Here is a 144,179-nt window from a genome sequence, read left to right on the forward strand (position 1 = left end):
TCTAGCGGAAAAGGTTTGGCCTTTTATTTCCCCAGATGCTTACCCTGATAATTAGATTAGTTTTAGTTGAATCTGAAGATGCTTTTATTCATAATGAGTTGTTAAGTCTATATTTCTTAAAGATATGATTTTGTTTTTCAGATAAACAAAGTAAAACGGTTCTCCCCAAAGACAAATCATTAGTATTCCTTAAATTGAACTTTTTGACTTGACCTTTCTGAGGTTAGCAAATAGATTGTGGGCAGAAGAAAAAGTTCATGTTTCACAAATGATTCCTGTCTTCCTTCACTGATTTTAGTACTTTACAAGCTAAAAATATCTTCAGGACATGCCACATATGTACAACCTAAGATGATTTTGATAAAGCAAGAGACACATTGCATACCTTAGTCTGGACTCCTGAGATGTATGGAACTGACTTGAATTGTCTGCTCTCAACAGGAGTCATGTTTCTAGCTGCCAGTTGTTGGATACCTACTATTTGCAGACTTTATTCTAGGTATCTCATTATTTTATTAAATCCTCACTCCAGTCCAGTGAGGTAGATATTTTCACTTCCATTTTACAATGAGGAAATTAAGATTCAAAGCGAAAGTTCAACTTGGCCAGGGCCAGCTGCTATGTGAGTAACAGAAGCAACTTTAAAATTCAGCTCTGCCATGGGCAGTAGTTACGAAGATTAAATAAAATAACTCAGTAGAAACAACCCAATGTTCATTCGTGGATGAATGGATAAAGGAAATGTGGTATATAATGCAAATGTATATTATTTAACCAAATAATTCTTACACTTACAACATGGAATGAAATTCTGACACATACTACAAACAAAAAGCAATACGATTTTGACATATACTACAACATGGAAGAACCCCGAGGACATTACGCTAAATGAAGTAAGCCAGACACAAAAGGACAGATATTGCCTGCTTCCACTTATGTAAGGTACCTAGAAGTGTGAAAGTCATAAAGACTGAAAGTAGAAAGGTGGGTGCCAGAGGTTGGAAGGAGATGGGAATGGGGAGCTAGTGTTTAATGGGTACAAAGTTTCAGTTTGGGATGATAAAAAAGTTCTGGAGATGTGGTGGTGGTGGCGGCAGTGGCATAACAGTGTGATGTACTTAATGTCACTAAATTGTACATTTAAACATGGTTAAAATCATAAATGTTACGTTATTTATATTTTATCAGAGTAAAACAGTCCCCCATAAAGTCTCTTCAGTAGAGTTCTAGCTCCTTATAGAACCAACACATGGTTGAGGATCACAAAAGACTATCTGTAATAATAAATAAAGGGAGATCATTAATGAGGTACCATTTAAGTGGTCAGACCTATTTCCATTTAGAGAAAAATCAGGGAAAAACTTAGAGAACTCTACTTATACTTAGAGAAAATCAGAGAAAAATTCGTGGAGAACTATTAGAAGTTTTCTAAACCTCATTTGCAAAGTATGATACTTTTTTAAAACCTCCTGGAATATTTCTTTGTTGAAATTAAAAATTCTTAAGAAATGACACAGCATCTTATGATTATTTCTATATAGCAATGGAAGGGAAACTTCAACCAATTTTAGTCAACAACTCAATAATGACGCCTTATTCTATGCAGGTCTTATGTTAGGTATTGAAAGTGGAAACATCCAATCCTCAGCAGCCAGAGCTGGAAGGCAGGGGAAGTAAGCCCAGACAAGCTATAAAGAAAAGAGGTGAGCAGGCAAAATTGCTAAGGTGTTCTGAAGGGAACATCAAAAGAAAGAGACAGATAGTCACTGGGATGTTCACACAGACAAATACACTCCCTGAAACTAAAGGTCAAATAAAGAACCAAAAAAAAACAAAACAAAACTTCAAAGAACCCATCTGTTGATGGACAGTTCTGTACCAATTTATTCCTCCTCTCCCTATTTTGTAATATGATTTTTCCTCTTCTACCTTGGGCATTTTCAAGGGCATAGAGAAAGAAGCAGAAAGTGAGGCAAATCTACCACATCTGACCATTCGCCTGAGCCTGGTTCCTAAAGCCAAGAAGAATGAAAAGGGACATCAATATCTCTATCTGCATTTCTATATCTAACATGGGACCCATTTCCAGAAAAATAATGAGTTGCTGCAAATCCAAGAAAAAAAAGTAGCAGACTCAGTACAAAAACAGACAAATAAATAGGTCAGCAAAGATGACCTCCAGATGGTCAAGAAGCATATAAAGAGGACTTTAACAGTCACTGGAAAATCCAAATTAAAATAACCAGATACAACTATAGTTTCATCAGAATACCTAAAATAAGAAACAGAGACAATACAAAATGTTTGTGAAGCTGTGGCTCACCTGGAATTCTCATACATTGATGATGGGAAGAAAAATTGGTATAAACATTTTAGAAAACCATTTGGCAGCATCTACTAAAGCTGAATACACACACACGTGTGTGTGTGTGTGTGTATACAACACTATATTCATTTGTAGAAATACACTCATCAGAAATCAGTGCATATATTCACCACAACATGTACAAGAGTATTCTTAGCAGCATTGTTCATAATAGCTCTCTTATGGGTTGAACTGTGTCCCCTCCACCCTCCAAATTCGTATGTTAAAGTCCTGGCCTGAGAGTGTGATCTTGTTTGGAAATGGTGTTGTTGCAGATTTTATTAGTTAAGATGAAGCCATACAGGAGAAGTGTGGGTCCCTAATCCACTATACTGGTGACCTTATAAATTGAGAAAATTTGGATATAGAAATGTACATAGAGAAAATGCCGTATCAAGATGAAGACAGAGATTGGGGTGATACTTTTACAAGCCAAGGAATATCAAAGACTGCCAGCAAACCACCAAGAAGTATGGGAGAGGCATGGAACATATTTTTCCTTACAGCCCTTCAAAGGAATCAACCTGCTGACACCTTGATCTTGAACTTCTAGCCTCCAGAACTATAAGACAATAAATTTCTGTTGCTTAAGCCACTTGGTTTGTGGTGCTATGTAACAGCAGCCCTAGGAAACTAATGCAAGACCCAAAACAGAAACAACTCAAATGCTCACCAGTCATATTTATTTAGTAAAACAGGTAAATAAATAGCATATTCACACAATGAAATACTATACAGCAACAAAAATGAATAAACTACAACTGCACCCAACAATATGAATAAATCTTACAAACATGAGGAAAATGAATCAGACTCAAAAGGATACATATAGTGTGCTTCTATGTACATAAAGTTAAAAAGACTGTGGAAACTAATTTGTGGTGTTAAAAGTCAGGATAATGGTTATCTTTTGTACAAAGGTAGAGGCAAGAAGTGTGCCAGCGGGTCTTTTGAGGTTCTGGAAATATTTTGTCTCTTAATGTGGGTGCTGGGTGCGTGGGTTTGTTCAGCTGATGGAAAATCATCAAGGTGTACAAGTATATAAAAGTATACACAAGGCGTATACTTTCCTATATTGGTGTATATTGTGATAAAAAGTTGTTAAAGTAAAAGAAAAGCCAGCAAATCTCCCTTCTCTAGTTGTTTGTGACCTTTGTTAAAATTTCTTAAGATTCTAAGACTCAGTTTCCTGATATGTGAAATGGTAATAGTACTTATTCTCTATGTTTGTTGTGAGTTGATACATATGAAGTTGTGACTTGATACATATGAAGACTTAGCAAAATGCTAGCAGTATTCAATAAATGTTAGCTATTATTGCCATATTATGATTGACAAACATATAATAGTTTCACTTCTGGATAAACAACTAGCGACATATTTTCTATGGTTTTTTTTTTTTTTTGAGACGGAGTCTCGCTCTGTCGCCCAGGCTGGAGTGCAGTGGTGCAATCTCGGCTCACTGCAAGCTCCGCCTCCCAGGTTCACGCCATTCTCCTGCCTCAGCCTCTCCGAGTAGCTGGGACTACAGGTGCCCGCCACCGCGCCCGGCTAATTTTTTGTATTTTTAGTAGAGACGGGGTTTCACCGTGGTCTCGATCTCCTGACCTCGTGATCCGCCCGCCTCGGCCTCCCAAAGTGCTGGGATTACAAGCGTGAGCCACCGCGCCCGGCCACACACACTGGAATCTATTACGAATTTTGTGACGAGTCATTATGTAAGGTAGAAGTCCAGACACATAGCCTAGAAAAAATATGGGGCCAAGTTGGGAGACCTAATTGACTTGTCTGTTCTATTAGATAGTCTCCACTCTCCCTGAATTACAATTTTTACTCCACATTTTAAGTGCAAAATATCTTAAATTTTTTCTTTTTTTTTCTTCTTTGGGAGCCACTGGAAAATGAAAGAAAGGAAAAGGGCCTCTAGGAATTATAAGCCTTTATATTTGTATGGTTATACACAAATATAACATACATACAAATATATGTTGAGCTTCACAACAACCTGACAGATAGGGATGGAATTAATATTCTGACACTGAAGATGAGCAAACCAGCTTAGCAGGTTAAGTGACTTATCCAGGGTCACCTTGCTAATGTACAGCAGAGTTGGGACCAAGGCTATTACAAAATTATTTGGATAATTCAGGAAGTGAAGGAAGGAGATGTTTTGTTGTTGTTGTTTTTGAGACAAGGTCTTGCTCTGTTACCTTGGCTGGGGTGCAGTGACATGATCATAGCTCACTGCAACCTCTAACTCCTGGGCTCAAGGGATCCTCCTGCCTCAAGCTCCCAAGCAGATGGGACTACAGGTACACACCACTGTACCTGGCTAATATTTTTATTCATTTATTTTTTGTAGAGACAGAGGCTTCACTTTGTTGCTGAGGCTTATCTCTGGGTCTTGCTCTGTTACCTAGGCTGGAGTGCAGTGGCATGATCATAGCTCACCACAACCTCTAACTCCTAAGCTCAAGTGATCCTCTTGCCTCAGCCTCCTAAAGTGGTGGGATTACAGATGTGAGCCCAGCTGGGAGGAGAATAATGCAAGGTGAATAGTAAGAGAATATTTGCTTGAGCAATGATGTCCAATAAACTTTCTGTGATGATGCAAATGTTCTATATTTGCTCTGTCCCATATGGTAACCACTAGACACATGTGGTAACTGAGCACTTGAAATGTGGCCAGTATGACTGAAGAACTGAATGTTTAATATTTTAATATTTATATTTAAGTGGTCATATGTAGCTAGTGGCTACTATATTGGACAGTGTAGTTGTATTGTTTCAGGAATCATGGTAAAGTCCCATGGTTAAAATTTGGAGGCTGGACTAAGCGAGGTAGGCTAGTGTTTAGGTTCTCCTTTATCCCAACCTTATATAAACGGAAATGTATGTGTGGAGTTGGGATTCTTTGGTTTTTAAGCTTGAATACATACAACTAATGTTAGGTACCTATTGTATTTTCAATGATTATTTGTGGAGGACACTTTTTATTGTACTTTTAAAAGTTGATGTTTTACTTGTTTTAAAGCATCAACCTGAGAGGATTCACAACTATATTAGAATTTATCCTTTTTGGTGACAATACAATGCCTGCAATGTTTCTTCCAAAAACATTTTTGACATGTTGAGTTCATAATGTGTTTGAGTTCTATAATTTTGATTTTTATTAGTGCTGTTTTAGAAGGCTATTTCTAGTTGGATGAGGTAGGAACGGTCAATGGACTATTTTGGATTGTTTTATTAGTTACTACATTTGAATCAAGCTGGAAGTGAGGTGGTAGTTGCTACCTAGATATCACGCTGAGGCTGCATTTACCTTTGTAAGCCTTAGTTTCCATATCTTCAAAATTAAGCTGTTGGGGGGGGGGGTGATCTCAAAGTTATAGGGTAAATAAAGGCTAAAGTTTTATGGTTCTAAGAAAATATGCATTTTCTTTCTTTTCTAGACAATTGAGTTCTAAAGAACTTACAGGGACTACAGCGAGCCACGTCATCTGTCCCATTCAGACAAAAAAATTAATTTTGATTTTCTACTACCTGTGCTGTATTTGCATGTGCGCGTGTGTGTGTGTGCGCATGTGTGCATGTGGTTTTGTAACATTTATGCTTTTTAAATTATATTTTAAGTTCTAGGGTACATATGCGCAATGTGCAGGTTTGTTACATAGGTATACATGTGCCATGGTGGTTTGCTGCACCCATCAACTTGTCATCTACATTAGGTATTTCTCCTAATGCTATCCCTCCCCCAGCCCCCCACCCCTGACAGGCCTCGGTGTGTGATGTTCCCTGCCCTCGGTGTGTCCATGTGTTCTCATTGTTCAACTCCCACCTATGAGTGAGAACATGTAGTGTTTGGTTTTCTGTCCTTGTGATAGTTTGCTTAGAATGACGGTTTCCAGCTTCATCCATGTCCCTGCAAAGGACATGAACTCATCTTTTTTATGGCTGCATAGTATTCCATGGTGTATATTTGCCACATTTTCTTAATCCATTCTATCACTGATGGACATGTGGGTTGGTTCCAAGTCTTTGCTATTGCAAATAGTGCCACAATAAACATACATGTGCATGTGTCTTTATAGTAGCATGATTTATACTCTTTTGGGTATATACCCAGTAATGGGATCACTTGGTCAAATGGCATTTCTAATTCTAGATCTTCGAGGGATCGCCACTCTGTCTTTGACCATTGAACTAATTTACACTCCCACCAACAGTGTAAAAGCGTTCCTATTTCTCCACATCCTCTCCAGCATCTGTTGTTTCCTGACTTTTTAATTATCACCATTCTTACTGGTGTGAGATCCTATCTCATTGTGGTTTTGATGTGCACTTCTCTAATGACCAGTGATGAAGAGCATTTTTTTTCATATGTCTGTTGGCTGCATAAATGTCATCTTTTGAGAAGTGTCTGTTCATATCCTTTGCCCACTTTTTGATGGGATTGTTTGTTTTTTCTTGTAAATTTGTTTAAGTTCTTTGTGGATTCTGAATATTAGCCCTTTGTTAGACGGGTAGATTTCAAAAATTTTCTCCCATTCTGTAGGTTGCCTGTTCACTCTGATGATAGTTTATTTTGCTGTGCAGAAGCTCTTTCATTTAATTAGATCCGATTTGTCTGTTCTGGCTTTTGTTGTTTTTGCCTTTGGTGTTTTAGTCATGAAGTCTTTGCCCATGCCTATGTCCTGAATGGAATTGCCTAGGTTTTCTTCTAGGGTTTTTAGGGTGTTAGGTCTTACATTTAAGGACCTCTTCAAGGAGAACTACAAACCACTGCTTAACGAAATAAAAAAGGACACAAACAAATGGAAGAACATTCCATTCTCATGGATAGGAAGAAAAGGTAATTTACAGATTCAGTGCTATCTCCATCAAGCTACCACTGACTTTCTTCATAGAATTGCAAAAAAAACTACTTTAAAGTTCATATGGAACCAAAAAAGAGCCTGCATAGCCAAGACAATCCTAAGCAAAAAGAACAAAGCTAGAGGCATCACGCTACCTGACTTCAAACTATACTACAAGGCTACAATAACCAAAACAGCATGGTACTGGTACCAAAATAGATATATAGACCAATGGAACAGAACAGAAGCCTCAGAAATAACACCACACATCTACAATCATCTGATCTTTGACAAACCTGACAAAAACAAGCAATGGAGAAAGGATTCCCTATTTAATAAATGGTGCTGGGAAAACTGGCTAGCCATATGTAGAAAGCTGAAACTGGATCCCTTCCTTACACTGTATACAAAAATTAACTCAAGATGGATTAAAGACGTAAATGTATGCTTTTGTTTTTAAAAGTCAGTATCTGGGATTCCACTTGGTGTCTTCACCTTTACTGGGGAAATCATGCCAGATTTCTCAATAATCATCTTCATAAACAGAATTTATAGATATTTTATGAGAATTTCACATATAATTGATGGGTGAAGTGAAATGCAATATAAATATTTTATTTTTTCTAGGATATATCTGCCAGATACAAAAGGAACTTCCTTTTTTTTTTTCCAAACATTATCTTGGCTTACTTTGGCATTGTCAGGCCACTAGTTTTTTCACCTATTTGAATGTTAAAGCCAGGAAATGGGTATAATTTTCTTCCTAGTTCTAGAAAGGCAGCATCTGGTAAGTTATTCCATCTGATTATCATTGTCATTTTATCCTTCAGATATTGAGTGACCTTCATCCTCAGGCTGAAATCAGGCAACCTTCTTATATAGTGACCTTATTGTTGTATCATAATATGTTGCTAATGGTGAAGCAGTGTACTGACATCAGACTGTGTTAAACAAATGAGGCCTGGTTTCTGTTATGAAAGAAAAAGAGCAAATGCACATTAACATGTTAAGAAGATCTGGATGTGTAGGAGACATTACTCTTTCCTAATATTTTACACATACAGACACACACACATCACACACACACACACACACACAGTGTTTGTCTTCTTATACAATAATCACATTAGCCAATTAAGGGACACCTGTCATAACAGCCCTATCCTCAGTGACAGTGCTGCTCTTCTATGGCTTACAGAGTAAAAAGGAGATGACAACACAGAAAGTCCTGCTTTAGTATGGCCAAAGAACAACCTTCCATACCCAAGGTAAAGCAAAGATTATTTTAATAACTTATGAGTTATTCTAAGTTCAAATATGAATTCCCCGAAGCAAAATGGCTACTGATTTGCTCACATTTGTTGCCTGTTACCAAACAAAGGAAAAATGAAAATGCTAAATAAAAATGTTGTTAGGACTGAGATGCAGCTTATCAGAATTCAGATCTTTTTCAAGTGTTTACTGGTGATGCCATCATATATAACTATATGTATTATATAAAGCTGATAGGGAAACTTAAATTTAGGAAATTCATTTAAATTTCTAAGGTAACTCTGTGGTACTTCCTTCCTTTCTCCTGTTCCTTCCTCTATCTTTTATCTTTATTATATAGATATTATATTAGTTTGTTGTATTTAAATAAACAGGGAATGTCAGTTCTCTGTATCAACTTGGCTAGATTACAGCGCTAATTATTCAAACACTGACATAGGCATTGTGGTGATTTAATAGATGTAATTAAAGTCTTGAATCAGTTGACTTTAAGTAAAGAAGATTATCCTCAATAATCTGGGTGGGTGTGATTGAGTCAGTTAAATGTACTTGAGAGCAGAACTGAGGATTCCCTGAGGAAGAAGAAATTCTGCCTGTAGACAGCAGCTTCAGCTCCAACTCTAGAGTTACAGGGGTCTGCTCTCTGGATTCCGGACTTGCTGGACCAGCCCACAGAACTGTGTAAGCCAATTCCTTGCAATAAATCTCTTAGGATATGTCTTCTGCTGACTCTGTTTCTCTAGTTGAATCCTGACTGATAAAAAGTTTTATTTCAGATTCTTCCAACATACTGGAGGAGAATAAAGAGAGGAAAAAGAAGTAGATCCTTGATTGTAAAATTGCTCACTTAGATATCCTCTCTAAAATTATAGAGCTGAACAGATGACAGGAATCTCAGAACCAGTTAAATAAGAAATATGTGTAGCTAAACTGAGGTTCAAGCCTACAAACTGATTAAAAGATACATATATATTATAAAAGATTCAGAGATAAAACTGGAGTCATTATTGTGTTAATTTACATTTATATGTGAAAAGCAATAGTTTCTTATATTTTCTAAAATATGCTTTAGAATTTAATGTCCAGAAAATGACTAGTGAATTTTCATTAGGTAGAGATAGAAATTTTTAGATAATGTAATTTTACCTCTTTCCAGTCATTCTACAGGTAATTATACAAAAACCACACATATTCCAAATGCAATTCATTACTAAGATCTGTAATCACACTAACCACCAATAGCCACTTTGAATAGTTCTATGTGGTAGAGGAAGTGATAAAAAACTAAAAATCAGTGAAGTGGTAAGGAAAATTTGGAACATTGCCTCCCTGTGATTTAGGCCTGTGTAAGACGGCTTTCTGTAGGCAATGGCATGTCTTACTGCTCTTTAACTGGTGGGACTCCCAGCGAAGAATCCTGGCATTTGGGTGTGCAGCTCAATATATCTGACGATGTAAGAAAGAGGATGAATGCTAAGTTGCTAGTTTACCTCTAGAGGGAATGGCCCTGCTTCTGGGAAGGTGGGAGGGGTTCCCAATGGGAAGTACGCCTCAGGCAAAGAGGTACCCATGAACTCTATATAGCTTTACACTATAGAACAACATCAAAGTCATTCTTAGTAGGAAGGCTTACAGATACGTTACATCCACATGAGAAAATGCTAACAATGTAGAGTCCTGAGGGTTATTCTGAAGATGAAACACCAACCATGTAAAATGATAGTTGTAATTATCTAACACAAGTTTGATAATACTGCTCTATCACTATACATATTGGTACTTGTCTTAGTTGGGTTCTCTGGGATGCAGATGCTGATATAAAGTTTTCAGTGCAAGAGATCCACCGGGGAGCAATGTCTGTGAAAAGAAAAAGGACTGGGCAGGGGGAGCTGTCGCAACATGCTGCAGAGCTGAAAAAGTCTCTGCCAGCTTCACAGGGAACTCTGAAGCAAAGTTTGTCTCTTTAACGGCTTCAGTGTCTGGCAAAAATAGCCAGAGCCTTGTACCACTGTCTTGCTCAGTTAGTGGCTGGGTGCCACCCTGAAAATAGCACCTCCTCAGGTTGAAAGCTGAGGGAGACCTTGACAAAGCTACCAATTGGAAGTTGTCTGCCAGGCACATTCCTTCCAGCTGGGCAGAATGTGCTTTCTTGAAAGGGAATCTGGGCAGCTTATCTCCATATCTACTCCAGTGCTGCACAGCAGCACTAGTAAAATTCTGGGTGGCTGTGTGTTTGGAGATGAAAATTGATCAAGCCAGAATGAGAGGTGTTAGTGAAGTGCACTAAAATTCTACAGTTCTACTTGAGGTAGCTTCTAGTGCTGCACCACTGCAAATTCCTTAGATAACTAGAGTTGTCGCCATAATACCAGGGATTGAAAATATTATTGGATGTTGCTTAAGGTCTGTAAAATGGTAAAGAATACTGTTATTCCCATTGCATCTCAAGTAAGTTTCTCCTAGTGGGACAACTCATCGCCTCTGCTTGTAATGGTCCATTACAGGTCACATGGGCTTAGTTGTAAAGTGGGCAAAAGAAGCTCAGAGTGGCTCTTTTGGGGATGATGAATAAGAATTATTATTTTACATAGATCAAGAAGGTGGGATTTAAAGAAGTCAGATTGGCTCTTTGTGATACATTGCTATCTTTTTATGTCTTCTGCACATTTCACAGTAGTGGTGGCTTGGAAGAGGAAAGAGACAAGGACTCTTCTTTATTAGGTTACATTACGTTAATATAGTGCTTAATATGGTAGAGGCTCTGATGTCTGTCATCACCTACTAGTGATTTAGCATTAGCCAAGTTCATGAAACTCCTTGTGCCTTATTTTCCCTCCTCATCTGTTAACCAAGGAGTGCAATTGTGCCTATATCATGAAGTTGTGGTGAGGCTAAAATAATAGATGCATAGTACTGGCTTAGAAAGGGCTCTATACTAGTAAGCTGTTGTTCTACTTCTCCTTCCCCTCTTTCTCTTCCTCATTACAAATACACTTTCCTGCTGAATTTGTTACTCCACTAGATTAGCAAAATGTTCAGAGAATCTGGGAGGAGGGTAAAATAGAAAGAATCTCTTACTCTATCAGGATTCAAGATATCTGCTTTTGGTCAGGTCTTTGATTTTTACTGTTACGTTCTCAGTGCTGCATTGGGTGTAAGAAAATGGTCTCTGCTCTGAGCAGCCATCTATTTGAGAAACAGATGAACACATGAATGATTAATGAAAACACATATGCATATAAAATTAAGTTCTAAATAAATCTTATAGATTGTAAGTGATATAAGGATCTAATTTCAGTTTGCTGACACTGGCTGTTGTTTTGGTCATCGAAAGGCAATACCATTTGGAGTGAAATTGTGAGAGTGAGCGTTTACACCAGTAATACCAATAAAATGACATATGTTTACTGGCCTAGAAACTAAAATACATTAAGATCAAAACAAGGCAAGTTGAACAATATTTAAGTATGAGATACCATTACCTCTTATTGTTAGCACAGTAATGCTTTCTACTATTAGACATGTCAAAATGGCACAAACAGGGAGAGTTGATGAATGCTTTAAAAAGAACTACGAGTAAGGCTTACATTTTTTAGTTGTCAATCTCTCAAAGAGTTTCTGTTTTTATTGTATCTTGCTATTTTAACCAGTTGATTAGGCTCACCCAGTGGCAGTCTTCATTTCAAGGATCTCCTCTGGACATTCATGAAGGAAATAAAGTAAATGGGGCTCCAGATCCCTTTCCTTCCCTTCAGGGGGCTCCACTGTAAGATCATTTAGGGAAAATGTAGTGTTATGTTGAAAACAGCTGGGTCACATCAAGCAGCATCATAGTTTTTAGGGTATAGAATGTTGGTCTTCAGGTTAAAAGGTACTTTTCGCTGCTCTGTCATATTCTTCTGCTTGCTAGAGAAATATGCTTTATGCCGTGTCATGTGTGGTTAACCAGACACTGAGATACTATTAACAATGCTCCCAAGTGATTCCTTGCTGTTAAATCCATTGGAATTATTGAGTATTACCACAAAATAATCCTATCTGATTTCATTACTTTCTTCTAACGTCCTTCCAGTAACCCAGAACTCTAGAGACCTCCTTCTTTGAGAGTTGTCTGGAGAGTCCGTTGGATTTTTAAATCTCTTATTACCAAAAAGTGGAAAAAAGAGTTTAAAAAGTAACCAAAGAGCTAGTGCCTGTAGTCTCAGCTACTCCAGAGGCTGAGGCAGGTGGATAGCTTGGGCCGAGGAGTTCGAGGCTGCAGTGAGCCATGATTGTGCCTACAAACAGCCACTGCACTCCAGTCTGGGCAATATAGTGAGACCCCATCTCTAAAAAAACAACAAACGAAACAAAAATTATCCCACAGAAGAATTTCAGGGCAGTGGAAATACTCTGTAGGATACTATAATGATGGATACCTGCCATTACACATTTGTCCTAACTCGAGGAGTATACAACAACCTGAGTGAACCCTGAGGAAACTATGGACTTTGAGTGATGATGTGTCAATGCGGGTTCATCAATCGTAACACACGTACCACTCTAGGGTGGGGATGTTGATAATGGTGGGGGGTTATGCATGTGTAGGAGGAAAGTGTATATGGGATATCTCTGTAACTTCTCAATTTTTCTGTAAACTAGAACTACTCTATATTAGTCTTTAAAAAATCCCTTATCTTACGAATGATTTTGAATAAGCGTTTTGGGAATGTTCTAGAGATGAATCTCCTCCCCATGTCCTACGCTGGGTGAGTAATACGAGGAAGTGTCGTGTACCCGGGCGACCCGTCCTCAGGTGTTCTAGGAACGCGGCTCCATCCCTTGTCAGCCTCTGTCTCTGTGTGGTGAGAAGGCGCACTGGCTCGTGCCTGCGCGAAACTCGCGCACACAGAAAAGACCAATCAAGGACGGGTCATTCCCTCCCCCCGCGCGCCTTTCGCGACCGCCCACTCGACAGGTTGACAACCTAGACAGCTCCCCCGGACTTGCCTTACTTTTCCATCTCCTCCCACCGAGCTACACCCTCCCACTGGCGGCGCGGATGGGACGCCGGCGGAGCCAGCGAGTCTGCGCGAGCGGTCCGAGCATGCTCACTAGCGCGCGCGGCGCCCCGGAGCTTCTCCGCGGAACCGCGACCAACGCGGAGGTCTCGGCGGTTGCTGCGGGAGCCACAGGAAGTGAAGAGCTTCCGCCGGGAGACCGCGGCTGCAGGAACGGAGGCGGAAGGGGCCCTGCGGCGACGACGTCGTCTACGGGGGTGGCCGTGGGAGCTGAGCACGGAGAAGACTCCCTGTCTCGGAAGCCGGATCCCGAGCCGGGCAGTATGGATCACCACCAGCCGGGGACTGGGCGCTACCAGGTGGTGAGTTCCCGGCCTCCTGTGCCTCCCGGGACTGCCTCCCGCCGCGGCGTCCCTAGAGTCGCTTTCCTTAGGTTATTCCCGGAGGAAAAGCTGTGGCTTTTGTTTTGTTTTATTTTTTTTTTGGATCTTCTGGCTGGAGCTGCTTCACTCGCCTGTCCTGCGCACTCCTGCCTAGGACTCCTTCGAAACCCTTCCCTTTCGCCCCAAGTCTGTTCCTAGCTCCTCACCCGCACCCTTAGCCCCCCTGTGAGACGCCCTCCCTCCACACACCTTACAACTTGTATCTGTTTTAATTTCTCACTTTATCATTTTCTTATTCTCTGACTCAGTCACTCCTGAGACATTCTAGTCGATTGTCTACTGGAAATGGGGCTGACTTCACATACCTGCCCGGAAGGTGATCGCCGTCATAAATGGGGTGGGTGAGTAGGTGGGTGGAGGTGTAAGTACTGCGTAGGGTGGGATGTGGATTTGGCAAAAATGTGGGTTAGGAATTGTGGAACCGCAGAGAAAGACTAGCCATAATGCTGATCTTGTCTCTTTGCTCGTTAACCTTGTCATTTTGTCCTTTTCCATTATGTTAGTATTAAAAATGACTGTATTTTTTGGTAATCACCACTTTTTCTTTTTCTTTTTTGGCTAGAGGGGAAACAGAAGTAGTTTTAGTAGAACAAATTCTAATCTTGTTTGAAAAATTATTTTTCGTTAAATACAAGGTTTTCCAGCTTAACTGTGTAAACTTTGGTAACTATGTTGAAAAAAGTGAAATGTGTTCCTCTATATTTTCAGTGTCAATTTTTAAATATATTTTTCTTTGTGTATTCTGGTGGTGACGTTGGAGGTTCCTGTTGTAAACCTTAGTTAAAAATGGACTGAGCAATAGTTGACTCTGCTGTTGTGCTGTTGCAGCTAGGTAGCATGTCATTCTACAAACTTTCAGCCCATTTATTGACGGAGAGGAGAAAAACAATACATAGCACTGGTGATACAGTTTATGGTTTACAAAATTTTACAAATTTAGGTATGTTAGTCCCGGATTTCAACTTTCAAATCTATTTGCACATGTAAGACTTAGTTATAAGCCAAGACTTTCTATTAATAAGTACATTTTGGCAAATATGAAGGACACTGTAAGATGAGATCCCAATGTATGTAATTTTGCATTTTTCTAAGATAAAAGCTCATGAGGCTTCCATTTTTAATTGGTTTGCATTCTTTAAAACCTACAAAAGGTCCGTATTCCGAATTCTTTGAAAATTTATCAGCTTTTCTCAACAACTTGGGAAATACTGTTTCTCCCAGTATGGAAAGCATTTTTCAAGTTGTCAGTATACACCCTTTTGATGGTTTGAAAGGCATTTCTAGGTTTGTAAATGTTAGCAAAAATAAAATGATATAAATATTGAATAATATCAGCAGTGGAACTTGTTTCATTTTTCTAATCTTTCTATTAGATTAGAAACATCAACCATGTTCTCCTACACATGTCACTACTCAAAATACTGTTAATTTATGTAGCTCTCAGTTTTAAGGTATTTGTTTTCCCTACAACTCATTTCAAAATAAATGGACATATTTTATTGCCGCCCCCTCCCCTCGTTTTTTGCAAACTGACGATGTGTCCTACTTAGACTTTGAATGTTCCTTGAGAACAGAGGGGCAAAAATCAGTTCTTCTAAAGATAAAGCCTACCAGTCTCTCTAAAGGTATTACTTTAGGTAGGACATCGATTTGTTCTCCTTGTAAGGCAACAGTGTTAGAGTTACACAACTTACGTAGTCATTTAACCTATCTAGTATAACTCTGGGTTTTGTTTATAATGGTCTGATTAATAACATCAGTGTATGCCAGAGAAAAAGCTGAATTGACATTTTCAATAGACTTTTTAAACTAGTGATCAGTCTTCAGCTCTGGCTTATATGATGAACACAACTATTTTGTGGTTTCCTTTAGCTCAGTTTTTGGGAAAACTGGTATGATTAATAAACTGGAGCAATAAACAACTTGAGTTGTTGAATGTTAAGGGATGACTAAGTCAGGAGATAGGCAAGTATACTTTGGGGTAAGATGGTATGCAATGTTAATTTTTCACTTATTTAAAGAGTTTAAATACAGCTTTTCATACTGGAAAGCTAGCAGTGATGCTCAGGGTCGTCAGAATGACTTACTACCATTAGCCAATGCACAAGCTTTATCTAGAAACTGCTTTTTCTGTGATCTCTTCTTTCCTTTCATTGTTAAAAGCATCCAAAATTTATTAAGTAAAGCAGTGGATAACAGTTTAGAGCTACAAAAATTCTTGATTGTTACCCTTATAATTTCAGAAAAAGCGAGGTATGATACGTAATTTTCTGGGAAATGCAGTTTTGTTTGTTAGTAAATGAGCAGTGTTGCTAACTATGACGAAGTTGACTTGGCTTACAGCTGCTAGACCACATTCTAACTTTGGTGTTCTTATTTTATTATTTATTTATTTATTTATTTATTTATTTATTTATTTATTTGAGATGGAGTCTCTGTCACTCAGGCTGGAGTGCAGTGGCGTGATCTCGGCTCACTGCAATATCCGCCTCCTGGATTCAAGTGATTTTCCTGCCTCAGCCTGCTGAGTCGCAGGGACTACAGGTGTGCTGCACCACGCCTGGCTAATTTTTGTATTTTAGTAGAGATAGGGTTTCAGCATGTTGGCCAGGCTGGTCTCGAACTCCTGACCTCAAATAATCTGCTCGCCTTGGCCTCTCAAAGTGCTGGGATTACAGGTGTGAGCCACAGAGCCCGGCCAAAGTTCTCTATTTTAAAGGATTATGTACCTCTACCAAGCTGACTTCTAAGATTGTACCTGTACCAAGCTGACTTCTTATTCTGTGTACAAGTTAAATTGGCAGTGTTGATTGTAGCAGTAATTTCCCAAACTGTATTTCAGAGTGATAGTAAGTGTAACTGGAAGATTTATAATACATTAGCATATTAAAACCATGAAAAATTCTGCAGTAAAGACAGTGATTTGGATTTCTTTAACCTAGCTCTTCCTAATCTTTGTTTTGTTTTGTTCTTTGTTTTTAAAATTTTAAGATTATTTTAACATTTCCAAAATATCAATTTTCTATGGAACATAATTTGAAGTATTCTACAAAGATCTGAGTACTTTGCTCTTGTATCTGGGGAATTAGAGTTGCCCTCGATAAATTAGCTGAGAAGGAGGCTTTGAAGGAGGCCTGACTATTAACGGGTAAAAAACCTACAGGTTTTAAAGCCATCTGGGCTTATATATTAGATTGTGTTGTTTGCAATTTGTGAGACCTTGCTTAGTTACTTTACATCTTGAAGCCTCAGTTTCCTTATATTAGTACCTACCTGACTAGGATTATTGTGAGAAATAATATAATACATGTGTAAAACATATAAAGACTGGTACATGATAAATAAGTACCCTTTTTACAAGCTAATAAGTTAGTGTGTTAATGTTTCACAGTTTCTGGCAAAAAAGAGGTGACCTCCAGGTTAAAGACCGATCATTACTCATGGCATAGCAAGCAGCACGAACATCAGCATATTTGTGTAGGTTTTCCTAGCTACCAAATTCCACAAAGGGGCTGGGTGTCCGTATGGATTCGTGCAGTGGGTTTGCATCACAGCTGAGGAACTCAGAAACTCAGAACCAAGGGTGCAGCTCTTTTTTTTTTTTGAAGCAAGCAGCAAATATCTTAGCAAACAACAAACAAACTAGTTCACCTTCTCCTGGCATGGCAGTTACACACTGTGATTGCCTGATCTTTGTTCTCTATGTAACTTATTAGAAGAAACAGCTCAGTATCAGGAAATGGAAAGCTTTACATACACTCAGCAAGAATGTGCAGGGACATTCAGGCCCGTGACTGACTGCCTCACCGAATAGTACATGTTCTGGATGAGATAATGTATAATGAGTTTTAGGTATAGTCATTTCATTTTCCATTGCAAAGAAGTGATGCAGGCTCTTAGCTTTCCTTACTCTCTAGTTGTCACTTTTTCTTGCCAGCCTTATTCCTTTGATCGTCTGTTTGTTTCTTTTGAATTTATCAGTATACTTTATCTGGTTTATATTCTTACCACACCTCTTTTACATAATCAAGGTTACCCAACTGCATAGTCTGATAGCTACTTTTCAGTTCTCATGTTGCTTGATTTCTCTGTTATACTGACAGTATGAATGTTCTTTGAAACTCCGTCCTTATTCCTGATACTGTTAATAAGAAGCTTTCTACTTCTCTTGACTTTTTCTGACTTTTCTTGTCTTAGTGAAATCTCTTTGTACTTAATCCATTCTCCTTAAATATTGATGCATTACCTGGCATGGAATGTTGTCTATTACTTTCTTCCTCATTTTACCATCCTTTGCACTATGCGAATCAAATTTGTAGAATATAGGTTGATTATCCCTAATCCAAAAACGTGAAATCTAAAATGCCCCCAAATCTGAAACTTTTTGAACACCACATGCTATCACAAGTGGAAAATATCACACGTACATATTCGACACAACTTTGTTTCATGCACATATAGTCACGTTCATCTTTGGGTCCCATTCCCAAGATATTTCATTACGTATGTGCAGTATTCCAAAATCCAAAAAAAATCTGAAATCCAAAACACTTCTGGTCCCAAGCATTTTAAATGAGGGATACTCAACCTGTATAAATTTTTTGTTCTTTTGCTCAAAAACCTTCAGTGGCCCCTTACTGAATCTGCCCCCAACATTTAATAACATTTAATATTAAAACTTCCAAATTTTTAAAAAAGTTGAAAGACTTGTACAGTTAACCTCTATACAAATTGTAGGCTCTACAGTTAACAGTTTATTCTGTTTGTATTGCTGTGTATTTATCAATCCGTCTATTTTTTGATCCTTTCAAAGTAAGTTGCAGGGATCAGTGTACTTGCATGCACGCCACATGTTTATCATTAGCCTACATTTTAATATTTGTTTATGGTTCTTTTTCTTTGGGGTAAAATCAATGTATATTGAAAGGCACAAATCTTACGTGGCCTAGTGGATGAACTTTGGCAAATTCATATACTCATGTAACCCAAACCACCTTTGACATGTAGAGCAGAGATCAGCAAACTGTGGTCCAACTCCTGGTTTTGTAAATAAATTTTATTGGCACACAGCCATGCCCATTCATTTACGGTGGTAGAGTTGAGGACATTCATGTACTGCATAGTGTCTTCATTCAATGAGGGACCTCATATACTGGGGTCCTGTAAGATGTGTTTAGATAAATACTGTTGTGTTACATTTGCCTGCAGTATTCAATACAATAACGTGCTGTACAGGTTTGTAGTTTAGGAGCAGTAGGCTAGACCATACGGCCTAGTATGTAGTAGGCTATATATACCATCTAGATTCATGTAAGTACACTCTCTTATGTTAGCACAGACACTCATCCATCATAGGGACCCCACCCTCATGACCTCATCTAAACCTAATTACCTCCCAAAGGCTCTAACTTAAAATAACATCACTCTGGCGATTAGGGTTTCAACATACACATTTTGGAGAGACACAAACATTCAGTTTGTACCACTGCCCTTTACAGATAAATTTAATGACCTGATACAGAATATTACCATCACCCTAGAAAGTTCCCTTATTATCCTTACTAGATCAATTCCTACCCCCCAGGTGACTGTTCTGCTTTTTTCACTTCAAATTACCTAGTTTTGCCTATTCTAGAATCATACAGCATGTAGTCTACAAAGCTTCTTTCATTCAGCATGAAGTTTTTTAGATTGATCCATGTTTTTCTGTATATTGGTGGCTCATCCCTTTTTATTGTGTAGTTTTCATCATATAAATCATATGAATACACTGCAGTTTATCCGTTGCTGTTGATATTTGGGTTGTTTTTAGTTTTCTTTTGCTGTTATGAGTAAAGCTGTTATATTCTTGTACAAATCTTTTTGTAAAGCTGATATGAATATTCCTGTACAAATCTTTTTGTGGACATATGTTTTTATTTTCCATGGGTGGAATTACTGAGTAATAGGGTAGGTGTATGTTTAAATTTTATAAGAAACCACCAGACTTTTTTCCAAAGTAATTATGCCATTTTACACTTCCACCATCAATGTATGAAAGTTTTGGTTGCTCCACACACTTGCAAACATTCTGCTGCTGTCAATCTTTTTAATTTTAACCATTCTGGGTTTATTAAATTTTTGAAGTTTAAAATTCCTGTTCTTAGCATACAAGTTTTTTTGAATGGGCCCTCCCTACCTGTACAGTGACATATCTCTGTCTTCTTAATTTTCATGCACTGATTTCTCATCTGAAGTTCTGTACTCTCTCTGGTTTGTTTGCCTCATAAAATCCTGTTCTTAAATATAAAAACTCCTTCGAATCTATAATTGAAAGAAGGAGGTAGAGAGAGTTTCTGACCTCTGTCATCAGCATCAAGGCAGAAGAAAGTTAGGATAACTTGTTATACTGAATTATGTGTTTGTGTGTCTTTCTAACCTTCTAGACTAGTGCTTTTTCTTAAAGGTGTGTCAGGGTTCTGTCAATGTCTGACTTTTATTTCATCTTTAAAATAGATCTTTATATGTTGAAAAAACTAATTGAGGAAATGTGCACTCAAATATGTTGTATGCTAAGTAGTACACCAAGTTGTATACCAATACTCAAATGTGTTATATACCAAGTTGTTGCTTATAACTTGAAGACCAGTATTATGTTAATTTGGGTTGCCAGGGTAAATTGCTTTTAAACATACTCCAGATTAAAGTTTCTCTTGCTATTTTTGTGCATGTCTTGATATTAACTGTAAATACGTTATTTGGTTGAGTTTAGCTCATTAAAAAGAATTATACAAATGAGTACACACCTGAACAGTGCTGAATCAGATGGTAGCCTTTGCTTAGGCACGTTTGAGCAGTACATGATCTAGTACTGGAGTACTATATGTGTAGTGGCAAATAAATGCATTGGAGCTGTATCAAGAAAATGCCATATTATAATTTATAGCTTATGTTTTTGAGTGCCCTTTGTCAGATTTATGCTAAAGGTAGGGGAGCAGTTTTTAGATATCATTATTGATTATGAAACAAATATCCTATAACTCATTCATCTGACATATAATAGCTATATATTATAGTACTTCTGTCTGCTTCTGTTTTAGGTGTTGGTTAATAAGACAGTTAAGTTTTTGTCTCATGGCTCATGCTTTGGTGGAAAAGTGCAGATAGATAAGTAAGCCTAATGTCAGATAGTAATAAATTCTTTGAAGAAAATAAAGCAAGTTGATGGAATAAATAATAAATTCTATCAATTATGAAATAGCAATAATAGAACAGTAATTACTTACATTGTATTAATAAAATGCTGCTAAATGCTTTATACATATTAGCACGCTTCATCCTTCCACTTCTGTGAAGTAGATAACGTCATTATCCTCATTTTGCAGATGAGAAACATGAGACAAAAACAAGTTAAATAATAGGCCCAGCTGTGATGGAGCTGGTATTTAGACTTGGGTGTTTTAGTTTTATATTGCTGTGTAACAAACATCTCTAAATACAAGTATTTTATTTTCTTTTAAGATTCCATGGGTTGGGTGTGATCAGGAGATTGTTGATTCTGCTCCACATAGTGTTAGCTGGGGCTGGAGCCATTTTGGGGCTTAGTTGGGTTGGAATTTCCAAGATGGCTCACTCGCTTGGCTGCAGTTGATGTTGTCTATTTTTCTGGAAGCTCAGCTGGAACTGTTGACTTCAGCATCTCAGTTCTCCTTTGTGTGCCCTCTTGATGTGACCTTGGCTTCCCACAGCATAGAAGGAAGAGGAAGCTGCCATTCTTAAGGCCTGGGCTTGGAAATTCATAATGTCATTTTTGCAGTATCCTATTGGTCACAGCAGTTGCAAGACCCCCCAAATTCAAAGGGAGAAGAAATGAATTCCGTCTGTCAGTGGGGGAGAAACTTGCACATACATGGAGGGAAGAAAGTGATAGTGGCCATCTTTGGAGATGATGTGCCACACCAGTCAATTTGACCCCTTAGTAGATAGGGATCAGCTTAGTCAGGGAACTCCATCCACTCTGAAGTTGTGACAGTCACGCAGACTTGATTGAAATGTGAAGATCTAGTTCTAGTTGATGAGTATTGTAAATGTGATAATAACCTGTAGTGGATATGAGTTTGTTGCTTGAAGGTATAGGAGGAAAGCTGTATGGCTGCAGCAAAGTTAAGGGGATGACCTAGAGTGGAATGGGACAAAACAGAAACAAATTTTATGCTGGATTTGATAGAAGAATGGAACTCTCATTTATAACTCTAGTTTATAATTGTTTCATGAAAGCAGTTAGGTCCACCTACATGATTTGCAAGGCCTAATGCCGAATGAAAATGTGGGGCCCAGGCCTGTGATGAGGAAGTCAGTCTCCCCTTTCTGCAGACCTCGTCTTTGTACAGGTCTATGGACCCCCAAGCAAATATGTAGTCCCCACGTCAGGACATGCTCATTACCTACATCAGTGATAGGCAAGAGGCCACCCTCTGAATGTGCCAGGGTGATTCTAGCCTAGGATGGGGATGGCTGTCACCTTGCCTTTCCCCTAGCTGTAGGGTGAGGATTGGGAGGTCAGACTGAGCCAGAGGGTTCAACTGAGTGAGAACACTTCCTGGAGAGGCAGACCACTGGTAAGCTGAGGTGTCAGGCCCCTGGCACATGCTCCATTGGAGTCCTATCGGAGTTTACTTATAAAACTGATATTAGAGATAAAATTATTAAGAATTTTAAGACAGTGATCACAGGGTGTTAAACCCCAATCATGGATTCCTCCTGACTGGTGGTCCCATGTGACTAGAGTGATCATGTGCTCATGAAGATGACACTGAAGGCTATGTTACTTGGGGTGGTGGTGGTGGTGATGTAGACCAGGGGTTACTAAACCCTTTCTGTAAAGGGCAGATAGTATTTTAGGCTTTACAGGCCATGTGGTCTCTGTCACAGCTACTCAGCTCTGCCATTGTAGTGCAGCAGTATCCATACCAAATATGAAAATGAACAAATGGGCTGTGTTCCAGAAAACTATTGGCAAAAACAGTGTGCTGGATTTGGCCTGCTTGCTCTAGTTTGCCCACCCCAATGTAGATGTTATAGGAATGTACCTCATATAGGCTTGAAGCTTGGCATGTTGAAGGACGCTTCTAAGAAATTACTTTTTTATTTCACCCAGTCTCTAAATAAATTCCTAACAATGTGGTGAGGTTGTTTTGCATCCCTTACTTGCACCTGATAATCAGCCAAGCACCTAGTCTGTCCTAGAATTGGGATGGATATGAGTGGATAGTAGAAGAGAATATAATACTCGCTGTGAGAGTGGCAAAAACAGCTTATTCAAATATGGTGGAATCTTCATTCTGTTAGTGTGATTGCCTCATTGAGGTCATTCTTGACTACCTTATTTTAAATCACTATATCCCATTCACAGTACTCCTTATCGCTGTTTCCTCTTTGTTTTTATCCAGAGTACTTATCACCATCTGGTATTCCAAGTATTTTGCTTATTTTTTTCCTACCTCCCTTCTTCCTGCCTGAATTTAAGCCTCATCATGGTAGACAGATTTTTGTCTGTTTTGCTCACTACTGTATATATCTTTCCATACCTGGCATGTGGTAGACTTTCAGTATTTGATAAAGATGAATGAACGGTGCTAGTTCAAGGCCAATTTTATAGACATAAAACCTTGCCTATGTTATTTTATTCCTTTTTATATTTGTTCTGTTTCTGCTACTGAGACCTGGGCTCTTCAAGGTGGGGGTGATGGTGGTGGTTGTTTCTTTGCATTCTCTTCCAACTTAAAATACATTGCTTAGTCTTCCTCTGTCTCTCTCTCTGAATGGTGTTCTTTAGAGTTGTTCAATAAGTAGCCCATGAAGCCATATGCAGTGGCCCTGCTTATCACCTTCATAAACTGTGGAGTTGTGAATACTGGTTTGATTTTCCTTATCTTTTTTATATTGATTACTTGGCAACTATTTTCTTCTTACTATTTTCTTAGTATCTGACCTTCATCCTAAAACACTGCTCAATTGTATGTGTATTCACAATATGTTATTTTAGGATTTTGTATGTATTCTATATATGTAGGCCTGACGAGTTTAATTAACTGTGAAATGGTATGGAATCTTCTACTGACGTTTAGTCAATGTAAATTTACTGACAAGATCACTGTAATTAAGGCTATGCAATTGTAAATCATTGTATGTCTCTGTTTTTGAGCCATGTTGTTATGGTTTCTTTCAGATGTTTGATCACTTAGCTGGAATTAGGGTGTGGGTAAAATTCTTGTTAAAGACATGCCAAATGCAAGTTGGGAAATGCTGCAGTAGTCTAAGATTTACTGTCAGATTATTTCAGGGTTTTGACTTGTTTGTTTTTAAGATCTGTTTGAACATGTACAGTTTAATATTTTAAACATTCAGGAATGTGCTGTGGTTTAGTTCGTCTATGATGTTTCTCCAGAATACTCATAACATTATGTAAAGAAATTGTGCTGTTTGGACAGAGGTTTTGAGAATAAGAGAGTGAACTGGAGTTCATTGTGTAAAATAATCTTTTAATGTGATGGTATTAACCCCTTTACTAATTTTGGGGGTCTTAGGACATATAACCTTTTGGATATTGGACTGAGGAAATCCAGTAGTGACACCTTTTTTTTTTTTTCCTTTCTTTACAAGTGTTCAAAGTGACAGCTTTTATAGAACATTTGTTCTCCTCACCTCGGGAGAGCTTTCATCTATATCAGATGACTTTTTGTGTGATTTCTGTCAAAAGGGAAGAGTCTTGAAATAACACTTGAGAGTTTTGTTTTTTTTGAGGCAGAGTCTCGCTGTGTCACCCAGGCTGGAGTGCAGTCTGGTGGATCACAGCACTGCAGCCCCAACCTTCTGAGTTCAAGCAGTCTTCCCCCTCAGCCTCCCAAGTAGCTGAGACTACAGGAGTGCATCACCACGCTTGGCTGATTTTTTTCTTTTTTAGAGATAGAGTCTTAATATGTTGCCCAGTCTGTTCTCAAATCATTTTCCTGCCTTGGCCTCCCAAAGTGCTGGGATTACAGGCATGAGCCACTGTTCCTGGCCACACTTAAGGCCCTTTTAAGTTTTTGTTTTTAACCTTTAGAGAACAACAGGAGCACCTGCATACCTCATCCCTGCCTACGTTGTTATTGCATTGCATACTTTGGCCATGTTTTAAACTATAATGCTTTTGTTTCTCTATCACCACCCCAAATCATGCTCTCTCTTGCTTTGTAGCTTTTAAACATATCTTTCCCATTTTTTCTTTTCTCCCTCCTTCTTCCAGGACTAATTTCAATTGTGTATTCAGATCTATATTTAGATGTGATTTTCTTCAAAAAACCTTTCCTTCCCTTTTACCTCCCCATCTCCGTTTCCTGCTCTTTACTTTCAAGTTCTGTGTGTTCTTTTAACTGTGTGCACTTATCCTTGTTGTAGCCCTTATTTCATGGTGTGTATTTCCCCACTAGATTGTAAACTCAGTGGGAAGCAGGGCTTAGATCTGTCTTGTTTATAATAGTTTATATCATTGTTCTGGTTCTGTTATAGGTGCAAAATAAATACTTATTAAAGAAATAAATGAATGTCTTTTCTGAATGATTCCAAGTGTGTGTGTGGTGATACTGGTATATTTTATTATGTTTATAAAGTGATATGTAGTTTTACAGAATTCTGTGCTATAAAAGTAATAATGTTTTGCACAGCCTATACACTGTTGATATTTTTGATGTTCATAATTAGGGTATATCCTTTGCTTTTATAATAGTGCTGATGAATCAGTTTAGGTGAGTTATGGTATTTTTGAATAATTCCGCTTGTAACCAGTGGCTTGCATTTCCAAGATAGTAACCATGGTTAGGTTATTTGGTCTACCCATGGAAAAGAGAAAAGGAAATTGTTTCCAGATATTGTGGAAGTAGGGGAGTCCTTAGTGATCATTTTCTTCAATCTTTTCATTTTACAGAAGACTATCCGAGGGAGGTTCTGTTCAAGGTTATGCAGGAAAGCTTAGAGGACAAATTTTATTACTGTAAACATAGCAACAGAGTTAAAATACATCAAGGATCCTGGGAAATAAAACCTTTATGATAGCTAAGTTTTGTTTATTTATGGTGATGCCAGACAGAGAGAGCATGAATGGTATAGCATAAAAGTCTGGTAGGTATCACCTAGCTACAGTGAACCCAGCCAGTTGTGTAGCACTCACACCTCAGTCACTGGGTGTGACTATATAATCTGTCATTGGGCTGGATTTAGCTTGTAGGTGTTTTCTTTAACCGTCATATTAAAAAATAGTCAAACAGTACATGTACACTTTTAAAATTCCGAGCACCAAAAGACGAATAATTAAAAACAGCAATCTCCTTTTCACCCTTTATCTTGCAAGTTTTTCTCCTTGGTGGGGAAGAACCCAAAAAAACCTTTTAACTATTTCAGCTGCTTTATTATACTGTGTATTTTTAACATATGCAGTTTCAGCCACTAATTTGTTTTTATTAATTTTACTTTGCTTTCTTACATGTCCTTGCTTTCCCTACCCAAATCATGATCTTTGTAGTCCTGCCTCTTGGGTTCAAATCTTGACTTCTCAAAAACATTGTGATCTTGGGCCAACTATTCTATGTTGTAGTTTCCTCATCCCTCATCTGTGAAGTAAAGACAGTACAGAATTCTATGTCAGAATTATTGTGAGCATTGAATGTATGAAAACCATCTAATTTTTGGTTAAATCAGTGACTAGCATTTACATTTTATGACTGAAAATACTAACTCATCACTGAGTTAAGCAGTATATTTTGTATAACTTTAAAAATATTTCATGGAGTTGCTTAATTTTTATTTCTTTAGTTATATATTTATTGTTAATTTTTTGCTTATCCTCTGGTGACTTTCTGAAACTTAGTTTTCACGTTAATTTTTGCGTGGTCCAAGGCATCGGATTAGTTCCTTTTTTCTTTGAAGACATTTTTCCTAGAGTCCTCTATTCTGCTATTTCATCGGTACTGTTTGCTCTCTAAGGCTGATGCACAGCTGTCATACTGAGACTTTTCCCTGTAGATGTGTTCTATTTCCTGTTTGTTGCACTCTAAGTCTTTTGTTGTTTTTGTTTACTCTTTCATTTTGGTGGAAGATGTTTTCCAGTAGGTTTCTAAGAAAGGATACTTGGGAGGTTAAACATTTTCTAAGACATTGAGTTTGCTGACATAAAGCTCATTTTAATGTTATTTTAATGTCTGTAATACCTGTAGTGATAATAACCTCTTTTTAATTCCGAATATTGGAGATTTTCTATATTCTTTTTTCCTTAAACGGTCTAGCTGTGATTTTCTGTCAATTTTATTGATCTTTTTAAAGAATCATCTTTTGGCTTTGTTAAATTTCTGTTGTTCTGTGTTACTGATTTCTGTTTTTACCTTATCTATTTACTGTTTTTCTCTTTCTGTTATGGTTTACTTTTTTTGTGTGTCTAATTTCTACTTATTTGATATTTTCCTCGAAATCTTATTTTCCAGTTTGATTTTATTCACTTTAAATTTCTTGAGACTTTTTTATGGGCTAATATATCCAACTTGATAATATACTGTGTGCACTTGAAAATAACGTATATTCTTCAGTTGTTGGATATAGTGTTCTAAAAATGTCAGATCAGATTCGTAGTATTGTTCTGATCTTCTATGTCTGTATTGATTTTGTTTTTGTGTTCTACTAATTGCTGAAGAAGAGTTATTAAAATCTGCAATGATTTAATGATCCTTTAATGATCTGTTTCTTGTTTTCTAAATTTTGCCCTCTTATGAAATGTCCCACTTTATCTCTGATAGTGATCTTTGTCTTCAAGTCTATTTTACATGATATTAATAAAGCCTTCTTATTTTATATTTAGGTTGGTGCGAAAATAATTGCGGTTTTTGCCATTACTTTGAAATACTTTCAGATGGCAAAAACCACAATTACTTTCGCAACAACCTAAATATTTTTGTGTGGTGTATCTTTTTCTGTTTACTTTCAACCTGTCTAGGTCCTTTAAATGTGTCTTTTGTTGGTACCTTATAGTTAGGTCTTACTTTTAACAGCCTCTGCGTTCTCATTAGAGTGTTTGCATTTAATGTAATTGTTGATATGGTTGGTTTACGTCTACTGTTATATTGTTTTTTATTTGTCTTTTCTGCTTTTTTGTTCCTCTTTTTACCCTTTTCTATCTTCTTTTGGATCATTTGATTTATGAAAAAAGTTTTAGTGTCCCTTTCAATATTTCTGTTGCCTTTTAGCTTTCCGTGTTTGGTCTTAGATTACAAGAAAGTGTGAAGGTTAGGCATGTATATTTAACATTAATATTGTATCACTTCATATAAAATGTAGAACTTCCTAACCACAAAGGTCCATTTACTCTCCAGCCCCTTCTAATTTCAGTGTGATAGTTGTCATATGTATTATGTTGGGAATCCCACCAGATAATGTTATAATTTTTGTTTTAAATCATAACATTTTAAAAAACTTAAGAGAAAAAGTTAATCTTATATATTTTCTTAGATATTTACCATTCTCTGTGCCCTGTATTCATTCTTGAAGACACGTTTCCCTGTATGATTAATTTCTTTTTAATGTGAAGAACTTCCTTAAGAACTGCATTCCTTAAAGTGCAGATCAGCTGCTAGTCAGTTCTCTGAAGTTTCCTTAATCTGAAAATGTCTTTATTTTGCCTTCATTCCTTAAGTGTCTAGATATATATCTTAGGGTATAGAACTCTTGGCTGAGTATTTGTCTGTTAGGTCTATAAAGACATTCTTTCATTTCCTCCTGACCACCATGGTTTCTGATGAGAAAGCTGTAATTATTTACATCACAGTTTCTCTATATGTATTGGTTTTCACAGGCTGCATCTAGTAACTTCTGTTTATCTTTGATTTTTTGAAGTTGGGTAATGATAAGCCTAGGTGTAATTTTCTTTAAATTTATTCTGTTTGGCCATACTAAAGTTGAATTTGTAAATTGACTTCTTTTACTAATGTGAGGAATTATGGCCATTATTTCTTCAAATGCTTTTCCTGCCCTAATCTCTCTCATTTCCTTTGAGCTCCAAATTCTACATTTAAAAAAACTTTTAAAGGGTTTAAACTCACTGTGGCTCTGTTGTATTACAATTTTATTTGATCTTTTTTTCTTTTCAGCTTTTTATAATGGGTAAATTCTATAATTTTACCATTTCTTTCCTCTTAATTGTGCCATTGATCCCATTAGTGAATTTTTATTTCATATTTATTATTTTTCCATATTAAAACATTTATTTGGTTTATTTTTTATATTTTCTATTTATCTGCTGAGATTCCCGGTCTTTTAATTGATTTCAAGGTAATTTTGCTTTGTTTCCTGGAACGTAGTTATAATAGTTGCTTTATAATCCTTATATGTTAACTATAACCTGAATCATCTTGTGATTGGCATCTACTGATTGCCTTTCCCCCAGAGAATGATTTATATTTTGAGTATTCTAGTAATTTTCGATTTTATTCTGGATCTTCTGAATATTTTGCTGTGGTCCTTTGGAGAATGTTGGTTGTTTTGTTTTAGCAGGCAATCAACTCTCATAGATTCACATTGTAAGCTGGGTCTCTTATGCCGTGTGCAGTGATTCAAATCTTAGCTCAGGTCCTTAGGCCTTTGCTAGTATCGGTTTTGGATCAGTCCTACATATGCATGGCTTAAGGGTTAATGGTTTCCCCTTACTTTCTAGTTTGCATAGGCTCCATTCCATGCTTCCTCTGGCTAAAATAGGGTTTCTAGTGGAGTTTTAGCATCCTTTGCCTCTGTTCCTCTCCATAACTGTGGCTTTACCTTAGAATAAAGCTGCAAAAAGAAAGGGAAACTTACCTGGTGCAGGTTACTTTTCCAAGTTTTAGCTTCCCTCTACATCCCTGCCTGTCTTTTTAAATATTCAGAATGCCCAGGTAGTTGTGTTTTTTTGTTTTTTTTTTTTAAATTCTTTTTGTGTTTTTGTCCTAAGTTCATAGTTGCTCTCAGTTGGGAAGGCTGGACTGTGGGGGTTACTGCCATGCTGAAACTAGAGCCAACTGTAGATTTCTGAGTTTTGTTTTGTTTTTTTCTATTCCCTGCATTAACTCTCCCCCCTAGTATTTTTGTTTTGTTTTTCTTTCATGTTGGAAGTTTTCTTTAAATTTGGGTGTTCCTTCCATGCCCATTTATATCCTATATCTGTGGTGTGTGTGTGTGTGTGTGTGTGTGTGTGTGTGTGTGTACTTGTTGATCTTGGTTTCAAAGTTGTATCATGTCTTGGTGAACCAGCCTTTTCTGTGGGGGCCTTCCAAATGTCAGTGTCTACAATTTAGTTAGGAAGCTATGACGGTAGTTTAGGTAAAGGATAATAGTGGCTTGGATTAGGGTAGTGGCAATGAAGAGAAGAGGGTGGATGGATTCAAAGATGTGTGTGTATGAGTGTGTGCATTCAAATCAGCATTACAAATACTCATAAAGGTCAATTTGTGCTGAGAGGGAGGGGCAGGGTAGATTGCTACCTGTGAATTTTTATTGGAGGCATCTTAAAATAGAAAGAGCTTGAATTTAGAGACAGTAAAACCTAGGTGTGAATCTTTTTGTCTTGATCATTTTAGTTCCTATTGCAGACAAATGAAATAATGAAATTCAAGTTTTTACATTTTTACTAGAAAATGCTAGTCATGTTGTTTCCTTTAAAAACCTCAGTATGGCAGTGTTTTTAAATTTTCTAGTGGATATGGCATTATAATGATCATTGTAACTTGAAAATGGTATTATTTATACAAAAATAAAGAAATACGAACTTTTCAAAACAGAAAGCACCAGTCCTGAATGGGTTCATTGGAGAATTCTTCTGTCCTAGTCTGATTTTGTGCTGCCATAACAATACCACAGATTGTGTAGTTTATAAGAAAATAAATTTATCGCAGTTCTGGATGCTGGGAAGTTCATTATTAAAGGTGCTGCCATCTGTTGAGGGCCTTCATGGCACGTCATCCTACGTCAAAAAGTAGAAAGGCAAGAGATTATGAGAGAGAAAGAAGAAGGGAGCTTAAGTCACCTTTTATCAAGAACCTACTCCTGCACTGATTACATTAATCCATTTATGAGGACAGAGCTGTCATGACCAAATCAGCTCTTGAAGATTACATCTCTCAACATTGTTGCACTGGAAATTAAGTTTCCATCACAGGAGTTTTGGAGGACATTCTCAAACCATAGCATCTAACAATAATTTAAGGAAGAAATTATTTCAATTCGCTACAGTCTTTTCCAGAAAATTGAAGGCTAACTCATTCTCTGAGGCCAGCATTACCCTATTATCAAAGCCAGACAAGACATTATAAGAAATCTACAGACCAATAGTTCTCATAAATACAGATGTAAAAGTCCTCAACAAAATAACATGTAAAATCCAACAATGTGTAAAATTAATTATATGCCATGACCAAGTGGGATTTATTCCAAGTATGCAAGGCTGGTTCAAGATTCAAAAATTAATTAATGTAATCCATTACATCAGTGGCTAAAGAAGAAAAATCACATGATCATATAACAGGTTCAGAAAAAGCATTAAAGTCCAACACCTATTCATGATAAAATGCTGAGCAATCTAGTGATAGAGAGGAACATCTACTAAAAGCCTATATCGAATGTCATACTTTGTACTTAGTAATGAGAAACTGAAAGTTTTCCTGATTAGAACAAGAATCAGGCAAGGATGTCCTCTTCCCTGCTTTTCAACATCATACTAGAAGTTCTAGCTAATGCAATATGACAAGAAAGGAAATAAAAGTTATAGATTGGGAAGGAAGAAATATAATTATCTTTGTTTACACAGGAGTTGATTATCTATGTAGAAAATCTGAAAGAATTGACAAACCAAAATAAAACAGAACCCTCCTGGAACTAATAAGTGATTATAGCAAGATTGCAAGATAAATGGTTAATATACAAAAGACTGTTTTCCTAAATGCTAGCAATGAACAAGTGGAATGTGAAATTAAAAACATAATACTGTTAGCATCCCCCAAAAGAAATACTTAAGTATAAATCTAACAAACTATGGACAAGATCTATATGAGGAAAACTACAAAACTTTGAAAAAAAATCAACTAAATAAATGGAAAGATGTTCCATGTTCATGGATAGATAGACTCAATATTGTCAAGATGCCAGTTCTTCACAACCTGACTTGGAGATTCAGTGAAATCCAAATTAAAATCCAAGCAAGCTATTTTGTGAATATTGACACACAAATTCTATAATTTACATGGAGAGGCAACATATTCAGAGTAGCCAACTCAAAGGAGAAGAACAGAGTTGGAGGGCTGACACTACCCAACTTCAAGAGTTAACTATAGATGTATGGTAATCAAGACAATGTGGTGTTTGTGAAAAAACAGACAAATAGATCAGTGGAAGAGAATAGAGAACTCAGAAATAGGCCCACAAAATTAGAGTAAACTGGTTTTAACAAAGGAGTAAAGGCAACACAGTAAAGCAAAGATAGTCTTTTCAACAAATGGTGCTGGAACAGCTAGATCCCCATGCAAAAAAAAAAAAAAAAAAAAATGAACTTAACCACAGACTTTTACACCCTCTACACAAATTAACTCAAAATGGATTACAGATCTAAACGTAAAAGGCAAAACTATAAAACTCCTAAAAGATAACGTAAGAGAAAAGCTAGATGACCTTGGATGTGGTGATGACTTTTTAGAAAAAAAGAGGTGATAAGCTAGATTTCATTAAAATTAAAAATTTCTGCTCTGTGAAAGTTACTGCCAAGAAAATAAAAAGTCACAGACTGGGAGAAAATCTTTGCAAAAGACATCTGATAAAGGACTGCTATTCAAAATATACAAAGAATTCTCAAACTACAACCCTATTAAACAGGACAAAAACCTTGAGACACCTCACCACTGAAGATATACAGAGGGCAAGTAAGCAAATGAAAAGATACTCTGCATCATTTTGAAATGATGGTTAAAACAACTGGTTACCACTACATACCTGTTACGGTGGCCCAAATCCAGAACGCTGACAACAACAGATTCTTCTGAGGATGTGGAACAAGAACTCTCATTCATTGTTGGTGGGAGTTAGACTGGTATAGCCACTTGGGAAGATAGTTTGACAGTTTCTTATAAAGCTAAACATACTCTTACCATACTATCCAGTAGTCATGCTTCTTGATATTTACCCGAAGGAGTTGCAAGCTTACGGTCCATTCAGAAACATGCGCATGTATGTTTATAGCAGCTTTATTCATATTTGCCAAAACTTTGAAGCCACTAAGATGGCCGTCAATAGGTGAATGGATAAACTGTGAGACATACAGAGAACAGATTATTATTCGGAACCAGAATGAAATGAGCTATCCAACTACAAAAAGACAGGGAGGAAATGTAAATGCATATTACTAAGTGAAAGAAGCCAGTCTGAAAAGGCTGTATACTATGTGATTTAAACTGTATGACATTCTGGAAAAACAAAACTATAGAGACAGTGAAACGATCAGTGGTTGCCAGATGTTAATGTGGAGGGAGGGATGAATGGGTGGAGCACAGAGGATTTTTAGGACAGTGAAAGTACTCTGTATGATACTGTAATGGTGGATGCCTTATACTTTTGTCAAAACCCATAGAAACAGCACCAAGAGTGAACTCTAATGTAAACTATAGACTTTGAGTAACAATGATGTGTTATTGTAGGTTCATCAGTTACAATAAATGTATCACTGATGGGGGATGTTGTTAATGGGGGAGGCTTTGCCTGTGTTGGGGAAGGGGGTATATGAGAAAGCTCTGTACCTTATGCAGACTTTTCCTGTGGATCTAAATCTCTAAAAGTGAAGTCTGTTAAAAATGTGATTTGGTGAGTCAGTATAGGGGGATACATATTGCCAACTTTGAGAGAAGGAAACAGAAAGAGTGAGTGATAGTGTGTATATATGTGTTCGTGTTCGATATTCTGAAGTTATTCAAATTGTGTATTTAGATTTAGCGGCCAACTTTAGAGTTTTTGCTTTGGCATATAACACTTTGATGGATCAACCCCTTGACTATCATCTGTAGTGGCGTCTTGGCATTTGCTATGCTTCCTGGATGAATCACTAACAACAGTATGTCTAAGTAATTGATGTTACTGTATTTAGTTTTGCTTGAGTATTCTGTTGTTAGCTTCTCTGAATTTGTTGAGGGAAGAATGAAACTTTCTGTGAAGGAAGTTGGTGTTTCAGGCTGGTCGTTACTGGTTTCAGCTCCTTGGTTTGCCTGTGATACAATATGTTGACTTTTCCTTTATTTCTCTTGCTGAAGTCATACTTAACTATGGCCTTGCCTCAGAGCTTCTAGTTGTTAGAAGCTAGAAGTTTTAGGGATTAATGAGATGGGATTTGCACCTATTTCCCGCACCCAGTATTGTACCTGGAACATATTAGGCTTTTAGTAAATGTTAGCTGAATGATAGATGACTAATTGACTAAATGAAAATGCATGAATCGCAAAAAGAAAAAGAGGCGTAAAGAGATTAATAACACCCAGGTTATCCAGCTGGTAGGTGGTGGATCTGTATCTTAAATTTAGATTTCCTGACATCAAATCGTGTTCTTTTTTTAGTTTATTCATTTAGCATCTAGCTTTTCTTCTAAAAAGATGTGAAATTAAGACAGTACATCATGCTAATTTTTAAAAAGGACGAAAGAATTCTTCTAACAGTAACTCTAACAATATTACATGGGGTTAATTGCTTTAATGCCCTTGCAAATGAAACTTAAACCAAACCAGTTACCATCCAGCTTCAGGCCAGTCCCTGGGTCAGAGACAGTATCTGTAGCTCTGGATTTAGTTTTAGATAAGACTCTTTAAAGTTGGCTGAGGAGAATAAAGCCCCTTACAAAAGAAACAGAATGAATGGTTGAAGATAGAGGGAAAATCAGGAGGGAATAGTTATCAGGAAGCTAAAGAAAAACGAATTAGAAGTACAGTTAAGTATGTTGAATATATTAAATATTTAAATAGTATGAGGACTGAAAATAGGCTTTTGGATTTAATAATTAGAAGGTCATTGTTTTCAGCGAGACGTTTGGGTGAAAGCCACATGGTAATGAATTGATGAATTGGTGAGGAAATAAAAGTACAGAAAATGGGAGTATATACATACATATATATATTTCTTTTCAGGATGTTTGTCTCTAAAGGAAAGAAGGGAGCTATGGAAATATTTCAAAAAGCAGAAGAAAAAGTATTTATTTTTAGCTGGGGGGAGGTTTTTTTTTTTTTCTCTTTAAAGTATGGTGTGAATAGAATATACACGTGGGTAGGGAGAAAGAAGTCAGTGTTGAAAAGGAAGGAGAGAGAATTTAAAGAAAAAACAATCCTTTGGGAGGCAAGATCTTCTCTGTACAGTTGTCTGGCATTTGGGAGTGAAGAACATAAGTTAGGATGGATGCCATAATGCTAAGTTTAGAGCTGCAGAGGAGAGAAGTTGAAGGAATTTTTGCTTGAAAGCTTATTTTCCTCCATGAAGTAGGAAGCAAAGATTTTGACTGAGAGTCTCATGGCTAGAAGTGGAGAATGGTGGAATTGAAACACCTGCCATGGTGTCAGTGAACTCTGATGGCCTTGTTGGAATTGGAAACTAAATTTGCTGTGGTAGCCACCTACATAGTCACGTGGTTTGTTTTCCTCCCTCCACCAGAAGGCAGTAGACAGACTTATCCCAAATTGAGTCTTAATGGGATAGATGTGGCCAAGGATAAGAGGACTAGAGAATTGAGGGTGCAGTTGAGTGTCATACAAGTTTTGCGTTTTATAGTTCAGACTACATAGGATAGAAGGTAAAATCAGGTAGCAGGGAATAGAGGGCCCAGAGAATAGGCTCAGTGGAAGTAAGGAATGAAAAATGTTGAGGCCAGGAGGTTGGGCTAAAGAACCAAGTTGTGTGAATGTAATGTTTTTGGGAAGAAGCAGTTGTAGATGATGACCAGATCAGGGATTCTGTCAGAGGGTAGAGAACTGAGGTTTACTGGACCACTCAACTCTAGATATCCATCATTACTTCTTGTTTTGTGGCTGAGGTGTTAGGATGGTTTAGTTGTCTTTTATTATAGTAGAATTTAAGGTTAAGGAGATGATATTGTGGGTGGAGAGCTGGCTTATAAATCTTACTCACTGGGAATAATTTGGACTCCTGTCAATGCCACTGATAAGAATAGGGCGATAGAGAGTCTGGCAGGCTCTGTGGACAGTGTGAATTTCAAAAGAGCCTCTTGATTTGGAATTGAAAATATCCAAGAAAATTTTCCTTGTCTTCTTGTTCCCGGATAAGAGGGAGAGATGTGAGGATTAGCACTCTTATTTGAGAGGGTTTTGAGGGGTGTAGTGCCATTCATGGAAAGTTGGAGTTCAGTTAAATGTGGAGAGATCATTTATAAAATGGCTGAAGGTATAGAGGAGTTAATCATCATATAGGGGTTCTAGAGATAGAGGGAAAATTTTTAGATACTGAATTGTAAAGTTTTAAATTAATGTATTTGTTTTTATACAATATATTCTACTTTCTTACTATATAGCATTTTGCTTTTTAAACTTTATTTAAAAATAATTTTAGACACAGAAAAGTGGCAAAAATAATACAAAGAATTCCTGTGTATATTTTACCCTGTTTCCCCAAATAATATTTTACCACATTTGTTTTCTGATGAGTTCTTTATATGTATTTGTATATAAGTACATTTTTTCTTGAAACATTTTAAAGTAAATGACAGAAATGATGTTTCTTTATATCTAAATGTTTCAGTGTGTATTTCCCAAAAACAAAGATGTTGTCTTTAGAGTGCAGTTATCAAAATCTGTAGAATTGGTGCAATATTAAACATATTTCACCAGTTTTCCAACTAATGTCACATAGCAAAAGAAAAAACATTTTTATAAAAAATTGGGATCTGATCTGTGATTAAACATTACACTCAGTTATCAAGTCTCTTTACCTGGAACAATTCTCTAATTTTTTTTTTGTCTTTCATTACATTAATGTTTTAGAAAGGTTCAGGTCAGTTATTTTGTAGCTCTGTTTTATTATACTTTCACTCACTGGTTTTAAAATTCATTGGTGGTTCTTGCCTTAAACAGTTATAACTTTAGTGGTTGTCAAATGGTGATTTCCTAATTCCATTTTTTTCTATGTTTATTAATTAGAATTCTGTAAGGAAGAGTTTTCTTTTGCTCCCAATCTATTCATTTATATCGGTATGAATTCATGGATTCATGTTTTATTCTATGAGTTATAATCTGATACTGTCATAATTTATTTTGAGGCTCAGATTATCCCAGATTTGGCCAGCAGGAGCCTGTTCCATCTGCTCTTGCATCCTTGTAACATGTTCTTGGCATTTTTGTACTTTCTTGCCGTAGAGCATTCAGATAATGTGAATATGTCTGACTTCTAGAGTTTAATTTGGGTTGAAGAAGCACTGTTTACACTTACACATGGGGCATCAGTGGGAGAAAACTGACCAACACAACAGTTACTGCCACAATAGCTTACTGCTACTGTGCTGGGTGCCTAATGAACATTTTCTCACAGAGTTGCTTGTGGAAAGGTTGCTAGAGTCCTTTATTAGCCGGATTGTTGAATAAAGCAGTTGGAACTTTGGTGGCATGTTGCTCACAATGTGGATGTGTTATCCTTACTGCGGGAGTTCTAAAGAATAAGTAGTTGCCAGTGCAGCAGCTCATGGCTGTAATCCTAGCGCCTTGGGAGGCCAACACGGGTATTGTTTGAGCCCAGGAGTTCAAGGCCAGCCTGGGTAACATAGCAAGACTTCAACTCTACAAAAAAACGTAATAAATTGACAAGATATGATGGTGCGTGCTTGTCCCAGATACTTGGGAGGCTGAGGCGGGAGGATTGCTTGAGCCCAGAAGTTAGAGGCTGCAGTGAGCTATGACTGTGCAACTGCACTCCAGCCTGGGCAACAGAGAAAGACCTTGCCTTAAAAAAAAAAAAACCCCAAAAACCAAAAAGCTCCTAAAGAATAGGTAGTATTGCTGTGAAAATAGAATACCATTTTAGATTATATAAATGAATATACAGTGTGGCTAATAACTAGTTACAGCAAAAGGGCACTATGAGGAAAAATCTTGTAACAGTGGGAAAGAGAAAAAAAAAAAGCCCTTATGAATCATTGTAACCTCTAAACTGGGTTTCATTAGAAAATCATCACCTTAAAGTGGATACATGCTGGTATTTACTCTATGTATTATTAGTGTTAAGTTATTGATGGCAACCAACATCATATGTGTGTTTATGTACTTGACTTTCTTGTGAAGACGAAAATAATTATCAGAGGTTTTTGAATGGTTGTAGAATCTGTGATGATCTTGTTTATCATCATGGAGAAATTTAACAAATATGAGTTTTCTAACTTGTAGAAACTTATTCCTTTAAGCACAGATGGAAATCTCTTTAACATGTTACCTTCTGTCCTACATTAAAAACAGAAAGATATGTTCCTTTCTTTATCTCTATTCTAGGGAACTTGGAAAAAATACAGAAAAGTGAAAAATAAAAAAGAAAATACAACTTGTAAGCAACGATGTTACCTGTTTTGTCTATTAACAGTCATTTAAAAACTGTTAACATTTTTGTCTTATTTAAAATTGGAATAATATATGATTCTCACAGACACACACAGACACAACTCTGTTACTTCTTTAACATCTTTTCATGAACATTTCCTTACACTATTAAATATTCGTTCAAAACACCATTTTAAATGGCTGTATAATATTTTATTATCTTGATACAGTGTGTTTGTTTAACTCTTCTATTTTGGACAAGTAGTTGTTCTTTCCAGTTTCCTATTATTGTAACATCATAATGAACAACATTAGAAAGAAATCTTGTTTAAGTTTCTGGTTAGTTCCCTAGGGTGTAGTTTTAAAATGGGAAGTGTTAGGCCGACATGTGTGAGTGTTTTGTGTTTGAAAAATAAGCGATATATACTTTATTTTTTAAAAATATAGGCAGTACATGTAAGTATAAAGAGACAAGCAGTCTAGGCACCCAGATCTTACCAACCAGTAATAACCTATGTTAACATTTGGTGAACATCATCTTATTCATGCTTATTTATAGACAGACAGGAATAATTTCATAATTATGGGATTATGCTATTTTAAAAAACAAAAAATTTAAATTATGATTTTGTTTGAATTTAATAACAAGGGAAAAATACCTTAAGCTCTAGGTAAATGCTGAACTCTAGGTAAAGGTTTCTTTGCCACAAAAATCTTAGATTCTGTAAGAGTTCACTAAAATTAGGAAAATAGTTTATAAAAAACAATAAGAAATCGGAGTATTTTTAAAAACTGCATGTTTAAAATTTAGATATGAGATATGAAATCCCTGCTGTGAAAGATGAAGTTGAGTGCTGTTCATATGTTGTCATCTGTTTCTTCAATTCTGAAGTTTATGTTGTATTTTTGCTTTTTTAGGGCATATAATATTTGCTTTCTGTTTACCAGAAGTTAGTCTTTAGCTCTATGTTTAGCCTTAGTTCTATATTTAAATGGATTCAGTGCTTACCATTATATCTTTTCCATGGATTTTCTATTTCTGTGTTTTTTGTTCTGATTGAGTTTTTAGTTGTCTTGTTTTCATCATGGGGTAGTTGCTTTTTCAAGGACACATAAGTGCTGTGTATTCTGTCTTCTTTCATGTTTAAAAATGTCTGTTCGTGGAAGACAACTTGTCAGGGTCAACTTTTTTTAAAATTTAAATATTAAAACTATGAAAGATTTCAAACATAAAGTAAAAGTTCTATATCCACCATGGACATAATAGATATTAACATCTTGCTGTATTTGTTTGAGATCTTGAACTTTTTTTTTTTAAAGAAATGAAATAAAGTTTTACATTCTATGCTTTTCCTTATCTCTTAATCCCTTTAACATTATCCTGAAGTTGATATTTATCATTTTTGTGAATGTTTTTCTGCTTTTCTTTTAATACTTACATGTATGCCTTATTATAATATGTATTTTAGTTTTAGATGATGTGAAAATGTATTTGTTTTAGTATTCTGTTTTATACTCTTTGAACTTGCTTTATTCATTTAGCATGTTGTGAAGATTTATCTGTGATGGTTAATACAGATCTAATTAGTCTTATAAATCATGGGATAATAGTTATTTATTGCCTACTGGCTAGAAAGTTGTTTTAAGTTTCTTACTATTACAAATATTGCTGCCTTGCACATTCTTGTACGTGCCTCTTTATTTCCATGTGAGAATTTCCTAGTGTTAACATTTAGAAGTAGAACTGTTGGGTCCTGCACACTTTTACCTTTACTAGTGTTACTGGAAAGGGGTCTGGATCAGAGAGCGTTCTTAGATCTCCTGCAAGAAAGAATTCAGGGTGAGTCCATAGAGTAAAGTCAAAGCAAGTTTATTAGAGAAGTAAAGAAACAAAAGAATGAGTACTCCATAGATAGAGCAGCCCTGAGGGCTGCTGGTTGCTCATATTTATTGTTATTTCTTGATTATATGCTAAACAATGGGTGGATCATTCATGCCTCCCCTTTTTGGACCACGTAGGGTAACTTCCTGACGTTGCCATGGTGTTTGTAAACTGTCAGGATGCTTGCTGGTGGGAGTGTAGTAGTGAGGACGACCAGAGGTCTGTCTCTTTGCCATCTTGGTTTTGGTGGGGTTTAGCCGGCTTCTTTACTGCAGACTGTTTTATTAACAAGGTCTTTATGACCTGTAACTTGTGCCAACCTTTTATCTCATCCTGTGACTAAGAATGCCTTAACCTTCTGGGAATGCAGCCCAGTAGGCCTCGGCCTCATTTTACCCAGTTTCTATTCAAGATGGAGTTGCTCTGGTTCAAACATCTCTGACAGTAGGAATTACCAGACTGCTCTTCAAGGTGATTGAATTAACTTATACTCTTACTAGCAATAATTCAACTCCAACTCTCTTCTTTCCAACATGCAGTTTTACTTCCTTCATTACTAGAAATATTTTATTTGTATTGATTTACATTTCTTCTGTGTGCTGTTGTTTTATGTGTTTTGTGTAATAAAATTATTCTAGAGTTAGCAATTTTTTTTAACATTTAAACATTAGAACTGTGTAACCCAAAAGTAACCCAAAAAGTATCTGAAACAATCTCAATTAATTTAGGAATTTATTTTGCCAAGCTTAAAGACATGCCGGTGACACAGCCACAGGAGGTCCTGACAACATGTGCTCAGGGTGGTTGGCCTACAACTTGGTTGTATACATTTTAGAGAGACATAAGATATCAATCAGTATGTGTAAGATGTACATTTATTTGGTCTGGAAAGGCGGGGCAATGGGTAGGGGGCAGTGGAGAGTGGGGACTTCAGGTCATAGGTGGCTTAATAGATTTTCTACCTGGCAATTGGTTGAGTTATTATCTAAAGACTTGGAATCAGTAGAAAGAAGTTATGATAAGAGGTTGTGGAGACCAAGGTTTGATCATTCAGATGAAGCCACCAAGTAACAGGCTTCAGAGAGATTAGCTTATAAATGCTTCTTTTATTTTTTTTTATTATTATACTTTAGGTTTTAGGGTACATGTGCACAATGTGCAGGTTTGTTACATATGTATCCATGTGCCATGTTGGTTTGCTGCACCCATTAACTCGTCATTTAGCATTAGGTATATCTCCTAATGCTGTCCCTCCCCCGTCCCCCCAACCCACAACAGTCCCCGGAGTGTGATGTTCCCCTTCCTATGTCCATGAGTTCTCATTGTTCAATTCCCACCTATGAGTGAGAACATGCGGTGTTTGGTTTTTTGTCCTTGTGATAGTTTACTGAGAATGATGTTTTCCAGTTTCATCCATGTCCCTACAAAGGACATGAACTCATCATTTTTTATGGCTGCATAGTATTCCATGGTGTATATGTGCCACATTTTCTTAATCCAGTCTATCGTTGTTGGACATTTGGGGTGGTTCCAAGTCTTTGCTATTGTGAATAGTGCTGCAACAAACATACGTGTGCATGTGTCTTTATAGCAGCATGATTTATAGTCCTTTGGGTATATACCCAGTGATGGGATGGCTGGGTCAAATGGTATTTCTAGTTCTAGATCCCTGAGGAATCACAACACTGACTTCCACAATGGTTGAACTAGTTTACAGTCCCACCAACAGTGTAAAAGTGTTCCTATTTCTCCACATCCTCTCCAGCACCTGTTGTTTCCTGACTTTTTAATGATGGCCATTCTAACTGGTGTGAGATGGTATCTCATTGTGGTTTTGATTTGCATTTCTGTGATGGCCAGTGATGATGGGCATTTTTTCATGTGTTTTTTGGCTGCATAAATGTCTTCTTTTGAGAAGTGTCTGTTCATGTCCTTCGCCCACTTTTTGATGGGGTTGTTTGTTTTTTTCTTGTAAATTTGTTTGAGTTCATTGTAGATTCTGGATATGAGCCCTTTGTCAGATGAGTAGGTTGCAAAAATTTTCTCCCATTTTGTAGGTTGCCTGTTGACTGTGATGGTAGTTTCTTTTGCTGTGCAGAAGCTCTTTAGTTTAATTAGATCCCATTTGTCAATTTTGGCTTTTGTTGCCATTGCTTTTGGTGTTTTAGACATGAAGTCCTTGCCCACACCTATGTCCTGAATGGTATTGCCTAGGCTTTCTTCTAGGGTTTTTATGGTTTTAGGCCTAACATGTAAGTCTTTAATCCATCTTGAATTAATTTTTGAATAAGGTGTAAGGAAGGGATCCAGTTTCAGCTTTCTACATATGGCTAGCCAGTTTTCCCAGCACCATTTATTAATAGGGAATCCTTTCCCCATTTTTTGTTTTTGTCAGGTTTGTCAAAGATCAGATAGTTGTAGATATGCGGCATTATTTCTGAGGGCTCTGTTCTGTTCCATTGATCTATGTCTCTGTGGTGGTACCAGTACCATGCTGTTTTGGTTACTGTAGCCTTGTAGTATAGTTTGAAGTCAGGTAGCGTGATGCCTCCAGCTTTGTTCTTTTGGCTTAGGATTGACTTGGCGATGCGGGCTCTTTTTTGGTTCCATATGAACTTTAAAGTAGTTTTTTCCAATTCTGTGAAGAAAGTCATTGGTAGCTTGATGGGGATGGCATTGAATCTATAAATTACCTTGGGCAGTATGGCCATTTTCACGATATTGATTCTTCCAACCCATGAGCATGGAATGTTCTTCCATTTGTTTGTATCCTCTTTTATTTCATTGAGCAGTGGTTTTTAGTTCTCCTTGAAGAGGTCCTTCACATCCCTTGTAAGTTGGATTCCTAGGTATTTTATTCTCTTTGAAGCAATTGTGAATGGGAGTTCACTCATGATTTGGCTCTCTGTTTGTCTGTGATTGGTGTACAAGAATGCTTGTGATTTTTGTACATTGATTTTGTATCCTGAGACTTTGCTGAAGTTGCTAATCAGCTTAAAGAGATTTTGGGCTGAGACAATGGGGTTTTCTAGATATACAATCATGTCATCTTCAAACAGGGACAATTTGACTTCCTCTTTTCCTAATTGAATACCCTTTATTTCCTTCTCCTCCCTGATTGCCCTGGCCAGAACTTCCAGCACTATGTTGAATAGGAGTGGTGAGAGAGGGCATCCCTGTCTTGTGCCAGTTTTCAAGGGGAATGCTTCCAGTTTTTGCCCATTCAGTATGATATAGGCTGTGGGTTTGTCATAGATAGCTCTTATTATTTCGAGATACGTCCCATCAATACCTAATTTATTGAGAGTTTTTAGCATGAAGAGTTGTTGAATTTTGTCAAAGGCCTTTTCTGCATCTATTGAGATAATCATGTGGTTTTTGTCTTTGGTTCTGTTTATATGCTGGATTACATTTATTGATTTGCGTATGTTGAACCAGCCTTGCATCCCAGGGATGAAGCCCACTTGATCATGGTGTATAAGCTTTTTGATGTGCTGCTGGATTCGGTTTGCCAGTATTTTATTGAGGATTTTTGCATCAATGTTCATCAAGGATATTGGTCTGAAATTCTCTTTTTTGGTTATGTCTCTGCCAGGCTTTGGTATCAGGACGATGCTGGCCTCATAAAATGTGTTAGGGAGGATTCCCTCTTTTTCTATCAATTGGAATAGTTTCAGAAGGAATGGTACCAGTTCCTCCTTGTACCTCTGGTAGAATTCAGCTGTGAATCCATCAGGTCCTGGACTCTTTTTGGTTGGTAAGCTGTTGATTATTGCCACAATTTCAGAGCCTGTTACTGGTCTATTCAGAGATTCAACTTCTTCCTGGTTTAGTCTTGGGAGGGTGTATTTGTCAAGGAATTTATCCATTTCTTCTAGATTTTCTAGTTTATTTGCATAGAGGTGTTTGTAGTATTCTCTGATGGTAGATTGTATTTCTGTGGGATCGGTGGTGATAACCCCTTTTTCATTTTTTATTGCGTCTATTTGATTCTTCTCTCTTTTCTTCTTTATTAGTCTTGCTAGCGGTCTATCAATTTTGTTGATCTTTTCAAAAAACCAGCTCCTGGATTCATTAATTTTTTGAAGGGTTTTTTGTGTCTCTATTTCCTTCAGTTCTGCTCTGATTTTAGTTATTTCTAGCCTTCTGCTAGCTTTTAAATGTGTTTGCTCTTGCTTTTCTAGTTCTTTTAATTGTGATGTTAGGGTGTCAATTTTGGATATTTCCTGCTTTCTCTTGTGGGCATTCAGTGCTATAAATTTCCCTCTACACACTGCTTTGAATGTGTCCCAGAGATTCTGGTATGTTGTGTCTTTGTTCTCGTTGGTTTCAAAGAACATCTTTATTTCTGCCTTCATTTCATTATGTACCCAGTAGTCATTCAGGAGCACGTTGTTCATTTTCCATGTAGTTGAGCAGTTTTGAGTGAGTTTCTTAATCCTGAGTTCTAGTTTGATTGCACTGTGGTCTGAGAGACAGTTTGTTATAATTTCTGTTCTTTTACATTTGCTGAGGAGAGCTTTACTTCCAACTATGTGGTCAATTTTGGAATACGTGTGGTGTGGTGCTGAAAAAAATGTATATTCTGTTGATTTGGGGTGGAGAGTTCTGTAGATGTCTATTAGGTCCACTTTGTGCAGAGCTGAGTTCAATTCCTGGATATCCTTGTTAACTTTCTGTCTTGTTGATCTGTCTAATGTTGACAGTGGGGTGTTAAAATCTCCCATTATTGTTGTGTGGGAGTTTAAGTCCCTTTGTAGGTCACTCAGGACTTGCTCTGTGAATCTAGGTGCTCCTGTGTTGGGTGCATATATATTTAGGATAGTTAGTTCTTCTTGTTGAATTGATCCCTTTACCATTATGTAATGGCCTTCTTTGTCTCTTTTGATCTTTGTTGGTTTAAAGTCTATTTTATCAGAGACTAGGATTGCAACCCCTGCCTTTTTTTGTTTTCCATTTGCTTGATAGATCTTCCTCCATCCCTTTATTTTGAGTCTATGTGTGTCTCTGCACGTGAGATGGGTTTCCTGAATACAGCACACTGATGGTGGGTCTTGACTCCTTATCCAATTTGCCAGTCTGTGTCTTTTAATTGGAGCATTTAGCCCATTTACATTTAAAGTTAATATTGTTATGTGTGAATTTGATCCTGTCATTATAATGTTAGTTGGTTATTTTGCTCGTTAGTTGATGCAGTTTCTTCCTAGCCTCAGTGTTCTTTACAATTTGGCATGTTTTTGCAGTGTCTGGTACCGGTTGTTCCTTTCCATGTTTAGTGCTTCCTTCAGGAGCTCTTTCAGGGCAGGCCTGGTGGTGACAAAATCACTCAGCATTTGCTTGTCTGTAAAGTATTTTATTTCTCCTTCACTTATGAAGCTTAGTTTGGCTGGATATGAAATTCTGGGTTGAAAATTCTTTTCTTTAAGAATGTTGAATATCAGCCCCCACTCTCTTCTGGCTTGTAGAGTTTCTGCCAAGAGATCAGCTGTTAGTCTGATGGGCTTCCCTTTGTGGGTAACCCGACCTTTCTCTCTGGCTGCCCTTAACATTTTTTCCTTCATTTCAACCTTGGTGAATCTGACAATTATGTGTCTTGGAGTTGCCCTTCTCGAGGAGTATCTTTGTGGCGTTCTCTGTATTTCCTGAATCTGAATGTTGGCCTGCCTTGCTAGATTGGGGAAGTTCTCCTGGATAATATCTTGCAGAGTGTTTTCCAACTTGGTTCCATTCTCCCCATCATTTTCAGGTACACCAATCAGACATAGATTTGGTCTTTTCACATAGTCCCAAATTTCTTGGAGGCTTTGTTTGTTTCTTTTTATTCTTTTTTCTCTAAACTTGCCTTCTCGCTTCTTAACAGACCTACAGAGTCTGTTCTGTCAGCCTTAAGGTCTGTTTTGATTTTAATGGTAATGAGGCCCGTCCACTCCCTCTTCTTATCATGGCCTGAATTAGTTTTACAGGTTAACTTTGGAAGGCCCTTGGCCAAGGGGAGGAGTTGTATTAGCGTTCTCTAGAGGAACAGAACTAATGGGATATATATTATCTATCTATATATGTATATATATAGAGAGAAGTTTATTAACTCACACGATCACAAAGTCCCACAGTAGGCCTTGCATCTACAAGCTGAGTAGCAAGGAGAGCTGTTGTGAGTCCCAAAACTGAAGAAGTTGGAGTCCGATGTTTGAGGGCAGGAAGCATCCAGCACAGGAAAAAGATGTAAGCAGGTCGACTAGGCCAGTCTCGTCTTTTCACATTTTTCTGCCTGCTTTATATTCTAGCTGCGGTGGCAGTTGATTAGATGGTGCCCACTCAGATTAAGGGTGGGTCTGCCTCTCCCAGCCCACTGACTCAGATGTTAATCTCCTTTGGCAACACCATCACACCCAGAATCAATACTTTGCATCCTTCAATCAAGTTGACACTCAGTATTAACTATCACAGGAGTCCATTCAGATTGTGGGGGAGCTTAGAATTTTATTTTTGGTTTATACTAACCTGCATAAAAAGTTGTCCCTTTTGTGACCTATTTTTGTTTTTTTTTCATATGTTTTTTAAGAGTGTACTTTTTTTTTTGACAGGCAGAAGTCCTGTATATGAACATTAGCTATTATTGCTGTGTTGTAAGTCACTGATGCTTTTTCCATTAGTGTATTAAAAGTATTAGGCAGTTAATCCCTAATCCACTGACCTTAGCCTACTCTTTTATTCTGTAATGGAAGAAGGTGAGCCCATGGTGTTGTTTTTTTTTTTTTTTTTTTTTTTTTTTTTGACCGTTTTTACTACTGGCTGTGTAGGAGCCAAGGGAAAACTACTTCCCCATTGCCTTCCAAAAGTTCTCTGAAAAATCAGCTGACTAAAGGCAGATTAATAGGAAAAATGGAGTAAAAATTTATGAAGATGCACACAGGGGAGAACCACAGAGTGATTACTGCCAACCCCACAGTGGATTCAGAAGCTTATATACCATCTTGAGGTTATAGAAAGAATGGGGCTTGGATTGTGGCAAAATAGGTTATAGTGGCAAAACAGGTAATGGGATGGAGAGAAGAGGAGGACTTGGCTATCAAAGATGGTGTTGTTGCCTGGGTGCGGTGGCTCACGCTTGTAAGCTTGCAATCCCAGCACTTTCGGGGTCTGAGGCAGGTGGATCACCTGAGGTCAGGAGTTCGAGACCAGCTGGCCAACATAGTGAAACCCTGTCTCTACTAAAAATACAAAAATTACCCAGGTGTGGTGGCACACACCTGTAATCTCAGCTACTTGGGAGGCTGAGGCAGGAGAATTGCTTTAACCTGGGAGGCAGAGGTTGCAGTGAGCTGAGATCTTGCCACTTCACTCAAGCCTGGGTGACAGAGCGAGACTCTGTCTCAAAAAGAAAAAAAAAAAAAAAAAAAAGAAAAAGGTGGCCTTGTTATGTAGATGAAACCTCATGGGTTGCAGCCTTCAGACAATAGATGGTGAATGTTTGTTTTAGACTTTAAAGGTGTCAGACTCTCAGTTAAACTTTCCTGGATTGGACAAGGGAAGGCCCTCAGAGAAAGCCTGGCTGCATCAATGTAGATTTTCTCTATAAATGGAAATCTCCCACAAAAGATAGCTTTTCAGGGCTACTTCTGTTTGCAGGCCCTCCGAATAGCAATCTCAAATTATGTCAAAGACGTATAATTTGGGGTACAATATTTTGATTTCCTTAGCTGTCTCGTCTAGCTATGGTAAGCATGGCCATCACGAAAGTAGTAGTTATTATAAAGACTTAGGTGATGTGGGGTTGGAATTTACATTCTTGTTTGGGATATATATTCAGTGACCTGTAGTTTTCAGAAACCATTGCTTAATTTAGTAAACTTTTAGGGTCAGATATTTACTTACTAAATTATGGTGACTGCCTCGTAACAGTTGGATGATGAAATATTTCAGGTTTGTATATGTAAAGCACTGTGGGAATCATAGAAATCTGTGAGGTGTGTGATACTGAATCTTGAGGTGTTCAGTGCATATTGCATCCATTATTTGACAAGCTCCCATTTCCATGAGGGAAAAACTCTAGGAGGCTTAGAGGACAGTATATTTAATATGAAGCCAATTCTGTGCCCTAAACTCTGCTACCTGATTTAGGGGATACCAAGATGAACAAAGCATATTTCCTAAATATCAAAAGCTTATGATCTGATTGGGAATGCAGACATATTCCCAAATCTAATTAGAGATTGCCAGGTGTCCCTAAGACCCCAGGGGCTCAGAAAGCAGCACAGACTTGCAAGTGAATGTTTCCTGGAAGGAAATGGTTGCAGTTAGAATTTACTAGTTCTTGTTTTCTGTTCTCCCTAAATAGTTTTGCTTTTAAAACCTCTTAATGTTCAGATTCTGATTGCTGAATATTTTGATATTTTTCTATGCTTTTATGCGCGAGACTTCAGTCTTTTATTATTCAGGCTTGCCGTTGCTGCGTGTGCATGCACAGATATTATATATTTTTCTTTTATATAAAAGAAATTTTATATGTATATTTTATATATAATTTTATTATATAACAATCAAATTATTATTTTATTATTCAGGCTTGCCGTTGCTGCGTATGCATGCACAGAGACCAATAGTATGTGGCACTGGCTTTTGAGAAAAAAAAAAAAAAAAGGCTTTATTGCAAAACGGGTAAGTGAGAAGATAGGAACAGATTCAAATCTGTCTCCCCAGTTTAGGCTCTAAGGCAACTCTTAAGGGATCAGAGGGCCAGGAAAAGGATTTAGGAATGTTGGCCTGGCAGGGTCTGATTGGAGAGCTGCAAATTTGACCATTTGTGGAAACGTATATTGATGCGGATTGTAGCCTCAGATCTTCTGGGCCAATGAACCCCTTCTTTTGGTCACATCCCAGTCTTCTTGGTTTTGAGGGGAGGATTCTTTGGTTGTGAGGATTGTTAGAAGTCAAGCTTTTTCTATTGCACTTGCCCAGGCTACATGTCCTGCAGTCTCTGAATCTGTTACACCTAAAAGGTACTTGACGTTTTGTTATTGACAGAGTAGGCCCAGTTTGGGCAGGTCCTGTGGTTGTAGCTTCTCCGTTTGGGTTTCTAAATTATGGTCTCCAAGCCACTTAAGTAAGAGGAAAATCTTAAAAACTAAGATCACTCTGTATTGTCATTTTATTAAAACATAATTTGATGGAAGCCATATTTGTCTTGGAAATTAGTCAGCTTGGTTAATTTACATGAATATTAAAATGTGCCATGGTCTTTACTATAATTGGATCATTTTAGGTTACCTTATCACGTACCTTTGACCCAGGTATCCTGCCCAGGAGGAGAGCCATGCTGGCTGGGAACCAGTTGCCATGCCAGAGGAGTATCCTGATTAATGTAGTTGGAGTTAGCCTTGGAGTCGGGTGGGTTAATTCCCACAGAAATTACTGTGGACTTACAATGAAAGAGTTATGGAAAGGATTTTAGGGAGACAGTCACATGTCTACTCTGTTTAACACACAGCATAGTCACCAGCAAATATTCAAAAAGTTCCATGCCGTAATGAAATCAAGATATTGTACTATGGAGAGACACAAACTCAAGTTAGTTGCCAGACTTCAAAAAATGTCATCTTTTAAAAGTAAACTTAAAATATATCTAACACATATTGTGATATAAAACTACAAAAAGTGAGCTGAACATCATCCCATGATGAAACATATAGATATTAATGACATACATTGTGGGCTTTTCATGATAAATTGATGGGAGCTAGATTGTTGGATTTTCAGAAGACTTTGAGAGGGTGAGTGGAGCCCAGCAGGGAGCAGCGTCCTGGAAGATAGACAACCTTAGAGGAAAGAAAGTGTGAGAAGGTGTCAACCCAGCACACTCATGTTTTTCTCTCCTTTATGTTGGTTTTTTTCTCTTCTTTTTTTTTTTTTTCCATTAAGGATTAGGAGATCAGCAAGCTATTAATATGTTCAGATCACATTGACCTATTGATAAAAAGTCATAATTGTAGGACAGATTTGTAAATACTTTTTTTCTTGGCTAAGATCTGAGTAAGGTAAATAGAATTTTGAAGAGAGTATGTTTTTGTTGATATTTTGTAAGATTTCAAGAAGCATATCTCTTTTAATTAAAGCAGTGTAAACACAACTAATGAATGTGCCGTACAGAGCATGTTGTATTCCAGGAGGGAATCTTGGTATTTAGTATATTTATGTTGCAGTTTTAACACATGAAAAGGAATTTGACCAGAGTTGTGATTCTTTTTTAAATAGAAATTTATATAAGATCTTTATCCTACCTGTTTGGCTTCTTTGTTTTGAGAAGTTAATGTTCTCTAGCCCTCTCTCCTTTAATGTATTAGGTTGGTGCAAAAGTAATTGCGGTTTTGCCATTAAAAGTAATGGCAACTATTAAGAAAAGTAGTACTAGCTGTTAGAGATGTCAGAATACTTGTGTTAGCAAGATTCTTCTCTCTCAGGGCTTTCCATCTTATGTCATTATGACTGGTGACCTATATTATATTTTCTTTAAATTTTAACCAAAGCTGAAGCAGAGTACTTTGGGGGACTTACTTTTATTTAATATTTTCACAGTGTTCAACAAGACAGATATAACCTCCACTTTTGGAGAGCTGTTACTTTAGCTGGGAAAAAGATTGTAAATGAGTGATTACATAAATAAAATTGCTATTGTGATAAGTGCTCTGAAGAACAGGGTTAAAGTTAAGATTATATCAAAGAGTTCTAATCTACATTTGGGAGGCAAGAGAGGCTTTCCTCAGAACTTGATTTTAAACTGAAATCTGAACAATATGTAGAGTTAGCTAAGCAGTGAGGGTTAGGAGGAAGATAGTTGAACATATATAAACACAGATTCCTTTTTTGTATGTGATTGTGCTTAGTGTTATTTAAAGCAAAGGATTAATGAGTGGATATACAGTCCTGGAGCTCAGAAAAACAGTCTAGTCTGACAATATAAGTTTTGTTTTCTATTCTTTCATCTCTTCTTGCCTGCTTAATTATCCCCCCCTTAAACATTTTTTTAAAAAGATACTCTTTCTGATTTGCATTCTTCAAAGTTGCTTGGTTACAATTCCAGATTATATCATTTTCAATAGTAGTTGAGCATCTGGATTGGAGCTCATGGTGCTCTTTGTGTAGACAATAAAATACAGTCATGTGTGGCTGAACAATGGGGATATGCTCTGAGAATGCAATAGGTGATTTCGTCATTGGGTGAACATCGTAGACTAATTTCACAAACCTAGATGGTATAGCCTACTACATACCTTGGCTGTATGGTATAGCCTATTGCTCCTAGGCTATAAACTTGTACAGCGTGTTACTGTACTGAATACTGTTGTAACACAATGGTGAGTATTTGTATATATAAACATAGAACAAGTACAGTAAAAGTATGATATAATCTTATGAGACCACTATCTTACATGTGTCCCATCGTTGAACTAAACGTCATTATGTGGCACACAACTGTACAGATATGTTCTGTCATACTAACAAGAAATGTTTTTACTAGCAGAAGATATACCTGTGTTATATTATAAAATTTCAAATCACATCACTTTGTTTTCAAAACAAGCAGCTGAAAATTAGGCATGATTTGCTAACTTGCAGTTTTTTCATTAATATTTATTTTCAGCTTATAGATTTGTTTCCTAATGATTCATATTTTTGCTTTGTCATATGCTAGCTCCCACTAGCACGAAAGTGTCTAGAGACAGCAGAGGTTTAGTGGGAAAGACATTTGTAAAATAACCCTAAAATTAAGAAAATTCTAATTTGCCAAATTGAGTGTTTATATGAGAACGACTGCCGTAAGTCAGTTTTATTGGTAGAAAATCTAGCACAATATGCTGAGCAGCACTATTTAATGGGTACCTTTCTTCTGAGCTGTTGCTTTAGAACACTTAGGCTGTCTGCAGAGATTTCTTATCACCTGCTATTAATTCCTAGGAGCACAGATGAGGTAGCTCACCTTCTTCTTGGGTAACTTCAATGAGTAGCTTGACTCTGCTATTTGATTTTATTGTAATTCTAATCTGTTTTTTTTCCCCCTAAACCAGGTGTTAAAAAGGTGACACAGAATGATATACTCTAAGGTTTTTTTTTTTTTTCGGGGGGGGGGCGGTGGGCAGGGGTCATAGTGTCTTAGAGTTAGAAGGAGCCTTTGTCATCTACTCTAATATTCCACTGAGGACAAGAGGTTCATGATATATAGATTGACTATTTAATTTTACAAAATTGGAACATGATGAATTGGGTGGGACCCTGGAACAACAAGTATGAAGTGGAAGTATCTTGGGAAAAACGGGTGTATGCTCACTCTAGTTATACCACAGCCTTGCCAGATCATCATCCAAACTCTGCATGAAAGTACTTGTTGCCTCACTAAAAATCTAGTGCCATGCGTAGCTCCAATAGTAAAAAAGTTTTTGTTTTGTTTTTTGGAGACAGACTCTCACTTTGTCACCCAGGCTGGGCTGCAGTGGGGCAATCACTGCTCACTGCAGCCTCCACCTTCCGGGCTCAGGTTATCCTCCTGCCTCAGCCTCCTAAGTAGCTAGGTCTGCTTATTATTTGTAGAGACAGGGTCTCCTTGTGTTGCCCAGGCTGGTCTTGAATTCCTGGGCTCCAGTGATCCTCCCGTCAGGATTACAAGGTGTGAGCCACCACACTCAGCCAAGTTTTTTATTGAGCTAAAATTTATCTCATTGCAACAACTCTTATTCTGATGCTAAATATAGTAATAATATGATAGTTTACATATTCATTGGTTTTTTAGATCACTTTTTTTTACTACTTTAAAAATGACTTTTTAAAAATTACAGTTCTTTTCCTGTAGGTCTAACCTACATCCAAATTAAAACAGAAAAGAAATGAGAAGAGGTCACATTGCTGGCTGAACCACCAGACTCTAATGTAGTGCACTGCTTGCCAAGCAACACTTGATAGCACATCTACACATTCTTATCTTGGTTCTTTTAGAGAACATTCAGTGAGGTCTCTAGCTTCTCAAAAGCAAAGCATCCAGTTATTACATTAATGTTTTATCACCTTAAGATAGAATGAAAGGTTATTATATAGGATACATGCCAATAAAAGTAAAAGAAACAATCTTTATACACTGGAAGGCTGTACTTCTAGCTAGAGTTAATCATAATGCTTACAGTTTTCTTGTTATTAAAAATGCTCAGTATATATCTATAAAGACTAGCTACAAATGCTTTTAAGACAGCTCTGTTGTCATTTTTTTTTCTTTAGACAAAAAACAATTTCAGTTCATTCACTATATAACTTTTCACCACCCTGGTTGATACATTAAAGACAGTTTAGTTTTCATGTGCTATATTGCCCACATTTTTTCAGGAGGCTCATACGTAGGAAGAGCAGGAATGATAGCTTTTGAGGTGGTGTATAAATAGGGCACAGAGCTTAGGCATCACTGTATACAAGTAGGTCCCCTCCTCTCCTGCCTCCCCTCTCCTCCCTTTTTTGCTGTTTGGGTAATTGTTAATGAATGTCAAATAGAACCATTGGAGAACATGATTAAGAGAAATTATTCTCTAGTGGAATTGTCTAATTTGATAAATATGATTTTATTTTAACCCTCATAGTGCATTTGTTTAAAAGGCAGTCAAAGTTGGTTAATTCACAGAGGCAATTTTATTGCTGGAAAATCTATCAAAATTACAGAATTTTATTTAAAGTAAATTGAAAGTTATATATGCTACAGTAGGTAGTGGTCGTTGACTGAGTTAGTGGGTTTTACTGTTAATGTATGGTAATATTCACATATTATAGCTTTGTCAAAACCGTAGGTGTTAGCTAGGGCAGTTGAAATAAATTAGGGCATGTTTTATAGGCTCCAAAGCTTTATTTTGGAGCTTATATATAAAAGTGTTTGTAGTTATTCCTTTCATTTTAGTTATTTGAGTAAATTTTGACAGTTTTTGAAAGTAAGTTGGTCATTCTAGGGAGCACATTTATATGTATTCAATGTAGTAAAGAGTGTTTTTTTTGAGAAACTGGAAGAGTGCTGTTTTGCATATAAGATTTTTCATTTGTAAAGCTCGCTGTATTTACATTTGCAGCTTTAATAAGAGATGTGGAAAAGTGGTTTTCCCTTTTTGACACCTTCACAATTAATTGTTTAGGTGATATTAACAAGTAGATATCTGTATTATACTTTTATTTGGCTTACCTTGCTGATCTAACATTTTTGGTTTTAAAATATTATCACTTAAAGATAATTAAGTGAGGAATTCTCCTGGGTACCATGTAGTAGGAAGACATGGGAGATAGATTGTAATACCAGGTGCAACATGTCACTAGTCAAGAGGGTAGTCATTTAATGCCTACTTGGAAAAGTATTGCAAGAAATATAAACTTCATAAGGCTCATAATCATAAAATTCACTTACGATTATTTGGTCTTAGAATTCAGTTTATGTGAATTGATTTAATTATGTAAATCTTAATGTTATGATGTTTATGGAAAGAGTGGTCTTAGCAACTTCATAAATGATTTTAGGCATGGTTATGACAGTTTTGTTAAGTTATAATACATTTACTATCTCTCACAAAAATGTTTTGCTAGTGTGATCATTTACCAAGACATGGAAAAAGCAATGTGTAGTAAATTGACGTCTTGTTTTACTTTGCATTTACTTATTTATTTCAGAGATGGGTGACTACTGATTGGATTGTTAGAGAGTACCACATAATTTCTCTTTGAGGTGATGAAATAAACTAAATAAAAGGGAAGAAGTGGGAGAATAGTATTTGTTAAATCCTTCAGTGTGTTGGTTGTTATATTAGATGCTTTCCAAATATTATTTTACAAACCTATGAGGATTTTGGCTGCATTCAGAGCTAATAGGTGAACACTAAGACATGGAGAAGATTTTATCAGAGGTCCTAAAAGGTAGAGCAAAAATTTACATGCTGATCTTCCTTTCTTTTCTTTTTTCTTTTTAAGACAATGTCTTACCCTGTCATCCAGGCTGGTGTGCAGTAGCATGATCACGGCTCACTGCAGCCTCATCCTCCTAGGCTCAAATGATTCTCCCACCTCAGCCTCCTTAGTAACTGGGACTACAGTCACATGCCAGACCTGACCATTTTTTGTATTTTTTGGTAGAGATTGGGTTTCACCATATTGCCCAGGTTGGTCTTGAACACCTGAGCTCAAGCAATCCGCTTACCTCAGCCTCCCAAAGTGCTGGGATTACAGGTGCCAGCCACTGTGCCCAGTCCAACATGCTGTTCTTTCTAAATTCCAAAATTCATGTTCATTTTGCTACATTACATTCAAATTGGTATGTATACTAGCTCTGTGACAAAATTTATTTGGGGGATTATTTTTAACTTGAATTTCTTAGAGTAACAGGAATAAATTAAAATATGAAAATTAAATAATATGGAAAACTAGTAGTTTCTTTTGAAAGAGATTCTAGTTTTAAAAGTATCTTAAAAATTTTTAATAAGACTTTTTGCCAAATATATTTAAGGATCAAAGTACTTCTTGATGAATCACTTTTTATTGTATTGATGCCTTTGACTCATCTTAGTTTGTCTTCATGTAGTTATTACCAATTCGTGAGGAATGGCCATTTCAAAGGTTACCATAAATGAAGTAAAAGGTCTTCAGTCACACTGCTTGGTTTTAATTCCTTACTCTACCCTTTCTTACTGTTGTGACATTTGGCAAGTTACTTTAGCTTCTGTACTTCCTGTTTGTTTGTTGTTTTCCTTTTATTGGTGTTATAGTAACAGTCTCTGTCTCCTAGGATCTCCTAGGTTGTTGTGGAGATTGAGTTAAGTAATTCAAGATCTCAACACGTTATTAGCATTTATTAACTGTCAATGAATTTGTTGAGATGAAGAACATTTGCTAGAATTTTATATACACATCAACTCATTTTGCTTTAGTAATTTTTTTGTTGGTTTGTTTGTTTTTGAGTCGGAGTCTCGCTCTGTCACCCAGGCTGGAGTGCATTGGCGCAATTTTGGCTCATTGCAACCTCCGCCTCCTGGGTTCAAGCAATTCTCCTGCCTCAGCCACCCAAGTAGCTGGGATTACACGTGTGCGACACCACACTCAGCTAATTTTTGTATTTTTAGTAGAGACAGGGCTTCACCATGTTGGCCAGACTGGTCTCAAACTCCTGGCCTCAAGTGATCCACCCACCTTGGCCTCCCAATATGCTGGTATTACAGGTGTGAGCCACTGCGCCCAGCCTTGCTTTAGTAATTTTTTTTGTACTTGGGAAAACCTACTAGCGTACTCCACATTATTCCATTTCATTAATTCAGCTTTCATGTCCAATTATTCTAGATTCATTCACATATTTTTTCAGGAGGCTCATAAGTAGGAAGAGATGGTAGTAGAGATGGTATCGTGGCTATGTTATTAGGATTTTTGCTTTTCTTTGTAGTATGTAATAACTCTACTGTTACAATTGCATACTTCCTCTTCCCCGTAGCACGAAACCTTCTCCTTCTACAGTCTCTCCGATTTCAATAAATGGCTTCAATAGGCCAGAAACCTTGGAGTCTTCTTTTGGTACTTGATTTTAAAATTACAGTAGGCCCCCTTATCCAAGGGATGTGGTAGACCTTTGATATCTACTTTAGGATCATATGAATTTGTATCTATTTTGAATCGTGATATTTTCTTTATAAATTCTTAATTTGATCTTCCTCTTTATTGTAAAGAAACTGAAAATTCTGAACTTCTTAATAACTAAGTCTTTACAAATTGTTTTTCAAAAGCTTTGAAATACTAGTGTGATTTTGTATACTATCTAAAAATGCCATTTTACTTTGTGTTTGGCCAAAAAGTGATGCTGTGTCTGAAATGATAAAATCAGCTTAAAATTAAAAAAATAATTAGCATTACATTAATGTTTTCTTTTTCTTTTGTTCTCTTAGCTTCTTAATGAAGAGGATAACTCAGAATCATCGGCTATAGAGCAGCCATCTACTTCAAACCCAGCACCGCAGATTGTGCAGGCTGCGTCTTCAGCACCAGCACTTGAAACTGACTCTTCCCCTCCACCATATAGTAGTATTACTGTGGAAGTACCTACAACTTCAGGTATGAAACAGCTAGTAATGTTTTTATTAGTTCTTTTTTTTTTTTGACATTTTGGTTTTGTGTAATTATCAAGTCTATTAATGGGCTTATAAACATATATACACATGGATATTTATATATGTATATACATATATATACATATATAAATATACAAATGTGCACATATAAGTATACAAATGTATACACACATATATATGTGTGTATGTATATATGTGTACATACTTATATAACCATAAAACAAGATGATGGTGAGTGTGAATGAGAATGTGGTATGTGTGACTGTAAGTGAAGGGTGTACATAGTGATATCCCATGCATATGATAATTATTGAATACAAGGCAGTAATTCCTGTTTGCTACTGTTCATCTTATTCAGGTCACTCTAAAGAACTAATCTATTTTTCTGGCTACAATTTTTATTTCCTAAGCAATGATAAATTATTCAGTTTGATCACTTTTGTATACCAGTGTGATTTAGTATACTATCTGATGATTATTTGATTTTGTATGTGATTATAACTTCTCTAGTCTAATAATTTCTAAATAAATTCTAAACAACTTCTCTAAATATTTTATATACTCATTATGAAACATATTCATTTTAAAAATCAGTTACTGAAAAATATTTTAACAGAAAAAATTTTTCACTAGAACTTTTCATCTTATTCTGTAGTTATCATCTACTGCTCTCAAATTAATGCCAGCTTTCTCTGGTTACCATTTTTGCATTTGGAATGTGTAAACTCAATATTTCTTCTACCAAATTCATTTACTTTTTTTTGTGTAGTTACTGAAAATCATTTTTTAATGGTGTCGTCACTAATGAAGCTAATACATGCTTACTCCTTTTGTTTTTTGTTTTTTTTTTTTTTTGAGACAGAGTCTCACTCTGTCACCCAGGCTGGAGTGCAGTGGCCCAATCTTGGCTTACTGCAAGCTCCACCTCCTGGGTTCACACCATTCTCCTGCCTCAGCCTCCCAAGTAGCTGGTACTACAGGTGCCCGCCACCATGCCCAGCTAATTTTGTTTGTGTATTCTTAGTAGAGACGGGGTTTCACTGTGTTAGCCGGGATGGTCTCGATCTCCTGACCTCATGATCCATCCACCTCGGCCTCCCAAAGTGCTGGGATTACAGGCGTGAGCCACCACGCCTGGCCTACTCCTTTTATTTGTATAAAATGTTTATTTGATGATTATGCTTGCTCATTGCCCAGTTTTATGCAGTTTTTATGTTGATAACAATTTTATCTTTAGCTATAAGATTTAACAGCTGGTTTGATGCCTGTTAAAATTTATTATATGCTAAATAGTAATTCTTCAATATTTTTCAAGTTTTCACAATATAGTAATAAGACTTTGCTTCCTTAGATTAAAAAAATTGATTGTAATTTTGAAGAAAGAAAATGAGTTGTTTTCCCACTGATGTTTGAGTAATGAAAGATACTATGGATAATTTTAAGAGTGAAATTGTGATCCCTTGTTGTGACTACCATTGCTATTGCTGTGTAACAAACTACCTGAAATGTAAGAGAGTAAAATATCAATAATTTATTACTGTTAGTTCTTACTGTTCTGGGAGTGGACTGGGCTGAACTATGCTTTTCTCTCCTAGAGTCTTATGTGACTGTTGTCTGATGGTGGCTGGGGTTGGAATTATCTCAAAAGCTTCTTTTTTCACAAGTTTGGTGGTTTATACTGGCTTCAGCTAGGACCACAGCTGGGGCTGCTGGCCAAGACAGTTATATGTGGCTTCTTATTGTGGCTTACACTTCCTCAGTAGATGGTGGCTAGGTTCCAAGAACAAGCATTCTGAGAGAAAGTCAGATGGAAGCTCTCTCGCCTGTTATGATACTGTCTCAAATGTCACATGATATCACTTCTGCCATATTTGGTCGTCAGAAATGAGTCACTAAGTTTAGTCCTTATTCAAGAGGAGAGGAATTCATCTCTACTTCTTGATGAGAGGAGTTTTAAAGAACTTGAAGACTAACTTTTAAAACTCTCACAACTGCATACTTACTCTTCCCCGTAGCACCAAACCTCCTTCTACAGTCTCTCCTATTTCAATGAATGGCTTCAGTAGGCCAGAAACCTTGGAGTCTTCTTTTGGTATCTGATTTTAAAATTACAGCAAGCCCCCTCATCCAAGGGAGATGTGTTCTCAGAACCCCAGTGGATGCCTAGAACTACAGCTAGCACTGAACCCTATAAATACTGTGTTTTTTCTATACATACTGTTTTTTGTTTGTTTGTTTTTGTTTTTGTTTTTTTTTAGATGGAGTTTCATTCTTGTTGCCCAGGCTGGAGTGCAATGGCATGATCTTGGCTCACTGCAACCTTCACCTCCTGGGTTCAAGCAATTCTCCTGCCTCAGCCTCCCAAGTAGCTGGGAGTACAGGCATGTGCCACCACACCTGGCTAATTTTGTATTTTTAGTAGAGACGGTATTTCACCATGTTGGTCAGGCTGGTCTCAAACTCCTGACCTCTGGTGATCCTCCCGCCTTGGCCTCCCAAAGTGCTGGGATTACAGGCATGAGCCACTACGCCCAGCCCATACTGTGTTTTTTTAATATATACATACTTATGATAAAGTGTAATGTATAAATTAGGCACAGTAAGAGATTAACAACAACTAAAACTAGAACAGTTATGGCAATACACTGTAATAAAAGTTATGTGGATGTAGTCCCTCTTTCTCTTGGAATACCCACTCTTCTTCATGTGATGATATGAGATGATAAAATGCTTATATAATGAGATGAAGTGAGGTGAATGACATAGGCATTGTGATGTAGTGTTAAGGCTACTATTGACCTTCTGATGATATGTCAGAAGGGGGATTGTCTACTTCGGGTGATCCTGGACTGCAAAACCATCACGATATTGATGAGTGTAGATCCTTGATAGCTGAAGGTTATTTTGCTGAAAACTTTTGGAAGAACATTGTAACTGGAAGTTGTTGTCTTTTTTATTAACTCATTGAAGTATTGCTGCAGAGGTTGTAGTGCTTCAGTGATCATATGGGTGACTTTGATACTGTGTCCCATTAAGGATCATATTCTATAATTTTGACATTTAATGTCTGTGCCATTTGAAACACTTCAGCCGATTTTGGTAATGGCCACGTTACTGATTCTGCTTCATTTTCTTCTTCATCTTCCTCTTCCTCTGTAGATGACTCTAACTCTTCCATATCCTCATTTATTAACACTTCTTGATGGCCATCAGTATGCCCTTCTACTTCTTCATCAAGCATGTTGGCAAATCCATCTCCACCAACTTGTCTTCCTGTGTGATTTTCCTGACTTCTCCGCTGATCCCCAAGAAGCCTTTAAAATCATAACTTTACTCCAAACATTCTTCAAGGAGACATCTACAGTTTCTGGTTTTAATTCATCAGTTGCAGCTTTGATGAATGTTACTGCATCAGCAATAATGATTTCCAGCACTGTATTATGTCCATGTTAGGGTCTGCATCAATTGCTGATCAAATGTGATTAAATACTAGGCAAGTATATGTGGCCTTGACTGACCAGATGATGCATTGCTCAAGGGACTGAAGCAATGAGGTTATATTTGGAGGTCAAAATAAAACCTCGACATTTTCATTTTCTTTTTTTTTTTTTTTTTTTTTTTTTTTTTGAGTTTTTTTTTTTTTTTGAGACAGAGTCTCACTCTGTCACCCAGGCTGGGGGCAGTGGCGCAATCTCCGCTCACTGCTAGCTCCGCTTCCCGGGTTCACACCATTCTCCTGCCTCAGCCGCCCGAGTAGCTGGGACTACACGTGCCCACCACCATGCCCGGCTAATTTTTTTTTTTTTAGAATTTTTATTTTTTTATTTTTATTATACTTTAGGTTTTAGGGTACATGTGCACAATGTGCAGGTTTGTTACATATGTATCCATGTGCCATGTTGTTTTGCTGCACCCATTAACTCGTCATTTAGCATAAGGTATATCTCCTAATGCTGTCCCTCCCCCATCCCCCCACCCCACAACAGTCCCCGGAGTGTGATGTTCCCCTTCCTGTGTCCATGAGTTCTCATTGTTCAATTCCCACCTATGAGTGAGAACATGCGGTGTTTGGTTTTTTGTCCTTGCGATAGTTTACTGAGAATGATGGTTTCCAGCTTCATCCGTGTCCCTACAAAGGACATGAACTCATCATTTTTTATGGCTGCATGGTATTCCATGGTGTATATGTGCCACATTTTCTTAATCCAGTCTATCGTTGTTGGACATTTGGGTTGGTTCCAAGTCTTTGCTATTGTGAATAGTGCCGCAATAAACATACGTGTGCATGTGTCTTTATAGCAGCATGATTTATAGTCCTTTGGGTATATACCCAGTAATGGGATGGCTGGGTCAAATGGTATTTCTAGTTCTAGATCCCTGAGGAATCGCCACACTGAATGCCTGGCTAATTTTTTTTTGTATTTTTAGTAGAGATGGAGTTTCACCGTGGTCTCGATCTCCTGACCTCATGATCCACCCGCCTCGGCCTCCCAAAGTGTTGGGATTACAAGCGTGAGCCACCGCACGCAGCCCTGACATTTTCATTTTCATAGCAAACAGATTCAGGATGGTCAGCTGCATTGTCTGTTATTAATAGGACTTTAAATTTCAACTTCTTTTCTTTCAAGTAGTTTTTCACTTCGGGGATGAAGCATTGGTGGAACCATTCCATAAACAAGATGGCTGTCACCCATACTTTCTAATTATGTTGCCAGAATTTGGGCAGATAATTTTTCATTTTTTCTTTGAGAGCACATGGATTCTTCACTTTGTACACTATGCCTGGCTCTGTCATATGCCCTGCAGTGTCACCACACGGTACCTGAGTTAATCTGTCCTTCCATGTTTTATGCCTTGATGCCTCCTTTGTACTTTGATAAATGTCAGTTCTATCAGGCATCTTCTCCCAGAAGAGCCCAGTTTCATCACAATTGAAAGCTTGTTTGGATGGTATCCTTTCTCCTTAATCAGCTTCTTCAACTCTGCCAGAAATGCGACAGCAGCTTCTTCATTAGCAGACACAGACTCTCCAGTAATTTTATATTTTTTAGTCCAAACCTAATCCTCAATCTGTGTGACCATTCTTTATTTGCAGTAAATGGCTTAGTGTCTCTGGTTTCAGGAGATTCCTTGCTGAAATCTTCGTATAGGCTCAGTGCCTTCTGGTGCAACACATTGCCATGAATCGGAACATGTTTCTGCTTTTGTCCTTCACCTATAAATTTACTTCCTCTTCCATCTTAACTGAGCACTTATCCACACTGTGGCCAAAACTTTTGCAGTTTGAGATGTGACAGCAAAACTAGCACAAATTTCTTTTTCCTTCACAACTTCACAGATAGAAGATTCGTTTTTACTGTAGACCTTAGGAACCTCAGCCTACGTTTTTTTTCTTTATTAAGGCAAGAACTTTCACTTTTTCATTTACAGGTAGCACTTTATGGCTCTCTTTGGCATATCTGAATTGCCAGCATCTCTACTCTTGTGTTTTGGAGCCATTATTAAGTAAAATAGAGTTACTTGAACACAAGTACTGCAATACTTCAGTTGTAGATTTGATAACCTAGAGTTGCTAAATGACTGATGGGTGGGTAGTGTTGACAGCGTGTATACACTGGACAAAGGGATGATTCACATCCTGGCCAGGACACAGTGGGTTGGTGTGAGATTTTATCATGATATTCAGAACAATGCACAATTTAAAACTTATGAGTTGTTTATTTCTACAGTTTTCTATTGAATATTTCTGGATTGCAGTTGACCTTGGGGTCACTGAAACTGTGGAAAGCAAAACCATGCATAAGGCAGAACTATTGTATATGGTTTTTCTCTTTTAATTTTTGATGAAATGAAATATGCTATTATATGTCTTTAAGCTAGGCCATCTCCATGTTGTGAAATACAGTTTTCATGCCATGTTCTAATCTCTTCTGGATTTAGATTTGTGAATATTTTGAAGTTTTTGCAATATTAGTGAGATCTATAACTTTATGCTCTTGGCAGATGGAGAGAAGAGGTGGAGCTGCTAAAACTTCACACAGGAGATGCTGGTAGTATGACTAGGGTGCTGGTGGCGAAGAGTATGTGGATTCAAGCAATATGTGGGAAGTAAAAATCAATGCCTTGGTGACAGATTGGATAAGGATGAGGGAGAAGGGGTTAAGAATGATGCCCACGTATTACTGAAAAGGAACAGGTTTGGGATGAAGATCAAAATGTTATTTTTTGGCCATGTTGAATTTTAGGTGCCTTTGAGAACTAAAGAGGAGATATCAAATAGGCAGTCAAGTGATAACAAATAGACCCACATCAAATAAGCCTGAAATTCAGAGGAGAGGTTTGGGCTAGAAATAAATGTTGTAAATCAACTGTGTATAGTTGGTAGTTGAATTCTTAATCCGTGAATGAAATAGCAAGGGAGAGAGTAGAGAGGAGGAAGAAGTTGTCTATGCTGAGGAATTACAACATTTAACAGTGAGTAGGGGAAGATTAGCAGGTCAACAAAAGAGAAGCTGGAGAGGTATGAGAAACACTAGGATAGAGTCATCTAAGGACCTTCAGGAGAATGAAGTTAGATAAAGGGTAACACAAGAACCTTGAAGACTAACAACACAAGTAAAGAAGAACTATTAGGCAGGTAGGAGAGGACTCTGAAAAGAATATTATAGAAGCCAAGAGAGGAGAGAATTTTAAAAAGAGGTGGCTGGTCAAGAATTTAAAAAGATTATACCTAGCACTTACTGTGTGCCTACTGCATACCTGCCCTTTCTCCCAAGTTCTTAGGTATATAGCTCATCTGATTTTCTAGCCATCCTGAGTAAATTGCATCTGTAAAAATGAGGTTCCTTTTACAGAGGAGAAAACAATCATGGAGAATTAAATAATTTGCCTGTGTTCACATAGCTTCTCAGTGCTAAAGACGGAATTCGAACTCAGATGTATCTAATTCTAAAGTCCACAGTCGTGTTTTATAATTGCAGTGTCCTGTGATTTTGGCTATTTGAAGGTCACTGGTAACTTTTGCCATAATGGTTTCTTTGGAGTGTTACAAATAGAAACCTAGCATATAATGGGTTAAAAAGAGCATAGGTAGAGAGTAAGCGAAGACAGCAAGTGACTTTAATAACTAACAAATGGAAGCATCACACATGCTCAAAATAGGGGAATCATTAAATACATTTTCAAATGATAATATGTTTAAATATTGCATAAACATTAAAATTAGGTTTTTTGAAGACCGTTTACTGATATCACAGACTTTGAAATAGCAATTTTAAAAAGTAGAATATAAAATGACATATATGATGTGATGCCCATTATTTAAGAAATAGATGAACATTTCCACGTAAAGGAAATTCCAAAATATGTTAAAAGTAATCACTTAGTCTGGATGGTATAGTAATTGTGTTGTTTTCACTTTCTTTAAAGATGTATGGTCATATGCCGCATAACAACATTTTGGCCAGCGACAGACTGCATGTGTATACAATGTTCTGAAAAATTTCTGTCACCTAGTGCATGGTAGCTGTCGTTAAGGTTGCACTACTCAAGTGTTTGTGGCAGTGTTGGTATAAACATATCCAATACGCTGTCAGTTGTGTACAAGTCTAACACATACAATTATGTACAGTATATAATACTTGATAATGGTAATGACTATATTACTGATTTGTATATTTATTAATTATTATTTTAGAGTGTATTCCTTCTACTTATAAAAAACAAATTAACTGTAAAACAGCCTCAGGCAGATCTTTTCAGGAGGTATTCCAGAAGGCATTTGTTATCATAGGAGATGACAACTCCATGTGTGTTATTGCCCTTGACAACCTTCCAGTGGGACAAATGTGGAGGTGGAAGACAATGATATTGACGATCCTGACCCTTTGTAGGCCTAAGCTAATGTGTGTGTTTGTGTTGCAGTTTTTAATAAAAAAGCTAGCCATGCACGGTGGCACATGCCTATAATCCCAGTATTTTGGGAGGCTGAGGTTGGGGGATCATAGCCTAGGAGTTTGAGACCAGCCTGGGCAACTTGGCGAAACTCCCATCAACAAAAAATACAAAAATTAGCTGGGTGTGGCTGTGCACACCCGTAGTCCCAGCTACTTGGGAGTCTGAGGTGAGAGAATTGATTGAGACTGGGAAGTTGAGGCTGAAGTGAGCCATGTGCCACTGCAGTCCAGCCTGGGTGACTGAGTGAGACCTTGTTTCAAAACAAAAAGTTTAAAAAATTTAAAAAATAGAAAAAAGATTGTGGAATAAGGATATAAAAAAGAAAATATTTTTGTACACTGTACAATGTGTTTGTGTTTTAAGCTGTGTTCTTATGAAAGAGTCACAAAGTTAAATTTAAAACTATATAAAGTAAAAATACAGAAAGCTGAGATTTATTATTGAAGGAAGAAAAATATTTTAAAATAAATCTGGGGTAGCCTAGGTATACAGTGTTTATAAAGTCTACGGTACTGTACAGTAATGTCCTAGGCCTTCACGTTCACTCGTCACTCACTCACTGACTCACCCGGAGCAACTTCCATTCTTCTAAGTTCTGTTCATTGTAGGTGCCCTATCCAGGTAGGCCACTTTTTAATATTTTAGAACATATTTTTACTGTACTTTTTCTGTGTTTAGATGTATTTATATAACACAGATACTTAACATTGTGCTGCAGTTGCCTAGAGTATTCAGTACAGTAACATGCTGTACAGGTTTGTAGTCTGTGAGCAATAGGCTATATGTCATATAGCCTAGTTGTGTAGTAGGCTCTACACTCTAGGTTTATATAAGTACACTCTATGATGTTCCACAAAGACTAAATTGCTTAACACGTCTCAGAACATATCCTTGTTAGTAAGTGATGCATGACTGTCTTTTAAACATGAGCTGTGCTAGATTTTGCAGAGATTATATTCTCCATTAGGTCACTTTTGGCTAGTTTTTATAGATCTGAGCAACGTAAATAATAATACATGACATTTGTGTAATGCTTCACAGTTTACAGAGTCCTCTTGAATACTCTTCTATTTTATCCCGTAATAGCAAGTAATAGCCCTGCTGTGTCAGTTTTATGGATGAGAAAGTGGAGCTTCATAGTGCTTAAGTGATTAGCTTGAGGTCACACAACTTCTAAGAGGAGGATTTGCAGCTGGAGCTTGCCCGACTTTAAATCCTCTGGTTGAGAACCACTCTCTTAAAAGGGTAGAGAAAAATAAGTAAAATTTAAAAGTGAAAATTAAAGCTGTAGCAATTGAGTTTTCCTACCCAAGTTTCATCTGTTAGTGGTAGGGATTTTTTTTGTATCTTGAGTATTAAAACCTTTCAAAAATTTACATTCTTGTTATTATAAAAGATCACTTCTCCTTGGATAATGTGTGCCGTTGTTCCAGTTTTTAAAATTTACAGTTTTAATGTTACTGCCTTAAAATTTGTAAACATTGTTTTTGCTTAGATTTTGCTTCTACTCTTTCAGAATTAATCTGTTTACTTGACCACTTATGTTTTTACATCCTGATAATAAATCCTTCCTAAGAATTTGACTCTTGTCTCTTGTGTTTGGTAACATTCAATATTATACTGCTAGTACCAATTCCATGTGATTAGATTAAAAATGACCTAACTTCAGGTACTTAGCTCTTATTGATAGCACTAAAAATTATTTTAAGAACCTTATTGATAGCACTAAAAATTATTTTAAGAACTATATGCATGAAAATACAGTAGAAGTATTGCTAGAGTAAAATGTATTTTTAGGTTGGAAATGCAAGAAATTCTGTTAGAGAAAATTGTAAACAAATGTAAAAAAATAAAAGCATACTTCAGAAATATTGCTGGTTCATTTTCAGACTACTGAAGTAAAGCGAATATCTCAGTAAAGAGAGTCATATGAATTTTTTGGTTTCCCAGTGCATACAAAAGTTACGTTTACACTGTACTCTTAAGGATGCAGTAGCATTGTGTTTAAAAAATGTACATATCTTAATTTAAAACTTTACTGCTGAAAGTTGCTAATGATCATCAGAGCTTCAATGAGTCATAATCTTTCTCCTGGTGGAAGATCTTGCCTCAACGTTAATGGCTACTGGCTGATCAGGGTGGTGGTTGCTGAATGTTGGGGTGGCTATGGCAATTTCTTTTCTTTTTTTTAGAGACAGGATTCAGAGGTGCTTTCATAGCTCACTGTAGTCTTGGACTCCTGGGCTCAAGCAATACTCCTGCCTCAGCCTCCTGAGTAGCTGGTACTACAGGGACAGCTATTTAAAAAAAAATTAATATTTTTAAAGATAGAGTCTCCCCATGTTGCCCAGGCAGGTCTCAAACTCCTGGCCTCAAGCGATCCTTTTGCCTCAGCTTCCCGAGTAGCTGGGATTACAGGTGCCAGCTGCTGTGCCCAGCTCCAGCTGTGGCAATTTGTGAAAATAAGACAGCAATGAAGTTTGCTACACCAATTGACTCTTTGTTTTACAAAAGAATTGTCTGTAGCATGCAGTGCTGTTTATGGCATTTTAGCTACACTAGGACTTCTTCCAAAACTGGAGTCAGTTCTCTCAAACCCTGCCACTGCTTTATCAGTTAAACTTTTTTGTTATTTCAACGATGTTCACAGCATCTTCACCAAGAGCATCTCCCATCTCAAGAAATCACCTTCTTTGCTCATCCATAAGAAGCAACTGTTCATCCATTCAAGTTTTACCATGAGATTGCAGCAATTCAGTCACATTTTCAGGCCTCACTTCTGATTCTGCTTCTCTTGCTGTTTCTCCCATGTCTGCAGTTACTTTCTCCACTGAAGTCTTGAAGCCCTCAGTCATCTATGAGGGTTGGAATCAACTTCCAACTCCTGTTAATGTTAATATTTTGACCTTCCCCCATGATCCTGAATGTTTTTAATGGCTTCTAGAATAGTGAATCCTTTCCAGAAGCTTTTCAGTTTACTTTGTCCAGATCCATCAGAGAAACCACTATCTGTGGCAGCAATCGTCTTATGAAATATAGCTCTAAAATCATAAGACTTCAAAGTCAGAATGACCCCTTGATCCATGGGCTGCAGAATGGATATTGCGTTAGTAGGCATGAAAACAACATTAATCTTCTTGTACATCTCCTTCAGAGGTCTTGAGTGACCAGGTGCATTGTCAGTGAGCAGTAATATTTTGAAAGACATCTTTTATTTCCTGAACTTTCAACAGTGGACTTAAAACATTCAGTAAACCATGCTGTAAACAGGTGTGCTGTTATCAGGCTTTGTTGTTCCATTTTCGGAGCACAGAGTAGACTGGGCATAATTCTTAAGGGCTCTATGATCTTCAGAATGGTAAATGAGCATTGGCTTCAACTTAAAGTTCCCAGCTGAATTAAATCCTTACAAGAGAGTCAGCCTGTCCTTTGAAGCTTTGAAACCAGGAATTGACTCCTCTCTAGCTATGAAAGTCCTAGAAGGCATCTTCCAGTAGAAAGCTGTGTCATCTACATTGAAAATCTGTTGTTTAGCATAGCCACCGTCATCAATGATCTTAGCTAGATCTTCTGCATAATTTGCTGCGGCTTCTACGTCAGCACTTGCTGCTTCATGTTGTACTTTTATGAAGATGGCTTTTTTGATTTAGCCTTATAAACCAACCTCTGCCAGCTGCCAACTTTTCTTCTTTACCTTCCTCACTTCTCTCAGTCTTCATAGAATTGAAGAGAGTCAGCACCTTGCTCTGAAGCAGGCTTTGGCATATAGGAATGTTGTGGCTGGTTTGATCTTCTAACTGGAACTAGAATTTACTCCATATCAGCAATAAAGTAGTTTCCCTTTCTTATTACTCATGTGTTCACTGTAGTAGCACTTTTAGTTGCCTTCAGGAACTTTTCCTTTGCATTCATTACTTGGCTGTTTGGAGCAAGAGGTCTGGCTTTCAGTGTATCCTGGCTTTTGCCATGCTGTCCTTGCTAGGCTTAATTGTTTCTAGCCTTTGAATTAGAGTGAGAGACGTGTGACAAAACACGTACAGTGTTTATCAATTAGGTTTCCTGTGTTCTATGGGCACAATTTGTGTTGCCCCAAAACAATTACAATAGTGACATCAAAGATCACTGATCACAGATCACCATAAAAAATATAATAATAGCACTGGAAATGTTGGAAATACTGCTAGAAGTACTAAAATAGGACAGAGACACAGAATGAGCACATGCTCTTGGAAAAATGGTGCTGATACCCTTGTTCGTTGTGGAATTGCCGCTGTAAACCTTCAGTTTGTAAGAAACACAGTATTTGCAAAATGCACTAAAGCAAAGTGTATAAAACCAGGTATGCTTATATAAAACTACTGTAATTACAATGGAGGAAAATACAAAAGTGATGTCAAACAGTGTGGTGTATGCTACTTTTAGAACCTAACCTTTTTTGTGTGTGTGTCAGTGACTCTAGCATAAGTCTAATGAGTTGATTGACCTGTAGCATTTTACTTTATTACTTATGTTGGTAATAAGTGGTGGGTTTTATTTTTAAAATAAACAGTCTGTATTTTCTGTTGTATTTCTGGAGATTATATTTCAAAAATTGGGGTGAGAAATACTTAGAAAATCTAAAGAACTAGCTGGATAAAGGAAAAATGGGAAGAGAAAGGGACAAGAGTGAAAAAGTGAAACTTCAATCTTTTAGCAAAGGGAAATACTGAATTTGCTTAAGAGATTAGAGCAGTTGCTGAAATCAAGATGTGTAAAAAAATTACCCCTTGTATGTTATCGGAGCAAAGTATTTGGGGTCAGGAGCTTCCTGTGTCTGCCACTTAATGTTTAATATTGTGCAAGTAACTTAACTTTCCTGAACCTCAGAGATGCTGAGATCAGTGTATATAGAAGTGGTATATGAAATGGTTAGTACTATGTAAATATTTGTTATTATTTTTCTTTTTGCTTTTTTGGCTGTGAGATAGTGGGCAAGTAAACTAAGTTTTCTGTGCATACTAATAAGCACATAGAGGATACTCATATATTATGAGATTCTTACTTCTCTTGTCTGGCACTCTTTTTCAGAATTTCATTCTAGAGGTTCTTGTTTAGTGTATTAGCCTTTAAACGGTATTTATCCATTCTTTCTCTTTATAATAAATTTGGACTAAAATAAGATATATGATTGTAATAGTAATTTATATATTTTATAGCTTATAACACAGGACTATAATAGCAATAGTAGTCCTGTATTAGTGGCCAGTTGTAAATTATTAAGTCATGGCTATGGCTACAAAATTAAATAGATTTTATTGGTTATTCTTTTTGAATTCTTTCTTCAGATACAGAAGTTTATGGTGAGTTTTATCCTGTGCCACCTCCCTATAGCGTTGCTACCTCTCTTCCTACATACGATGAAGCTGAGAAGGCTAAAGCTGCTGCAATGGCAGCTGCAGCAGCAGAAACATCTCAAAGAGTAAGAAAATTTCATCATTTCTTTTGATAAAATTATTTTTGTTAATTGATATGTACATTTAGTAGTACTAAAAACAGTTCTTTGTATGTAAGTGTGTATGTAGATTTTTTTCGAGCATTATGAGTTTGAACTGCACAGGTCTACTTGTATGCAGATTGTTTTAAATAAATATATTGGAAAAATATTTTGGAGATCTGTAGCAATTTGAAAAAACTTGGGACGAATTGCGTAGCCTAGAAATACTGAAAAAATTAAGAAAGGCATGTCATGAATGTATAAAATACATGTAGATACTAGTTTATGTATTATCAACTGTTTATGTTATCAGTAAGGCTTCTAGTTAACAGTAGGCTGTGAGTTGTTAAGTTTTGGGGAAGTCAAAGTTATACTCAAATTTTCTACCGCATGCAGGTGGGTCGGTGTCCCTAACCCGTGTGTTGTTGAAGGGTTACTGTATTTGTTCTACTGTTGCTTATGTGTGTGGTCACTTTTGTTGAAATTGGCATTCTCCTAGTTAAATTCACCTTCTCTATCCCTTGACTTCCTCTTTTGTATTGCTCTTCCCCACTTATCACTTCCTAATTTTGATTTCAGGCCCCTCATATGTTAGCCTTCACCTCCCATCCTAACTCACTCACTCTGGTTACCACCACTTGGAAAGTATCATTTTAATTGTGAATCATCCTTTTTTTCTATTTATGTTTTCTATATTAGCATAGCCAGTTTAGTGACTGTGAAAGAACTCAAGGTAGCTGAAAAACACAGAGAAATGTTACAAGGCCTTCAAATTATTTTTGTCAGCTTTTTTTTTAAAATAACATATTCTACTCTAGAATTTTGGAATGATGATCAAGTGTTCTGTCTTCCTCATCTACATGTTTTAGTAATAGAGTTAATGAGATACATGTATATTATTCTTTGCTGTGGTAAACGGAGTGGCTGTCTCAGTAATGGAGAGTCAGTGAGATACATACACATCTGCTATTCTGCAGCCAGGTAAGAGGCAGAAATTATTTACATTTTAGTGTGGCTGCGAAGAGGGCTAGAATTTTTTGCCTTTTTTTTCTTGCTTCAGACTTGAGAGATGCCATTTCAGATCCCTGGATTCACCCCATTTTGTTAGGGAAAAAGACAAAAAAATCAATTCACCCAGGAAAGCTAGAATTAGGTGAGGAGTCAAGGGAGAGAGATGTGCTTCCATGTATGGCATTCTCCTCTAGCTGCTATGAGGTCAGAGCCCAGCGAGCAGATCCTCTGAGAGAAGAGCATGTGCCCTGGATGTGTTTCTTTTATCAGCAACAACCCTTTTTATGCCTGCTCCCACTACCCTCTTCCAGCACACACAGGGTTAAACGTCAACATAAATAGCTTTGGACACAGTTATGAAGGTAGATAAAGACAGTGAACTCCAAATTTATTTTTTATGCCTTTTCATTCACAGAGGAGGAAAGTAAGTCTCTTAACACTGTGGCATTATATAGCTGAGTCAATAAGAATTTTTGTTGCTTTGAGGGGAACATCATAGAGAAGGAAGATAGATCTAAATAGGGTATTTTTGTCTAAATCAGTTCTAGGTTACTTAGAACACATATATTTGTAAATGCACATGCACATCTCTCAGTGAAGTAGATTGACGCCTCTCTAGCTATGAAAGTCCCAATAACTCCTTTCCTCAGGGGGTGTTTGCCCAGAGACCTTGTCAATGTCAAGGGTCCTTAAAGAGTATTATGGACCTTAGATCATTTACTGCCCTAACTTCCATACAATAGGATAGAATTCTAAAGACAAGGTAGGAAGCATTCAGTCTTGCTAAGTGTGCTTTGAGGAAAGTTGATTTTACCCCTTTTGGAGAGAAAAGTCTGAAGTATTACCGTTCCATTCCCTCATTGTCATCATTTCCAGCACCCTGTTTTAGAAAGTAAACGTAATCCTCAGCCAGAATTGGAACATGTCCGTGAAGAAAAGCTCCCTGTTTTCACCTGCTTCTGTTATCATTGTAACCCCAGCTTGTGAGCACTGTGGAAAATTTCATAGACAGCAAAGTATTAATAGAATTGTGTACAAGAAGCTAACTTAGGTCTTGTAAAAAATCTTATAAATTTACCAGTGCTTCCTAACCCAGTGCTTCAGCACCCTCTTTGTGCAGGGTATGAATGTTTGCATATGAGTCTCCATTACCTGATTGAGATAAAAAGTTGGTCAATGCTTGAAAATTGCTAGGAGAGTAGATTTTAAGTGTTCTTGCACACACACAAAAAAATTTGAGGTACTGTACATGGTAATTAGCTCAATTTAGCCACTCCACAATGTATACACATTTTAAAACATCATGTAATACATCATAAATATATACAGTTTTTGTCAATTACAAACAAAATTTAAAAATTAAAAAAAAAGTCTCATCGAATTAGCATTTGAGTACATTCAGTTGTAAATGAGTCTCAGCTGGGTGAGTCGAAAGCTTGTTTCCTAAATCGACTCTCAATGGGAGAATATAGATAGTCAAGAGACTTTAAAACTACTGTTTTTTACTATTTCCTATTTCTGATGTGTAGAATTGCATGTATGTTATGGAATGGTTAAGTAGATTTCTGAAAATGACAACTCATTTTTAATATTTCTATGAAAAATGCTAATTCCAAACCATTAATTTTATAAAATGTTTAGAACATGGCTTGTTCTTCAGGTAGGCTCATTTCATCTTATAATGGGTAGGGCTCTTTTTTTGTAACTTGTTTTAAATTGTTGCAGTAACTTGTCTTTTGACTAGATAAATCATGAGCAACACCAGGACAGAGATCTTGTATTTACATTCCCAGTACCTAGTTATTTATCAGGCACATTTTTGTTGTTTAGTAAATGACAGTTGATTAAGTTAATGAATGCTTTCTTTGTGTTAGCCAATGTGGGAAAATAGGAAGAGGAAGACACCACAGGTGTTCTGTTACAGCTCTCTATTTTAAAATATTTCGATGTCTTTACCAATTTTAGGATTCACAAATTAATGTTTAATGTAGTTGAGATTATTGCCTAGATACCATTTTATTTTATAAACATCTAATATAAATATTTCCCTGTTACTTAATAGTTAAATTCCCTGTAATCAATATGCTGTTGAAACTTAGTGGCCATTCCTCTAGAGTGAACAATTAGAGTATTTTAAATGTTTGTGTTTCGATTTTTTTCTATTAATATTATAAAAGACATCTTTGGGCATACTGCAGTGACTCACTCCTGTAATCTCAGCACTTTGGGAGGCTGAGGCAAGCAGGTTGCTTGAGCTCAGGAGTTTGAGACCAGCCTGGGCAACATAGCGAGACCTTATTTCCACTAAAAAAAAAAAAAAAAATCAGCCAGGTGTGGTGGCATGCACTTGTAGTTCCAGCTACTTGGAAGGCTGAAGTGGGAAGATCACTTGAGCCCAGGAGATTGAGGCTGTAGTGAGCCCGGATGAAGACTGCAGTGAGCCATGATTGTGCCACTGCACTCCAGCCTGGGTGAGAGTGAGATCTTGTCTCATTTTTTTTTTTTTTTTTTCTAAATGATGACTTTTGGTAAAATTTCTGTATTGATTTTTTTGTTGTTATTGGTTTGTTTTTGAGGCGGAGTCTCACTCCGTCTCCCAGGCTGGAATGCAGTAGTGTGATCTTGGTTCAGTGCAACCTCCGCCTCCCCAGTTCAAATGATTCTCCTGCCTTAGCCTCTTGAGTAGCTGGGACTACAGGAGTATGCCACCATGCCTGGTTAATTTGTTTTTTGTATTTTTAGTAGAGATGGGTTTCGCCATGTTGGTCAGGCTAGTCTCGAACTCCTGACTTCTAGTGATCCACCCACCTCGGCCTCCCAAAGTGCTGGGATTACAGGCATTAGCCACTGTACCTGGCCTGGACTGATGTTTTAAAATACACAGTATGAAATATATTTTTGCCATCACACTGACAATTTTTTGTTCTTACTGTGCTTTAATGTTTATTTCTTGAATTAATTTGAAATTATTTAAAATTTTATAAATATGCACTTAGTCATGGCCAGTCATTAAATTTACTGTATTGAGTTTACCTGTGATATATGATTGCACAATTTAAGGGATCTTTGTGCCCGAATAATAAGCAATATAAAATGGTTTTGAAAGTTTTTTATTTTCAGGATAGCAGTACGCTTAGTGAGACTACCATGATTGTGTGGAAACAACGTCAGTGTCCTGGATTCAAGTTCTAGTTTGACCCTCCTAATTATGTGATCTTGAGCAGAGCCCTAGCTTCTCAGACTTGGCCTCACAAAATTGAGTTATTCACACTCAACTGAGATGATGTGTACCGTATTAGTCCATTTTCACACTGCTATAAAGAAATACCCAAGACTGGGGAATTTATAAAGAAAAGAGGTTTAATTGACTTACAGTTCTGCAGACTGTATAGGAAGCATAGCAGCTTCTGGGGAGGCCCCAGGAAACTTACGATTGTGGTGGAAGGTGATGGGGAAGCAGGCCTGTTTTACATGGCTGGAGCAGGAGGAAGAGAGAGAGTGGAGGGGTGATGCCACACACTTTTAAACAACCAGATCTCAGAAAAAGCAGTAATGCACTCACTCACTATCATGAGAACAACACCCAGGGAAATGATGTGAAACCATTAGAAACCACCCCCATGATCCGATCACCTCCTACCAGGCCCAACCTCCAACAGTGAGGATTACAGTTGAATATGAGATTTGGATGGGGACACAGATCGAACCATATAATTCTGTCCCTGGCCCCTCCCAGATCTCATGTCTTTCTCACATTTCAAAATACAACCATGCCTTCCCAACAGACCCCAGAATCTTATTCCAGCATTAACTCAAAGAGTCAACAATCCAAAGCCTCATCTGAGACAAGGCAAGTCCCTTCCACCCATGGGCCTGTAAAATCAAAAACAAATTGATTAATTCTAAGATAAAATGGCGTTATAGGCATTGGGTAAATATACTGGTTCCAAAAGGGAGAAATTGGCCAACAAAAGGGGATACAAGCCCCATGGAAGACCAAAACCAAGCATGACAGTCCTTAAATCCTAAAGTTCCAAGATAATATTTTTTTGAGACAATCTCACTGTCGCCCAGACTGGAGTGCAGTGGTGTGATCTCGGCTCACTGCAGCTGCCACCTCCCGAGTTCAAGCGATTCTCATGCCTCAGCCTCCTGAGTAGCTGGGATTACAGGCATGTGCCACCATACCTGGCTAATTTTTGTATTTTTAGTAGAGGCAGGGTTTCACCATGTTGGCCAGGCTGGTCTTGAACTCCTGGCCTGAAGTGATCCACCTGTCTTGGCCTTCCAAAGTGTGAGATTATAGGTGTGAGCCACTGCACCTGGCCAGAATGATCTTTGACTCCATGTCTCACATCCAGGGCTTACCGGTACAAGGGGTGGGCTTCCCAGGCCTTGGGTAGCTCTGCCCCTGAGGCTTTGCAGTGTACAGCTCCTGTGGCTGCTTTGAGGGGCTGGCATTGAATGCCGGCAGCTTTTCCAGAAAAAAGGCCACCAGTGCCTCTACCTGGAAGACTGTAGAAACATGATAGACTTGTGGAGAATTATCTGCTAACATAGTCTGCTGTTGATGGGCATTTAGATTGTATCTAATCTTTTGCTCTTATTAACATTGCTGGAATGAATTATCTTTAGTACATTATTTTTATAAGAGGGAATGTGTGTATGTGTGTGTGTGTATATATATATATATATATATATATCTGTGCAGTATATTTTAAGAACTGGAATTGCTGGATCATAGGGTATGCACATTTTTATTTTTGATAATTACTGCAAAATTGCCAACAATAGAAGTTGTACCAATTTATACTCCACCACTGGTTATGAAAGTTCTTATTTCCCAATCATTACTAATGCAGCACTGTCACATGTATCTTTTTTTTTTTTTTTTTGAGATGGAGTCTCGCTTTTTCACCCAGGCTGGAGTGCAGTGGCTCAATCTCGGCTCACTGCAAGCTCTGCCTCCCGGGTTCACGCCATTCTCCTGCCTCAGCCTCTCCGAGTAGCTGGGACTACAGGTGCCCGTCACCACGCCCGGCTAATTTTTTGTATTTTTAGTAGAGACGGGGTTTCACCGTGGTCTCGATCTCCTGACCTCGTGATCCGCCCGCCTCGGCCTCCCAGAGTGCTGGGATTACAAGCGTGAGCCACCGCGCCCGGCCACATATATCTTCTTGATACCATTTTTATGAGTTTGATGTTATTCATCTTTTATCTTTTTTGTGTTTATCTTTAAAGTTACTCTTTTCAAATGTGACTGTGAAAAAATAGTGCTTGCTAATGCTTATTGATTACTCTGTGCCAGACATTGTACTCATTATTGCATTTGTCTGTACAACAAATTGAGAACATTAGATGTTGTTGAAGTTCTTATGCTTACTTTTAAGATGATAAAGTTGTAATTTTTAATGAGCTTTTCCAATGTTACATATTTACAGATTCAGGAGGAAGAGTGTCCACCAAGAGATGACTTCAGTGATGCAGACCAGCTCAGAGTGGGGAATGATGGCATTTTCATGCTGGCATTTTTCAGTAAGTAATCTTTCCAAACTATTTTGGTTTTTTTGCATGAATTGGCTATATGTGTATTAAAGTAACATAGTGAAGAGAAGCAAATATTGTTAGCATATGTCTACCTTTCTTAAAAAGTAAATTGTTCCTGATATTGGACTAATGAATACTGTGATCATATGTTTAAATACAAATCCTAGAATTTATTAAACTGTTGTTGGATAAATTTATGCATTGCAGCCATTATGAAGATGCTGACATGTAAAAGTACATAAAGTACATAAGCATATTTAAGCTATTTCAGATTTTTAAAGAGAAATACTGCTATATTGGTGCCTATTCAGCTCTGTAGGAGCGTATAGAATGAAACTATAAATTCCACTTTTGGGGCAGAGGATTTCCATTTGAGTGTCCTTAAGCTAGAAGTAGGATTGGAAAAACAGATATTCTGGGCAACTGGAACAGTGTCACTTGGGACAGACAGTTATGAAAGTGTAAGTCTTATTTGGGGGAATGTTAAGTAGTTAGAAGATCAGAAACAGTAACATTTTAACATCTTGCAGAATTCTTAGTATTTGACTTATAAAGTAAATTTAATCTTCTTGAGGGAAGACTGTGTCAAAGTCTTCATTATTTCAATTCCTAATATGGGGATTGAACATAGTAAACTCATTAAATAATAAGATGCCCAATCAACTGTTTAAATTACTAAAGCCAGTGGTAGAAACCCAATATTCATTAAGTAAGTTTATTAGTCTATGATATAGTTAATTTCTGCCCTCAATCTGGTTAAATGATCAAGCTTTCATTCTTAGATAGAATGCTGATTTAATTCAGTTTAGTTATAAGCTTTATTATGATCATAAAACCGAGAAATAATTTACTTGAAGTGCCACATTCAGCTTTAAAAAGTAGAAAATACAAACTTCATGAGTTGTCACTTCTGAGTCTGAAAGTTCATGTAAACCCTGTCCTCCAAGTTTGAAATGGTTTCTTGCTTCCCTTCTATTTTCATCTGCTGAAGAAAAGAGGGGGAGGGGGATGAGTGAGGAGGGCAGGCAGCTCCTCAAATTTACTAATTGTAATGTTCAGGTTGTCAACCAGCTAATGTATATGCAAGATTTAAATCTTAAATTGGTTTTAGTTACAATTTCTAGTTAGATAATGTTAGGTATAATAAAAAGGAAGTAAATTCTGGTTACAAATGAGTGCTGTTTTGTAATATTAGTCTTGTGAACCTTGGTTTTTATCTTAATTTTGGTTTAACTGGTAATCCTATGTATTAATAACATTTTAATAACAAACTTCTCACAGTTTACAAAAAAGAATAGCTTAAACATTCATTACTTTCATTGTTATTATACCTTTTAAGAAACCTTAATTAGAAAAGAAAGGATCTAAATGTATTGTATTATTTTTAGTATAAATACCTGTTTCTGGGGAATAAAAACATGTTATTTGACACCTTCTAATTATGCAACTCGGAAATCTTATTTCTCCATTTATTTCACTTACCACCAGTATCTTCATTTTAATTTTAATTTTTTAGATTTGAAGGCCTTTCACTGATGTGTTATAAATGCATGGTAACTTAGACACAATGGATGACTTTATTCTTAGCCAGTGGTAGTATGTTAGTTAATATAATGTAAATGTATATATTTATATTTAATAGATTTACTATAAATTATATTTTACTAAATTTTTACTAAAATTGTTTCCACAACTCATATATTTAATGCTTCCTGTTTTATAAATATTGTACCAACATTATAACAGTACATTTATATTTTTACCTGTGTTTCCTGATGTTTTTTTTCTGGCAGGCTATAGGCCTAGAGTTTGCTTGTCAAGCATAGACTTGTTTGTCATCACTACCATCTAGTGGCTGTGTTTAGAATTGCAACTTGCTATATTTTCCATGTTTCTTACACATCTAATAGCTACTGTGGGTAAAAAGGTCCAGAAATAGATTTTATTTTTAGTGTGGTTTAATTATAACTTAAGCATTTCAGGTTATATAACTTGCACAAGTAAAATTACAGTGAATATCAATAAGACTATTTCAATTAAAACCTTTTGGTGGCTTAATTCTTTCCTTCTTTATTTTCAGTGTTTTACCTCACATAACCCTAAAAAAAGTTTACACTTAAATTTGGTAAGATAATTGCATATTCTTGTTCAGAAAATGTAAAAGAAGAAATGTTTGTAATAATGCTTTTGCTTCTCAAAATCCTTTTAAAGTGTTACCATAAAATGCCTCAGATAATGCCTAATATGCATATCTCTGATCTTATTTTTAAGAAATTTTCTAAGAGAATGGAACAGAATTTGGTTATTTGCCAAATACTAGAAATGAAAAGTTTACGGATAATTGACAGTCTACGGAAATGACCTTAAATTTTAGTACTTCAAAATGTAATGGGCTCTTATTTGATCCTGTTTAGAAAACTTTTCATCTGAGGTTTAGCCATTTGTACCGTGTGTGAATCTTCACATCAGCATGCCATGATAATAAGTAATCACCTGCATTATTCTCATTTTAGACTTGAGGGAAACAGAAAGAGAAGGTATTTGTAACCTTAAAATAATTAGAAGAGTGTTTTGAAATATGAATTCTGATTTGTAAGAAATTGCCAAACTGTCTTCCAAAGTGGCTGTACTATTTTGCATTCCCACCAGCAATGAATGAGAGTTCCTGTTGCTCTGTGTCCTTGCCAATATTTGGTGTTAATGGTTTTTTTGTGTTTTTTTTTTTTTTTTTTAGACATTCTAATAGTTTGGTGATGGTATCTCATTGTAGTTTAATTTTTGTTTCCCTAAAAATTGATGTTAAGCATCTTTATTCAGTTCATTCTTTCGAGCACCTGCCATATAAAACTCAAAAAGTTAGAATTTTTAAAGGGGTTATCTGGACACTACACATCTTGACACATCTTGGAAAACAAAACATTGATGACTTATTCTGTCCACAAAAAGCTGTTTTTTATATAGCTTTTACATGACATTACATAGCATAAGTAAATCCAGAAAAGGAACATCTAAGAATTGTAATTACAGCTGAAGAAACCCATAAAGTATTTGTGAAGTATTCAATTTTATTGTTTTGTTTACCTTTTTTTTCTTTTTTTGAGCCGGAGTCTTGCTCTGTTGCCCACACTCCAGTGCAGTGGTGCGATCTTGGCCCACTGCAACCTCCACCTCCCGGGTTCAAGCAATTCTCCTGCCTCAGCTTCGCAAGTAGCTGGGATTACAGGTGCCCACCACCACGCCCGGCTAATTTTTGTATTTTTAATAGAGACAGGGTTTCACCATGTTGGCCAGGCTGGTCTCGAACTTCTGACCTCAGCTGATCCCCCTGCCTCGGCCTCCCAAAGTGCTGGGATTACAGGCATGAGCCACTGTGCCCGGCCTGCTTTACCTTTTTTAAAAAGCCAATTTTGTTGGCTGATTGTTTAGGCTGGACTTCTTGGGTGGAACCACATGTGAGCTACATTGTGATCTCGTTTTAAGCTAGTTTATAACTGCAGTTTCAACCATTAATGATAAGCTTTCAGGAATGGATTCCTGTTGGCCAAACTGACAAGAAACCAAGCTTACCCATTTGTTGATATACAGTATAGCAAATAAGCCATTTGCAAAAAGTAGGCTATAGTCTATAAAGAAGGCTTAATTGGCAGAGTTAAAAGAAAGGGAGCTGCTGTTTCCATTGAGCAATGAAATATTAATATGTCTGTGCTAATTTGTTTCCAAATTGTGGTTTATAAAAGAATGGTTTCTGTTGCTTTTAGTGGCATTTATTTTCAACTGGCTTGGATTTTGTTTATCCTTCTGTATCACCAATACCATAGCTGGAAGGTATGGTGCTATCTGCGGATTTGGCCTTTCCTTGATCAAATGGATCCTTATTGTCAGGGTGAGTGTCTTGATAGCCTGTATCTCTTTTATCTCTAAAATGAGATGTGTGAAATTTTCTGGGTGGTTCATAAATGGTCACTTTATTTTCATGAATTCAGTTATTTCAAGGCTTATTCTTAAATCCTGTACTTAATCATTATAGTGAGCTCTGTGGTATGAACACTTTATAACTTTATCATATGAGAAGTTGTTAATATGGTGGAAAGAACTTTGAAATAATAAAAATTTAAGTTTGAATCTCATCTTTTTTATATGTCTTAACTTTAATTGTTCTGAGCATTAGTTTCTTTATAATAGGCTGATAATAGCTGCCTTGTAGGATTTTTAAGAGGTATGGAAATAATGTAATTAAAGTACCTTATCCAGTTACTGCACAAATATTTGTGCTCAGTAAATCATGGCTACTATTATTATGATATAGTACAGGTATGCCTAAATTAAGTTAAAACATAAAAATTTCTCGTTTAGTCACATTATCATGAACTTAAATATCTTCTCACTGTTTTCTTTTGAAAACATTGAGAGCTCAAAAGTAAAGGCCTGTGAAGTGGTTATCAGAACTCTTTTTCCCTCATGCTGCTTCTAACCTTCCTTATTTTCCTGTTGTTCCCTGAAGTCACCCTCTGCCTTCTTCTTATCATTTACAAGATAGTGTGTAGGGAGACAATGATAAGTCCTTTACTTTTCCCCATCTTAACAACTTTTCTAGTCCCTAAATAGTTTTCTGTAAAAATTGCATAGGCATTAGTGTTGTTAGCATAATCGTCCCCCAGCCTTTTGAAGTCCTCTTTTGACTTCTTTTTACAAATGTTTCTTCCTAGATTTTTTTTTTTTTTTTTTTTTTTTTTACTATAAGATCTAGGAGAATGATCAAGAGTGGCTTTGCTTATTGTTGTAATAAGTCTTTTGAAAAGTTACCTACACATTTTAAATGCTAATATTATACAATTAATAAATTAAAATACATACATTATGCATTTAAACATTCATTTCTAATGGAATGAGCTAAATCCTCCTAAAATTTTTAGTAGAATTATAGGTCAAATATATTAGCTTCTCTTAAATGTTCACTTTGATAATATATCTATATTATGAAGTTGATTTAAAAGCACCCACTATGAAAATATTAATGTTTATAGATGTAATGCATTTCTTCATTATTTTAAAACTTATAGCTTCCTAGGGTTTCAGTAATCCATAGGTTTTGGTTATTAATCAGTTAATTCTTGGTTGGGACCTATGGACTTGTTTCTTCTAAGATACTTAAAATTTGAGCCATCATAAGAACTATCCTCTGACAATTTCTTGTTTTAATTTTATTGCAAAAGATGTACAGTGGGTTCCTAACACAAGTATAAATCTATTAGATGTTACAGAACATACAAAGATAAAGGCACAGTCCCTTCCCTTATAGAAATTATTAAAAAACCTCAAAGTTGGGCCTAGATAAGTCCGACGTTGATTGTGATACTAATAGAATTAAGCACTGTTATTCAAATGGATTTCTCATCTAAATCACAGAACATAGAAAATGATATGAGGACTGTTCTCTCAATTCTCCCTGTTAGTAAATTGCTAATATCATTCTAGATGTATAAGAAAGAAGTTAATGGATCTTATACAACTTATGCCCTTAGAGTATTACAGCTTAATTTTCTCATAAGAACCTCAGGTTGAGAAGGGATTAGATTATCTAGTTATCACCTCTAGTTGATGTGATAAGATGGGGAACTTAAATTCAAAAACTAGAGTTTCTTACAGTTTTGTAAGGTAAATACTGTCATCAAGTTTGTCACCAGGACTGTTTAGTTTCCCTTAAAATACTTTTACTGAGTTAGAGTTAATGTTATGCCTTTAGTGTGTATTAAGAAGTGTTATAAGAAAAGGACTTAAAAAGATCTTTTGTATAAAATAACAATAACTGCCATTCATTTAACCCTTAGTGTGTGCCAGGCATAATTTGTTACAAACAACGAATTTTCAGACTTTAACTGTATCTCTGATGCTGGTGATGATCTAGTCATTTTATTGGTGATGAAACTAAGAATAAAAAGAGTCTAATAGTTTGCTCAAGGTCCCACCGTTGTTTTTTTTTTGTGGAGATGGAGACTCACTCTGTTGCCCAGGCTGGAGTGCAGTGGTGCCATCTTGGCTCACTACAGCCTCTGCCTCCTGGGTTCAAGTGATTCTCCTGCCTCATCCTCCAAGTAGCTGGGACCATGGGCACATGCTGCCATGCCTGGCTGATTTTTTGTATTTTTGCAGAGACAGGGGTTCACCGCGTTGCCGAGGCTGATCTCAAACTCCTGAGCTCAGGCAATCTGCCTGCCTCGGCCTCCCAGAGTGGTAGGATTACAGGCGTGAGCTACCGCGCCAGGCCAGTCTCACAGTTTTTAATGTGAATTGACATCTACCTTGGTCTCAATTCATTGCCTATTTTCCTACTTCTGTACTGCCCCTGTTACACTGTACTTTGACTTTTACTATAATGCTCCAAGTAAAACATTCCTCTTAGAGTTTAGTGCTGAGACAAAAGTTTTCTCCTAAAAACCTGGTGTTTCCTTTCATTAGACAATAAGTAATTTATAAATCATATTGCTGCTGTCCATTTTGGGTCTGAGCTGCCATGAACCTCGGATTTTGTGTAAATATCTTTAGCCTAGGCTTCCGATACTACTTCTATCTAAGGTTTCTTATTATTTGGTTAAAAATACATGTGTTTTATGAAAAACTAACAAAGTACATTTTGAAAGTAGACAGGATGTAAACAATGGAAGAGTGATGTTACATTAATATAATAAAATCAGATGAGTTCATAATGTTCATTAATTTATTTTCCAAAATTTGATTTCTCTAGCCTGTGACTGGCCAATCAACATGATTGGTTTACTTATATGAAAAAAACAACAGTTGGCTTAGGCTTATGATTTTAGTATTTTAAAACATTTTTGCTAACACAGTAATGAGTCCAAAAGCATTTCTTTATCCTTTTTACATAGCAAATCCTTCTCTTTGACATCAGGGTGAAGGTAATTATATTTTTCACTAGGGAGTAAATAAGAACTAGCTTTATGGTAAATATTTTTGGTGAAGAATGACTGTTCTTGATGTTCAGGTTACCTGTTACTGGGTAACACGCAGAAATTTAAAAACGTATTGCCTTGGTTCTTTATTCTTTTTTGTTCTTACAGCCTTTAAGACCTATATGAAAATGTTGTATTTCTAAACTGTTAATCACTTGACTAAAAAATAGTATAGTACCGTCCTGTATAAGCTGTATCTTTTCAATTTCAAGTCCCTCCTTCATTGTACGTATATTTTAAAGATGTAGGTATATGTGGAATTTATGTGTTTAGTAGTACTTCGAAATTTTAAGTCTCTGAAATTACTATACATTTTAAAAAAATACTATAAAATTTAAAATATGAAATTACTATAAATACTGAAATTACTATAAATGGTTTATTTATTAATTGGAAATACTTCCTGAGAAAATACTTAAAAGGCTATAAAAAACACTTAGATAATCTTTATTTGATATGTTTACTAAATGATAACATTATTTACAATTTGTAAGCATTTTTTATTATTGCCCAAGCCTAGTATTTTTAAGCTTATGTGGAAATTACCAACAAATAATTTGAAATCTTTTACCTATAAAGTTACAAATACTTTTAATTAGTATCAGATTTGAGAGCAAGTCTGCATTTAATGAAATCATTTTTAGTTACATCAGATTCAGTTTGCAGACCAGTGGAAACAGGGTGGGTAAACACACACTAATTTTTAACAGTTTTAGAGTAGGTTATATTAAACACTTTTAAAAAGTAATTATTTGAGGCATTGTTTTAGGTGCTAAAGTTATCTGAAGTAACTGAAGAAAATTAGATTGATTTTTTAAAAAACCTTTTAAAATTAATGAAGTGTGATGTCTAGAGTCTAATCAAGAAAAGGATAACCAATTTCATCAAACTCTGCCTTCCATCTGCCTGTTCATATTCCCACACCACGGAGAATATAAAACTGTCTACCATGGCCACTAATAGGAACTGTTGAAATGCCACTTTAAGGTTCATTTAGCTGTTCTCAGCTCTCTGTTGGGAACCGAATGCTAGAGCATCTAGTTTGAAAATAAAAAGACTCTAATGGGGGTCTTTATGCACCTAGTATATTTGGCAGTGATTAACAGTAGGGGGTGTACAGAAGGTCAAAAGCTCTTCTTTTGGAGGTCAGCAGAACACCCCCATCTGATAAGATTAAACCAATGTGGCTTTTGGTGTTAATATCTGAAGCAGCGGGTTGCTATAGTGTGTTTGGGATGGTAGTTGTGGTTTTGAGAGATTATGAAAAAAGGACTGACGTGAAATTTTTAATAAGAAAATGTGTGATTCAGACATACAGCATTTACTTATATTTCTTGCGGGGAGTTTGAAACTGGTTTTTGTTTCCAAAAATACTTCAATTTTTTTTGCTATTGCATAAGATGATTTTTTCTCAAATAATTTATATATGTGTATGCCATGAAGTGTTTTTATTTTTCCTTTGTGCTATTTTTAAGTGCTAAAGATTATTTGAAGTAAATCATTCTGAAACTGAAGATAATTTATGATTTTCAAATTCAGGTGTATGAATTCGGTTAATATATTTATGTTCACTCCATAGTTTTCTGATTATTTTACTGGATATTTCAATGGACAGTATTGGCTTTGGTGGATATTTCTTGTACTTGGTAAGTTTATTCCTAATGCATTTAGTTTAGCTTGGATATTTCCAAAAACTGTAAGATGTAAATAAACTATGTTGCAATTTATGTGGAAATTATTTTTCTTCTCTAAAATTCTCATATTCAAACACATCATCTCACGTTTTTAAACTATTCTGTATAGCACTACAGATTTCTTAGATTTAAAATCCAGAGGCTATCAGTGTAAAGAGTCAGTGGTGGGATGATAATTGAATGCTACAAAATTTTAAAGTAACAGCGTGATAAAAAATTGTCTTTAGCATTTATCTCAGAAAACATACACAAATAACTTCTTTTAATGATCTTAGGAAATTTGAGAGTTGGATAGTTTGGTTGTTCTATCTATTCTCTTATTTTTCGATCATGGAAACATTCTTTATGCTTTTGAAATGTGCCTTGAATTAATCATTAATCAGCCAGGCATAAGGAAAGGCTTTATGCCTAATGACCACAGTACTTCTGTTGAGTTGTCTTCCTATAAGACATGTCTTTTTATTAATATTGATGGAATTTTATGGATTTTCAATTTTTGTTCCCTTTTGTTTTTTACCTTCGATGTGAGATAATTAGGTTAATCATTAAATCACATTATATCTTTAATCCACATTTCAGATGTATTTGCTGACATAAGGAATACCTTTTGTTTCTAGTTAAGATTAAAAGCCCATGTTTCACTCAGAATTGTACCAGAAAATAACAGCATTTCAGTAGGTGGCAGTCTTCTCTCTGAGTTTTTATTTAGTCATACTGTTGGATCTTTAGGATCTTTTGGGAAACAAATTATTGTTAGTCAGATAAGGTCACTTAATTCTTTAATAGCTATAGTGAAATTATTTTAGTGTTGTGACTTTGTTGAGATGCATCTGGAGGTGAAGCCGGTTTTATATTGTTGTGTTCTAACTGCCTGAATGCCATATTCTTTATTGAGTTTCTTACCTAAAAGTGAGAAGGTTTATAAAGTCTATTAAGTATTTAAGCATATTAAATGAGTACATTTGTGTGTGTATATATATATATATATAATAGAGAGATTGGAGGAATCTTAGGGAGGTTAGTGTGGGGCAGAGTAGAATACAGAAGACAATGCCAGTTCCACTTCAGAGCCATAATCTAGTGTTTATTTATTTAGGGGAATGTGAAAATGTAATCAGTGATAAAAATGTTGCTCTCACATATGCTGAAAAGAATGTTGAGCACTTTGTAGAATGCTGAGAAACAGGAGCCACTGAGTGATTGGTTTTTAGATATGAACCTGGGTGGCTTCTTTTAGAAAATGCCTGAGAAGTAAAATGTGCGTTAGAAAACAGCAGCTTTTCTAACAAAGGAAGGGATCCCACAAATAAGTTGGTTTACATTTTTCAATAATATTTTTACATTTGGATAACAGTATTATTATCTTTGAACAGCATCTGGAAGGGCATGAGGGTGGAATTCAGAGGGAGTCCCAAACGGAGGGAGTTAGGATATGGGAAGCAGATGCGATTGGGTTTAGCTCTAATTTATACCATTTAAGTCATCATTTGTATCTCTCTTCTGTCTTTCCTCTCCAATTTACTACACACATGCTTCTTGTTTTTAGTGATTTGATTACTGTCTTGCAGTTAGGGTACAAATTTAGTTTGAGACTTCATATTTTAAATTCACGAACTCCTTTTCTTCCTGGTGAGGAAAGTCATACACATACAGTAGATATCTTCTGTTTTTGTTTTTGGATCCCCCACCCCAATTTCCTGGTTAAAAATTTACTGGAGTTAATAAATGTTTCCCTAAGAATCATATGCTTAAGTATTTCAAAGGCTTATACTAATAATGGTAATGTTTGATACTTATCTAATATTTTTTATGTGAAACTTTAGAGAATTCCACAGGTATTGCTTTTTAAATTATTAAATATATCTGTGGTTATTTTAAAATACTACTTTACAAAGGAGAAAACTGAGGTAGATATAAGATGTATCCCAAATAATCTAAATCATTAGAGTGACTGTCTTCCAAGTTGTCTTTTCTATCTCATCTTAATTTTTTATTCTAAGTTAGTTTTTTATTATTACTTCAAAATAAGAACTCATAATTAAAAATATGTACATAATGCACATATCTTCAAATACAGATTTCACAGGTGACAGGCACTTGATATTACTATACAGGCTTATTGTTTTTTTCCCCACAATTGTTAGCAACCTCATGTATATATTTCCTTTTTATCTACTTTATATAAATAAATATGTCTTAGTTCACCCAGTAGTTGTATTAATTGAAAAGATTGAACCCCTGGGTTCAATGGGGTTTTTATGAGTTGAATCAGTTTAAGTGCGTCAGGTAACTTTACTATTTAAGAAAATCACTTAAATGTATATTTTTATGTAATTCTGGATTTTTATAGCTAGATTTGCTTTAATTTTGGTACATCTAGGCTTAACAAATTGAAAAATTGTATTTCCTTGTGACAGAGTTTATCCTTATAGTGTACAATATATTACAGAAATGAATGGAAGTCTGCAAATAAAATTCCTTAAGCCAAGAGGATCTTGTTTATAATTGTCTACTTTAAATTTATCTTGCCCCTTTCTGTATAAAAACATAGTATATCCATATTATTTCAACCTTCTCAGGCCTGCTCCTTTTCTTCAGAGGATTTGTTAATTATCTAAAAGTCAGAAACATGTCTGAAAGTATGGCAGCTGCTCATAGAACAAGGTATTTCTTCTTATTATAGAGGTAAGAAATATTAATCTGTGAACTCTGCCTATTCACTTTATGTATTCAAATTTACCAGATACATATTAAATGCCTAATATGTATTCATGATTTTTACTGTTAGCATATTTAATGTTTTTTAATACCGCTAACAGTCAGCTTATTGAAATTTAATAAGTCATAGACCTTTTTAGATAACTTTTAGATTTTTAAAATTGAATTTCATAAATTTTAATTTTTAAAATACATAGCAAGTCAACTGAAATTTTAAATCAGACTTTTAAAACTTCTCTTTAAAGATTAACCATAGAATGTATGTGAAGTAACCACCAGCACAAAATTTGAAGGCTTGAGAAAACAAAATATGACATAGTACTTAGACCAAAGGAATGGGCATTTTTGTGTAAAACAATGTGAAATTCACATAGACATCTGGTGGAGAAAAAATCTGATTGAAAAACAATTTGTCTTGCAATCCTTTTAACAGTCCGGATCAAGGAATAAAAGTCATGTGAAGAAAATGGTTCTGTTATTGTTTTCTTAATGTGTGCTGGTTTTTATCAACTATGAAGGCTACAACTTGAATAAGTAGGAATATGAAGAAATGAGTAGAAGTTGTCTTACTAGTTATCCAGTGAATTTCTGGAGGCCGTGGATATAGCAGTAGTATTTCTTTATTGTTCAGCGGGAGTATCTTCACATAAAGTAACCTCATACTCTCTATTCTACTTTTTAAAGCAAGCACCATATACTTTATGCCTATAAATAAGGTAAACTTATAAAGCATTTGAACTCTATAACCAAAATGTTTACTAGTACTTAACTTCTGAATGTAGGACTATAAGGAACAAAGTGTTTCAAGTTTAAAACTAAGTATTCTTTTTTAAAATAAATAAGTATTCTTTTTTCAAGTAAATAAATTGTATGCTTTGTGATTTGGTTGCTTACATTTTATCATTTATATAAGTTATACATAAGCTTATATAATTTACTTATTTCTGCTAGAGTACTATGAATACACTTGTATTTCTAGATCATGTTAAAGTATCATTTTAAGTGTTCTATTAAAGTCTCCCCCAACCACTCCCAAAGAAGTCGCTTTTTTATTTTAACAAGCAAAATATCTTTGCAGACAGTGGCGTTAAGAATTTGTCAGTATTAATAATAAGATTAAAAGGCAAAGTAATTTTGCTGTTTTACTAATTTGTGTGATTGTCTTCTATGCATTTTGAAGAGTCTAAAATACAATGCAAATATTTTCTAGATGAAAATCTGCTATAGAAGCCTTACACTTTAGAATGTATTCTGATATGTAGACTTTTATCAAGAGAATATTATATACTTAATACAATTCTTCTATAAAATGTGTGCTGATTTAGGTAAAGACAACTTAATACATTTTAAGACTAATTCCTTTTTTGTCTCCAGACTGCATCAACCCGACATTCCTTTCTTATACCAATGTGAAATTTCCAGATCATCTGTAAACCTACAACTTTAATAGAAGACTACTAATAACAGAAGACAAATTAGTGAAGAAAAGACGGAGCTTCGAAATTGAATGGCAGGGTGGTTTATGCTTACAAGCCATTTCTGTTCATTCTTTTAAGTATCTATATTTCATTTTTTTTGCACATATGCATATGTGCCCATTTAAGATATTTGCATATACTTGATAAAAACCATAAAGTTGTAGCAGTTAAGTCCAGTCACATTTGGTTAATCAGTGTTTGATATAATTGAAAGAGTTGAGTGGATAAACAGTCTTCCAGCTTGTAAATGCCATTGACTTCTGACCTGACATTTAGTATCATAAAAATGAAATTAATAACCATGTCAAATGATTTAGTTTCTGGCTCTCAGACTCATCTGGCAATTCTACACATGAAACGTCTTTTGTTATATAAGGTGTATTGAAACCTGCAGTGCTGATTATTAGGAAGGATTTGTCAGATTTTTGAACATATTTACATTATTATTTAGGAAAACTCTTCCTGTAAATAACCATGCATAACTTACTTTCTGCAGTGTTTTCTGAGAAATTGTGTCCAGATAGCTTTCACTGATTTTAAATTAAGTGAACTAAATATATATGTGTATATGTATACATATACACACACACACACACACACACACACACACACACACACACACACATATATTTAGAAACCTGAGTGTTAAAGATAGAATTTGTTTTAGGACAAATTTTAAGAAAATGTGGGAATACCAATGTCCTTTGTAAGAAAAATAATTTTTTTTAAGGGACATACTAGTTTTAGGGATTTTCAGATGAGAAGCTGGGTTTTTAGGATTGCCCGTCTTAGAGATTCTTGCAGGAAGAGATTGTATTAGATATTATATTTATTTCATTTAAGATAATTTTGAAAGTTGATTTTCTAAATAAGATAATTCTCATTTGTGTTTGTCTTTTAAAAAGCCAATAAAATATCTTTCAGTATCATTGTAATAATTTTTTTAGAGTTTAATTTGTAAAGCTTAGCAAATAAAATCTTGTACTATTAATAGCTTCTTGCTTTATGACTTTAGGATTAACTTGTAAAAAACATATACTGAACTGAGATATGCAAAACACTCATTTTCAAGTTATGGAAATGTGTTTGTGGCATATAGGACTGTGGGGTCTGTGTGTGTAGTGAGAGTGTGTAGCCACTATTATAACTGGAATTTAATTTACATCCATAAACTACTATATTTCCCATCTTGCAAATCATTTTATGTCTCATCTGTTTTTCCTTTCGGTTATATCTTTGGTTTTGAATACCAACATTTAAAATGATGGTATTTTATCTTTTAAACTTAAAAATTATTTAATACAGCTATATGGACCGTAAAAAATTGATTTCTTATTTATTATTAGACATTACTACTAAAAGGTACATCTAACTATTCAGGGACATTTTTCCATTTCCAAAAAATAAAATTTATTATGCTTTATAACCTCTTCTGTATTTTCTAATTTTTTCGTTGTCTTTGATAAATAAAACATAGTTTTGTTTTGCTAATATAGCCTATTTTTTGTTTTGTCTCATTCAGTTTACTTTCCTGTGTAGAATTTTTATTGTTGTATTAAAGTACCTGTGTTACACCCCTTGAAGTAAGACAGTAGCATGAGGTAAAGAAAAAATACTTAGTTTAGTTGCCTAATTTGGAAATTAATTAAAATTAAACTGTACTAATAACATATTCAAACTCATGCTGGATCTCTTTCATATTAATTTCTTATAGACCTGTACTTTATTCTTTCAGTAATTTTTAAATGAAATTAAGCTTTGCTACATGGTAATTAAATAATTACTAGGAAGCTTAGCTATCAAACATCGACTTACTAAAATTTCATTTTAGCTTTTATGGTATATGTGCTTGTTTTCTGAATATGGATACATGTTACTTTTGATCCAGCATCAAAACTTCACTTTTTGTTTTGACTTTTTCCCCCAAATCTATAAGGTTCAAGTATACATATTACTTAATCCTCTATAATTGGCATAATTCAATGGTAGCCTTAAATCTCATCATGTAAGCAGGGGAATCAGAATGTTATTTTCAGGAACTTAATGTTCCCTTCAGATATATGAAATCCTGCATACTTCATTTCCTGTGAGCTTGAAGAGCTGCTGTTGTGTTTTGGGGACACTTGATCATCTTTGCACTCTGCCTTAAAGATTGAAAAATAAAAACTCTTGTTAGGATAGCTAAACATTTTTGAGTGTGATCTGGGGATTGGAAGCTAATACAAAAAAATTTCAAATTATTTCTATTGTAAATGAATAAGCTAGTCATGGCTAGGATAATCCATTTTCATGTATTTGTGCAATAAACTGAATTTTAAGGCAAAAATACACTTTTCTATATAGTGTATGCAGGATAGATTTTAGAAACTTAGATTAAAATACAAATCCCATTACATTTCTTTAAAATGAAAATCTCTGCTTAATAGAAAAAATACTAATCTTTAGCCTATTATTTTGAGTCTATAAGATATATTTCATTTTAGACATGCCTTTGAAGTTGTTCACAGATTTTTACCGGCTAAAACAATATTATTTCCAGTAAAACCTCTCCTAACAGGAAAAGTGGAGTTCAAAGTATCCAATTGGAGAAAAATTCAGAGTTCCTTCATTTAATATAATTTTTTTCATCTAGTATGTACTATTTCAAGAAGTGCAAAAAGTAACAATAGTGAATGTGATACCATACTTAAGGTAATATATATCCTTAGTTTGCTTAAAACAGTCCGGGTTATTCCTGTTTTCTCAGCTTAATAGTGCCTCATTGTACGCTCAAAAGTGTTCTAATTTGGAGGATAAGTTATATAATCATCCTGTGTATAATTGTAGACTGTACCAAGAAGCAACTACCTTAGCTCCACTACCCTTTGAGGGATGGAACTGGGGTAAGGGCAGGAGCCAGTTATTATTGCCACAGTGTTTTCTAATGAACCATTTGGCCTGTAGAAGAGGAATAGTATTTTTTTTAATAGTTGTATTTGAATGATTCCAGCTTATGGTAAATACTAAACTGAATGGCTTTTATATTTTTAACTGCTGTTAAATGTTATTTTAGCATTTATTAGTTGTTTATTATTTAATTCTTCAAATAGTCATATGAAAACATATATTTGATAAAGGTCAATTGTTAGATGATAATGTGCCATTCATTATCATAGGAATGTCCTTGCCCATATATAAAACATGCTGGCATGTATTTTACTTGTTAATAAAGTTGTATAGATGTGGAAGTGTGAACCTGTGATGCATCCTTTTCAAAATCAGTTTAAGATTCGCATATTATCACGACTTTGGCCTCACTAAACTGTTTATGTGACAAACCTTTCAAGATTGGAGATGAAAACAACACTTGTGAAATTAGGTTGGAGTTGCAACATCTTTTAACTTCTCAGTTATTTGTATGTCAGGAGACAGATTGTGGTTTAATTTTAATAAACACAAAATATCAGCTTTTTGAAAATAATTTATGTTCATTTCTACTTTGTAAAGTATCATTGGTCACCTAGGTCAGACCTGCTTATGGGTGTGAATTCTTATTTGGGACATAATACCTAACATGCGAAAATTTCCAGCAAGTAATTAAGAAAAACAGAAAACTCATTTCATACTTTTAAAAATATGTTTTTAAAGTTTAAGCTCAGAATATTTGCTGCTTTTACTTTTTTAATGTTTTGAGCTTATATTTCATTATTTTTGTTTTGAGAGATTGAGTTACTTGCTTTTAAAAATATTCTCTTTGTTTTAATAGAAACTTTTTTTTTTTAAATCAACACCTAAATAGAGAATATATGGGGTATTACTCCTTTAACAGCGGAGGTTATAGCAAACCAAAGCAATACTTCCAGTTCATGGAATCTTAAGGGGTTTTCTATCTCTTCATGCTTGCAAAGCACCACTTTACTACTCCCTAATTAACTTTGTATTTGCTCCTTATGTCTTCTCTCCTGCAAGTGGAATTAAAGCAAAAGTTACCTAGATGACATTTGATCTTAAGGGACGCAATTAGGTAAAGAGGGGAAGGCAGTTGCCTGTTTACCAAGCAGTAAAGCATTCCAGCTGGTAGGAAAAGTGGAATTTTGCACAGATCTCTCCAGGCAGAAGGGTCCCTCAGATTTTTAATCTGAATTGATTTAGATGATACTGCTTTATAACTAGTGACACATTTATTTTGCTCAAAGAGCCGCTGCACTGAAATCCTTGTTAGAAGTGATCAGGAAATAAGTTGGTGGGCATGTTCTTTCTGATTCTAGGATGTTACTTCACCAGCTTTCTCTTATAATCATAGGTCAACCTTGGGTTTCTTTTTAAAAAATGGCTGTTATGTCAAAAGGGAAATACTTAGATGGGAATCAAATTCCCCAGACTCTACCCTGATCATCCTTTGGATCATCGAAATATTTTGGAATGCCTATTAATAGTTCTTGAAGGGATGATGCTGTTACTACCACATAAAATCCATCTTTTACCCTATTGCTCTTCCCACCTTCTTTGAAAAAACAAAAACAAAAAAACCCAAAAAACTTAATTGCCATCTTTTTTAGGAAACCTTTTCCTCTCATCCTCTTTAATTTTGATCATCTTGGTTTCCATAGCCCTATGTGTGATTTCTGTCAAGGTACTTATGAGACAGTGCTGGGAGTATTAATTTTTAGGTTACTATCCTCAATGGTAGATATTATATCTTACTCAATTTTGCATGTCACTGCCCCCCCACACAACACCTAAGCACAAAGCTCAACACATTTAATGAATGGTTGGATAGGTTGGATGCCAGTGTGAGGCTGTGTGTATGTACTGGCATATATAAAATACCTTCTGGCCTTTAACTTAGTATCTAATAGAGGAAGATTTATAAACAGGAAAATTGGCTAGTATTGAGGTAGGAACAAAAATCATGGGTCAGAGCAATTGAACTCCAGGAGAAAAAGGGCACTCATCACTACAGAGGTGACTTTGGAACTAGATCTTAAAGAATAAGTAGAAGTGTACAGTGTGTTTAAGCATTTCATACGTTCTCGTATTTTTCCATCTTTTGCATGATGTTCTCTGCCTTCCTTGATTCTCCTCAGAAGGAAGCAATTATCTTTCCAATTCTCGTAACACTTCTTCTGAGGCTCTTTATTAAACCGCTTTCTACTGTGTATCTCAGTACTTTGCATTCACGCCTCACCACTTCTGCTTGAGGGCAGGATCTGTGTGAGGTGTAGAGTCATAGCCTCCAATGAGCCTAGCACATACTAAACACCTTTAAAAGATCAAGATTTTCCACATCATTGTGAGCCACTCACTTTACCACTGCAGATGTCCACAATGGTACAGACTTCCTTTTCTCCAAATACACTGTGCAAGAAGTATGTAGAATAATTGCGAACATCTTTTTCACATATCTCCCAGCTTCATCTCCCTCTTTAGAAGTAACTACTATTAACAATTTATTACACGCTCTTACAGATGTTTTCTGCGTAGATGTTTCTACTAGGATGATCCTGTGCTCTATGATGTCAGCATAACTTCTGGTTATGAAGGTGAGAGGATCCCAGGTATGATGTCTGAAAAAGTGTATCTCTTGCTTTGTAATTATAGGAGACCACTCTCAGGGGAGAGTAGTGTTTCTTGATTGCAAACGTAGTTTATTTACTGAGAAACCAAGGTTTATTTTCTTGGTCCTTTAGTCTCTAGATGAAGAATGACTTGTGGTTTCAAGGCCTTTGGGAGCTGAACTGTTCCAGGATCTGATATATGCAGCAGGTAAATGCCCTACTTTATGAACTCCTTACAACTCCATTTGGTGAGAAGTTCTCTGAAACGAGGTCATTTGGAGGGAAAAGGTCAGAGTTGACAAAAAAGTCCAGCCTGGCTAGGCTGAGAGAAGACTAAAATGATGCTGGGTTTAGGCTGGGCATGGTAGCTCACGCCTGTAATCCCAGCACTTTGGGAGGCCGAGGCAGGTGGATCACATGAGGTCAGGAGTTCGAGACCAGCCTGGCCAACATGGTGAAACCTCGTCTCTACTAAAAATACAAAAATTAGCTGGGTGTGGTAGTGGGCGCCTGTAATCTTAGCCACTTGGGAGGCTGAGGCAGGAGAACTACTTGAACCTGGGAGGCAGAGGTTGCAGTGAGCCGAAATCACACCACTGCACTGCAGCCTGGGTGACAGAGTGAGACTTCCTCTCAAAAAATAAAAAAAATAAATAAATAATTGATGCTGGGCTTAAAATGAATTCCCTTTGTTTTAGGACCAGCGTGTCCCAGGATATGGCAATCACTGTTCTCTAACTAAACCTACAGACATTTGAAATCCCTCTGTATTAGTGTTCTCCAGAGAAACAGAACCAATAGGATCTGTGTATGTATGTACGTATGTATGGTCAATAGATCCATCTGTCTAGGTGTTTATTATTGGAATTGGCTTATGTGATTATGGTGGCTGAGAAGTCCTCCCATTTGCAGTCTGCAAACTGGAGAACCAGGAAAGCTGGAGGTGTAATTCACTGAGTCAGAAGGGCTGAGAACCTGGAGAGCCTATGGTGTAACTCCCAGTCCCAGCTGGAAGGTGGGAGTGGGGTGAAGAAATGGTGTGAGTCCGGAGTCCAAAGGCCCAACAACCAGGAGCTCCGGTGTATAAGGGCAGGCGAACATGAATTGTCCCAGCTCAAGAAAAGAGATAATTCACTCCTCTTCCATATTTTTGTGCTATTTTGGCTCTCAATGGATTGGAAGATGCACACCGACATAGGTGAAGCCAGATCTTTACTCAGTCTACTGATTGAAATGTTAATCTTTTCCGGAAACACCCTCACAGACACACCTGGAATAATGTTTAATCAGCTGTCTGGGCATCCCTTACCTCAGTCAAGTTGACACATAAAATTAACCACCACACCCTTCCTTCTTGTTCCCAAATTTTTCCTGCTTGAATGCCAGTATATCTGGAGGTGAAGTGGGACCCAGATACACAGTTTGAGTTCTCTGTACTGTGTAGTGATAAACAATTTGGATTGCTCTTAATAAGACTGAAGTAAGTAAGATCCTCAGTGGCTAAGCCAGTGGCTCACAATGATGTGCAAAATCTTGCACCTTATTTTTAAAGGTGCTTACAGTAACCTCTGTTCTGTAGAATTTACAGGAGAGCTGTTTAGGCCTTCACAAGCCAGCAACATGAAAAAAAAAAAAGAGTTGCAAGTCTTACCGTCCCACAGGGGTTACTGACCAGACTCCTCACGCATGGTTTGATTTTCAATCAACTCACTACTGTGGCAGTGTGTAAGTAGTTTAAGTAATGGGTTTATATCTGCTTGACTGTTGCCGCTTTATTCTCTTTATTCTCCAATTGCATTCCAGTTGGCAGCCCAGTACTTCCCAGTCGCTTCTAGAGAATGGCTTAGTGAAAATGTCAGCAGCCATGATTTCAACAGCTATCTCAAAGGTCATTCCATGCTGTCCACATTGACCACCAACAGAACTTTGCCAAGGGAAGCAGGTGCCATTTTCTTTTTTTCCTTCCCTTCCCCTCCACTTCCCCCTTCCCCCTTCCTTTTCCCTTACCTTGCCTTTTTTCTTTTTTTGGCCACCTTACTGGCTGGGAAAGCAGGTGCCATTTTCAAATATCTGCTTGGAAAAACAACAAATCAGAATGGCTGGGTGAAATCAGCACTCCCTTTTATGGTAGTCCAGCTCCCAAATACATAATGTTGGGTTTTTAGAGAAGAGTTAAAGAAAATATGTCAGGAGTGAGGCAAGATGGCTGACCAGAAGCAGCTACAATGTGTGACTCTCACAGAAGGGAGTGAAAGGGGTGAATAAATACAGCACCATTAACTGAAACATCCAAGTACTTGCATTGGGACTGATCAGGGAAATGGCTCGACCCATGCGGAATGGAGAAAAGCAAGACAGAGTGATGGCCCACCCAGGAGTGACATGAAATCAAGAGAACCCCAATCCCTGGCCCAGGGAAACAGTGAGTGAGTGTGCAACCTCAGGAACCCGTGCTTTTCCCATGAATCTTTGCAACCCTCAGACCAGGAGATCCCTTCATGAACCCATTTCACCAGGGCCATGGGTCTGACACAGACCTGCATCGAGTCTCAACAAAACAGCTACTCAGGCACGCACAGAGATCCAAGAGCTTTACATACTTGGGATATGAGATTCTAGACAAAGGTGACTGCAACTCAGGCAAGGCAGGAGGTCCGTACATACCCCTAGGAACGGGGCTGAATCCAGGGGGCTGAGCAGTGTTGGTCTGTGGGTCCCACTCCCATGGTACCTCACAAGATAAGACTGACTAGCTTGGAATTCGAGCCAGCCACTGGCAACAGTGTAGCACTTACCTGAGACAGGACAGAGCTCCTTGGGGGAGGAGCAGGCCACCATCTTTGCTATTTGGATGACTCAGCCATTTTAGCCTGCAGGCTTTGGAGAGTCCAAACAGAATGGGTGTGGAAGGGATCCCCCAGCACAGCACAGCTGCTCTAGCAAAATGTGGCCAAACTGCTTCTTTAAGTGGGACCTGATCCATTCTTCTGCATTGAGTGGGACCTCAGCCAAGTCCTCCAGCCACCTCCTACAGGTGTGTTCAGGCTGGCAACAGGTTTGTGCCCCGCTGGGATGGAGCTCCTAGAGGAAGGGGCAGGCTGCCGTCTTTGCTGAATCACAGCCTTCACTGGTAATACCTCCAGGTAATTCACTGGTAATACCTCCAAGTACTGGAAAGTCAGAGTCAACTAGGGTCTGGAGTGGATCCCCCAGTAAACCACAGCAGCCCTATGGAAAAGTGTCCAGACTGTTAAAAGAAAAAAAAAAAAAACATAAAAAACCCAAAAATCCCATTCAAAGGTCAGCAGCCTCAAAGACTGAAGGTAGATAAGCACACAAATATGAGAAAGAATCAGTGCAAAACCGCTAAAAGCTCAAAAAGCCAGAATGCCCTCTTCTAAATAACAGCAACACCTCTCCAGCAAGGGTTCAGAACTGGGCTGAGGTTGAGATGGCTGAAATGACAGAAATAGACTTCAGAATGTGGATAAAAACAAACTTCACTGAGCTAACGGAGCACGTTGTAACCCAATGCAAGGAAGCTAAAAATAATGATAAAACAATGCAGGAACTGACAGCCAAAATAGTATACAGAACATAACCAACCTGATAGAGCTGAAAAACACATTACAAGAACTACACAATGCAATAACAGGTATTAATACCAGAAGACACCAAGTGGAGGAAAGAATTTCAGAGCTGGAAGACTGTCTTTCTGAAATAAGACAGGCAGACAAGAATAGAGAAAAAAGAATGTAAAGGAATGAACAAAACCTCAGTGAAATATGGGACTATGTAAGGAGACTGAATCTACAACTGATTAGAGTACCTGAAAGATGAAGAGAATGGAACCAATTTGGGAAACATATTTCAGGGTATTGTCCAGGAGAAATCTCCCAACCTAGCTAGATCGATCGCTATTCAAATTCAGAAAATGCAGAGAACCCCAGTAAGATACTCAATGAGAAGATCATCCCCAGGACACATAATCTTTAAATTCTCCAAGGTCAAAATGAGAGAAAACATTAAGATCAGCCAGAGAGAAAGGCCAGGTCACCTACAAAGGGAAGCCCATCAGACTAACAGCCAACTTCTCAGTGGAAATTCTACAAATCAGAAGACATTGGAGGCCAATATTCAACATTCTTAAAGAAAAGAAACCCCAACCCAGAATTTCATATCCAGCCAAACTAAGCTCCATAAATGAAAGAGAAATAAGATCCTTTTCAGACAAGCATATGCTGAAAGAATTTGTTACCACCACACCTACTTTACAAGGGCTCCTGTAGGAAGCACTAAATATGGATAGGAAAAACTGTTACCAGCCACTATAAAAATACACTGAGGTACACAGGCCAGTAACACTATAAAGCAACAACATAAACAAGTTTACAAAATAACCTTATAGTTAGCATCATGATGGCAAGATGAAATCCACACACTAACCTTAAATGTAAATGGGCTAAATGCCCCAATTAAAAGACACAGAGTAGCAAGCTGGATAAAGAACCAAGACCCAAGGTATGCTGTCTTCAGGAGACTCATCTCATATGTGAAGACACACATAGACTCAAAGGGATGGAGGAAAATTTACCAACAAATGGAAAACAAAAAAGCAGGAGTTGCAATCCTAGCTTCTGACAAAATAGACTTTAAATCAACAAAGATCAAAAAAGACAAAGAAGAGCATTACATAATGGTAAAGAGGTCAATTCAACAAGAAGAACTAACTATCCTAAATATATATGCACCCAATACAGGAGCACCCAGACTCATAAAGCAAGTTCTTAGAGACCTACAAAGAGACTTAGACTCCCATGCAATAATAATGAGAAACTTTAACACCCCACTGACAATATTAGAAGAAATAGAAAATTCACAAAGATATTCAGGACTTGAACTCAGCTGTGGATCAGGTGGACCTGATAGATATGTACAAAACTCTTCACCCCAAAACAACAGAATATACATTGTTCTCATAACCACACATCATGTACTCTAAAACTGATCACATCAGAAGTAAAACACTCCTCAGCAAATGCATAAGAACTGAATCATAACACACAGTCTCTCAGACCACAGCACAATCAGAACTCAAGATTAAGAAACTCACTAGAAACCACATAACTAAATGGAAACTGAACAACCTGCTCCTGAATGACTCTTGGATAAGTAATGAAAATAAGGCAGAAATCAAGAAGTTCTTTGAAACTAATGAGAACAAAGATAAAACATACCAGAATCTCTGCGACACAGCTAAGGCAGTGTTAAGAGGGAAATTTATAGCAGTAAATGCCCACATCAAAAAGCTAGAAAGATCTCAAGTTAACAACATCACAACTGAAAGAACTAAAGAACCAAGAGTAAACAAATTCCAAAGCTAGTAGAACACAAGAAATAACCAAAATCAGAGCTGAACTGAAGGGGAGAGAGACAGAAAAAACAAAAAAATTCAAAAGATCAATGAATCCAGGAACTTTTTTTGAAAAAATTAATAAAATAGGCTGCTAGCTAGACTAATAAAGAAGAAAAGAGAGAAGATTCAAATAAACACAATCAGAAATGATAAGGGTAGGTATTACTACTGGCTCCACAGAAATACAAACAATCATCAGAGAATATTAGAAACACCTCTATGCATATAAACTAGAAAAATCTAGAAGAAATGGATAAATTCCTGGGCACATCCACTCTCCCAAGACTGAACCAGGAAGAAATGTAATCCCTAAATAAACCAATAATGCATTCTGAAATTGAGGCAGTAATAAATAGCCTACCAATCAAAAAAGGCCCAAGACCAGATGGATTCACACTAAATTCTACCAAGTGTCTAAAGAAGAGCTGGTACCATTCCTACTGAAACTATTCTAAAAATTGAAAAGGAAGGACTCCTCCCTAACTCATTCTGTGAGGCCAGCATCATCCTGATATCAAAACTGCGCAGAGGTACAACAACAAAAAAGGAAACTTCAGGCCAATATTTTTGATGAATGTCAGTGCAAAAATCCTCAACAAATACTGGTAAACCAAATCCAGCAGCATGTCAAAAAGCTTATCCACCACAATGAGGTAGGCTTCATTTCTGGGATGGAGGGTGGGTTCAGCATACACAGAACAATAAATGTGATTTATCCCATAAACAGTACTAAAGACAAAAACCACGTGATTATCTCAGTAGATGCAGAAAAGGCTTTTGATAAAATTCAACATCCATTCATGTTAAAAACTCTCAATAAACTAGTTATTGAAAGAACATACCTCAAAATAATAAGAGCCATTATATGACAGACCCACAGCCAATATCATACTGAATGGGAAAAAGTTGGAAGCATTCCCCTTGAAAACTGACATCCTTGAAGACAAGGATGACCTCTCTTATCACTCCTATTCAACATAGTATTGGCCAGGGCAACCAGGCAAGAGAAGAAAATAACGTATATTCAGATAGGAAGAGAGGAAATGAAACTATCCCTGCTTGCAGATGACATGATCTTATATCTAGAAAACCCCATGGTGTCAGCCCAAAAGCTTCTTAAGCTGATAAACAACTTTAGCAAAGTCTCAGGATACAAAATCAATGTGCAAAAATCACTAGCATTTCTATGCACCAACAGTTAAGCCGAGAGCCAAATCATGAATGGGCTCCCATTCATCATTGCCACAGAAAGAAAATACCCAGGAATACAGTTAACAAGGGAAGTGAAGGACCTCTACAAGGTGAACTACAAACCACTGCTCAAAGAAATCAGAGATGACACAAACAAATGGAAAAACATTCCATGCCATGGATAGGAAGAATCAATATTGTGAAAATGGCCATACTGCCCAAAGCAATTTATAGATTCAATGCTATTCCCATTAAACTACCATTGACATTCTTCACAGAACTAGAAAAAACTTTTTAAAATTTATATAGGACCAAAAAAGAGCCTGAATAGCCAAAGCAATCCTAAGCAAAAAGAATGAAGCTTGAGGCATCATGCTACCTGACTTCAAACTATGCTTCAGGGCTACAGTAACCAAAACAGCATGGTACTGGTACAAGAACAGACACATAGACCAACGGAACAGAATAGAGAACTCAGAAATAAGACTAAACACCTGCAACTATCTGATCTTTGAGAAACCTGACAAAAACAAACAATGGGGAAAGGGTTCCCTATATTTAATAAATGGTGCTGGGATAACTGTCTAACCATATGCAGAAAATGGAAACAGGACCTCGTTCTTATACCATATAACAAAATCAACTCAAGATGGATTAAAGACCTAACTGTAAAACTAAACTATAAAAACCCTAAAAGAAAACCTAGTTAATACCACTCAGGACATAGGCACAGGGAAAGATTTCATAATGAAGATGCCAAAAGCAATTGCAAGATGCCAAAAGCAATTGCAACAGAAGCAAAAATTGACAGATGGTATCTAATTAAACTAAAGAGCTTCTGCACAGCCAAATAAACTATCAACAGAGTAAATGGACAACCTACAGAATGGGAGAAAACTTTGCAAACTATGCGGCATCTGTAAGGAACTTAAATTTACAAGCCAAAAACAACCCAATTAAAAAGTGGGCAAAGGACATGAACAGGCACTTCTCATGCAGCCAGCAATCATACATGTGGCCAACAATCATATGAAGAAAAGCTCAACATTACTGATTATTAGAGAAATGCAAATCAAAACCACAATGAGATACCATCTCACACCAGTCAGAATGGCTATTATTTTGACTATAAAAGTAAAAAAAAAAAAAAACAGATGTTGGTGAGGTTGTGGAGAAAAAGGAATGCTTTTACACTGTTGGTGGGATTGTAGATTAGTTCAACTATTGTGGAAGACAGTGTGATGATTCCTAAAAGAATTGTCTAGAAACAGAAATACCATTTGACTTAGCAATCCATTACTGAGTATATACCCCACATCGCTCTATTATAAAGACACATGCACATGTATGTTTATTGCAGCACTATTCACAATAGCAAAGACATGGAATCAACCTAAATTCTGAACATTAAAGGTAAACTGCATAATGAAAATGTGGTACATATATACACCATGGAATACTATGCAGCCATAAAAAAGAACAGGGTCATGTCCTTTGCAGGGACATAGATGGAGCTGGAGGCCATTATTCTTAGCAAACTTAACACAGGAACAGAAAACCACATACCACATGTTCTCATTTATAAGTGGGAGCTAAATTATGAGAACACAGAACATATAGAGGGAACAACGCACAGAGCGGCCGAAGAGAGGGTGGAGGGTAGGAGGAGGGAGAGGATTGGGAAAAATAACTAGTGGATACTAGGCTTAATACATGGGTGATGAAATAATCTGTACAACAAACCCCTATGACACATTTACCTATGTAACAAAGCTGCACATCCTGCACATGTACCCCTGAACTTAAAAAAAAAAAATGTAAAGAAGTCCTACAGAGAGACACACCTCTTGCTTGTTCAGGTTCCAGATTCTGAATTCGACCTTCTCTCAACTCTGTAGAATGCAGTTGAGATGCATAGAAAAAGTCTGGGACTATTTACACCTATTTGCTAGCAGTAGGTGTTAACTCTTTTCTTCTTTTGTTCCTACTGCCTTCTTGACCTTTCTTCCTTCTCCCCTCCTCCCTCTCACCATTTTCTTGTCATTGCCTGAAGTCAGGAGTAAAGCTCAAATATTAAAAAATCTGGAAGAGGCCTGGTGCAGTGCTCACGTCTGTGATCCCAGGGCTTTGAGAGGCCAAGGCAGGAGTTCACCTTGAACTCTTGGCAGAAGGCCAAGAGTTCAAGGCTGTAGTGAGTGCTGATCATGCCATTGCACTCCAGCCTGGGTGACGGAGACACTGTCTCTGGAAAAAAAAAATCTGAAAGAGAACTGAAAAAAATTACTTGTAATATGAGTATATTAACTTTAGCCATTCATATGCATTGTCAAATCTCTGGGTCTTCGAATTCTAGCAAAATGTTTCTCATTTTTCATAATGCTATAATCTTACATGTCTGTGAACTAGAGGTTAATTTTAATTTTAATTTTTTAGACTTAGTACACTGTTGGAAAGTGGAGAGGGAAAAAGTTCCCCTCTTACTTTTGATGTTTCTTCCATGCGGAGGGAATGTAATAGTGTAACTCCTGACCTTCCTTCACCTCTTTATTAGTTCTTCCCCAGGGGAGTCATTTATTTGATGGGTAAATTTGAGATGTAAATACCTGAATATGCTCTGCTCAACTTCTCTTCTTTCTTTGGTGAGCTCACAGTTCACAGGAGTTGCTGCTATGCTCTGTTCTCCAGGATCGGCTCTGCTGTACCCCGACCCAGGAAAGTGGCTCATAGTCCACCACTTCCTGGGTAGGGTACAAGGGGGCCCAATTCTGGAGTTCATCTAGTTAACCTATTTTTTCCAATCTACTTTTATCAGTAGCAAAGTTAATATTTTGGTTGTCTATGTGCCACTGCTTTGTTTAATTATTTATACATATCTCAGGTGGGAAAGAAGGGTGCTGTATTGGAATCCTCAGTGGCTCACAGTATACATCCCATTAGATCTGCTGTTGGCTAGATGCCCCATTAGCCACCTTCAATATAAATGAATCAAATACAAGACTATCTGTACTCTTATACTTGAAGTCCTTTAGATAAGGATTTTTTTTTTCTTTTCCAAGATCATCAAACAGACACCACCTGGCTTGCAAGTAGAAGGCTCAGAAGAAATTAAGAAGTTATCACCTCAGAAATAACCCACTGTCCCTTCCGATAATTTTACCACTTGAACCAATACAATCAATTTATTGATCTTATAATGTCTGCACAGTCATTTGGATTTAGGATGCCCAATAGTCAGTAAATTCCACAGTGTCTATTTACCATCTATATTATTTATGCCAGACATATACTAATGGGTCTTTGATGCTGGCAGTAACATGACTTCCAGATTAGTGAAGCGGGAGGAGATCTGAGTTAGTGTCTCTCTCCTCCGAACTTCCATACCTGTCTATTGGATCTTCTTTTGTAAAATGCTTTGTTTTCTACGATGTGTTATGATTATTTCTGGTTTTGGCTTATCTTCTCTGATGGCCTTTTGGCAAGACTTGTCAAGTTATATTTCCCTTTGGTCTTTGTTTCCCATAAGCAATGTAATATTTCTCAAAATTCCATAATTATGTTGAAGAACAATAGAGAAAGTGGGGCAAAGGAAGAGATGAGGAAAACTAGGAGGGAGTGACTCTCTACAGCCATTATGAGAAATAGTCTCCATATGGAGAGGTGCAGCAGCAAGATCAAAGGTCCATGCTCACCCAGAATCTTATGTAGTGATCCTCCATGCAAAGGCTGAGAAGCTTTTGCACATATTAGAAACATAAGCAAGCTATTGGAAGGTTATAGGGGTATCTGACTCGTGAAACCCAAGGGCAGGGCATGTAGCCTGGATGCACAAAAACATGGAACTGGCAATTGAATAATGATGAGGAGCCAAGTCAGAAACACATTCATACAAACACTCTCTGGAACTTCAGAGTTTCTTATTTCTTCTGCTCTCTGGGTGTCTGCTTTATTCTTTTTCCTCTGTAGGTTGGTTTCTTCAGTTTATTCCACTTGTGCCTGGCTCATCACAGTCACCTCCAAATGCCTGGCTTAGCCCTTTATTGACCTGACTGCATGAACTTGACAGAAACAAACTTACGAAGTCCCTCAAGTCCCAACCTCAAATTCACAGGAGATAGAATCCACTGTACCTCTCTCCCAGGAACCCTCCAACTCCATGGGTCCGTGGTATTCATAATGCCATCTGGCACTTGGTAAAGGGCAGGATCATATCTGCTTTTATTTGGAGCCTTGGTAGGAACACATTCTTGTGTAGAAATGGGCAGAAAATTATTGGTATCTTTAGTACATTTTTTGGTCCCAGAAACATGACCAAACTGAAGGATCCACCCTGCCTAGGATGACCTTTCACATATTTGGTGAGAACTGATTGAAAAACAACATATTTGGGCTTGAAGTTAAATGGAGTTTTAAAATATGGACCTCTAGTAATGATAGTTTCTTTAGCATTTGTTTTAGGTATACACAGGTTAAAAGATAGTAACTGAGAACTTCTGCTTCTGGGAGGATGAAGTAGATACACTTTTCCTATTTCCCACTAAGTACAACTAAAGACCCAGGACATTATGTAAAAATGAACACTGGAAGACACCAAATGGTGGAGAGAAGGCAGTACATTGGCTGGGAGGCTTATGATATGAGAAACAACACAGATGAAGTTCCCTGAGTTTTCTGAGTTATCTCAGACATGGAACTGAAGAAGCCAGCAGCCCAGAAATATCAAAGGGCACAGACACAAAAGGCCCCCTGTAAAACTCTGGCCTCTCTGTGCAAAGGACCAGGAAAGGGACAGACTAGCAGTGGAAAACTTCTAGACAATAGCCACTCTACTTCAACCAATAACACAGGAAAAATTGTGGTCCCACCCATACCACCACCAATGAAATGGGAAGCCTAGACTTCTACACTTGCCAGGTTGTCACAGGCACCCTACACCCCCAGCTGGAGTGAGAAGACCAAATAAGGTATCAGAGGCTGCCTAGTGGGGAATCAGGACCTTTCTCAGTGCCCAGCGGTAACAAAATAAACCCCTCCTTGGTGTGGGTAGAGACCACTGAAGGAGCTGAAATGCCCTTCCCTCCCCAGCAGTAATGAAGAGTGCCCATTCTCAGGCATCAAAGTAGGCTGAGTTGAGAACAGGGACTTATACCTCCATTAGGTAGTAACTGAAGCAATAACTCCCTTCCTTTGCTAGAGAAAACCAGCAAAAACAATGTTTAAGTAACACTCAGAGTCTTAAAATATGAAATGATCAGATTTTACAAAAATTACTCATCATAACAAGGATTTCAGTTTTGCAGTTACTAAAAATCTAAAACTAGGAAAAAAAAATCCATAAATGCTTCATGTGACTGTTAAAATTTTTGGGGGGGATGGCAGGGGAGAGGAGACAGTGTCTTGTTTTATCACCCAGTCTGGAGTGCAGTGGTGTAATCATAGCTCACTGCAGCCTCCAATTCCTGGGCTCAAGGAATCCTCCTGCCTCAGCCTCCTGAGCTGCTAGGACTATAGATGTTCACCACCACGCCTGGCTAATTAATTTTTGTAGAGATGGGGTCTTGAACTCCCAGCCTCAAGCAATCCTCCTGCCTTGGCCTCCCAGAGTGTTGGGATTATAGGCTTGAGCCACTGTACCTGACCACAAGTGATTTAGATTGGAGAAAAAAGATACAGCTGATTACAGTCATTTGTTATTTATTTATTTCAGTGTCTTCGAAGAATGTCACTAGAGAGAAGCATGTACAGCCTTGTGATTATTATGCTTTGAACTTGATGCTGTGCTGAACACATAAAAGAGCCCTCATGATGAGAGATTGGAAGGAGAATGAAAGAAAGGGAGCAAGATCATCCAGAGAACCATGAAGTGGTGACCTTGAGTGATGAGATGAAAAGTGTCCAGACAGGATGAGACCTGTATACTTGGGATTTTTTCTAGAAATATCTGGAAAACAAAGCAAGAGAAGTAGAAGTATGTGTAGCTTTTACTGGAGAAGATTTTTGTATTTTTCTAAGTAGATATGTTAGTTGCCCATGTTAGTAAAATTTTTAAATGTTTTAAAAATCTTAAACATTTTTATCTCTAGTGTACATTGTTGTTGATTTTTACACAGAGTTTTGGGTAAATTTTGAACATTTTTTAAAATAGAAAAAGATGACATTCTTAAGAAAAAAAAAAGCACTACTAACTCCTTATTTTACATCCCCCCATCCCCTAGGTCTGGCATTCATCAGCATTCACACATCTGCAGAAGGGGTATGAGGGAGAAATGACTTCATTAATTGTGTCACCAAGTTTTTCTTCTCTTGATTCCTAAGAAGAAGAAACAGAGATTACATGCGTTTACTTAAGGGTAAGCACTAACTGAATGCTTACTGAGTGGCTGGATGAATATCTAAAAAAAAATTGGTTTCTGTAGTGTTGGGTTCTGCTCAATGCTTATGCCCACCCAGAATGCTCTATAAAACCTTCACTGTTGTTCTCCTCCGGATCAGCCTTCCTGAGTTCATCCTATAAACTTTTAATGAGTGACCTGTTTGTAAAACTCCCTTCCAGATTGGCAAATCCAAGTTAACAGAGAACTTCAATGCCTTTTTTTCTTCTAACCTCCCTTTCCTTATACTTTCCCCTATTGAATCTTACCAGAGGGAACACACACACACACACACACACAGTAAACTCATCAGCCAAAAAAACTTTTAAAAAGTAAAAATAAAAAATAAAAAAATACAGCACTCAAAACAGCAGTCCACAGCATTTTTGTGCTGTGATTTCTGAGGGAAATGAATTAGGCACATTGTTTGTTTGTTTGTTTTTGTTTTTTAACAGTATCTGCTTTTGCCTATGTGGAAGTTTTTGATGTAAAACAAAAGCTCTTGATTAAATGCTAGAACATACCTAATTGTTGAGGTGTAGAGATAAACTGACATATAATGATACTTGAAAACAAATAAAGAAAGAATTGGGGTCTGTTCTATTTTGATTTAAAGTAGGCAACTAGCATGTAGTAATGGCTCTTAGCTGTCTTTTAAGATAATTTTACAAATACAGGAAATGTTTTATTCACTTGTCCACACAAAGAATAGCCACTAAACCCCATCCCCATTTTACTTCTTTCTTATTGTTTATTTTATCTTTCCTCTGGAATTTATATACAAAATGTAAATTAAATTAAAATCTGAATAAACAAGAACTATAAAAAATTACTATTCATCTATGTTTAATTAGTAGATCAGCTGATATTACAACCCCCCAAATGTGCATATTTATGAGAAAGAGTAGTACAATAAAAAAGGTTACTGTTTCTTTTTTTACTGTTATTGTTCCTTCGATACTTTTCAAATATTGAAACCTCCAGCAAACAATGCAAGTACAGTTTGTCATTAAAAAGCTATAATGCGCTAAAGAAAAGTCATTGTTTTTCCATATGCTCTTTACAGAATCAGAATAATCATTTCAATGAGAAACTAAAGTGCTCCTCTAATTAGAAAACTTCAGTGGTCTTTTAAAAAATTCCAGCAAAATTTAACATCATTTTATAAATTTTTTAAAGAAAAAGGAAACTATAACCCCATCATCTTGGTATAATGTTCATGTTGGCACGTTCCTTCCAGGCCCTTGACCACACACACACACATTGTTATTTATTCAGGTAAACTTGCATTCTGTTTTTCTTAAATGTTTTATCTTAAATTCTATTTTTATACAATTGTCATAATTATCATTTGTAATCATTTTCGCAGTCTCCTTTATGGGAATTTAACACATGGAAAAAATTCAACAGAAGAAAAAATATATAAAGATGTTAATGGTAGCCTTATTCAGGAAAATAGCAGGATGAGCCTGTTCCGTGTCTGGCAGTGGTAAATCATGGCCTGTACGACACTGGATGGAATATGATGTCAGTACTTTCAACAGTAGCCGGAAGAATGAAGATTCTAATCATGGCTCTTGGTCAGCTCAAGGGCTCTGATAGTCAAGGTGAATTTCACGGGAGGTTGATTCATCTTTCAGTGCTGCCTCCTGTGTTAGGTCTCTTAACAGATTGAATTATAGAACTAGAGGAGGCCCAGGAATAGCCCAACCATTTGTGGACATTTAGAGCAAAACAAAAGTGAAACAAACCCCCATATTTGGCAGTACTACAAGCAGAAATGAGTGGACAAGTTGTAGACATTATTCTTCCCCATCAGGTTTTTCTATAAGGAAGGACTAATGTGCTGCATTGGCTTAGGTCACCTGGCGTGGAAACCGGAAGAGGAGATAGGTAAAGAAACAATGTGGAGAGACTGGATTAAACTGCTTTGAAATGCTGGATCCTGGCAGCCTGAGTGAGGCTGGTCCAATTTAGTTCAGAATTTTCGGCTGCCTGTGCTGAGCACAAACTGCAATTGTTTCTCCAACAGAAAGAGCCAAGATTATGACTGATGCCAGGGTGTCTTTGAGTTCCAATCTATGTTCATATAGGTTGGGCAAATTGGCCAAGTCAAATTGAGATGTTGGGTTTTCATTGGATGTGGTTGGATATTGTTCCTTAGATGCTTTTCAAATATTCCATTGCACTGGAAATATGTTTAAGAAATGTTTTAACTAATGTCATTACCTTTAATAAAGACTCTTAAAATATGTCAAAATAAAACCCCCAACTAAAGATGGATCAGAGGGTTCATGGATAGGTTTGCTGCTTGTTGATATATCATTAATAAATGTTCAATTTCACTCATTTATGGTAAATTAAAGGAAAATATCTATAATTTTAATGGCATACTTATTTTAAAATAAAACCTTATACAAAAATTAATTCAAGATGGATTAAAGATTTAAATGTTAGACCTAAAACCATAAAAACCCTAGAAGAAAACCTAGGCAATACCATTCAGGACATGGGCATGAGCAAGGACTTCATGTCTAAAATACCAAAAGCAATGGCAACAGAAGCCAAAATTGACAAATGGGATCTAATTAAACTAAAGAGCTTCTGCACAGCAAAAGAAACTACCATCAGAGTGAACAGGCAACCTACAGAATGGGAGAAAATTTTTGCAATCTACTCATCTGACAAAGGGCTAATATCCAGAATCTACAATGAACTCAAACACATTTACAATAAAAAAACAACCCCATCAACAAGTGGACAAAGGATATGAACAGACACTTCTCAAAAGAAGACATTTATGCAGCCAAAAGTCACATGAAAAAATGCTCATTGTCACTGGCCATCAGAGAAATGCAAATCAAAACCACAATGAGATACCATCTTACTCCGGTTAGAATGGTGATCATTAAAAAGTCAGGAAACAATAGGTGCTGGAGGGGATGTGGAGAAATAGGAACACTTTTACACTGTTGGTGGGACTGTAAACTAGTTCAACCATTGTGGAAGTCAGTGTGGTGATTCCTCAGGGAACTAGAACTAGAAATACCATTTGACCCAGCCATCCCATTACTGGGTATATACCCAAAGGATTATAAATCATGCTGCTATAAAGACACATGCACACGTATGTTTATTGTGGCACTATTCACAATAGCAAAGTCTTGGAACCAACCCAAATGTCCAACAATGATAGACTGGATTAAGAAAATGTGGCATATACACCATGGAATACTATGCAGCCATAAAAAATGATGAGTTCATGTCCTTTGTAGGGACATGGATGAAGCTGGAAACCATCATTCTCAGCAAACTATCGCAAGGACAAAAAACCAAACACCGCATGTTCTCACTCATAGGTGGGAATAGAACAATGAGAACACATGGACACAGGAAGGGGAACATCACACACCAGGGCCTGTTGTGGGGTATGGGGAGAGGGGAGGGACAGCATTAGGAGATATACCTAATGTTAAATGATGAGTTAATGGGTGCAGCACACCAACATGGCACATGTATACATATGTAACTAACCTGCACGTTGTGCACATGTTCCCTAAAACTTGAAGTATAATAAAAAAATAAAATATGAAGAATAATTACAAACTTCTTTAGTGCAGTGAGATGATAGCCTGAAGTGTTAATCGGTGCTTTATTCCTTGGTCTTTCTTGTGACTTCCTGCCATATGCTCCCTAGTCAGACAGCAGAGAAGGTAGTACCAACAGTTCTCAAGGTATGTTCATTATAGCAGTGCAAAGAATAACAAGTAAAGGCCTTAACTAACAAAAAAAGTCAATGTACAGTTTCAGATTCTCAAACACAAACTTGACATTCATGGCAAGGATAGTAGTGTAAGAGAAAGAGGTTTTGAGTTGTAAGAAAATTGATGTCAAAATCAGAACGCTGAAGTCTATGCCAAAGACGAGAGGCATAGAAGAATATTGGACAGATACAGGTACCCCACCTTCCTAGACTAGATAATGTTACTGCAGTTCAGGGAAACAATAGAAAAAAGAGCCATGGTTAGAGAATGGTATGAGGGAATAAAGAACTCCATGCACACACTTAAGGATACAGGAGTGTTTGCAACTTTGCTTTGTTCCTGGGTGGATCTAGGAGAGGGGTGAGGTTTCCAATTTTTTCCACATCATGGTGCAGGTCATAGTATCTAGGCAACATGACATGGATAACATCCAAAACATTGCCCTGTTTTTAAGATGGTCACAGAAACTGGTAGAGAAGGCTATTGGGCCTGCAGAGCCTCAAGGTTAGCACAAGGGTGACACAGAGAAATAGTTCAGGAGTGTAGACTGAAGACCAAATGGAACTGAGGTCATTGGTGGGTGTTAGCTAGATAGATGTCTCACACTAGGGGCCAGTGAGAGCAAGGAAAAGCAAGATATACCAGCATGGACAGATGGAGGCAGGGTGGTGGTCAGATGACTTCTGACCACCACCCTGCCCCCATGCCAGGATATTGGAGATCCTTTTGCATCTTAAAATCAATCTCAGAGAAATGGAAAGAGAATGGGGAAAATGTTCTGAACTGGCAGAGGAAATTCTACTTGACTAGCATTAATTTTATGTCATTCATACGATAACGGCACAAGAAAGACATTTAGTTATGGAAAAATATATATATTTTTTTATTTTAAGTTTTGGGATACACATGCAGAATGTGCAGTTTGTTACATAGGAATACATGTGCCATGGTGGTTTGCTGCACCTACTGACCCGTCCTCTAAGTTCCCTCCCCTTGCCCCCAACCCCCGAAAAGGCCCTGGTGTGTGATGTTCCCCTCCCTGTGTCCATGTGTTCTCATTGTTCAACTCCCCCTTATGAGTGCGAACATGCAGTGTTTGGTTTTCTGTTCCTGTGTTAGTTTGCTGAGGATGATGGCTTCCAGCTTCATCCATGTTCCTGCAAAGGACATGATCTCATTCCTTTTTATGGCTGCATAGTATTCCATGGGGTATACGTATCACATTTTCTTATCCAGTCTATCATTAATGGGCATTTGGATTGGTTCCATGACTTTGCTATTGTAAATAGTAATGCATATGTGTGCATGTGTCTTCATAGCAGAATGATTTATATTCCTTTGTATTCCTTTGGGTATATACCTAATAATGGGATTGCTGGGCCAAATGGTATTTCTGGTTCCAGATCCTTGGGGAATCACCATACTGCTTTCCACAATGGTTGAACTAATTTACATTCCCACCAACAGTGTAAAAGGATTCCTATTTCTCCACAGCCTTGCCAGCATCTATTGTTTCTTGACTTTTTAATAATTACCATTCTGACTGGCGTGAAATGCTATCTGATTGTGGTTTTGATTTACATTTCTCTGATGATCAGTGAGGTTGAGCTTTTTTTCATATGTTTCTTGGTTGCATAAATGTCTTCCTTTAGAAGTGTCTGTTCATATCCTTTGCCCACTTTTTGATGGGGTTGTTTTTTTCTTGTAAATTTATTTAAGTTCCTTGTAAATTCTGGATGTTGGACCTTTATCAGATGGGTAGAATGCAAAAACTTTCTCCCATTCTGTAGGTTGCCTGTTCACTCTGATGATAGTTTATTTTGCTCTGCAGAAGCTCTTTAGTTTAATTAGATCCCATTTGTCAATTTTAGGTTTTGTTGCAATTGCTTTTGGCATTTTCGTCATGAAGTCTTTGCCCATGCCTATGTCCTGAATGGTATTGCCTAGGTTTTCTTCTAGGGTTTTTATGATTTTGAGTTTTACTCTAAGTCTTTAATCCATTTTGAGTTAATTTTTGTACAAGGTGTAAGGAAGGGATCCAGTTTCAGTTCTCTGCATATGGCTAGCCAGTTTTCCCAGCACCATTTATTGAATAGGAGATCCTTTCCCCATTGCTTGTTTTTGTCAGGTTTGCTGAAGATCAGATGATCATAGATGTGTGGTTTTATTTCTGAGGTCTCTGTTTTGTTCCATTGGTCTATATGTCTGTTTTGGTACCAGTACCTTGCTGTTTTGATTACTGTAGCCTTGTAGTATAGTTTGAAGTCAGGTAGCATGATGCTTCCAGCTTTGTTCTTTTTTCTTAGGATTGTCTTGGCTATATGGGGTCTTCTTTGATTCCATATGAAATTTAAAGTAGTTTTTTCTAATTCTGTGAAGAATGTCACTGGTAGTTTAATGGGAATAGCATTGAATCTATAAATTACTTGGGGCAGTATAGCCATTTTTACGATACTGATTCTTACTATCTATGAGGATGGAATGTTTTTCCATTTGTTTGTGTCCTCTCTTATTTCTTTAAGCAGTGGTTTGTAGTTCTCCTTGAAGAGGTCCTTCACATCCCTTGTTAGCTGTATTCTCAGGTATTTTATTCTCTTTGTAGCAATTGTGAATGGGAGTTCATTCATGATTTGGCTCTCTGCTTGTCTATTGTTGGTGTAAAGGAATGCTTGTGATGTTTGCACATTGATTTTGTATCCTGATACTTCGCTGAAGTTGCTTATCAGCTTAAGGAGTTTTGGGGCTGAGATGATGGGGTTTTCTAAATATGGAATCATGTCATTTGTAAACAAAGACAATCTGACTTCCTCTCTTCCTATTTGAATACTCTTTCTTTCTTTCTCTTGCCTGATTGCCCTGGCCAGAACTTCCAATACTATGTTGAATAAGAGTGGTGATAGAGGGCATCCATGTCTTGTGCTGGTTCTTAAAGGGAATGCTTCCAGCTTTTGCTCATTCAGTACGATATTGGCTGTGGGTTTGTCATAAATAGTTCTTATTATTTTGAGATATGTTCCATCAATACCTAGTTTATTGAGAGTTTCTAACATGAAGGAATGTTAAATTTTATCAAAGGCCTTTTCTACTTATATTGAGATATTCATGTGTTTTTTTGTCTTTGGTTCTGTTTATATGATGGATTACACTTATTGATTTGCATAAGTTGAACTAGCCTTGCATCCCAGGGATGAAGCCAACTTGATAGCAGTGGATAAGTTTTTTGATGTGCTGCTGGATTCGTTTTTGCATCAATGTTCATCAGGTATATTGGCCTGAAGTTTTCTTTTTTTGTTGTGTCTCTGCCAGGTTTTGGTATCAGGATGATGCTGGCTTCATAAAATGAGTTAGGGAGGAGTCCCTCCTTCTCAATTGTTTGGAATGGTTTCAGAAGGAATGGTACCAGCTCCTCTTTGTGCCTCTGGTAGAATTCAGCTGTGAATACGTCTGGTCCTGGGCTTTTTTTGGTTGCTAGGCTATTAATTACTGCCTCAATTTCAGAACTTGTTATTGGTCTATTCAGAGATTCAACTCCTTCCTGGCTTGGGAAGATATATGTGTCCAGGAATTTAGGTGTATGTGTCCTGGCTTGGGAGGGTGTATGTGTCCAGGAATGTATCCATTTCTTCTAGATTTTCTAGTTTATTTGCATAGAGGTGTTTATAGTATTCTCTGATGGTAGTTTGTATTTCTGTGGGGTCACTGGTAATATCCCCATTATCATATTTTATTGTGTCTATTTGATTCTTCTGTCTTTTCTTCTATATTAGTCTAGCTAGTGGTCTATTTTGTTATTTTTTTCAAAAAGCCAGCTCCTGTATTCATTGATTTTTTGGAGGGTTTTTCATGTCTCTATTTCCTTCAGTTCTGCTCTGATCTTAGTTATTTCTTGCCTTCTGCTAGCTTCTGGATTAATTTGCTCTTGCTTCTCTAGTTCATTTAATTTTGATGTTAGGGTGTCAATTTGAGGTTTTTCTAGCTTTCTGATATGGGCATTTAGTGCTATAAATTTCCCTCTACACACTGCTTTAGCTGTGTCCCAGAGATTCGGGTATGTTGTCTCTTTGTTCTCATTGGTTTCAAAGAATTTCTTGATTTCTGCCTTAATTATTTACCTAGGAGTCATTTAGGAGCAGGTTGTTAAATTTCCATGTAGTTTTGTGGTTTTGAGGGAGTTTCTTAATCCTGAGTTCTAATTTGATTGCCCTGTGGTCTGAGAGTCTGTTTGTTATTATTTCAGGTTTTTTTTGCACTTGCTGAGGAGTGTTTTACTTCCAATTATGTAGTCGATTTTAGCATAAGTGCTATGTGGCACTGAGAAGAAAGTATATTCTGTTAATTTTGCGGTGGAGAGTTCTGTAGATGTCTGTTAGGTCCATTTGATCCAGAGCTGAGTTAAAGTATTGAATATCCTTGTTAATTTTCTGTCTCATGATCTATTATTGATAGTGGGGTGTTAAAGTCTCCCACTATTACTGTGTGGGAGTCGAAGTCTCTTTGTAGGTCTCTAAGAACTTGTTTTATGAATCTGGATGCTCCTGTATTGGGTGAATATATATTTAGGGTAGTTAGCTCTTCTTGTTGAATTGATCCATTGGCCATTATGTAATGCCCTTCTTTGTCTTTTTTGATCTTTGTTGGTTTAAAGTCTGTTTTGTCAGAGACTAGGGTTGCAACCCCTGTTTTTTTTGCTTTCCATTTGCTTGGTAAAATTTCCTCCATCCTTTTATTTTGAGCATATGTGTGTCTTTGCATGTGAGATGGGTGTCCTGAATACAGCACACCAATGGATCTTGACTCTTTATCCAATTTGCCATTCTCTGTCTTTTAAATGGGGCATTTAGTTCATTTACATTTAAAGTTGATATTGTTATGTATGAATTTGATCCTGTCATCATGATGCTATCTGGCTATTTTGCACACTACTTGATGCAGTTTCTTCATAGTGTCATTGGTCTTTATATTTTGGTGTGTTTTTGCAGTGGCTGGTACCTGTTTTTCCCTTCTATATTTAGTGCTTCCTTCAGGAGCTCTTGTAAGGCAGACCTGGTGTTGACAAAATCCCTCAGCATTTGCTTGTCTGAAAAGGATTTTATTTCTCCTTTACTTATGAAGCTCATTTGGCTGGATATGAAATTCTGGATTGGAGTTTTTTTTTTCTTTAAGAATGTTGAATATTGGCTGGGCACAGTGGCTCATGCCTGTAATCCCAGCACTTTGGGAGGCTGAAGCAGGCGGATCATGAGGTCAGGAGATCGAGACCATCCTGGCTAACACTGTGAAACCCTGTCTCTACTAAAAATACAAAAAGTTAGCCAGGCATGGTGGTGGGTGCCTGTAGTCTCAGCTACTCAGGAGGCTGAGGCAGGAGAATGGCATGAACCCAGGAGGCGGAACTTGCAGTGAGCCGAGATCATGCCATTGCACTCCAGCCTGGGTGACAGAGCAAGACTCCATCTCAAAAAAAAAAAAAAAAAAAAAGGAAGTTGAATATTGATCCCCAATCTCTTCTGGCTTATAGGGTTTCTGCTGAAAGGTCTGCTGTTAGTCTGATGGGCTTCCCTTTGTAGGTGACCTGGCCTTTCTGGCTGCCCTTAACATTTTTTCCTGATTTCAACCTTGGAGAATCTGATGATTATGTGTCTTGGGGTTGATCTTCTCATAGAGTATCTTAGTGGTGGTCCCCATATTTCCTGAATTTGCATGTTGGCCTGTCTTGCTACGTTGGGGAATTTCTCCTGGATAATATCCTGAAGCGTGTTTTCTAGCTCGTTTCCATTCTCCCTGTCTCCTTCAGGTACTCCAATCAATCATAGGTTTGGTCTTTTTATGTAGTCCCATATTTCTTGGAGGGTTTGTTCATTCCTTTTTATTATTTTTCTCTAATCTTGTCTGCATGCCTTATTTCAGCAAGGTGGTCTTCAAACTTTGATATTGTTTCTTCTGCTAGGTCAATTCAGCTATTGATACTTGTATATGGTTTCTAAAGTTCTCATGCTGTGTTTTTCAGCTCCATCAGGTTATTTATGTTCCTCTCTAAACTGGTTAGTCTAGTTAGCAGCTCCTCTAACCTTTTATCAAGTTCTTAGCTTCTTTGCACTGGGTTAGAACATGTTCCTTTAACTCAGTGGAGTTTTTTATTATCCGTCTTCTGAAGCCTATTTCTGTCAATTCATCCATCTGATACTCCATTAAGTTCTGTGCCCTTGATGGAGAGACAGTGTGATCATTTGAAGGAGAAGAGGCACTCTGACCTTTTGGGTTTTCAGCATTTTTTCATTGATTCTTTCTCATCTTCATTAGTTTGTCCAGTTTTGGTCTTTGAGGCCCTTGGATGGGGTTTTTCTGGGGGATTTTTGCTGTTATTGTTGAAGCTGTTGTTGTTGCCTTCTGCTTGTTTGTTTTTCTTTTAATAGTTGGATCCCTCTTCTGTAGGGCTGCTGCAGTTTGCTGGGGGTTCACTTCAGGCCCTATTTATCTGATTTGCCCCCGTGCCTGGAAATGTCACTCAAGGATGCTGGAGAACAGCAAAGATGGGTGCCTGCTCCTTCTTCTTGGACCTCTGACCTCAGGGGGCACCAACCTGATACCAGTAGGATTGCTTCTGTATAGGGTGTCTGACAACTCCTGTTGGAGGGTCTCACCCAGTTGGGTGACATGGGGAACAGGATTCATTTAATGAAGCACTTTGTCCCTTGGTGGAGGGAGTGTGCTTCGCTGGGGGAAACCTACTAGTCTGGGCTGCCCAGATTCCTCAGAACTACCAGGTGGAAAGGCTAAGTCTGCTTGTCTGCAGAGACTGTGACCACTGTGCTTCTAGGGGCTCAGGCCCAGGGGGATCAGGGTTCTGTCCCTGAGCCTCTGGCTAGAGTTGTTGGAGCTCCTGCAGGGAGGCCCCACCCAGTGAGGATGGATAAGTCAGGGTCAGGCCTAAAGAGGCGCTCTGGCCACAGTCTGCCACAGCCAGTGTGTTGGGCTGTGGGGGACACCTCTTGGGACCAGGCCATCCAGCCTCCCTGGCTCCAGCAGGGTAAAAGCACAGCCTGGAGCTATAGAGATGGATGCTGCCCTTCCCCTGCCCGGGGAGCTTAGCAAGTTAGGCAGTTATGAGTCCCAGTGCTGGCTGCTGCCCCTGTCCCAAGGAGCTCAAACGGCTTAGACAGCAGGCAGCCACAGCTGTGGTGCTGGTTGCCCCTCCCACTGGGAACTTGGCAGGCTTAAGCAGATTGTAGTTGTTGAGAATCTGTGCAGCTCCAGGGTTGGGATCCTAGGCCCCAGTGGCATGGGTTTGAGAGTGGGATCTTCCAATCCATGGGTTGCACAGTTCTATGGAAAAAGCAGTTTTCCCAGCTGGGTAGCATGCTCACTCGCCACCTCCCTCCGCTGGGGGGTAGGGGCTCCCTTGCCCTGTGTGGCTCTCAGGTGGGCACCGTACTGTGCTTCCTTCCTCCCTGTGGATCATGCCAGCCGCCTAGTCAGTTCTAATGAAAGAACCTGGATACCATGGTTGCCAGTGCAGGATTTGCACGCTATTATGGTTCTTTTTGATAGGAGCTTCTGATTGCTACTGCTGCTGACTGCTACTGCTTCTAGTCAGCCATCTTTTCACTTTCTGGAAAAATGTTTTTTACATGCCTGAATTGCAGCCTATGAGATTCAATGTCTCTACATAATTATTAGTATAAAGACCTAGTCAAAAATTTATATCAGAATCTTACACATTCAAATAAAATAAAATAAAGTATATATAAAAGTTTAAATATCAACCTTTGGGGAGGAGGTTTTCACTTTATAGCTTAGTTCCATCAAGATTTAATACATTTGGAAGGGGTTCCCATTCTAATTTCAACAGTGTTCTTGTGAAATAAATGTCAGTGCTATTACAGTAGTTTTCCTGGTGGAGAAAAAAAATACTGTAATGTAAAACTAAGTTTAAATGAAGACCTTGATTCAGAAGAGCCAATAGGCTACAGCTAGGTTTTGCCCTCCCCTTTCTTGGAAAATCTAAATCTTAAATACTGGGTCCCTGTAATGATGCCTCTGCATCTGTTTCTATGAGAAGAGCCTTCTCCATAAACCATGGATATGCTATTTCAGCTGTTGTGTTTCTACAGTCCCATGGCCATAGATAATTGGCTCAAAGGTGGACAGCTGACCCAAGCTAGGTCAATCTGATTTTCTCTTCTGGAAATTCAACATGTAAAATACACAGACTAGGAGTTTTAGTAGCTGAGACATATGTGGGGAGGAAGGAACTCATGTACTGAGGTTCCCACTGGAGTCTTGATGGGGATGGCATTGAATCTATAAATTACCTTGGGCAGTATGGCCATTTTCACGGTATTGATTCTTCCCATCCATGAGCATGGAATGTTCTTCCATTTGTTTGTGTCCTCTTTTATTTCATTGAGCAGTGGTTTGTAGTTCTCCTTGAAGAGGTCCTTCACATCTCCCTTGTAAGTTGGATTCCTAGGTATTTTATTCTCTTTGTAGCAATTGTGAATGGGCGTTCACTCATGATTTGGCTCTCTATTTGTCGTTATTGGTGTATAGGAATGCTTATGATTTTTGCACATTGATTTTGTATCCTGAGACTTTGCTGAAGTTGCTTATCAGCTTAAGGAAATTTTGGGCTGAGATGATGGGGTTTTCTAGATATACAATCATGTCATCTGCAAACAGGGACAATTTAACTTCCTCTTTTCCTAATTGAATACACTTTATTTCTTTCTCTTGCCTGATTGCCCTGACCAGAACTTCCATCACTATGTTGAATAGGAGTGGTGAGAGAGGGCATCTCTGTCTCGTGACCTTGGCACTTTTGATGAGTACTGGGCAGGTGTTTTGTAGGATGTCCCTCAATTGGAATTTGTCTGATGTTTTTCTCATGATTACTTTGAGGTTAAAAGATTTTGGGAGGAAGACCACAGAGGTCAAGCGCCATTCTTATCACATCAATTCAAGGGTATATTGTTAACATGAAGGATCACTGTTGATACTGACTTTTATTGCCTGTTTGAGATAGCGTTTGTTGGGTTTCTCCACTGTGAAATGACTTCACTTCCCAACTGTAATTTGGAAGGAAGTCATTATGCAAAGCCCATACTTAAGGAGTGGGGAGTTATGTTCCACTTCCTTGAGGACACAGTAGCTCCATAACTTATTTGGTATTTTTCTTCATGGGAGATTTGTCTTTTCTCCCCTGGAAACCTGATTTTAATAACCAGTTTTATCTTTGCTATCTATGCTACCTCTGGCAAGTCCCTTTACCTTGAGTTTGTTTCCCTATCTTTCAACTCTGTCTTCTTCACGTAATTTTGTGAGATATGGTAAGGCAAAATGCTTTATGCTTTATAGAGTATGACTGTATGAAGGTCTTAGTAATTGTTTCTCCTAATTCAGATTCCTTGTCCCCCCAGAGATATCCTCTCATGGAGGCCACCTAAACAATGCCTTTCCACTGGGTATCAGGAGTACTTGAGCAGCTATTAGTGGAAGAGGAATTATGGCCTCCTCCATAATTAAGGTAGAGTAGAGACTGGTGATTTCTGCCTTGGGGACAGTTAGGCTCAAGTAAGGAGTTTGCATTGCTTTAAATTCCTTCCCTTTCTGCTTGGTACACTCCCAATCTGGGGTGATTGCTGTGGTTAAGATTACCCAATATAGATGTTTGAAGGCTGTTAACCAGGTCAGAGGTATGAGAAAAAGAAAGCCTTTTTCTAATTGGGTGCTGTGAAGACAGTCTGAGGTCAGAAGCATTTTGACCCAAGGATTTCATTAACAGCCTCCTTCCCCTACCCTTTTGGGTTTACTTCTGCCTCAGACTCTCTTGAGCGTATTTTTGGTTTCGGTTTTGTGCCAGTTTCTAACACCATGGCAGGTTGTGATTAGGATGACTGTCTTTATAAAAGTTACTTGAAAGTCAGGTTTGAACAAGACACTCACACGTTCTTTGCAGAGGATGTTAAGCTTGTTGACTGGAAGCCTGCCTGCCAGAACAAGATCTTCTGCACACACCAGAAACAATCTGCTATTGTCTCCAGGGGTAAAATGGTGCCAATAAAAAATGAAAACTTTTAGCCAAGAGGAGGAATACTGCATTAACTGCTTCACCACTAAAGGTAATTATGGGAAAGGATTGAGAAGGTAAAAACCTCTTTTGTTTTCAGCCTAGAAATAGACACATTGCACAAATGTGGTACCCAGAGCAAAGCTGCCCTGTTACAGCAGAGTGAGTGGTTCATTCCCCATGCAGGAACTTGTCAGGGTTAGAGCTCTTCCTTTATTCTGAAAGTTTTTAATGATGCCAGGGGAGGAGGCTGAGTGCCCCCCACCCTGCCCCATTTCCTCTGTGCTGATCTTGGTCCCAGAAACTGTTACCTCAGGGACAATTCCATGCCAGGACTTTGGGGAAGATAGAAGAGTGTGCATAGCTTTTAGGACATCTTCAGGGAAGAGCACAAAATGCAGTGTCTATGACGAAAACCAGGGAAAGAAAAGAGAGAAAAGACCAAAAAAAGTAAACTGAATCAGGTAATGGGGAGGCTTGTCTTAATTTTATTAATTTTTAATTTGTGGCTTAATGATTGTGGGGGCAGAAGATGGGACAGGGAATTACAATTTTTAGAGCCCCCTGTCCCATTTTCTCCCATATCCTCTGATGAATAAAAATAAAGGACTGTTGATTAAATCTAAGTGGGAACTCTACTTACTTTCTTCCCACAGTCTGTGTTGGCGTCTGACCCCCACTCCAACTCATAGGAAACACAATGGTAATATTCCAAGCCCTTATTATTCACCTACCAGGTCTGTCCTAAATTTCCCATCCTCTCACACAATTCACCTTTACCATTAAAAAATTCAAGTTCTGGCTGGGTGCAGTGGTCATGCCTGTAATCCCAGCACTTTGGGAGGCCAAGGTGGGCAGATCACGAGGTGAGGAGTTCAAGATCAGCCTGGCCAGTATGGTGAAACCCTGTCTCTACTAAAAATACAAAAACTAGCCAGATGTGGTGGTGTGGGCATGTAGTCCCAGCTACTCGGGAGGCTGAAGCAGAAGAATCGCTTGAACTCAGGAGCTGGAGGTTGCAGTGAGCCAAGATTGCGCCACTGCACTCCAGGCTGGGCGACAGAGCAAGACCCCGTCTCAAAAACAAAACAAAACAAACAAACAAAATTCAAGTACTGTTCAATAATTCCAGACTCTGAGAGCTTTGAGAGGTCCTGGCTTCATGAACAATCACTAAGCAGTAAAGAAATGAACCTCTGGGCAATAGTCAAAGTTCCCTCTTGTTAAACAAGGACAACTCAGAACAACAGCCTTGAGAGGAGAAGCTCATTCCTGAGTTACCAAAATTTCTAGCCAGGTCCCCTTCCAGTTTCATGTGTTACAAATTCATCTATGATCCTTTATAAACTATCTGTTGTTGGGGGCGGGAGTGGAATTTGCCCTTGTTTTAAAGTTTTTGTCTGATCCTTTCAATATCTGAATCACTACAGTCTGGTTTGTTTCTTAATCGTCTATCTGGGTACGTTTGATAATCTTTCATGGGAGTCTGGACATTGTGTGTGGAAAATGGTAGAGGGTCTAGATGGTGTTCTGTTTCTTCAGAAAAAATGTTATTTATCTTCTGGGAGGCTGTTAGTATATCAGCAGATCACATTCATCTAATTAGGGAGCAAGCCATTTGAGGCTGTGCCTGTCTTTAAGGTTTTGACTACCTTGGGTTCACCCTATGTCTAGGGTGTAGAAAGTCTCAAATGAAACCCTGGTTTGTTTACTTGATGATATGGTTTGGCTGTATCCCCACCCAAATTTCATCTTGAATTGTAGCTCCCATAATTCCCATGTGTTGTGGGAGGGATCCAGTGGGAGATAGTTGAATCGTGGGGGTGGTTTCTCCCATACTGTTCTCTTGGTAGTGAATAAGTCTCACGAGATCTGATGATCTTATAAGGGTTTTCCCTTTTGCTTGGCTCTCATTTCTCTCTTGCCCGCCACCATATAACATGTACCTTTCATCTTCTGCCATGATCGTGAGACCTCCCCAGCTATGTGGAACTGTGAGTCCCTTAAGCCTCTTTTTCTTTATAAATTACCCCGTCTCAGGTATGTCTTTATCAGCAGCCTGAAAATTGACTAATAATACCCTTGAGCACCTCCACCTGACAAGTCCCTGAATGCCATTTAAAAAAATCTCCTGGCTCATGCCTGTAATCCCAACACTTTGAGAGGCCAAGATGGGTGGATCACCTGAAGTCAAGAGTTTGAGACCAGACTGGCTAACATGGTGAAACTTTGTCTCTACTGAAAACACAAAAAAATTAGCAGGGGGTGGTGGTGTGTGCCTGTAATCCCAGCTACTCGGGAGGCTGAGGCAGGAGAATCGCTTGAACCCAGGAGGCGGAGGTTGCAGTGAGCCAAGATTGTGCCACTGCACTACAGCCTGGGTGACAGAGGGAGACTCCATTTAAAAAAAAAAAAAAATTCCCCCTAGCACACTGAGATTGCCAATAGTCTGCTCAGTTTTTCAGCCACCTAGCAAGCACTTCTTGGATCAGGCTGTCTCCCTCTTGGGTTAAGCCACAAAGAAATGGATGACTGTCTCCAGAGGAATAGTAGCTTGAATATCAAAGTTATTCTCTTTTTCTCTAGAATCTTGGCTTCTCTCAACATGGGACTCTTGATAGTCTTGAACTTCAATTTCTGTTTCTCCAGGCCCATAGGGTTGCTAAAAGCTTTGCTCAGCTTCTCAGTCTCTCTGCTCAGGCTTAATTTTTTCTTCTTTCAAGGATCTTTACCCCTGAAGTTTGACTACTTTTATAGTTCTTCAATTCCATTAAATAGGGTTGTGTGTTTGTGTTTGTTGTCCTTCTTTTCTAGTTTTTCTAAGACTAGTAGAAGCATTGCTCTGCTATAAGTCAGAAAGCAAAGTCTTTCCCTTGTTTTAGTTACCACAGTTGGAAATGTTTTATAGTTTTGCAATAGACTGAATGGTTATGTCCTCCCCCTTCCCCCTGCCCAAATTCCTATGTTGAAATCCTGACTCCCAAAGTGATGGCATTAGGAGGCGAGGCCTTTGGGAGGTGATTAGGTCATGAGAGCAGAGCACTCATAACTAATTAGAGATTATAACGAATCCCTTAGTGGGATTAATTCCCTTATAAAAGAGATTCAGAGAGATCCCTCTTACCCTTCCACTATGTGAAGACACATGTGAAGACTGCCATCTGCCATCACCAGACAGATTTGGTGTCTGGCGAGGAAGTGAGACCTCCCCAGACTCCACACCTGTTAGCACCTTGTTCTTAGACTTCCCTCCCTCCAGAAATGTGAGAAATGAATTTCCGTTGTTTGTAAGCCACCCAGTCTAAGGTATCCCATTATAGAAGCCAGAAAAGACCAAGGCAAGTTTCCGTTCTTGTCTGCCTTGTTTCCAACCTTTAGTTTTAACCCAAGGAACCAAAAATATACTTGTTCTGAGTTTACTTATAATTTAAATGTAAGAGGGGTTATATTTGGGATTGTGTATGTGTTTCTAACAAACAGGAGTTTGTATTTCTTGCTTCTCCCATTGTGACTTACAGAGTAGATGCTCTAGAAAAACTGGAATAAATGAATTTTGTGGTTACCATCTTACTCATGAGAAATTCCCCCTCCCTGGGAATCCAGCTGAATCACTTAGGGTGCCAGCCAGATGGAGATTTCCTGCCGGAGATAAGACAGACCATCTGCATCTCTCCTGAGGCAAAGGGGAGAGGAAGCCAAGAGACAACTCATTTCAGTTTCTTCTGCCATCAAATGAACAGGATGACTCTAGTTGGTCTCAAAGTCCCTTCCAACACTAAGAGTCTGTGTAACTATTAGTGAACCTATTCCTCATTCTTTGGTTTCTTTTTTGAGGATTTTGTTAAAGACCATGCCACATCTGCATCTTTGTTTTTCTCAGCCCATGCTCAGTGGCACTGTGATAAGGGAGACTTCAGTGTGGGTGGTCATTTTTGTATAAACTCTGTTCACCACTGTATTAGTTTCCTAGGGCTGCCATAACAAATTACCATGAAGCATTACCATAACAAATTACCATGGTGGCTTAAAACAACAGAAATGGATTCTCTCACAGCTCTAGAGGCCAGAAAGTAAATCAAGGTGTTGAAAATATTGTTTCCTTCTGGGGCCTCTCAGGAAAAACCATCCCAGGCCTTTCTCTTAGCCTCTGGTGGCTGCTGGCAATCCTTGGCCTTCCTTGGATTATAGAGGCATCATGCCAATTTCTGCCTCCGTCTTCCAGTTACTTATTCTCTGTGTGTCTCTCTGTGTCTGCTCCTCTTATAAGGACACCAGTCATTGGATTTAGGGCCCTAAATCCAGGGTGACTTAATCAAGATCCTTAGCTAGTTATATTGACAAAGACCAGTATTCCCAAATAAGGCCACATTCTGAGGTTCTGAGTGGACATGACTTTTTGAGTTACACTTTTCAACCTACTGTAACCACCAACATCAAGCTTAAAACAATAAGCTTTATGAGGGCAGGAATCATGTCTGCCTTATTCGCTACAGGATCCTCAATGCCTAGTACATTCAGGGCAGTTAATATTTAAAAAATGATTGAAGTTGAAATGGTAGGAACTCATTACATGTTGCCAGAGACATTCAAATTAAGATGTCATTCATGGGCCAACCTGGGATGCTTGTTCTTAAAGGAGTTTTTGATATATTTATATAGGCTTCTATGCCTCATTGGATAGATGGAAATGTAACCTACTATTGAAAACAGTATTACTTTGTAGTCCACTTTTGAAAAACTTATCCTTAAATTCTTACTTTTACTTTCTCTCTTCTTCTCTTTCTTTGGTTTCTTCCTTTTTTATTTTCTGTTGGATTACCAGCTACTAGTCCTCTGTTTTCTTCTCAGTTCTTTTTTCAGTTCCTCATAATTGTCCTTTTAAAAGGCATGAGCCTAGAATGATGTGCATGTATGTGTATGTATGTGTGTGTATATATACACATACTAGTATTATATATAAATTATATGTATAAAATATTAGTATAACTAATACGTATTAGTCATAGATATACATATGTATATAATGACTTAAAGAAGACTTAAATATTATTTAAGTCTTGTACACTTAAATAAGATTTAGACCAAAGGAGTCTGAAACATTTGGGCAGAATCTGAGAAAAGAGGATGATACTTAATTAGCAATTTTATAATTTATCTGAAGAAAGGAGAAGCAGTTCATTTTGTATTTTAAATGAGTCATAAGAGGAGAAGAATTTCATGTTTTCCAGCATACAGTCTTTTAAGGTAATACTGTCTACATCTTTTCCAACTATTAAACTAGGACATAATGAGTGAGATGACATTATACATAATAAGCTGCTAGTCATCCAACTAAGAAATCCTTTCTCACGCCATTTCCTGCAGAGTGAGATTGTATGGATGCCTGCAAGTATCTAAACTTGCTGCACTGTTTGAACATCCCTATTACCTTTCCGAGCCTCAGATCTAGTGCTTTGATTTGTTCTCTCAAGCTCCTTAAAGCTTCTTCTATGCCACTTTGGATGGTATTTAGGAATCTTGATGAATATGTTCATTATCTAATACAAAGTGACATAAAAAACTCCTGCCATGAACTCTGCCACATAACCATACCCTGCTGAACTCCTGTGATTCATTCGGTACTAGATTAATAGCATTTATGTTATTCACATATCTCTGTTGACCTTGATCTGCTAGAAACTCCCTCCTTTTTATCTCTGTTCCATACTGGGGAGGTTTTGTCCCACATTAACAATGGTTCTTTTGTACATCAAAGCGCACCCCCCCTCAATATCCCAAGTTTTAATTTTCCTTGCATGCATAATATGTATCTCTCTTCTGTTCACTGTCTGTTACTTCTTACCTATGTTTAATTGATGGATAATGGAATTTTCTACTGCTTTTGCAAAGGAAAAGCACTTAAAATTAACCTTTTAGTATCTGAATAAAAAAGACTGCAGCTTTGTGAATAAAAATGTTCACAGAAATGATTTTTCCTTCTCTTTTACAAATTTAAAAAGTACAGACTAGACACTTAAGCAGAAATCTAGTCTCAAAGACTTCCATTTTCCTAGCATCTTTCAAATAACAGTATTTATTTGTCTTGGAAAACAAAAGTTTTAACCAAACTGTAATATCTATTTGGGATGGAGTATTATATCTATTTGGGATGGAGTATCTATTTGGGATGGAGTATTAAAAATTGTATATATTATACACACAATTTTTCTATGAGTAACAATAAAGACATTGAATAAAGGTTTGTGGGCAATAACCGAGTTAAATTCAGTGAATCAATTCTGCCATAGGTTTTAGGAAACTTCACTGAAAGGCACTTGCTGAAAGGCAAACAAACAAAATCAACAACAAAATCTAAAAATTAAGACCTCATAACTTAGGAATCATTTTGTAATGTGTGTCTTCCCTATTCTCAACACGACATCTTAAATGTAAAGCATCCCCCTTTGGTTACGTTTACATTCAATTAGCTTATTTTTTTTATAATCAGTGAATACTAATCTGGTATTTAGTAGTTCCATGTAAAATACTTGTAACTCAGTTTTCCAGCAATTATTGTAGCGGCACCAGTTGGTAAATAAAAGCTTTTTAAAACTTCTCTCATGGAGTCTGATTCAGAGTGTTCGAGCAGCCTCTTGTTTTTACTTGAATTCAAATCTTCATTTAATGTATTTATTGTTCTGGTATATTACTTCTGTGAGAAGGTAGCTCATAGCCATTATTGATGGCAAGGTGTGTAATGAGAATTAGCTACCTTACATGGTTTTTAATTATCCAAATTTTCAAACTTTAGTGTGTATAAATGTCACCTGGACAGCTATTTAAAAATGCAGATTCTTGAGCTTTCCCCATTTTGAGAAATGCTGACTTTGTGGGTCTGCGGATAAGGACCCAAGTATGTGTTTTAAGAAAGCAGCCCTGTTGATTCCAATGTGCTTGGCTGCAGACCACACTTTGAGAAGCACTCTTCTAAAATATGATGGAGCCAAGAGCTTAGTTCTATTGCTGATGGGCTTAGAATAGGAAGGTTTGAAGGATGCAGTGGAACTGCTTCCTCAATGCATAAAGTTGAATCTAGAAACAAAAACGTATAAAATATATAAACTAAGAAGAAGAAATACGTCACAGACTTGGCTTTTAATACTTTGCCAAAAGCAGGAAGAGGGAACTCTTGAATAAATTGATTTAGAAAGTGATATGGAGTAATGGGTCTTGTTGGATGTAGGACTGATAGGATATTTTCTTCTTTACCTCAACTGGGCTGATTTAAAATGAGCTGGGCCCCATGATTACTCATGCAGATAAATAGAACAGGCTAAAATTGCTCCATGGGAATGAAATTATTCACCAAACCATTTGTACTTGTTTTTGTTTCTTTAAGTCTTCCCATAATTGTGCTATAGGGATACTTTAGAAATGAAATGTTTCAAATTAGTTTTTAAACAGTTTTTAAATTTCTCCATGATAAATTGCTCATTTCCCCAGATAAATAAGTATGGGGATATTCATAGTTTGTATTAACATAGTTAGGGTAGAAAGTACTTTAAAAAATTAGGTCATATAGTTAATTGTTTCTATCTACATTTGTCTTTAGTTAATTAAGTGAGAACATACATGTGAAAGGACCTAACGGAATCTGGTACATGTTAAATACTTATATCCAATTGCCCATTTGACATCTTCTCTTGGGTACCTTGCAGCATGTCAAACTCAACATAAGCTATATTGAACCATCTTTTCTGTCTCTTTTGTAAACCACCCAGTTATTCAAGCCAGAACCTTTGTTTCAGCCTTGACGTCTCCTTGTTCACCTCCCCTCCAAATTCTGTTGACTTCGTAAATATGTCTTAAACCACACAGTTCATTCATTCATTGCTTTTGGAATAAAGCAGTGAACCAAACAGTTTTGTCTCATACAAAGTTTTTAGGTAGGTTACGAGTGATCCTCCTCATGTCCCAAGAGCTTGGTACCTATAAAGAACAGAAAGGGTGAGCGTGCAAGAGGTATGGGACCAGAATGCAAAGAGCTCTTTAGGCCATGTTAAGAATTCTGAAATTTTATCCTAAGTACAATGGGAAAGGCTTGAAGAGTTTTGATTATGGGAGTGACACGATCAGATCTATGTTTTGCAAAAATTGCTCCCTTCCATGTCTCTCCAACCCCATTTATCATAATATGAAGCCTGATCACAACATCTGACCTCAGGAGTATTACATCTGGTCTCCTTGCCTTCTTCCTTTCCCAAACGCATACTTCACATTGCAACCAGACAAAGGAAACAGAACAAACAAAACCCCTAGAAATCTGATTACATACTCTCCTGTTTCAAATCTTTTAATGATTTCCCAATGCCCTTAGGATAAAATCCAAATCCCTTGATAGGGTTCTGAGGCTTATGGTTAATGTTGACCTTTCTAGCCTCTTCACTCAACACTTTTCCTCCCTCACACTCCAGGTACACTGAACTTCTTTCAGTTACCCTAACGAACTGTGGTCTCTGTCACTCAGAACTTCCTGTTCTCCATGCCTGGGCACCAACCCTGTCTAGCTCTGTTTGGGCTGGCAAATTTGCTAAGCTTCACTTGGCTCGAGGTGATTTTGTTCTAACCCTTGACTATGTGAGGTTCCTGCAAATAATCTTTTCCAGTTGCAACATTGATTACATTTCTGCTAGACTTAAGTTCTACCGGTGTCCTGTCCTGGTCATTTCTTCAACCACAGATTCTTGCACAGTGCCTGCCACCTGGCAGGTTCTCAATACACATCTGTCTAATGAATGTGTACCTATTAGCTTTCTTCTAAAGAGGTCCCATAGGTAACGAATGAACAGTACCTATTAGCTTTCTTCTAAAGAGGTCCTTGGGAAAAGGAATACTTTATGTTCATAATGACACATCTGTTTTGAGTTTATATGACAAATAGCAGTAGAGTTGAAAATAAAGGTAACTGAGTTAAAATTTAGACAGGGATGTGGGATCTGAATAGATGAGGCAAATGAGAAGGACAGACAAATGGAAAATTATGTCTATACTAAATGAATGATACTAATTGTTACACATAATTTTATCAGTTGTATAAGGTTTCACTTATTCCTTTAACGATCATAATATTTGAAAAATGTTTTATGTTTTATAAAATGCTGTTTATACATATGATCCTTTTATCTTAACAACACTATACTATTATTATCCTACTATAAATTAGAAAATTGAGGCCTAGCAATGATGCAAAGTGACTCCTCAGCACTAAGTGGCAAATTGGGACTTGAACTCATTTCCTGACCACAAATCCCACCCTCTTCAGCTATAGCACATTTCCTCCCTAAACATCTGAAAGCAAAATAATAATAATAATAATAATAATAAATAAGCTGGTTACTTCTGGGCATGGTTTTATGTACAAAATTATTTAATCCATTAAAAGTTGAAAACAAATGGGAAGGAAAGATAGACAATGGGAAAATGATTGCTATGGTGAGGAATCAAACCAGTTTCTGAAATATTTGCCTGTAGAAGCAGTAACAGCAGTGCAATGGTTTGCTACACCTAACTGGGATTCTTATTAAGCAGGCTGACCACCTGAGGAAGAACAGCCTCGTGGAGGGAGGCTTCCAGTTGCTGTCACAATTTGCGTTGAACAGTCAATCAATAGTGATGATGAGATTCTACAAGACATTTAGGCAGGCTAAAAGAAAAATAGAAGGCAGAGGTTAAAAAACAAAACAAAACAAAAATTAAGAAATAAAGCCCTGATGAAACTTCTAACCTATGGGGGAAATGGATAAGCCCTCTAAACCTCTACCAGCATAAGAATAGCTAAGACTTAATTGAGAACAGATGATTTAATGAAGCCTCTATGCCAGTGGTCCTCAACCTTGGCTGCACATTAGAATCACCTGAGGAACTTAAAATAGTCTACCATCCAGACAGCAGCCCAAACCAATTTAATCAGAATCTTCAAAGGCGGAGCCCAGGCATCAGTAATTTAAAAAAAACTCCCCAGGTGATTCCAATGTTTGAGGCAAAGTTAAAGTGTTAGAAACACGGCCCAGAATACTCTTCTTTTGCTAATTCAACAGGAGTTATCCCAATCTTAGTTTTATGACCCTCTTATGCTGTGTTTCTGATTATTTTAAAAAGTGCTGAGAAAGTTTGTAAATATTGAGCTGAAAATTCATCTGGATCTGCCTTAATTAGATGAGCACACTACAATGGCCAGTGTCCACTAGAGCGCCCATAAAAGCCCAGCACAGGGGTAAGGGCTTTATCTAAATTATCATCCTGTTCCATGATCAGTGAACTGAGATTTAAATAACTATATTCCCTGCCTAAAGTCATATAACTGGTAAAGGGTGGCAGAGACTGCTATGGTTTGAATGTGGTGTCCCCCCCAAAATCCATGTTGAAACCTGATCATCAAGGTGATGGTATTGGAAGGTGGGGCCTCTGGGAGGTGATAGATCCTGAGAGCTCCTACCTCGTAAATAAATTAGGAAACTTATAAAAAGGGCTTGCAGGAATGAGTTCACCTTTTTTTTTTTTTTTTTTTTCCAAGTGAAGGTGCAGTGTTCCTCCCCTCCAGAGGAGGCAGCATCAGCGTGTTGTGTTGGACCCCTGCGAACTTCAGTAGGGATGGCACCAGGTTCAAGAGGCTGAAGAAGAGACCCAGAGCCAGCAAACAAGACATAGAGCCTTCCTGGGAGGACTTACATACAGGAACAGTCCAGTAGTGGCAGGCTGGACAGGAGACCCACAACCACTTGCAAAAAGCATGCAGTTGATACAGCACCTTCACTTAGCACCCTCCCCACCCCAGCAACCTCCATGTGGTAACCCTTATTTCATAAGTCACATTATTAGTCAGGTGAATCTAGCATGCAGGGTCATTCTCAGGGTATGCTTAAGTTATTGCTGTCAGGTGCATCTACCATACAAAAGGTACCATCTTGAGAGTGGAGACTTGGCCCTCACCAAACAATTGAACCTGCTGGCACCTAGAGCTTGGAACTACCAGTCTTCAGAACTGTGAGTAAAAAATTTCTGCTCTTTATAAAAATTACCCAGTCAAGTATTCTGTTATATCAGCACAACTGAATTGGAACTTGTCTGCTTGAATTTTTTTTTTTTTTGGGGGACGGAGTCTCACTGTTTCGCCTGTCTGCCTGATTTTATAGTCACCAGCCTGTAAACCATTCTGTATAATCACTGGGCAAGAGATGATATTAACAGCAAATGATGTATCTGCAAATGTTGGGACTTGCTGGAATTCATACTAGAAATAGTGTATTGTAGGCTTTGGTTTTATTTCTACTACTGCTTTCAAAACCTATAAAATTTGAATTTGTATGCTTTAGTTTTTTAATTAAAAATGGGCAACAATGCTTTTTACAACTTTTATGTTTTTTTTTTCACATGTACATGCCCATGTAACAAAATTCAAAGAATTCAAAGGGGGTATTTACTGAAAAGTAAATCTTCTATTTTCCCCTATCCCCCAGCTACTCAGTTCACCCAGAGGCAGCGGTTTGGGATATTTTATTGCATTCCAATAAGGAAAACGGAATGACCGTTGCTGGCATAACCTCTTCAAGATTAATCTCCTGGGGCTGGGGAAAGGATTAGTGAAACTAGTCTGTTGGCCAAATAGAAGACAAGCCACAGTATCTGCCATGGTTTAAATAATCTGTTACTTATTTAGTAAAATGCACTATTGATGGCACTTTCTAAACTTTTGCTACAGTGAATATCTTTGTATAAATGTAATTTTGCAAGTATTTCTGTAAGATAAATGTTTAGAGGTGGAATACCTGGGTGAAAAGTATGTGCACTAAAATTAAAAAAAAATTTCAACTTTTATTTCAGACTCAGGGAGTATATGTGCTAGTTTGTTACCTGGGTATACTGCATGATGCTGAGGTTTGGGGTATGGTTGATCCTGTAACCCAGGTACTGAGCATAGTACCCAATAGTTATTCAACCCTTTTCCCTCTTTGTCCCTCTCTCCTCCAGTAGTCCCCAGTGTCTATTGTTGCCATCTTTATGTCTGTGACTACCCAGTGTTTAGCTCCCACTTATAAGTGAGGACATGTGGTATTTGGTTCTCTGTTTCTGCATTAATTAACTTAGGATAATGACCTCCAGCTGCATTCATGTTGCTCCAAAGGACATTTCATTCTTTTTCATGGCTGTGTAGTATTCTATGGGGTATTCCATGGTGCATATGTACTACACTTTCTTTATCCAGTCCACCATTGATGGGCACCTAGATTGGTTCTGTGTCTTTGCTATTGTGAACAGTGCTGCCACGAACATACAAGTGCATGTATCTTTACAATAGAATGGTTTATATTCCTTTAGGTGTATACCTAGTAATGGAATTGCTGGGTCAAATAGTAGTTCTGTTTTTAGCTCTTTGAGGAATCATCATACTGATTTCAACAATGGTTGAACCAATTTATACTCCCTCCAATAGTGTATAAGCATCCCTTTTTCTCCACAACCTCACCAGCACTTGTTGTTTTTTGATTTTTTATTAATAGCCATTCTGACTGGTGTGAGATGGTATCTCATTATGGTTTTGATTTGCATTTCTCTGATTAGTGACGTGGAGCATTTTAATACTGTTTATAACTGTAGCTTTATAATTGATTTAATCCCTAGGAAGGCTAATGTCCCCTGACCACCATTATCATTTCAGAAATTTTGTAGTTATTTTTATTGTTTTAATTTTAAATTTTTATTTGCTTTTTCATCAGTTTATCAAATTAAAAAAATCCTTGTGTATCATTATTAGAATTAAGTTAAATTTATAACGTGGAAATCCTAGTTGACATTTTGCCTTTCTATCAAAGGGAACAGTATATGTACTTTCCACCTTTCTCTCTTAGTTTTCGTTGTAAACTAAAGGATGTTTGATTCTCTTTCTCAGGGGAAATTTGTCTTTAGGAAATAGAAAAAATATATACTTTTCTTTTTGGTTTTGGTCTTTAGATTTGGCTAAAATGTTCACCCTGAACTCATTCACCGATTTTATGACAAAATTATAATGGAAAAAAAAAGTTTGCTTTTATAAAGTTCTGTGAGTAATTGGTCTTGAATCACAGCAATGCCAAATCTGCTTTTTCAGTGTTTTGCAAGTTCTTCTAGGGTATCCTGTGGCTGTTTGCCAGGGATTAATATACCTTATTGTGGCTTAGGACTTCAATAGCAATGGTGAGGTCCCCAGATCAAGCACCACCAAGGCACACAGCATGTTTACATTTCCTAACCAGCCTCACTCTCATGCCAACATTCAAAGAGGACAACCTAAACAAATACTTATTAACTTGTTTAAATCTTGCCTTAAATTCTGCAAATGAAACCTGAACCTTCCTGAAATCAATTCCCTAGGTAATAAAAACATCCTTATCAATGTTGGGCATGTGCTATAATCATAGTGTCATTGTTTGGAGAAGAACGTAGATTATGGCCAAATATCCCTTTCAGTTTGTGAGGAGCCACTGTGCGAATCTTATGAAACATTTCTGACTTTTCTGCATGCTCTGACTTGCCATGAAATAAAGTACTTCCTCTCACAGCTAACCAAACCTTTTTCATTCCTCATTGCTTTAAGATTTAAGAGTGCCTGTTTCTAAGAGGTGTAATTTAAAATTATTATGCATTATACATCTGAGTTTTAATTGAAATTACTCCTGTTTGCAGCTGTTAGGCCAGTACCTCTATCCTAGGGATCAGTATTTTTTCTATTTTACATATAAACATATATAAACATCGATTGTACTTTGGGGATGAATGGAAAATTAAAGGTTAATGTAAATTAACTTTATTTCGTGCAAACATTTAACTTGAGAAAAACATCCTGAAATGTATTTGAAACTTCCTCATTTCTTGCTGTGGAGCTCCACAGCATCCAGTCAGGGCCCATGGCAGCGTTAGGAGTCAAGATGAGTTTCATGCCCACATAAAAATGGAAGTGGAGGGTACTGGCTGCTCTTAATTTAGTTAATGCAGCAGACGTTCGAGGAACTCATTCTATTCTCTGTCTATTAATTTGGCCAGCTCTTAAGTGTTCTTGTTTGTTTTGTTTTGATTTGTTTTTTGTTCTGATTTGTTTTTTGTTCCTTCAGGAAGAATCAGAAAGAGAGTGATTGTTTTGGTGACTTGGTTTCAAATCCAAAATAAAACTGAGGTATGGACTAGAGAGGGATAGGTGAAGATCATACTGTGGTTAGTGTGTTCAGAAGGCAGTGATGTCTGAGCAGATGCATGAATTCCTGAAAGGGAGTCAGCCACATGAAAAGCTGGGGAGAAAGGGTTTTAGGCAGAGGAATAGTTAGGGAGAAGGCCCTAAGGTAGAGTCAAGCTTAATGTATTCAAAGGACAGGAAGGCAGCCAAGGTATCTGGCACCTGGTACAAAGGTGAGAGGAGTTGGAGATGAAGTTTAAGAATAGATGTGGTGTGCAGGTGGCTCCTGGTGATTCCACCTCCTGGAATTCATGCCCTTGTGTGATCCCCTCCCTGATCTCTGAGCTGGACTTGGTGACTCTCTTTTAATAAATAGCATATGGCAAAAGTGATGCAATATCACTCTGGGATTAGCTTATAAAAAACTATGACTTTTTGCTCTCTCCCTGTATTAGTCTGTTCTCATGCTGCTAATAAAGACATACCCAAAACTGAGTAATTTATGAAGGAAAGAGGTTTAATGGACTCACAGTTCTGTATGGCTGGGGAGGCCTCAGACACTCAATCTCTGACCTTCCCCAGTTTTTATCTCCATATGGATATATTATCTACAATCACGGTGGAAGGCAAACGAGAAGCAAAGGCACATCTTACATGGTGGCAGGGAAGAGAGCTTGTGCAAAGGAACTCCCATTTATAAAACCATCAGATCTCCTGAGACTTATTCACTAGTATGAGAACAGTATGGGGCAAACTGCCCTCATGATTCAATTATCTCCACCTTCCCTGCCCTTGACATGTGGGGATTATTACAATGCAAGGTGAGATTTGGGTGGGGACACAAAGCCAAACTATATGATTCTGCCATGGCCCTTCTCAAATTTCATGTTCTCACATTTCGAAAACAATCATGCCTTCCCAACAGTCTCCCAAAATCTTAACTCATTTCAGCATTAACTCAAAAGTCCACAGTCCAAAGTCTCATCTGAGATAAGGCAAGTTCCTTTAGCCTATGATCCTGTAAAACCAAAAGCAAGTTAGTTACTTCCTAGATACAATGGGGATATAGGCATTGGGTAAATACACCCATTCCAAATGGGAGAAATTGGCCAAAACTGAGGGGCTACAGGCCCCACACAAGTCTGAAATCCAGTGGGGAAACCAAATCTAAAGTTCTGAAATGATCTCCTTTGACTTCATGTCTCATATCCAGGTCACGCTGATGTAAGAGGTGGGCTCCCACAACCTTGGGCAGCTCTGCCTCTGTGGCTTTGCAGGGTACAACCGCCTCCTGGCTGCTTGCACGGACTGGTGTTGAGTGTCTGGCTTTTCCAGATGCATGGTGTAAGCTGTTGATAGATCTACCATTCTGGGGTCTGGAGGACAGTGGCCCCCTTCTCACAGCTCCACTAGGCAGTGCGCCAGTCGGGACTCTGTGTGGAGGCTCCAACCCCACGTTTCTATTTTTTATTTACATTTTTTTATTTTCATACATTATTGGGGGAACAGGTGGTGTTTGGTTACATGAGTAAGTTCTTTAGTGGTGATTTGTGAGATTTTGGTGCACCCATTACTCAAGCAGTACACACTGCACTTAATTTGTGGTCTCTTATCCCTCACCCCCTTCCCATTCTTTCCCCCTGAGTCCCCAAAGTCCATTGTGTCTTTCTTATGCCTTTGCATCCTCATAGCTTAGCTCTCACATATGGGTGAGAACATATGATGTTAGGTTTTCCATTCCTGAGTTACTTCACTTAGAATAATAGTCTCCAATCTCATTCATTGCTTTTTATGGCTGAGTTTTATTCTATCATATACATATATGTATATGAACTCAAACAAATTAGCAAGAAATATATATATAGGCGCCACAGTTTCTTTACTCATTGATTGATGGGCATTTTGGTTGGTTCCACATTTTTGCAACTGCAAATTGTGCTGTTATAAACATGCATGTGCAAGAATCTTTTTCATATAATAACTTGTTTTCCTCTGGGTAGAAACCCAGTAGTGGGATTGCTGGATCAAATGGTAGTTCTACTTAAGGAATCTCCACACTGTTTTTCATAGTGGTTGTACTAGTTTACATTCCCACCAGCAGTGTAGAAATGATCCCTGTTCACTGCATCCATGCCAACATCTATTTTTTTTTATTTTTTGATTATGGCCATTCTTGCAGGAGTAAGATTGTGTCACACTGTGATTTTGATTTGCATTTCCCTGATCATTAGTGATGTTAAACATTTTTTCATATGTTTGTTGGCCATTTGTGTATCTTCTTTTGGGAATTGTCTGTTCATGTCCTTAGCTCATGTTTTAATGGGATTGTTTTGTTTTCTTGCTTATTTGTTTTTGAGTTCATTGTAGATTCTGGATATTAGTCCTTCGTCAGCTGTATAGATTGTGAAGATTTTCTCCCACTCTGTGGATTGTCTGTTTACTCTGCTGACTGTTCCTTTTGCTGTGCAAAAGCTCTCTAGTTTAATGACGTCCACGTATTTTTATTTTATTGCATTTGCTTTTGGGTTCTTGTTCATGAAATCCTTGCCTAAGCCAATGTCTAGGAGGGTTTTTCCAATATTGTCTTCTAAAATTTATAGTTTCAGATTTTAGATTTAAGTCCTTAATCAATTTTGAGGTAATTTTTGTATAAGGTGAGAGAGGAGGATCCAGTTTCATTCTCCTACATGTGGCTTCCAATTATCCCAGCACTGTTTGTTGAATAGGGTGTCCTTTCTCCACTTTGTTTTTGTTTGCTTTGTTGAAGATCAGTTGGCTGTTTAAGTATTAGGGTTTACTTTTGGGTTCTCTATTCTGTTCTGTTGGTGTATATGCCTATTTTTATGGCCTCAGTACAGTTTGAAATCAGATAGTGTGATGCCTCCAGATTTGTTCTTTTTGCTTAGTCTTGCTTTGGCTATGCAGGGTGTTTTTTTGGTACCATATGAATTTTAGGATTTTTTTTCTAACCTGTGAAGAATGATGGTGGTATTTTAATGGGAATTGCATTGAATTTGTCAACTGCTTTTGGCAGTATAGTCATTTTCACAATATTGTTTCTACCCATCCATGAGCATGGGATGTGTTTCCATTTGCTTGTGTCATCTATGATTTCTTTCAGCAGTGTTTTGTTGTTTTCCTTGTAGAGGTCTTTCACTTCCTTAGTTAAGTATATTCCTACATATTTTATTTTTATTGTGGCTATTGTAAAGGGGTTGAGTTCTTGATTTGATTCTCTGTTTGGTCACTGTTGGTGTATAGAAGAGCTACTGATTTGTGTACATTGATTTTGTATCCAGAAACTGCTGAATTCTTTGATCAGTTCTAGGAGCTTTCTGGAGTAGTCTTTAGGGTTTTCTAGGTAAACAATAAATCATCAGCAAACAGTTTGACTTCCTCTTTACCAATTTGGATGCCCTTTATTTCTTTCTCTTGTCTGACTGCTCTGGCTAGGACTTCCAGTACTATGTTGAAGAGTAGTGGTGAGAGTAGGCATCCTTGTCTTGTTTTAGTTCTCAGAGGGATACTTTTAACTTTTCCCCCATTCACTATTATGTTGGCTGTGGGTTTGTCATAGATCACTTCTATTACATTGAAGTATGTCCCTTGTATGCCAATTTTGCTGAGAGTTTTAATCATAAAGTGATGTGAAATTTTGTCAAATGTTTTTTCTGCATCTTTTGAGATGATCATGTGATTTGTGGTTTCAATTCTGTTTATGTGGTGTGTCACATTTATTGACTGGTGTATGTTAAACCATCCCTGCATCCCCACTTGATCATGGTGGATTATCTTTTTGATATGTTGTTGGATTTGGTTAGCTAGTAGTTTGTTAAGGATTTTAGCATCTATGTTCATCAGGGATATTGGTCTGTAGTTTTCTTTCTTTTTGGTTATATCCTTTTCTAGTTTTAGTATTAGGGTGATACTGGCTTTATAGAATGATTTAGGGAGGGTTTCCTCTTTCTCTGTCTTGTGGAATAGTGTCAATAGGATTGGTACCAATTCTTCTTTGAATGTCTGGTAGAATTCTGCTGTAAATCCATCTGGTCCTGGACTTTTTTTGTTGGTAATTTTTTTATTACCATTTCATTCTTGCTGCTTGTTATTGGTCTGTTCGTAGCATCTAATCTTCCTGATTTAAGCTAGGAAGTTTGTATCTTTTCAGGAATGTATCCATCTCCTCTAGGTTTTCTAGTTTATGTGGATAAAGGTGTTCATAGTAGTCTTGAATAATCTTTTATATTTCTGTGGTGTCAGTTGTAATATCTCCCATTCCATTTCTAATTGAGCTTATTTGGATTTTCTCTCTTCTTGGCTCATTTTGTGGCCTATCCTATGGTCTATCTTGGAGAAAGTTCCATGCATTTTTGAATAGAATGTATATTCTGCACTTGTTGGTTAGAATGTTCTGTAAATATCTGTTAACTCCATTTGTTCCATGGTATAGTTTAAATCCATTGTTTCTTTGTTGACTTTGTCTTGATGACCTGTCTAGTGCTATTAGTGGACTATTGAAATCCCCTCCTATTATTGTGTTGCTGTCTATCTCATTTCTTAGGTCTATTAGTAATTGTTTTATAAATTTGGAAGCTCCAATGTTAGGTGCATATATATTTAGGGTTGTGATATTTTCCTGTTGAACAAGGCCTTTTATCATTATATAATGACCCTCTTTGTCTTTTTAAACTGCTGTTGTTTTAAAGTTTGTTTTGTCTAATGTTAGAAATAGCTACCCCTGCTTGCTTTTGATGTCCCTTTGCATGGAATGTATTTTTCCATCCCTTTATCTTAAGTTTATATGAATCCTTATGTGTGAGGCATGTCTCTTAAAGGCAGCAGATAGTTGGTTTGTGAATTCTTATCCATTCTGCAATTCTGTATCTTTTAAGTAGAGCATTTAGGCCATTTATATTCAATATTAGTATCAAGATGTGAGGTACCATTCCACTCATCACGCTACTGGTTGCCTGTATACCTTGTTTTTTTTTTTTAATTGTATTTTTGTTTTATAGGTCCTGTGAGATTTATGTCTTAAAGAGGCTCTGTCTTGATGTGTTTCCAGGATTTGTTTCAAGATTTAGAAGTCATTTTAGTAGTTCTTGTGGTGCTGGCTTAGTAGTGGCACATCCTCTCAGTATTTGTTTGTCTGAAAAAGACAGCATCTTTCCTTCATTTATGAAGTTTAGTTTCACTGGGTACAAAATTCTTGGCTGATAATTGTTTCATCTGAGGAGGCTGAAGATAGGGCCCCAATCCCTTCTAGCTTGTAGGGTTTCTGCTGAGAAATCTGCTGTTAATCTTACAAGTTTTTCTTTATAGGTTACTGGTGTTTTTGCCTCACAGCTCTTAAGATTATTTCCTTTGTCTTAACTTTATATAACAGATGGAAGTGTGCCTAGGCGATGATCTTTTTGTGATGAATTTCCCAGGTGTTCTTTGAGGTTCTTGTATTTGGAAGTTTTAGTTCTCTAGCAAGGCAGGGGAAGACTTCTCAATCAGTTCAAATTGTTATAAAGTTCAATTGGAGGTTTTCTTCTCCCTGTGGCCTTTTCCCAGTGCCTCTGGAAGCCATCCATAAGGACTCCTGTGAGGTGAGGCAGAAATGGCTTGCTAGAGGACCCAGAAGGCCCACAGGGATTTTTCCACTCCTTCCTCTACCCCTGTATTTCACTCAGCTCTCTAAATCAACTCAGCTTCAGGTAACATCAGAATCTTCTCCTGTAGTCTACACCTTCAGGTTCCCCAGTGAGGGTGTGTGTTTAGGAGTGGACAATATCCCTTTCTCACTTCCACTGTTTGAGCACTCAAAGCATTTAGGGTGTCTCCTGGGTCCTGCAGGAGCAATCTGCTTCCTTCAGAGGGTCTATGTGTTCTCTTGGCTTTCCTAATGTATTCCTGCAGTTGCTCTTCAGTCAAAGTTCACGCTGCAAGCCTCCATGTGCTGTTCTGTGCACCTGAGTGGGAGCTTAAATCTAGTCTTGCCTCTCATCTGCCATGATCTCTCCATCTAGAAGTTAGTTTTGCAGGCTGGGAAGTCCAAGATCAAAAGGTCAGCATATTTGGTTTCTAGTGAGGGCTTAGTCTCTGCTTCATAAACAGCACCTTGTAGCTGTGTCCTCACATGGGGAAAGGACCAACCCCACATTTCCCTTCCATACAGCCCTAGCAGAGGTTCTTCATGAGGCCAGCCCACCTTCTGCCACCCCGTGCCCCACAGCAAACTTCTGCCTGGACATCCAGGAGTTTCCATACATCCTCTGAAATCTAGGCAGAGGTTCCAAAACCTCAATTCTTGACTTCTGTGTACCTGCAGGCTCAACACCATGTGGAAGCTGCCAAGGCTTAGGGCTTGTACCCTCTGAAGTCATGGCCTGAGCAGTACCTTGTCCCCTTTTAGCATGGCTGGAGCAGCTGGGACACAGGGCACCAAGTCCCTAGGCTGTACACAGTGGTGGGCCCTGGGCCTGACTGACGAAACCATGTTTTCCTCCTAGGCCTCTGGGCCTGTGATGGGAGGTGCTGCCATGAAGGTCTCTGATGTGCCCTGGATACATTTTCCCCATTGTTTTGGTAATTGACATTTGGTGCCTCGTTATTTTTGCAAATTCCTGCAGCTGGCTTGAATTTCTTCTCAGAAAATGGCTTTTTCTTTTCTATCACATCATCAGTTTACAAATTTTTGAACTTTTATGCTCCGCTTCCTTTTTAAACATAAGTTCCAATTGTAAACATATTTTTGTGAATACATAAAACTGAATGATTTTAATAGCACCCAAGTCACATCTTGAACACTTTGCTGCTTAAAAATTTCTTTTGCCAGATGCCCTAACTCATCTCTCAAGTTCAAAGTTCCACACATTTCTAGGGCAGGGGCAAAATGCCACCAGTCTCTTTGCTAAAGCATAACAAGGGTCACCTTTACTCCAGTTCCCAATAAGTTCCTCTTCTCCATCTGAGACCACCTCAACCTGGACTTTATTGTTCATATCACTATCAATGTTTTGGTCAAAACTATTCAAGTCTCTAGGAAGTTCCAAATTTTCCTACTGTTTTTGTCTTATTCTGAGCACTTAGAACTGTTCCAACCTCTACCTGTTACCCAGTTCCAAAGTCATTTCCACAATTTTGGAACAGCAGCTCCCCACTCTTTCGATACTACTTTATGGTATTAGTCTGTTCTCATGCTGCTAACAAAGACATACTTGAGACTGGATTATTTATAAAGGAACAAGGTTTAATGGATTCACAGTTCCACATGGCTGGGGATGGTCTCACAATCATGGTGGAAGGCAGA

The 144,179-nt window shown here is 37.4% G+C and overlaps 1 protein-coding gene across 1 annotated transcript; it reads left to right on the top strand.

Moving 5' to 3' along the window:
- The first annotated feature begins 13,463 nt into the window (after window positions 1-13,463).
- On the top strand, window positions 13,464-93,811 carry NDFIP2 (Nedd4 family interacting protein 2). Its single transcript, XM_030813549.1, has 8 exons — window positions 13,464-13,858; window positions 57,331-57,496; window positions 70,794-70,927; window positions 77,395-77,488; window positions 81,259-81,383; window positions 86,048-86,114; window positions 88,742-88,847; window positions 90,255-93,811. The coding sequence occupies exons 1-7, from the start codon at window positions 13,538-13,540 to the stop codon at window positions 88,843-88,845; spliced, it is 1,011 nt and encodes a 336-aa protein (XP_030669409.1). The 5' UTR covers window positions 13,464-13,537; the 3' UTR covers window positions 88,846-88,847; window positions 90,255-93,811.
- Window positions 93,812-144,179: the final 50,368 nt, after the last annotated feature.

This window comes from Nomascus leucogenys, chromosome 5, assembly GCF_006542625.1.
Source record: "Nomascus leucogenys isolate Asia chromosome 5, Asia_NLE_v1, whole genome shotgun sequence".
Classification (NCBI taxonomy): Eukaryota; Metazoa; Chordata; class Mammalia; order Primates; family Hylobatidae; genus Nomascus; species Nomascus leucogenys.

What these genes read in the sequence shown, in the direction of transcription:
- NDFIP2 (XM_030813549.1), top strand. Translation starts at nt 13,538, where the DNA reads ATGGGACGCCGGCGGAGCCAGCGAGTCTGCGCGAGCGGTCCGAGCATG. An exon ending in TTTCATGCTGGCATTTTTCA is followed by an intron (nt 77,489 to 81,258) that starts GTAAGTAATCTT and finishes TGTTGCTTTTAG; the next exon opens with TGGCATTTATTTTCAACTGG. An exon ending in AATGGATCCTTATTGTCAGG is followed by an intron (nt 81,384 to 86,047) that starts GTGAGTGTCTTG and finishes TTCACTCCATAG; the next exon opens with TTTTCTGATTATTTTACTGG.